General features: G+C 44.7%; 2 protein-coding genes across 4 annotated transcripts in view; both read right to left on the bottom strand.

Annotated features, from left to right (window-relative positions):
- Positions 1 to 13,499: 13,499 nt before the first annotated feature.
- myzap (myocardial zonula adherens protein) lies at positions 13,500 to 94,890 on the bottom strand. Its single transcript, XM_085968721.1, has 14 exons — positions 94,567 to 94,890; positions 94,274 to 94,366; positions 52,459 to 52,542; positions 51,241 to 51,387; positions 48,790 to 48,882; positions 43,366 to 43,479; positions 40,142 to 40,294; positions 35,955 to 36,080; positions 31,880 to 32,008; positions 28,309 to 28,394; positions 22,169 to 22,274; positions 21,033 to 21,116; positions 19,105 to 19,205; positions 13,500 to 17,877 (listed from the first exon to the last, which is right to left on the bottom strand). Exons 1-14 carry the CDS (start codon positions 94,627 to 94,629, stop codon positions 17,793 to 17,795), a joined length of 1,464 nt encoding a protein of 487 aa, XP_085824847.1. The 5' UTR covers positions 94,630 to 94,890; the 3' UTR covers positions 13,500 to 17,792.
- Positions 94,891 to 110,854: 15,964 nt separating this feature from the next.
- cgnl1 (cingulin-like 1) overlaps positions 110,855 to 144,179 on the bottom strand; it is a 151,321-nt gene continuing 117,996 nt past the window's right edge. The window contains exons 15-19 of one of the 3 annotated variants that reach the window (XM_085968723.1): positions 126,138 to 126,221; positions 123,661 to 123,785; positions 118,133 to 118,241; positions 117,102 to 117,265; positions 110,855 to 111,893 (exon numbers count right to left, since the gene is read on the bottom strand). In XM_085968723.1, the coding sequence (XP_085824849.1) occupies positions 111,770 to 111,893; positions 117,102 to 117,265; positions 118,133 to 118,241; positions 123,661 to 123,785; positions 126,138 to 126,221 (606 nt within the window). In that variant the 3' untranslated portion in view covers positions 110,855 to 111,769. Of the gene's footprint in view, positions 111,894 to 117,101; positions 117,266 to 118,132; positions 118,242 to 121,494; positions 123,217 to 123,660; positions 123,786 to 126,137; positions 126,222 to 144,179 lie in introns of those variants that run through there. The other 2 variants (XM_085968725.1, XM_085968726.1) reach the window with 2 other exon arrangements.

The following is a 144,179-nucleotide window of genomic DNA, read 5'->3' on the forward strand; positions in this document are numbered from 1 at the left end:
GGATGCGGTGAGGATGTTTCCACTGATGGGTGAGACTAGAACTAGGGGGCATAATCTTAGAATAAGGGGCTGCCCTTTCAAAACTGAGATGAGGAGAAACTTCTTTACTCAGAGGGTAGTAAATCTATGGAATTTGCTACCCCAGAGAGCTGTGGAAGCTGCAACATTAAATAGATTTAAAATGGAGATAGACAGTTTCCTAGCAGATAAGGGAATTAAGGGTTACGGGGAGAGGGCAGGGAAGTGGACGTGAGTCTAGGTTCGGATCAGCCATGATCCTATTGAATGGCGGAGCAGGCCCGAGGGGCCGTATGGCCTACTCCTGCTCCTACTTCTTATGTTCTTATGTTCTAAAGAAAGACTTGCATTTATACTAAAGCAAAATACTGCAGATGCTGGAAATCTGAAATAAAAACAGAAAATGCTGCAGATACTCAGCAGGCCAGGGCAGCATCTGTGGAGAGAGAAACAGAGTTAACGCTTCAGGTCGATGATCCTTCGTCAGATGATTCCCTTAGTGTCCAAAAATCTATCAATTTCAGTCTTGGATATACTCAACGACTCAGCATCCACAGCTAATGTTCCCTCTAATTTTGTTTTGGCCCCGCGCGGCCCCTTTAAGGCACTGCGTGGCCCATTAATAAACCCGCGCATGAACGGTTTTTGTATTTAAAAGCCGGCTGTGCGGGAGCTCCAGACGCCATGCAGCATAAAGGGAACATTGTCCACAGCTCTTGAGTAGAGAATTCCAAAGATTCACAACCCACTGAGTGAAGAAATATCTCATCTCAGTCCTAAACGGCCGACCCCTTATCCTGAGACTATGACCCCTAGTTCTAGACTCTCCAGCCAGGGGAAACAACCTCTCAGCCTCTCAGCATCTACTGTATCCAGCCCTCAAATAATTTTATACGTTTCAATGAGATCCCTTCAAGGACCATAAGAAATATATTAAAAGTTTCCATTAGTACATCCGGAGTAAATTGAGAATGAAGGAACAATAGGTCCTTTCAAAGGCAACTGGAGATGGCAGAAATCCTATACAATTTCCTTACATTAGTGTTCACACAAGTAGCCATTGACTCTCTCCAGAAAGTGAGAGTTGACTTTCTGGGAAATAAGGAGGAAATTTTAAGGGCAGTAGTAATTACTGATAAGCAAGTGACAGAAAAGTTGAAGACACTGAAAGAGATAAACGACTTAAGGCCAGCTAGTCGGCACACAAGGGTACTCCAGGAAATGGCTGACAAAATTGGCTATGTTTTTGGGGAATCATTAGAATTGGAAGTTATACCAAAGGATTGGAGAGAAGGGAACATACACCCATCTTAAAAAATCACAAAAGGACTGTCCTGGATATTTCAGGCTGGTGAGCCTGACATCTGTAATGGGTAAAATGTTTGGGGCTATCTTTAAAAAGGATATCATGAAGTTCAAACCTATGAGAATTCTTTGAGAAGATATCTGAGCTTGATGATAATGGAAACTCCATGGACACTGCTTATCTAGGCTTCAACAAGAATGTGGATACACTACTACATAGGAGGTTAATCAATAAGGTAGAAAATGTACAGAATAGATGGGCAGTTACTGAAGTAGATTGGCAACTGGCTACATCAAAGGCAAAGGTCGTCCATGGAGCTGTATCAGAGTGATAGGAAGTGATTGTTGCAATGTCGCAAGGATCATGCTGGTACCTTCGCCAGTCACATTGTACATCGATGATTTGGAAGTGGGGATAGAGACAAATCTGTCAAAATTTGCTCATGATATCAAGGTGAGGAGGTTTCGAACAATCAAGCAGGCTAATCAGGTGCTGAGGGATCTAGATAGATTGGGAAGTTGGGCTGAGTAATAGTAAATGAGATTCAATGTCGACAAGTGCTAAGTAATGAGACAGGGGAAGAAGAATTAGCATTGGAACTGTACACCAAATTATGTTAGTCTACAGAGTACATAACAGGAAAAGAATGAGCGTATTGGTGGACCGATCATTGAAACCATTTGTACAGTGGTAAATCGAGCAAATAGGATCATGGCTTGTACAACAGATGGAATAGAAGACAACAACAGCAACTTGCATTTATATAGCACCTTTAACGTAGTAAAACATCCCAAGGTGTTCCATAGGATGTTATACTGAGCCTACTTAGGCCATTAGTTCATCCCCATTTGGAGTACTGTATGCAGTTCTGATCATCAGTTTATAGGAAGGATATCATGGCATTGGGGAAGGTGCAGCAAAGGGCTTTGTGTCTGATACCAGGTATCAGAGACCTGAGCTACAAGAGACTGCAGAAGCTGAATCTGTTCACACTGAGAGGGGACTTTATTGAGGTATTCAAGCTCCATGAGTAGGTATGAGATAGGGAATGGTAGTGTAGTGGTAATGGCATTGGGCTAGTAATCCAGCAGGCCTGGAGTTAATGATCCAGAGACGTGAGTTCAAATCCCTCCATGGCAGCTGGGGAATTTAAATTCAGTTAATTAAATAAATCTGGAATAAAAAGCTAGTATCAGTAATGGTAACCATAAAACTATTGGATTGTTGTAAAAACCCATCTGGTTCACTAATGTCCTTTAGGGAAGGAAATCGACTGTCCTTACCTGATCTGGCCTATGTGACTCCAGCCCCACAGCAATGTGGTTGACTCTTAACTGCCCTCTGAAATGACCAAGCAGTTGTAACAAACTGCTACGAAACACAATAATAAGAATGAAACCTGGCACCGGCAACAGCACACCCAGCCCAGTCGACCCTGCAAAGTCCTCCTCACCAACATCTGGAGAGCTGTCCCACAGACTAGTCAAGCAACAGCCTGACATAGTCATACTCACAGAATCATACCTTTCAGACAATGTCCCAAATTCCTTCATCACTATCCCTGGGTCAAGACAGAGGTAGTGGTATACAGTCGGGAAGGAGTGGCCCTGGGAGTCCTCAACATTGACTCTGGACGCCGTGAAGTCTCATGGCTTCAGGTCAAGCATGGGCAAGGAAACCTCCTGCTGATTACCACCTACTGAAGTTTTGTCTTCACACTGAGGACACCCTCCACATGTTGTGTGCCACTACCACTGAGCTAAATGGGATAGATTCAGAACAGATCTAGCAGCTCAAAACTGGGCATTCATGAGGCGCTGGTTCAATAAGAGTGTAGAAGAGCATGCCGCCAGCAGCAGCACCAGGCATACCTAAAAACGAGGTGCCAACCTGGGGAAGCTGCAACACATACATGCTAAAAAGTGGAAGCAGCATGCTATAAGACAGGGCTAAGCGATCCCACAATCAATGGATCAGATCAAAGCTCTGCAGTCCTGCCACATCCAATCGTGAATGGTGGTGGAGGAGGGGGCGGCTCCGTGAATATCCCCATCCTCAATGATGGTGGAGCCCAGCACGTGAGTGCAAAAGACAAGGCTGAAGCGTTTGCAGCCAGAAGTGCCGAGTGGATGATCCATATCGGCCTACTCCGGAGGTCCCCACCATCGCAGAAGCCAGTCTTCATCCAATGCGATTCATTCCACGTGATATTGAGAAACGGCTGAGTGCACTGGATACAGCAAGGGTTATGGGCCCTGACAACATCCCAGCTGAAGTCTTGTGCTCCAGAACTAGCCGCTCCTCTAGCCAAGCTGCTCCAGTACAGCTACAACACTGGCATCTATCCGACAATGTGGAACATTGCCCAGGTATGTCCTGTCCACAAAAAGCAGGACAAATCCAACCCGGCCAATTACTGCCCCATCAGTCTACTCTTAATCATCAGCAAAGTGATGGAAGGTGTCATCGACAGTGCTATCAAGCGGCACCTGCTCACTGATGCCCAGTTTGGGTTCTGTCAAGACCACTCAGCTCCCGACCTCATTACAGCCTTGGTCCAAACATGGACAAAGGAGTTGAATTCCAGAGGTAAGGTGAGAGTGACTGCCCTTGACATCAAGGCAGCATTTGACCGAGTGTGGCATCAAGGAGCCCTAGTAAAACTGAAGTCAATGGGGATCAGAGGGAAAACTCTCCACTGGCTGGAGTCATACCTAGCACAAAGGAAGGTGGTAGTGGTGGTTGAAGATCAATCATCACGGCCCCAGGACATCACTGCAGGAGTTCCTCAGGGCAGTGTCCTAGCCCCAACCATCTTCAGCTGCTTCATCAATGACCTTCCCTCCAACATAAGGTCAGAAATGGGGATGTTCACTGATGACTGCACAGTGTTCAGCGCCATCCACATCTCCTCAGATAATGAAGCAGTCCATGCCCGCATGCAACAAGACCTGGACGATGTTCAGGCTTGGGCTGATAAGTGGCAAGTAACATTCGTGCCACAGAAGTGCCAGGCAATGACTATCTCCAACAAGCGAGAGTCTAACCACCTCCCCTTGACATTCAGCGGCATTACCATCGCCGAATCCCCAACCATCAACATCCTTGGGGTCACCATTGACCAGAAACTTAACTGGACCAGCCACATAAATACTGTGGCAACAAGAGCAGGTCAGAAGCTAGGTATTCTGCGGCGAGTGTCTCACCTCCTGACTCCCCAAAGCCTTTCCACCATCTACAAGGTACAAGTAAGGAGTATGATGGAATACTCTCCACTTGCCTGGATGAGTGCAGCTCCAACAACACTCAAGAAGCTCAACACCATCCAGGGCAAAGCAGCCCACTTGATTGGCACCCCATCCACCACCTTAAACATTCACTCCCTCCACCACCGGCGTACCGTGGCTGCAGTGTGTACCATCTACAAGGTGCACTGCAGCGACTCACCAAGGCTTCTTCGGCAGCACCTCCCAAACCTACGACCTCTTCCACCTAGAAGGACAAGGGCAGCAGGCACATGGGAACACCACCACCTCCAAGTTCCCCTCCAAGTCACACACCATCCTGACTTAGAAGTATATCGCCGATCCTTCATCGTCGCTGGGTCAAAATCCTGGAACTCCCTCCCTAACAGCACTGTGGGAGAACTTTCACCACACAGACTGCAGCGGTTCAAGAAGGCGGCTCACCACCTCCTTCTCGAGGGCACTTAGGGTTGGGCAATAAATGCTGGCCTAGCCAACGACGCCCACATCCCATAAACTAATTTTAAAAAAGCTCAGGGGAAAGAAGATGAATGGACAGATCAGATATAACTATTTCACACAGAGGGTGGAAAATGTTTGGAATGGACTGCCCAGGGAGGTGATCAAGGTGCGCAACATCAGTTAATTTAAGAGGGAGTTGGATAAGCTGAAAGTTGAAAACCTATTAAGGGATAAAGGTTGTAAGAAAGCTGGGTTTTGGTATCCTGACAAATATATCCCAAGGAACCAGATGAATCCTTAATTGCTTCCAATTTCCACCCCTCCCTCACCTTTGTATGGTCCATCTCTGTCTCTTCCCTTCCCTTCCTCAACTTCTCCATCTCCATTTCTGGACAATCAACTATAAGCCCACTGACTCCCACAGCTACCTTGTCACTTCCTCCCACCCCGCTTCCTTTAAGGACTCTATTCCATTCTCCCAGCTTCTCTGTCTCCATCGCATCTGTTCTGACGATGCCACCTTCCATACTAGTGCTTCTGGTATGTCTTTTTCCTCCACTGAGGATTCCCTTCCACCGTGGTTGACAGGGCCCTTGACCGTGTCTGTAGCATTTCCCGCACTTCTGCTCTCACCCCTTCCCCTCCCTCCCAGAACCATGATAGAGCTCCCCTTGTCCTCACCTTCCACCCCACCAGCCTCCACATTTAACAGATCATCTTCGGCCATTTCCACCATCTCCAGCGTGATGTCACCACCAAACACACCTTCCCCTCCCCTCCCCTTTCAGCATTCTGAAGGGACCGTTTCCTCTGCGACACCCTGGTCCACTCCTCAATCACCCCCAACACCCCATCCCCATCCCATGGCACCTTCTCATACAAATGTAGGAGATGCAACACCCGCCCTTTTACCTCCTCCCTTCCCACTGTCCAGATCCCCAAAACGCCTTCCAGGTGAAACAGCGATTTACTTGTACTTCTTGCAATTTAATATACTGTATTCGCTGCTCATGATGCGGTCTCCTCTACATTGGGGAGACCAAACGCAGATTGGGTGATTGCTTTGTGGATCACCTCCATTCAGTCCGTAAGGGTGACCCCGAGCTTCCGGTCGCCTGTCACTTTAATTCTCCGCCCCACTCCCACTCTGACCTCGGCTTCCTACATTGTTCCAATGAAGCTCCACGTAAGCTCGAGGAACAGCACCTCATCTTTTGATTAGGCACTTTACAGCCTTCCGGACTCAACATTGAGTTCAACAATTTCAGACCATAACCACTGCTCCCACTTTTTCAGACAGCAGTTGTTGGTAATGATTCTGCTATTGTCATTTTCAGCTCCTCTAGACTCTTCTTTCTTTCTTTATTTATCCCATTACCATCCCCTTTTGCCTCGCACCATCATCCCTTTTGTCATTTAATCTCTCCTGCCTTCCGCCCTATCACAGACTTTCCCTTTTGTTCTTTCCTACATTACAACAGTGACTACACTTCAAAAAGTACTTCATTGGCTGTAAAGCGCTTTGGGACGTCAGGTGGTCGTGAAAGGCACTATATAAATGCAAGTCTTTCTTTTTCTTTCCTCTCCTCCCCCCTTTCCCTGCCTCTGTACTTGCTTAAAACCTGTTACAACTCTAACTTTTTCCAGTTCTGATGAAAGGTCATCGACCTGAAACGTTAACTCTGTTTCTCTCTCCACAGTTGTTGCCTGACCTGCTGAGTATTTCCAGCATTTTCTGTTTTTATTTCAGATTTCCAGCATCTGCAGTATTTTGCTTTTGCCTTAATTGCTTCCTTTAACTCAGTGGACCATCTGGGGTTTGAGCTCTCAGCGTAGGTCTAGAGAGAGAGGGAGGTTTAGGCCTCGGGATGAATGATTCCTGACTCAGCTTGCCAAACCGACTTACACTAACCAGTTTGGATTGAAATTCATTTCACTTACTAACCTCTAATTAAGTTACTGAGCAAATGAATTAACTCTTTCTTGCCAAATCACCAAGAAGCCAGACCAGAAGTCATGCACTAAACGCTATTTATTGTTTACAAATCACAATTTAAAGTTAAAGTTGGGTACACGAACGCTTAATTGACATGCATAAATGTAATCAATTACCTAGCAGTTGAGCAACAAATCAATAATGGACAGAGTTACTTAACAAAACGAGCAGCGAATGATACACAGGCAATCCAGTGTATATTACTATAAATCAGTGCTAATGGATGCTGAGTATTAACAATAACAGTAACCAGAGTTTGAGGTTACTTTAAGAGTAATTCCTTAGACGTTAATAGCTTTGAACAGCCAGTCTATCAAATAGCTCAAGTCTACATGTGTAATTAACAATGTTCAGAGCTTACATGACCTTATCCTCATGAGTGGCTTGGTTGGGTCAATCTCCTTCCACCCCTGGGATGTAGGTATTAGCTTCTGGAGTGTTGAATCGATGAAATCCCTTGCAGTGGGGTTAGCTGTCTCATTTGGATCTTGGGTTCTGACCACGAGTGACAATATCTGAGCTGGCTTTCCACTCATCCTTTTCGACCTCAGACTTCTTGTAATTAAGTGACACTCTTAGCTCTGCCTGTAATGGGCTGGTTTGGCCATCATTTAGCTTCTAACCACTGACACCCTGTCCATGTACTGGTAAGGATACCTCTTATACCTGCATATTGGGAGAGCCTGAAACAGGTGGTAGGCCCATTTCAGGATGGCATCAGCCGGATCGGGAGCGGGAATGGAGCGCTAAGTTTTCCCCCACGATTTTCGGGGCACTACCCCTCAGTTTCTGCCTGGTGGAGCCAGTGGAAATCTCCCGTGTAGTATCTGATACTGGCTATTATTTTAAATTAATTACTTGGAAGATTGTTGGTTGTGGAATCATGATTCTGCCGACAGCAATACCATGCGTCCTCTTAAAGCCCCAAAACACTGCACTAAAACTGAAACATTCCAAAATTCCTAATCTCATAATATAGAATTACATAGAATTTACAGCACAGAAACAGGCCATTCAGCCCAACTGGTCTATGCCGGTGTTTATGCTCCACACGAAAATATAACACCAGCACAAAACACAAGGTTGCACAGATTCCAAATAGCTCAAACTTATCTTGCATCTAAAAAACGTAGGCACCTTTTGACCAACATTACATATTTGAAGATCAGCCCTTTTAGTTCCCAAACACGTCCGTGAGTCTGCAGTTACTTCCTGCTCATGACATCATGCCTTGGGAATTTCCGCAGTCTCCCTTGTCGATATGTATTTTGTTGGAATGACAGGTTTGTTCTTTCTGTTTTCAAAGCTCAACATTATAAGTCGACATATTTTGCACAATGAGGCCGTTTAAATAAAGTCATTTTAGATCCTTGCGTCTGATATTAAATTACAATTAATAAATTGCAATTGCTGCTTTTAGACTGATACGTTACAGCACTGGTTTGAATTAGTAAAGGTACTCTGGTGTTTGTCATCATTATATTTGTCATGTATAGTAATTATATCTAGCTACTAGGATGATCATTATGTCTTCAATATGCTTTATATCTTCATTCAAATTTTTGTAATTCTTTCTTGATGGTTGACAGATGTAAGGGCTCAATTGCAAAGATGATATTAACTCCAGAGCAAATCTCCATGAAACTGTCTGAAAGGCAGAAAACACGAGCTCGTCCTTCATGACATTGTGTGGTGTTGCTTAATGTCAGCACATTTATTTAAAGTTTAGTGTGGTGACAACAATTTTCAGAAAGCTAACCACATGGATTCGCCACTCACCACTCAGCCTCCATCTAGTGATGCATTAAACAGGGACAGCTCAGAGAAAACATCAAAGTGCAGCACAGTTGATCCCAACCTATTCCACCATGAATTTCACAGATGAATAACATTTAAAAGGTAATAAAACTTGCCCCGTGTATATATTAAACTCCTATTTTCCTCAGAATGTACGCCACTTTCTTCAGTGATAGTGATAGGCTGTGTTAAAAATGCAACAGTTGAGACATTACAATTGGCCTCAACACAGGCACAATGGGCCGAATGGCCTCCTTCTGTGCTGCATCATTCTATGATTCTATGGAGGAGAGAGAAAAAATCAGCAGCTTACCCACTGCTAATTATTATCCTGTAACCACGGCTGGACATTGGACGAGAACAAAAATAGGATCACTTGTGATGCTCCCCATGGTTGAATAGTTCAGCTTTTTTTCAACCTTTTCTGCATGTAGACATAGCTCCCTAATATTGATTGTAAATATTGACACACTTCTGGGGACCACTGTCAGAACTTCTGAAAGACACTGTCAGTTATCTAAAGGAAAACTGGGTTTTGTCTTTAAATTAGTATACAGAAAATACGAATTACAGGGAATTATAGATGGCTGATAAGTCAGAAATCTGATAGCCTCAGAAACCCCAGTTTGAAAATCCATGAATAGCCCGCTGATGTTATTGGGGATGAAGGTTTACAGTTATGATGAGAGACCGGAGAGATTAGGGCTTCTTTCACTACAGCTGAGAAGGTTCAAGCGTGACCTGATAGAGATCGTCAGGCTTATGAAGAGTTCTGATAAGATAAACAGTGATAGGTTGTTTCCTCTGGTCGGTAAGATGGTAACAAGAGGGCAAATTGAATTGAAGAGAAGGCTAGGAACATTTCTTTACTAAATTGGGTGGTTAGAATGTGAAATTCTCTGCAATAAAATGTTGTTAAAAAAAGAGGAATATTAAAGGGAGCAAGGAGGTGAGTGCTTGGATTAAATGGCTCATGTGGAGACTCGATGGTGTGAATGGCCTGTCTCTATGCTGTTACATAGGATATACGGCACAGAAACAGGCCACTCGGCCCAACCAATCCATGCCAGCGTTTATGTTCCACTCGAGCCTCCTCCCGCCTTTCCTCATCTAAATCTATCAGCGTAACCCTCTATTCCCTTCTCCCTCATATGCTTGTTTAGCCTCCCCTTAAATGCATCTATACTATTCACTTCAACCACTCCCTGTGGTAGCGAGTTCCACATTCTCACCACTCTCTGGGTAAAGAAGTTTCTTCTGAATTCCCTATTGGATTTCTTGGTGACTATCTTATATTGATGGCCTCTAGTTATGCTCTTCCCCACAAGTGGAAACATTCTCTCTGTATCCACTCTATCAAAACCTTTCATAATTTTAAAGACCTCTATTAGGTCACCCCTCAGCCTTCTTTTTTCAAGAGAAAAGAGACCCAGCCTATTCATCCTTTCCTGATATGTATACCCTCGCATTTCTGGTATCATCCTCGTAAATTTTCTCTGCGCCCTCTCCAGTGCCTCTATATCCTTTTTATAATATGGCGACCAGAACTGTATGCAGTACTTCAAGTGTCGTCTAACCAAGGCTCAATATAGGTTTAGTACAACATCCCTACTTTTCAATTCTATCCCTCTAGAAATAAACCCTAGTGCTTGGTTTGCTTTTTTTATGGCCTTGCTAACCTGTATCGCAACTTTTAGTGGTTTGTGTATTTGCACTCCTAGATCCCTTTATTCCTCTACTCGCACCCTCCAAGTGAAAAGTGACCTCCCTATTCTTCCTACCAAAATATAATACCTCACATTTATCTGTATTGAACTTCATTTGCCAATCATATGCCCATTCTGCAAGTTTATTAATGTCCTCCTGTAATTTGTTGCAGTCCTCCTCAGTATTGATTATCCCCCCTCCAATTTGGTGTCATCCACAAATTTAGAAATTGTGTTTTTGATTCCAAAGTCTAAATTGTTAATGTAAATTGTGAACAACAGTGGTCCCAGCACTGATCCTTGTGGAACACCACTACCCACCTTCTGCCACTGTGAATAGCTACCCTTTACTCCGACTCTCTGCTTTCTGTCCTGAAGCCAGCCAGCAATCCATTCTGCTACTTATCCCCTGACTCCGCATTCTCTGACCTTGTTTATCAGTCTATTATGGGGTACCTTATCGAAGGCCTTTTGAAAATCTAGGTAAATTACATCTACTGCATTACCCTTGTCTACTCTCTCTGTTGCCTCTTCAAAAAATTCAATGAGTTTGGTCAAACAAGACTTTCCCTTTTGAAATCTATGCTGATTATTCATTACTATGTTTTTGGTTTCTATTATCTTCTATTTTCTCCTTTAGTAGGATTCCATTATTTTTCCTACCACCGATGTTAAGCTGACTGGACATGTTCTAGCCCTCTTAAATATAGGTATTACATTAGCTGGCACTACACCTTTTTCTAACGAATTATTAAATATGTGTAGTAATGCCTTTGCTATCTCTTCCCGAGATTCTTTTAAAATGCGTGGATGCAATCCATCCGGACCAGCGGTTTTATCCTCTTTGAGTTTGATTATTTTATTTAATAATATCCCCTCTTTTTTATTTTAAATGCACTTATCTCATTACATGGAGAGTAAACAGAAGCTGGTGCCTGTCCAACATACTCGAGCAAGAGTTGCCCCTTCAAGAGAGGTAGGGAGAAAACTCAGGGGAAATATTTGCGATCAGATAATATTCATTTCTCTTTCAAGTTTCTCCGCTTGACTTGGGATGCATTTCCGTAAGTGCCAACAACATTCTGGAATCTCACTGTTGTGACCTCAGGCCCTGAGTGTAATCGGGCTGATCGACTAGGGAGACATCGCAACTGAGCCCTCACCTGACCTCCATGCACTTTCCAACTGAGGGCAATAAACAGTCATAGGAGTGGAAACCCTGGCTGTTGTTCCCCTCATAGCCCAGTGACACTGAGGAACAATTGAAGTGCCCTAACTCAAATCAGTTAGCACAGTATATACCAAGGATAAAATCGGCTTTCTGCTCTGTATGGCTGTGTGAAAGGGTTTGAGGTGCTTTTGATGGGTCCTTGTCACTTCACTCCCTGTAAGCGAGCTTCTCGTCCCATATGATCTAGGAGTTGCAGGATCTCAGATTTCCGCTCCTATGAGAGAACTTGTACCCATTCGGACTCACACAGATCCTAGTTTGCCGGTGTAATTGACAGCTTTTGTTCTCTCCTGGATATTGCAGAAGATGGAACAACCAAAGCACCACACCAGAGATAATTTCAGGGATCCAAACTCAATTACAAAGTTCATAGTAATTTTAACAAGTAGAAAACACATACAAGAACAGCACAATTCTACACCATGACTAGCTACTAACTCCCAGCTCACTGACGACATACTCTGCTCCTTCAACAGTTAATGGCACATTTGTACCACCAGCCCATCACTCACTTCAGCACTAACATCATGACAGTTCCTCTTCCTCTTTTTCCTGAATAGGCCGGCATCATTCGGCTATCTTTAAGTTTCTAGGCACAAGCCAAGCTTGCTGCCTTTAGGCTATACAAAGAAAAGAAAATATACAGGCAAGGCTAGCTTTACTCCCATCTAAATGAATACAGTGACGTGACCACTGAAACTGTCCCGATACTCAGTATCGCACCGCCTGGTACATTTCATCGCTGGGCCATTGAGGGAACACGCATACCTTCATGCAGCTGTAATTCAATAATGGAGATTTGTTTCCACTCAACTATCTAAAGCTTCTCTCTCTCGGCATTGTGTAACCATTCTGCTATTAATGGGAAGATTGAGGTCTTCCAATAATTGCTAACAAGCGCATGCTATAATCAGCTGAATCAGAAATGGAGAACCAATTTAATATCAAGGAAGCGCCTAATTTCCCCCCAAAGTAAAACAGCTTATTATTTTAGATTTGTTGTGAGCATGTTGGATTTAAAACCTTCCTGTTGGAATTCATCCAAAGTTGCCAATTGGCTAACACCTGAATGCACTATTTTTCATCAGTTGAAGATCGCAGTCCTTACACTGACAGGATGCAATAACATTGTAATTCAAGGTAAAATAACCGATCGGAGTGGGTAGTCATGCAACACTGGCAGATATTTACTGGTGGGTATTACTTGCATCATCAAACTGTGAAATCCCCTGGTTATTGTACTGATTGCAGGAATTAATGTCGGCCTCGGACTTGAGATTGAACAGATTTTTAGCTAAATTTAATGTGGCGTTTTTTTTTAATCCTTTGTTTGTCTTTGGGCTGATTTCTGCTAGATGTAGAACGGAACTGTGAGCAAAATGACTTCACTGGTGAAAACTGAAACTGCTGTTGAACGATCAAATGCAAGCGTTGGATCACTGACAAATTTAACATGGATCCTACTGACAGTTTTCATGTAGCTGAAAATAAGGGATCTGATATTTCATTTTGAACACAAATTACTCATGAAAACAAATATCAAGTGGATGAAACTAAAAAAAGAGGAAACTGTTGTGACTTTTTAGGCTGTTTTTGAACGTATTTATGTCAAATTTGACAAAAAGTGACAACTATATGAGGAGGTGTTAAATATAATAAATACAGGCAGAATTTAATACATTAAAGCAACATTTTGACATTAGAAATAATGAAAGATAAAACATTATTACTGAAGATATCAGATTCCGGTAGCTTTTTATTAATCAGGTTGTATCTTTGGTTTGTGTATATATCATATAAACTGTTAGCTGTTGGATACAAATATTTACAAATTTTAGATAACATGTAAAAAAGTATAGATTCAAATCCCTTTCATTGATCACTTTATATTGAACCCAGAATATTTGAACATAGAAGTGATGTAACTGTCGCTTACAAACCAAACAACAATAATTGCAGAATGTTAATGTAAGATACACACACGATTTGAACGGTTGCATAGCAGGTCTGCAAATGAGTCCAAAAAGATAGACCCACGCTATAAAAATCTCACGAGAAAACTCCTGCCACTGCTTTGAATGAATCTATCCTCACTCTTACTGGCTAATTAGTACAGATTTATTAGCAGTTTGGTGGGAAATTTCAACGTGCACCTGTTCTCGCGGCCTAATTAGTACCGATTCATCAGGAATTTGGTGGGAAGTTTCCGCATGTTGTTCAGCTATGAAATGGATGCCTACACACACATGCAAATGTGTTGAGATTTCCAGCCTTCATTAACAGCGAGCCCACCTGTTTTTTGGTGAATATAACAATGTGAAGGATGGAAAGATGTCCTTATTTTCGTTACCAGCTCTACAGCTGTAGAATTTGCAATCTGAGCAATGAAACGTGCAGTGTGACGTCGGCGTGCAAGCTGCAACTTGGACAGGACCTGGTTTCTTGCACGAGTGATGCTGCGCCATATAAAAGGAAATAGCAAAATAACAACAGAAAATGCTGGAAAAACTCAGCAGGTCAGGCAACATCCGTGGAGAGAAATTTGAGTTGACGTTTCGGGTCGAACCCTTCTTCAAAACTGGAAAGAAAAGAAAATAGATCGAAGGCAGGGCTGCGATCCGACAAAAGAAGTGAAAGAAACAAAAGAGCTAGACCAGATGGTGATAGGCTGAGATTAGGTGTAAAGTGTACTGGCAGGGCAAGAGATAGCTGCCAGGTGTGAGAGAGAAACAAAAGGAAAGGAGGGGGGGGGGGGGGAAAGGAGAGGAAAAATTACAAGAAAAAATGTGTAATAGGGGCTGAGGTTATGATCTGAAATTGTTGAACTCGATATTGAGTCCGGAAGACCGCAGAGTGCCTAATCGGAAGATGAGGTGCTGTTCCTCAAGTTTACGTTGAGCTTCCGCGGAACAATACAAGAGGCCAAGGACGGTGAGGTCTGAGTGGGAATGGAGCGGTGAATTAAAATGACAGGCGGCCGGAAGCTCGGGGTCACCCTTACGGACTGAACGGAGGTGTTCCACAAAGCGGTCACCCAATCTGCGATGTTGTTTTACATGATCCTTAACGAAGGAAACTCCCTGTTTTAATCTGAAAACAGGTTTGACCATACCTGTCTATTGCTGTTCCTTTTGGGTTTTAAATGTGACCTATTCTACAAAAAGATGATGCCCAATGTACTTTTTTTTTAAATGTTGTTCTTCCTCTGTTCACACTCACTAGGGATGCATCCAGTATGTTCTGGACAGGTTGGGTGATTAGGCAGAAGCATGGCAGATGCAGTATAATGTGGATAAATGCGAGGTTATCCACTTTGGTGGCAAAAACAGGAAGGCAGATTATTATCTGAACGGAAATAGATTGGGAGAAGGGGAAGTGCAATGATACCTGGGTGTCCTTGTGCACCAGTCGCTGAAGGTAAGTATGCAGGTGCAGCAGGCGGTTAAGGTGGCAAATGGCATGTTGGCCTTCGTAGCGAGAGGGTTCGAGTGCAGGAACAAGGATGTCTTGCTGCAGTTGTACAGGGCCTTGGTGAGACCACACCTTGAGTATTGTGTGCAGTTTTGGTCACCCTATCTGAGGAAGGATGTTCTTGCCATGGAGGGAGTGCAGCGAAGATTCACTAGACTGATACCTGGGATGGCAGGAATGACGTATGAGGAGAGATTGGGTCGATTGGGCTTTTACTCGCTGGAGTTTAGAAGAATGAGAGGGGATCTCATTGAAACTTATAAAATTCTAACAGGACTAGACAGACTAGATGCAGGAAGGATGTTTCTGATGGTGGGGGAGTCCAGAACCAGGGGTCACAGTCTAAGGATAAGGGGTAAGCCATTTAGGATAGAGATGAGGAGGGATTTCTTCACCCAGAGAGTGGTGAACCTGTGGAATTCTCTACCACAGAAGGCAGTTGAGGCCAATTCATTAAATATATTCAAGAAGGAGTTAGATATATTTTCATTTCACTGAAGATTTCTGACTTTCTGTATAAAGTTACATCAGTGACATTACGACACACTCACAAGCAAAATGTAAATGGCTCCCAGGGGAGCAACATGGGCACTTTGCTAACATGTGCACGTTTTTTCATCAGTGCTACTTAAAGAAGTGTTTCATTATTAAAATGGTTCATAGTCATAGAGTTAGTCATAGAGTTTTACAGCACAGAAAGAGGCCCTTCGGCCCATCGTGTCTGCGCCGCCCATCCATCCCTGTCCAGTCTAATCCCATTTTCCAGCATTTGGTCCAACAGCAGAATCCTAGTATTAACAATCTCCATTTAAACAGGCCTCCCTTAAGCAAACAGACTGAAGGATTCACAAACTTTATGCTGGGATGTGTTTTTTTTCCCCCATGTGGAGTCAGAGTTAGGTCTAGTTTTATTTTGTTATTTTTTTTTCTCTCCCACATGGCAGCTGTCTTTCACTCTGCCATCGCATTTCACACTTCATCTAGAGCCATCCTTTGTCTCTTTACCTGTCCTATTACCATCTCGTCTCGCCTTGAATATCTCTTCATGTCTCTTCACCTCTCAGACCTTCCCTTTTGTTCTTTCATCCCCTCCCCCATTTCCCAGCCCCCAAACTTGCTTTTTAATCTGTTTCATTTCCTGCTTTTTTCTCAGTTCTGAAGAAGGGTTTCGACCTGAAACGTTAACTCTGTTTCTCTCTCCACGGATGTTGCCTGGCCTGCTGAGTTTTTCCAGCGTTTTCTGTTGTTGTTTAGGTCTAGTTTTAGTTTGTTTCTGTTTTGCTATACCTTATTATTATTATTTATATTTACTTTGCCTCACCCTAACCTCAGTCTCAGGAGAGTGCCTCTAATGAAGCAATATGACCATTTCATTCCATATCTAGCCTAATTGGGTATCGCAGTGACTTGGGTCAAGTTAGTGTCACTGTGATGAGTTTGAGGTTAGTGTGATCTCAGGGCAACTGCACTGAAGCTTCCCAAATGCTTTTCATCCGGTATCTTTAATACCAATCAAAAATGTGTAACTTTTACCTCTCAAGCAGGTCAATTTGACTCTGTCGGTGCAGTCGGTCATGGGTTCAAGCCCCATTACAGACCAGAGCCTGTTCCCACCTCCAGTGGAATATTTCACAAGCAGAAAGAGGGTTGAAGACCCGGTGTGACCAGTCCTGCCCCAAATCCTTCCCCCACACAGCCAAATCGAGCAACTGTTCCACCCCGAGAAGGGAGGCATTTCAGGGCTCAGTTCTCTCAACCACAGATACGCATACAGATACAACACTTTGGACCACCGAACCTCTCCCTTTGATCCTTCTTTATTAAGTTTCCTTTCTTTCTTTACCCTTTCATTGGCAAGCATGCAAAGTGATGAGATTTCAGATAAATTAGTTTCCATAGTGTTGTTCAGGCCTAACATTGACAATCTATATACATAATTCACCTCTGTATGCCTATTCCATTAATGAAGATTTCATTAGATTATATACTTCATGGTTCTATGCAGAGCTTAAATTCACATCATATTTAATATTCAGTTATAATAGGAATGAATCAGAACAACTATGGCATAGCTGCGATAGTCACATTCAGTTGCAGTGTTAAACATGTGGCAGCAGCTTACAGAACAGGAACATATTATTTGCCAGTGCACATTTTTAGTACATGAACAGCTTTTAAACCTCAAGAATAATTTTGTAAAACCCTTTCATGAATTATAAATCACACTATATATATATATATATATATTTATAGAATTGACTTCCGTTCTGATGCCAACATAACAAACACAGCAGTTGTAATACAAAATATATATTGATAATACTGTATTGTCTTTTGTTTAACTCACTTGTACAATAGAAATTGCCTGGCGTGAGCTGATTAGTACAGAGGGCTTTTATCCTTCACTTTGAATGGTACTGCGCTTGTACAATAAAGAAGTCGCCTTCATACCGAACCAGTTCCAAGCAGCAGCAGCTCTAGTCGAAGTGGCTGAAGGCTGCTGTTGTCAGGCAGCTCCATGCACTCAGCTGAACATTGATATTGTAAAATGGCAGCACGTTCAGGGTATCTGTCTCTGTAGACTTATTTCCATCAGCCTCATGTATGGGGTGCTTGTATTCTGGTTGCTTTTCACTGGAGTAAACCTGTATACCAGCAAAATGTAAAAAATAAATTAGTTCGCTTTTGGACACGCAAGAAGCTCAAAAGCAAGAAGCCCCGATTTTAACCGCCCCGATCTGGGCCTCGTCTGCCATTCTCCCGGTCGCTTGCCGCCTGAAACCGGCGGGACGCAGCAGGTGGCCGGTGGGCAGGAGCTTACTATCGGGTGACAGATAAGTCATGGGGAGGGGGGGGTTTCAGGAAGGTCACACGATCAGGGAGGAGCCTGGGGCAGGGAAGACCTAAACTTTCCTGGTGGAGTCCAGAAGAGCACTCCTGTTTCTCCTGGCCCTACAAGGAAACTAAAAAGAATATGTTTGAAAAGCTTACCTATTTGGGCCTTTCTGCTCCGCCCCGCAGAGAGATTTAATAGAGGTGTTCAAAATCATGAAGGGTTTTGATAGAGTAAATAAGGAGAAACTGTTTCCACTGGCAGGAGAGAGGGTCAGTGACCAGGAGACACAGGTTTAAGGTAATTGGCACAAAAAAAGATAGATGAGGAGATTTTTTTTTTACGCAGCGAGTTGTGATCTGAAATGCATTTCCTGAAAAGGTGGTGGAAGCAGATTCAATAGTAACTTTCAAAAGGGAATTGTATATACGCTTGAAAAGGAAAAATTTGCAGGGCTATGGGGAAAGAGCGGATGAGTGGGACTAATTGGACAGCTCTTTCAAAGAGCCGGTACAGACACGTGGGCTGAATGGCCTCCTTCTGTGCTGTATCATTCTATGATTTGCTGTGCGTTTCCAGTATTTTCAGTTTATGTTTCAGAATTTGCCTGTTTTTTGCTTTGTATTTAAATTAATACAATAACTTCTATATACTTGTTGTCAAGTTCTGCATATCTGCAGTGTGTTCACATTTGAAACAATGTGTGAAAAGCACCATCACTGTTATCTTCCAGAAGTACAGACATTTTACTCAGCGATCGGCCACTCCCAGTAAGGAGCGGTGTTTGCAGGGAGCGATAGCCTGAATATCACAAGCCCACAGACCTTGATTTTCCATCCATTTCAAGGTCCGCCAGCCTGTGACTGCTCACCCAGTGCTACTCCTCACCACTGGCACCCAGTCAGAGCCTGCCTGTCCTCCTCAAACTTTTGTATCTTTGGATAAGAACAATTTCATATTTTTAGTTACTTCTGGTGTGTTGCTTTATGCTGAAACCAGGTTCCAAAATAATGGCAGAATATAAACAAGAATGTGTTACCTGATGGGGATATCACATGACACCGCTTGTTCCCTGGTCTCCACAGGCCTTAGTTTATCCAGCGACATCATATAGTCCAGCTTGTCCTGTAGTTCTTTATTCTAGAGATCAAATGCACCATTAATATATCAGGAAATAAAACTAACATTTCTTTTGTACTGACATTTTACATCTAGGATTCAGGTATGTTCCTAATCCACTACTGAAATCAATTAAATTAAAGTTTTGCATTAGTAAGGCTGTAAGCTTACATGACTGTCCACTTATTTATGTACTCAATTTAATTTTATCTGTAAATGATGCAATGGGAGTATCATTAGCATATATTATAATATGTTACTTTAAAACCTTACAGTATAGACACCATTTTTTATTTGTTTCTATGTTCTAATGATGCCATTTTATGTTATTGATTGTTTCTTGGTTAAAACACCCCAGCTGTATCTTATACATAACTCCTATTAATGACCACGACAGTATGACCAAAACCTATTTGGATATTGAAATCGTCTGATTAATATTGCACAAGGCTCAGGAGCCAATTTCCGCACCCAGTTCCACGTTGGGGTGTATTGTTGCGTTTGTGCCCTGTTTGTACACCCTCAACTACTAAGGGGAAAATAGCCCTTAAATTCAAACGTGAACCACATACAAGTGACATTAAACTTGGCAATGATCATTAAAACCTGAAAGACTTCCTTTATTTCCTTCCCACCCTCAAGGATGAACACGCGAGATGATTGGCATATTGAGGATGCTCTGTCCTATTGGAAGTGAAAATAGACCCCGGCTCCAGAGATATAAAGACATTTTCAATTCGTTTTAAACAAGCCTTTAAGAGTTTTTCTTGGACTGTATTTTTGTTTTCTGACCAAACGTTGGCAGATTTTCTTACTCCGTTTCTGAAGGAGTTGGTGCAGGTTGATGTTTTGTACCAGGAGCCCTGGCACCAACCATTACCTTGACTAGGTGACCATTCTTCATGTCTGAGCAGGCCGAGTGTCAACAGAGTACTTGACTGTGGGAGCAATCACAACTGTGTCCCAATCCTGTCTTCCCATCCCCTGCCCTCAATAAGCTTCAGTTCATCCAAAACTCTGCTGCCGGTATCCTATCCCGCACCAAGTCCTGCTCATCCATCACACCTCATTGACCTACAATGGCTTCCGGGCCCCCAACGCCTCCAACTTAAAATTCTCATGCTCGTGTTTAAATCCCTACAGGACCTCGCCTATCTCTGTAACCTCTTCCAGTCCTACAATGCCCACAGAAATCTCTGTTCCTCCAACTCTGGCCTCTTGTGCATTTCTCCCTCCCTTTGCCCCACCATTGGTGGCCATGCCTTCAGCCACTTAGGCCCCTACCCTGGAATCCCCTCCCTAAAGCCCTCTACCTCTCCTGCACCTTTAAATCCCTCCTTAAAGCCCATCTCTTTGACCAAGCTTTTGGTCATCCCTCCCAATATCTCCTACAACATTTTTCTATGTTAAAGACACTATATAAAGGCAAATAGTTGTTGTTGATCACTTAAGATTCAAACGTGCACTGTTTGCAGCAGGGATCGCTGCAAAGAAATCAGGAATTACAACCTGACCAAATCTCCCCTCCCTAGTCCAAGGACATCACATGGGACTGCCAGCCCTCCAGGATTGGCCTGGAGGCTCCAGGAATTGAAGATTAATCTCCAGGTCGCTGCTGCGAGCAAACCCACCACAGGGGCAATAAAAAAAAATCATGTTTTTAAGAAAAAAGAATTCTTTGAAGACTTTTCAGAGATGGGAAGAAAGGCTGTTTAACTGATAGTCAAAAACCATCCAATCGGGTAATGAGAAGATTTGCTTTCAGATTGGTGTGAGAAGGCGATGCGCTGCAAGTATGGTTGAAACGAGAATTTGTCTTTGAAATGTGCGTGAAAATTAAAACCTTACCTCAGCTTCCAAAAATGAAATCCTTTCCAGCAAGTCCTCAATTGTTACATCTTTCTGTTTAATTTTACTCTTCAGGATTTCAATCTGTACGGTTCAAGAAGAAAAAAAATCTTAGAATGTGAACTTAATGCAGCATCAACATTGACAACATTATTACCGGTTAGTAAACCATTGAGTAATTTGGGATTTTAATAACAAGTTTTAAGCTCGTTTTTACTATTTACAGAAAAGGCATCTAAATCAGCAGAGGGCGCTGTTCTGGGAGTTGGATCAACGAGCCAAACATTCCTATTGATCCATATCATATCTGAGCTAGGCTTGTTCAAGAGTTGTTAACGTATACAAGTGCAAAATGCTTTTATTCATTAGAATAATTATCATCGGTCTTAGAGTGTGTGCCAATAATTGACTTGGAGCAGTGCCAGAAACCACTGAATTCTTGCAGGATGACGTAAATGCAATGAGCAGAAACAAGCCTTTTGTGCCCAATAAGGAGAAAGGAACATTAAAGACACAGAAACATGGCTCCTCCTTGTGGCCAGTTGGCAACAGCTGTAGTCCCAGGCTAACTAAAGCTTGCATTTTGGCTCAATATAGTTGTAAAACAAAATGTAGTGCAGTATTGTTGAATAAAACTGCGTTTTTCACAATTAGTTAAAAGCATTCCTTGTTTTGGCTGTAGAATGTGATTGAGGTTTTCTCCGAAAACAAATTATGTGTTTTTAAACAAGCAGCACAGAAGCCAGTCTTTTTAATCAGACATATTGGGTGACCTTAAGCTCCAGTCTGTTTAATAAATGAGATCGCCCCTCAACTGCTTGTAGATTTGTAATAAAAATAGTCAGGCCCACATTCTGTCCAATTCAGTCCCTATCAGTAGCACTCATGTCAAAACCAAACTGGACCGAACCCTCTGTCTTGTTTCTCTGTAGATAAAATGGAAAATGTCTTGTATATAATTTGATGATGCAAAAGACACAAAGCATTTCACTCTATGCTCGAACTGTTCACAAAGTTTATATATATGTGGGTGAGAGCTATTAATGCATATTATGGTTATATAATATCGATGAGTGGTAAAAGAATCTAGTGATGCAGCAATTATTCAAACTGATAAACAGTTGTCTTTTTCTCACCTCTTCAATCATTTGCTTGACTTTTCTCTGTTGACAGTGTACCATGTTGTCCAGGTGTCGAATTCTTTCCCGCAGACTGACAGCTTCCTCCTCCAGTTTCTGGGACCTGATGCAGCCAGGGATCAACAGAAATTGTGTCAAATGATGTAGAGGATTCCACGAGCCCATAAATCTGTCCGCTGGTGGAGCTTGCCCCTGCTCTGCCCCCACATTCCTCACCGTTACTGAAGTGTATCATGAAGTGCAATATGATTGATTATCAATAGTGAAACTCAAGAGGCAAAATTCCAATTAAATAATTGGAGCAAGGTGCAAGAGGCCTAGAGGGATTGCATTCTCTGAGGAGTGGGTATTCCTTGGAGGGGTTTGTATCCCCTGTGGGGGACTGTGTTCCCTGGAGAGAGACTGTTTACGAGAGAGATAAAGAGAGAGACTGCTTTTTGAGAGAAACTGCGAGAGAGAGAGAGACTGTGGTCCCGAGAGAAAGAGAGACTGTGTTCCCGAGAGAAAAAGAGACTGTGTTCCCAAGCGAGAGAGCCTGTGTTCCCAAGAGAGAGAGCCTGTGTTCCCAAGAGAGAGCGACTGTGTTCCCAAGAGAGAGCGACTGTGTTCCCAAGAGAGAGAGAGAGAGAGAGAGAGAGAGAGACTGTGTTCCCGAGAGAAACAGAGACTGTGTTCCCAAGAGAGAGAGAGAGACTGTGTTCCCGAGAGAGAGAGAGAGAGAGATTGTGTTCCCGAGAGAGAGACTGTGTTCCAAAGAGAGAGACTGCATTCCCAAGAGAGAGAGAGAGAGAGAGCGCGAGGGAGAGACTGTGTTCCCGAGAGAGAGGGAGAGTCTGTGTTCCCGAGAGAGAGAGAGAGGGAGAGACTGTGTTCCCGAGAGAAAGGGAGAGCGAGGGAGAGACTGTGTTCCCCGAGAGAGAGAGGGAGAGACTGTGTTCCCGAGAGGGAGAGACTGTGTTCCCGAGAGAGAGACTGTGTTCCAAAGAGAGAGACAGCATTCCCAAGAGAGAGAGAGAGAGAGCGCGAGGGAGAGACTGTGTTCCCGAGAGAGAGAGAGAGAGAGAGACTGTGTTCCCGAGAGAGAGACTGTGTTCCCGAGAGAGGGAGAGACTGTGTTCCCGAGAGAGAGACTGTGTTCCCGAGAGAGATAGAGAGACTGTGTTCCCGAGAGAGAGAGAGACAGGGAGACTGTGTTCCCGAGAAAGAGAGACTGTGTTCCCAAGAGAGACTGTGTTCCCGAGAGAGAGAGAGACTGTGTTCCCGAGAGAGAGACTTGTGTTCCCGAGAGAGAGGGAGAGACTGTGTTCCCAAGAGAGGGAGAGAGAGAGAGACTGTGTTCCCGAGAGAAAGAGAGACTGTGTTCCCGAGAGAGAGACTGTGTTCCAAAGAGAGAGACTATGTTCCCAAGAGAGAGAGAGCGAGGGAGAGACTGTGTTCTCGAGAGAGAGGGGGAGAGACTGTGTTCCCGAGAGAGAGAGAGCGAGACTGTGTTCCCGAGTGAGATAGAGAGACTGTGTTCCCGAGAGAGAGAGACTGTGTTCCCGAGAGAGAGAGAGACTTGTGTTCCCGAGAGAGAAGGAGAGACTGTGTTCCCAAGAGAGGGAGAGAGAGAGAGACTGTGTTCCCGAGAGAAAGAGAGAGAGAGACTGTGTTCCCGAGAGAAAGAGAGACTGTGTTCCCGAGAGAGAGCCTGTGTTCCAAAGAGAGAGACTATGTTCCCAAGAGAGAGAGAGCGAGGGAGAGACTGTGTTCCCGAGAGAGGGCGAGACTGTGTTCCCGAGAGAGAGAGGGCGAGACTGTGTTCCCGAGAGAGTGGGAGAGACTGTGTTCCCAAGAGAGGGAGAGAGAGAGAGACTGTGTTCCAGAGAGAGAGAGACTTGTGTTCCCGAGAGAGAAGGAGAGACTGTGTTCCCAAGAGAGGGAGAGAGAGAGAGACTGTGTTCCCGAGAGAGAGAGGGCGAGACTGTGTTCCCGAGAGAGTGGGAGAGACTGTGTTCCCAAGAGAGGGAGAGAGAGAGAGACTGTGTTCCAGAGAGAGAGAGACTTGTGTTCCCGAGAGAGAGGGAGAGACTGTGTTCCCAAGAGAGGGAGAGAGAGAGAGACTGTGTTCCCGAGAGAAAGAGAGAGAGAGACTGTGTTCCCGAGAGAGAGCCTGTGTTCCAAAGAGAGAGACTATGTTCCCAAGAGAGAGAGAGCGAGGGAGAGACTGTGTTCCCGAGAGAGAGGGGGAGAGACTGTGTTCCCGAGAGAGAGTGGGAGAGACTGTGTTCCCGAGAGAGAGGGGGAGAGACTGTGTTCCCGAGAGAGAGAGGGCGAGACTGTGTTCCCGAGAGAGAGAGAGGGCGAGACTGTGTTCCCGAGAGAGAGGGAGAGACTGTGTTCCCGAGAGAGAGATTGTGTTCCCGAGAGAGAGGGAGAGACTGTGTTCCCGAGAGAGAGGGAGAGACTGTGTTCCCGAGAGAGAGAGAGAGAGAGATTGTGTTCCCGAGGGAGAGACTGTGTTCCCGAGTGAGATAGAGAGACTGTGTTCCCAAGAGAGGGAGAGAGAGAGAGACTGTGTTCCCGAGAGAAAGAGAGACTGTGTTCCCGAGAGAAAGAGAGACTGTGTTCCCGAGAGAGAGACTGTGTTCCAAAGAGAGAGACTATGTTCCCAAGAGAGAGAGAGCGAGGGAGAGACTGTGTTCCCGAGAGAGGGCGAGACTGTGTTCCCGAGAAAGAGGAAGAGACTGTGTTCCCGAGAGAGAGAGAGAGAGAGAGAGACTTGTGTTCCCGAGAGAGAGGGAGAGACTGTGTTCCTGAGAGAGAGAGAGAGACTGTGTTCCCAAGAGAGAGGGAGAGACTGTGCTCCCGAGAGAGAGGAAGAGACTGTGTTCCCGAGAGAGAGAGAGAGGGAGAGACTGTGTTCCCGAGAGAGAGAGAGAGAGAGAGACTTGTGTTCCCGAGAGAGAGGGAGAGACTGTGTTCCCGAGAGAGAGAGAGAGACAGGGAGACTGTGTTCCTGAGAGAGAGAGAGAGAGACTGTGTTCCCGAGAGAGAGGGAGAGACTGTGTTCCCGAGAGAGAGGGAGAGACTGTGTTCCCGAGAGAGAGGGAGAGACTGTGTTCCCGAGAGAGACTGTGTTCCCGAGAGAGAGAGAGAGACAGGGAGACTGTGTTCCCGAGAGAGAGAGACAGAGAGACTGTGTTCCCGAGAGAGAGAGACTGTGTTCCCGAGAGAGAGGGAGAGACTGTGTTCCCGAGAGAGACTGTGTTCCCGAGAGAGAGAGAGAGACAGGGAGACTGTGTTCCCGAGAGAGAGAGAGAGAGACAGAGAGACTGTGTTCCCGAGAGAGAGAGACTGTGTTCCCGAGAGAGAGCGAGACTGTGTTGCCGAGAGAGCAAGACTGTGTTGCCGAGAGAGAGAGAGAGAGAGAGAGAGACTGTGTTCCAGAGAGAGGGAGAGAGAAAGAGACTGTCTTCCCGAGAGAGAGGGAGAGACTGTGTTCCCGAGAGGGAGAGACTGTGTTCCCGAGAGAGAGAGAGAGAGACAGAGAGACTGTGTTCCCGAGAGAGAGAGACTGTGTTCCCGAGAGAGAGCGAGACTGTGTTCCCGAGAGAGCAAGACTGTGTTGCCGAGAGAGAGAGAGAGAGAGAGAGAGACTGTGTTCCAGAGAGAGGGAGAGAGAAAGAGACTGTCTTCCCGAGAGAGAGGGAGAGACTGTGTTCCCGAGAGAGAGGGAGAGACTGTGCTCCCGAGAGAGAGGAAGAGACTGTGTTCCCGAGAGAGAGAGAGAGGGAGAGACTGTGTTCCCGAGAGAGAGAGAGAGAGAGAGAGACTTGTGTTCCCGAGAGAGAGGGAGAGACTGTGTTCCCGAGAGAGAGAGAGAGACAGGGAGACTGTGTTCCTGAGAGAGAGAGAGAGAGAGAGACTGTGTTCCCGAGAGAGAGGGAGAGACTGTGTTCCCGAGAGAGAGGGAGAGACTGTGTTCCCGAGAGAGAGGGAGAGACTGTGTTCCTGAGAGAGAGGGAGAGACTGTGTTCCCGAGAGAGATGGAGAGACTGTGTTCCTGAGAGAGGGAGAGACTGTGTTCCCGAGAGAGAGGGAGAGACTGTGTTCCCGAGAGAGAGAGAGAGAGAGAGAGACTTGTGTTCCCGAGAGAGAGGGAGAGACTGTGTTCCCGAGAGAGAGAGAGAGACAGGGAGACTGTGTTCCTGAGAGAGAGAGAGAGAGAGAGAGACTGTGTTCCCGAGAGAGAGGGAGAGACTGTGTTCCCGAGAGAGAGGGAGAGACTGTGTTCCCGAGAGAGAGGGAGAGACTGTGTTCCTGAGAGAGAGGGAGAGACTGTGTTCCCGAGAGAGATGGAGAGACTGTGTTCCTGAGAGAGGGAGAGACTGTGTTCCCGAGAGAGAGGGAGAGACTGTGTTCCCGAGAGAGACTGTGTTCCCGAGAGAGAGAGAGAGAGACAGAGAGACTGTGTTCCTGAGAGAGAGAGAGAGAGACTGTGTTCCCGAGAGAGAGGGAGAGACTGTGTTCCCGAGAGAGAGGGAGAGACTGTGTTCCCGAGAGAGAGGGAGAGACTGTGTTCCCGAGAGAGAGGGAGAGACTGTGTTCCCGAGAGAGACTGTGTTCCTGAGAGAGAGAGAGAGACAGGGAGACTGTGTTCCCGAGAGAGAGAGAGAGAGACAGAGAGACTGTGTTCCCGAGAGAGACTGTGTTCCCGAGAGAGAGGGAGAGACTGTGTTCCCGAGAGAGACTGTGTTCCCAAGAGAGAGAGAGAGACAGGGAGACTGTGTTCCCGAGAGAGAGAGAGAGACAGAGAGACTGTGTTCCCGAGAGAGAGAGACTGTGTTCCCGAGAGAGAGCGAGACTGTGTTCCCGAGAGAGCAAGACTGTGTTGCCGAGAGAGACTGTGTTCCAGAGAGAGGGAGAGAGAAAGAGACTGTCTTCCCGAGAGAGAGGGAGAGACTGTGTTCCCGAGAGGGAGAGACTGTCTTCCCGAGAGAGAGGGAGAGACTGTGTTCCCGAGAGAGACAGGGAGACTGTGTTCCCGAGAGAGAGAGAGAGAGACAGAGAGACTGTGTTCCCGAGAGGGAGAGACTGTGTTCCCGAGAGAGAGAGACTGTATTCCCGAGAAAGAGAAAGAGACTGTGTTCCCTCAAGAGAGAGAGAGAGGGAGAGACTGTGTTCCCTTGGAAGTTTTGTATTCCCACGGGAGGTTTGTATTCCCTGTGGAGAGACTGGTTGTGCATCACATTACTGGTTGTGGGACCTTGCTATGTACATTTTGGCTGCCTCATTTGCCTAAAGAGTTACTGCACTTCAAAAGTATTCTTGGTTGTGAAGTGCTTTGGAATGTCTTGTGATGTAATAAGATACTTTATAATGTGAGCTCACTCTTTATAGAAGCTCTGTAGACAGCAGAGAGAATTTAAACTCATCACCCAGGGGCAAAAGTATTGTGTGCCAACCCAGTGCCCAACCAGAGCCCTCCTCTTCTCTATTCTTGAGGCTTGAGCGCAAAAGTCTAGGCTGACACTCCAGTGCAGTACCGAGGGAGTGCTGCACTGTCGGAGGTGCCGTCTTTCAGATGAGACGTTAAACCAATGCCCCGTCTTCCCTCTCAGGTGGGTGTAAAAGATCCCATGGCACTATTTCGAGGGGCGTTATCCCTGGTGTCCTGGGCCAATATTTATCCCTCAATCAACATCACTAAAACAGATGATCTGGTCATTATCACATTGCTGTTTGTGGGAGCTTGCTGTGCGCAAATTGGCTGCCACATTTCCTACATTACTTCATTGTCTGTAAAGCGCTTTGGGACGTCCGGTGGTCGTGATAAACGCTATAGAAATGCAAGTCTTTTTTCTTTTATTCTAAAACTTAGCATCGTTAACAATAAAAATGGAGGTAAATGTTATATTAAAATTCCTTCATTATAGAACAACAGTATGAGGGATGTATTGAATATTACTGCTCATCAGGGATTTTGCCAGGAGTGAGAGATCTTTAGTAGTAATGTTTTGGGAATTCATTAATACAGAACTGTTTACATAATGAAAAGTGTAAATAAATAGTCTTTCTTTCAAAAGTAAAAACCGATCTAATTGAATTGTGAGAATATATTACACATCTGTGAACAATGTATGATTTAACAGCACCTTTCAGTGTTTCTCGAGTCTGGTTCGTCTCTCTGTCTGAGCTGCCGCTCTTGTTCCTGTAACCTCTGCTGTAAAAGGTGACGCTCCTGCAACAAAAGATCAGACACTGGTCCAGTATTCAGTTACTTCATTACAGCCATCTACACTGAATACAACCAACAGTGTTTAAACCACACCAAACGTCTCCACATGTTAATCAAGTAGAAGGTAATTTAGTTTCTTGACTAGTTAACTGATTCATATTTAAATATTGAAGTCATTGATGATGCCCAATGTCGACAGATCAACGGATAAATAGAAAAGTATTTGCTCGGTGTTTGGCTGTTATCAGCTTATTTTTCGCTCCAATTTTCTCCCTCCTCTGCTGAAGGCACTGACTCATGCTGGGGTGCGGTTCCACAGGCAGTGTCCTCTCTCCTCTGCCAGCTGGCTGTCTGCTGGCTCGCTCAGGTGGACGTAAAAGATCCCATGACACTATTTCGAACAAGAGCAGGGGAGTTCTCCCCGTGTCCTAGGCAATACTTATCCCTCACTAAAAACAGATTGTCTGGTCATTATCACATTACTGTTTGTGGGAGCTTGTTGTGCGCAAATTGGCTGCTGCATTTCCTACATTACAACAGTGACCACACTTCAAAAAGTACTTCATTGGCTGCAAAGCGCTTTGGGACGTCCGGTGGTCGTGAAAGGCGCTATATAAATGTAAGTCTTTCTTTTATATATTGCCTTTAATGTAGTAAAATGTCCCAGGCGCTTCAAAGGAGTGTTAGAAAACAAAATTTGACACCGTGCCACATAAAGCGAAATTAGGGCAGATGACTTTTCAAAAGCTTGATCAAAGAGGTAGGTTTTAAGGAGCGTCTTAAATCAGGAAAGAGAGGTAGAGAGGCGGAGGGGTTTAGGGAGGGAATTCCAGAACTCAGGGCCTTGGCAGCTGAAGGCACGGCCGCCAATGCTTGAGCGATTAAAATCAGAGATGCTCAAGAGGGCAGAGAAAAACAGTGGTTTGTGTAATAAAATGCTGTCATTTAGATTCAGTTGTGGTATTGATGATTAAATGGTCGTAGATTCCAGTATTTTAAATATATCCTTTTACTCCTTAGAAAAAAACAATTAACTTCAATGAAAATGGGGAGCATTTCAAAGACAATTGGGTCCCTTTGGTCTGAATAGTGGTGTCCTTCTGGGTGAGATATCAGCAAAGCTTGTATTTACTGAGGAAATAATCTATGTTGAAAGCAAAGGCTTGAGGGATTTTGCACTTCCATTTATTCATTTTTCTTAAATTGATCTGTATAATATATAGTTCTAATTAGTTTCCAGGTTTCTGGAGGATGTAATTCCTCCGAGGTGCATTGTTATAAATGCCCAATTGTTTTCTTTTATGCAAAATAAAGTGTTTTAATAAGCTCCAGATTCAGGTTTAAAAGTTGTTAACGAGCTAAGTACGCATTTACTAATATTTTAAAAGAATTAAAAGAAAGACCTGAATTTATATGGCGCCTCTCACAACCTCAGGACGTCTCAAAGTGATTTACAGCCAATGAAGTACTTTTGAAGCGTAGTCACTGTTGTAATGTAGGAATCATGGCAGCCAATTTGCGCACAGCAAGCTCCCACAAACGACAATGTGATAATGACCAGATAATCTGTTTCTGTGGCTGGGGATAAATATTGGCCAGGACACCGGGAGAACTCCCCTGCTCCTCTTCGAAATTGTGTCGTGGGATCTTTAACGTCCACCTGAGAGAGCAGACAGGACCTCGGAATAAAATAGTAATTTTACTGTTAGTTACATTAAACTTAAAGAATATCAATCGTAGCACTGTATATTTTTTTTCCTGGAATAGTGAATATGAAGAATGGAACAGACTCCCAGTTAAAGCAATTAATGTTATGTCAATTAACTATTTTTAAAAAAATCTGGAGTGAAGGGTATATCATGCTGTGCTCCTGGGATCATGGAAGTCTTGTGATAAACTGGCTAACTTGGAACAGTGGGCATTACAAAGTCCGATAGACATTCTGGAGTTTAGCTCAATTACTTCTCAAATGCAGAGAGAAATGTTGACGAGCTTCCCCTCAACTGATTTAATAGAAGAAGAATCCTCGACCGGGCAGATCAACACTGACCCTCCGAAATGTCCAAACCTGCCTTTTTTCTTCACAGATGCTGACAGGCCTGCTGTGTATTTCCAGCATTTCCCATTTTTATTATAGGGCAGTTGCATGGTCTGTGAAAGGGTTCATGGACCAATTGGCTTTTTCACTCCATGCTTTGTTACATTCTTAGGTGATACTGGTAAGAGTTAAGGATGCTGGAGATATTTGTAATAGATTTCTCCCCTTATATTTGTGCTGAAGCAGTCCATAGCTCCAGTTGCAGTATATGTTGGACTCCAAGCCATTGTATTTTCAGAAACATGCTTCCCCGTGAACTATACTTTCACACATCAAAACCTGCAGAATTTTTTCAGTAAATTCTGTGTTGCCATCATCGTTACCAGAAACCCGCTTCCCTTGTGCCAGCTGTATTTTGTGACAAAACTAGAGGGATGTCCTCGTATATTTTGTACCATATGTTTCAAACGGAGGTCCCCCAGGCCCTAGGAGATCCTTGAGAGACTCTAGGGATTCCCAAGGGTATCATAGTTCTGTACTTCTGTGAGCAGATCTTTGTACTGGTTGACTCACACGCCTGGTTTACTTCTGTTGCTGTATTAGTGAAGCTCCCACCTGCCGTATTTTCAATCATGATTGCACTGTTTTCCTTGGGGCAGTTGTGGATTTTTTTTTTCCAGAATTAGGATGTGTCAATATTTGCAAAAATTCCCATGAATTTGTTAATAATTGCAGCGGATCGCACATGGCAAAGTTTGAAAAGCACAGCAGCAAACAATCAGTGGGTTTACCGGAGTCAGGCAAGGCAGGGTTTTGTTTCATTTCTATACACACACGTAGCTTTGTCACTCTTGCACACACTCACCCCACACCACATAAGTGTGTCTGATTCAGCCCTCAGCATCCATTTTTCTAGGTGTACCTGTACACTGCGGAGAAAGATTAACATTTGATATCTGTGACACTAAATTGACAATCGCATTCCTAAGGGCCTTGGGTTGTTGTGGGAAATGGAAAATGTTGGACCCAGAGGGTGTTTGGAATCTGGAACTCACTGCCTGAAAGGGTGGTAGAGGCAGGAACCCTCACAACATTCAAGAAGCATTTAGAGGAGCACTTGAAACGCCATAGCATACAAGGCTACGGACCAAATGCTGGAAAATGGGATTAGAATAGACAGGGCTTGATGGCCGGCGCGGACACGATGGGCCGAAGGGCCTCTTTCTGTGCTGTATAGCTCTGACTATGACTTTATGATGGAGGATGAGGTTCTCTTCTGCATTGGGGTTTAAGGCACATCGTTGAGGCTTTACTTTGTCTCAGCTCATGCTGTGCCTGAACTCAGTATTCACACTGGGTGCCGAACTGGGAAAGCATTCCATTCCTCAACACCAAAATGCCTCGCCGTGAGCAGAAAAGTCAATGGAAATATAATGCAAGTTAATAATACCTTCACCATTCGAGCAATGAGCTGGTCCAGCTCCTGAATCCTCTGGTCCCTTTCTGCGATTTTCTGTTCTGCTGCCAGGGCCTTCTTGTTGGCTTCTTCCAGTTCTTTGAGGGCTTGGTTTATTCGAGCCTTCATTTAAAAAAAGAATAAATATCAAAACATTAGTAATTTGTATTCCCATCATTTGAGGCTTCCAGCACCAAGCCACAGCACTATAAACACAAAGAGATAAAGTTGAAGCTGCTGCAGTCAAGCCCATGGAGTGCTGAACTTCCCTGGCATTTTGCAGCTCACACTTGTTCTCCGAGTTTAGAAGCAACTTTGACCTTTGACCTCTCCTGACCTTCTGGTTTAGAGTCTGCTGTTCAACTTGTTGAATGAATATACCCTTAACAAGCTGTAGCGTTTTACTTTGGAGTAATAAACAGAATGAGCTTCACATTTATGTAACATATATACACAGTGTCCAATTAAAATCGACAGTTAATGCCTCCATTAAAATAATGAAGTGAATAAGCATCGATAGTAATTTCACCCTAAAACTGTTTCTAAATTTGGAGGACCAGTGTGGACACTCTCAACCAGAAAGTTATAAACCAAAGATCTAGTTCTGCTACTATACCATTTCAACATCATCATCTCCTACAATTACAAGATCAGAAACCTCGGGCCTCACCATCCAGGTGCAGGGATTCTACAAATGGCCACAAATATGGGCGTGCCCGAATTTCGAGGCTGATATCTTTCATTGGCCGAGTGTATACCATGAGCATCCAAACGCTTGAAGGCTGATGCCCAATAAATTTGTGTTACTCACCAATTAAAGGGTATCATTTTTGAGCTCAGTTTTTTTTCCAGTTTTCCACTCTACCCTCCTTCAGACTTTGACTCGGGCTGGGGCACAGTTCCAAGTTGCCAATAGCCCCCTGGTACCATTCCCCTGGACAGTGAGGGGGTAATTTTAACATTTGATGATGGCGCAAAATGGCTGATATGGGATCTGCCGCCCATCAATATTCCCTGTCTTTTTTTTGGTGCGCCGTCGCTTTAACGAGCTGCGCAACCCATTCAAAGTTTCGCGACTGCTCAGTTTCTTGCACTGAATAGCCGATGAACCACACAGCTTAGCGGGAACATTGCCGCCCATTATTCACCCTGCTAGATTTTAGAATCCCATCCAATATCCCCCGTTTTACACCATCGCCGAAAGTTAATGTTAAAATGACCCCCCCAACCCCCACCCCAAGTGTCAGCAGGCTATTCAACTGTAGAGGGCATTATTCCCAAATCTGTTCTTATCCAATGTCCACGTTCATGTCCTTTCCAGCAGTGGGTGGCAGTCTGGGACCCTCACCATCCCATAGTCTCTTTGAGATGGAAGTGCAAGACAAGCTGGGTCACTGATCTCCATGCACCCTCTTCCCATTGGATGAGCTGAGTTGAGTACTGATAACTAGGGTTGCAAAATTCCAGGAATTTTTAAAAGAGGAAACTTTCCATGGGAATTTTCAGGAATTTATGGGAATTTAGAGTTTTTTTGCACACTGATGGTTTTTGTCTCTGACCCTTATATTGTCTTTGTCATCAAAATAAACATACTGTTCCATACAAATAAAAACAGGCTTTCAAAACTTTATTTAGGTTATAATTTTGAACGTTATTGAACCCCCACAAAAAAGACCCATCTAAAATAAAATAAAAAGAGCGTCAGCTTATTTAGCCTGTAATTTGTCCTTATTTTGTCCCATTGAGTCTTCTACTCATGAGTCTTCTGAGTCTTCTACTCCTCATTGCTCCTCCTGATTCTCTGACTCTGGCTCTGACGTGTCCATTTCCTCCTCTGTGTCAGTGTCTAGCTGTGTGGTGGACACTTCTGTATCTGGCTCAATAAATTGTAGGTTCGCCCGGATAGCCACCAGTTTCTCCACTCTCTTGTTAGTCAGCCTGTTGCGCACCTTTGTATGCGTATTCCCAAAAAGTGACCACTTTCATTCAGAGGCCGCTGATGAAGGTGGAATTTGGAGTATCACTAATGCAATGGGTGACAGGGCCTCAGATGCACAAAGTCCCTTCTCCATGTATGTACACTGATATGCTTGCATGATTCCCATATCCCGTCCCCATTCAAACACCTTGCTTGGTAGAGAACTTTGCCAGACTTCCCAGAACTTTGCCCACGTCCAGATTGAGGTGGCGTGAGAGGGTAGAAATCATATTGTAAGCGCTGTTGATCTGTTCTCCAGAAAGTATTGGTCTCCCAACATGCTTTGGGTCCAGCATGAATGTTCTTTTAAATCAGCAAAAAGCCTGAGAACATCTGACAAGACAGCATCATCTCCTTCAATCTGAGCAATTGCAGATGCTACTGGTGAGAGTAGTTTAAGGCTGCTAACCACTCTCTCCCAAAACACATCATCCAGCAGTATTTTCTTGATGGTGATTTCCATATCCCCAGACTGGGATATTGCCATTTCTTGCAGCAACTCCTTACCCTCCAGAAGGCTGTTGTACATTATGACAACGCCACCCCATCTAGTGTTGCTGGGCAGCTTCAGTGTGGTGTCCTTGTTCTTTGTCGTTTGCTTGGAGTTGTAGGTTGCTGCAACTACCTGTTTTCCCGACATACTTAACAACTTGCTTGGCTCTCTTGTACAGTGTTTCCATGGTTCTCAAACCCATGATGTCCTTGAGGAGCAGGTTGAGCCCATGAGCTGCGCACCCAATAGACGTAATATGAGGTAGGCCTCCTTCACTTGAGCCCAAGCAGCCTTCATATTCGCAGCATTCAGTAACTACTGCAAAGACCTTTTGTGATCCAAGATCATTGATGGCCGCTTTCAGCTCATCAGCAATGTATGTGCCTGTGTGTCTGTTGTCCTTCGTGTCTGTGCTCTTAAAGAACACTGGGAGAGGAGTGGAGACGATGTAGTTTATGATGCCCTCCCCTCGTACATTTGACCACCCATTTGAGATAACTGCAACACAGTCTGCCATCTCTATCGTTTCTTTGAGCTTTCCTTGGACTCTGTTATACTCAGCCTCCAGCAAATAAGTAGACAAAGCATGTCTGGTGGGAGGACAGTATGCAGGGCGAATAACATTGAAAAATCTCTTCCAGTACACATTGGCTGTGAGCATGAGGGATGAGCCTGTTGCATATACAGCTCGAGCAAAGCACTCATCTGCATTCTTCTGGCTATGGTTATCCATTGTATCAAAGAACCTTCCAAGTGGGCCAGGAGTTGCTGATGATAAGGAGCCTGATGCTGAATGTGAACCATCATCTTCTTGAATGGAAGCAGAGGAACTCTGGGCTGGCTGCTGTGAAGTTGTTGCATTTGGATAAATGCTGCTGCATCTTTGTGGCATTCTTTACATATGGCTTTGTACAGTGTTTGCACATGTACACAGTCTTTCCATCTTTAATGCCTGGGGTAAAATGCTTCCACACATCCGACGGTAAACGTGGCATTGTTCTATGCAGAGAAATAAAGGACATTCGTCTCTGTGTCGAACTGCGGTCGATCAGCATGATTGCAACAGGGTGAGTAAATTTTTCCTGATGCTCCAAGTGATGGAAGCATGACCTGTGCATGCACAACGGTACATCACCAATAGAGGGAGCTAATCACTCATCCACATCCAACCAATCAGGACACACTTGTTCACAGTCACACACAAAACTTGTAATTATTAAAACAAGCCAAGTAAGAAGATAAACAAATATTGATTAAGAAATTCCTTAATAATTAAGATTCCATCTCTGTTAGTAATTTTAAGAGAGGACCTGTGGAAAAAAAAATGAAAGAAATACAAAAAAAAACAATTTTATGCTAGCATATGCTTTTTTGGGCAAAATTCCCAAAATTCCCAAGCTAAACTTCCTGTGGAAAATTTCCAGAAATTTACCGGAAACTTTCTACCCCTTCGCAACCCTACTGATAACACATTTCCAAACGGAGAGTGGCAAATGTGAAAGACAGGACTTGAACCAAGACCTCCTGTCAGGAAGCTGGTGCTGTTCTACCTCACATGCACTGGGAAACAGGAACACAGCAGTGATATCCATATCTACCTGAATAGCTTCCTTTTCGACCTGATGCTCCTGCTCGGCCTCCTTCAGCTTAGCTTCATATTGGTTATAGAGCTTCCTGGTCATATCTCGCATTGCACTGGCATTGGCTTCCCGAGATGCTTCTACCTAGAATATGTTGACAGGAAATGAATACAGAAATGAAGTATTTAACCCAATATGAATTACTGCTGGATTTTGAAATAATGTATATAAATAACATTCTATTTTTAAAAACAGTATGAGGGAAATGTGCGTGAGGGAGCAGAAATAATGAAACAAGCTTATCCTAGCAGAAAGTAGGTACAATGTGGCCATACTCTAAGACAAACTCAACACAAGACTATCTAGTGAAGCTGCCCCAGTTTATATTGCTGGTTGAATAATTGCCCTTATATGCCTGCTCGTGAGTAGTAAACTGTACACTCGTGCAACTAAACCATCTGGGTCTGAGTCTCTCTGGAAATAGTTATCAGAAGCTGCTCTTCCAGTTTAGAATCGCCCACTATATAGTTTGAGGAAATCAGTTATTGTTTCTAGAATCACCTGAAGACACGTTTGGTTGAAAGACTTGTGGAGTTATCATGTGCTGAAGCTTATTTAAATGTAGATCCTGACACAGCTGAAGGGATTCACCCACTTTAACATAAGCAAACAAGAATTGTGCGTCAGCAAATAGTGTACGGCAGCACAGTATGTGACAAGGACGGTGCCTGGACTGCTGCTACACTCAACACAGAGACAGTCCACTAGACCATCCTTCCCCTGTAATCGGATGGAACGCATCAGCTTCGCCAGAACGCTCCAATCTAAGCAGTGCCGTTGTAGAGGGAGGCCTCGCCCTTTTTAAAGTCGGTTGTACAATGTTCATTTAAAGGTTACTTTTGCATGGCCATCAACTGCAGTTCTGACCTCCGCAGCAAAGTGGCAATGTATTGAGGTGGTGCCTGTCCCGAGGGAGGAAACCCACGGCAGCGAAAGAGGTGGTTTTCAGTCCACACCTCCGATGACAGCATAAAAACAAAAGTTTTTCAGTACAGGTGGATTGAGTGCCTGAAACACTCATGCCTACCCCGTCCAGGCTATTATACATACAGACAGACATCCTCAAGATCAGTGTCTACAGTCTAAGCCAATCATTCAGATATGACATGGAGTCTCACCTCACTCACGTTCCAGTGCTGTGGAACCCTGCGCTGGAGAATATTTCCAAAGCACTGTGACATGTTTACAGGTGCTTGGTGTGAAATTATTGAGCAAATACGAGCTTTTATGACTTCACCTTTGCTATTTAGCACCTCTTGCCCAGTCATTAGTAAAATAACAGCCTGCAAGTCCCATTAGCTTGGCAATGTTTAGAATAATCAGTGGAAGGACTTTACTTAAAGCCACAAAGTTCTGCTTCACAGTTCTGACTTTACCCAAGGTAAATATTAACTTCAGCTATTTAAATTGCCAGTGCTCCTATTTGTTTTAGGTCCAGTTTTAAATCAAGGAAAGCATGCTAGCCTCAGGCTTCAGTGCGTTTTGAAAATGGCTGCATTGACGCTAATGGTTGAAATAACAATTATGTCCAGCAACAGCCAAAAGTAAACGACAACTTAAGGCATGAATGTAAATTTCAAGAGAAAAATGCCTGTGAGCAATGGAGGTCGTTATTTTGAAAGGTGTCGACACCCTTTTCTAGACGAGACTTTTTTAAAAAGTCCTAAGCTACGGAAAAGGTCAGAATCTGCTTATCATCAGTTATCCTTTGAGCCAAAGGAATCTGAGTGGATAAACCTGTTTGTGTCTCTGTCTGATCTCTTCAGGGTATTTCCACATACAATTACACTAATTCTTTCCAATTCTCGGTTGATCCCAAAAGCTTGTGAAATAGACAGATTATTTATTGGCAATACTGGATGAAAGCCATCACAATCACCTCACAAATCTTCCAAATATTATTGATTTTTTTTTAGACATTGTGAAGTGTAATACTCTAACAAAATCAAACCTGATGCATTTTGTCAGAGCCTCTTTGCTATGTGCCCGAACCTGATTAGAAGTAGTGTGGCCGAACGAGCTGGATTGGGCTGCTGTTATGCTACCGTGCTCATGTTGCTGCAAAGTGGTTTTGGGCTCGAAAAAGGGCAGCATGACCTGGGAGCTAGGTCAGTAATCTGAGCCTCGGCACAGCGCAAAACCAGGCTTGTCCATTGGACTGCCTGGGAACTTGATAAACTTTTTGACTTTTTGATGGTATCAGAAAAGGGACGCTCTCACCCTCACATTCACAAAATTACTAAAGTTAGCAGCATAGCCTGGATTGGCCAGCTGCACATTGCACTATATAGAGATCGGTCTGTTGCATTAACAGCAGCCTAAGTGGTGGTTATTCAGAATGTTACTGCTACAAGTTTATTGTTATTATTAAAGGTTTATGCAAGTGATTTATTTGGGGAATTTTTTTCATTCAGTCTGCTCTCTCAGGTGGACGTAAAAGATCCCACGGCACTATTTCGAAGAAGAGCAGGGGAGTTATCCCCGGTGTCCTGGCCAATATTTATCCCTCAATCAACATCACAAAAACAGATTATCTGGTCATCATCACATTGCTGTTTGTGGGAGCTTGCTGTGCACAAATTGGTTGTTGCGTTTCCTACATTACAACAGTGACTACACTTCAAAAAAGTACTTCATTGGCTGTAAAGCACTTTGGGACGTCCTGAGGCCGTGAAAGGCGCTATATAAATGCAAGTCTTCCTTTTTTCTTTTTCCCCTGAAAATACTGACCCACTCTGGCACATGGTTCCACAGAAGACATGAGGCTGGAGTTCGGACCCGTACCTTAGCTGAGGTCTGCTACCTCTGATTGGGGGCTGAACCTGGGCTCTTGGCTCAGAGTTCCACCTGGCAGTGCTGTTATACACTGACCTATGAGGTTGCTTTGTGTGTGGTTTTTTTTAAGTATGTTTCCATGGCTTTTTACTGTGGATTCCAAAAGCTTGAGAGAAAGTCTTAGCTCTTACTGGAAATGGGAATCTCTTTAGTTGCTTTGTTCTGGATTATTTATTTTAAACTGTCACGGTGCACAATACACATCAATGGACAATTTGACATTAACTGACAAATTGCCAGGTCACATTCTGTTCTAAACAGCTTTTGTTTGTGAACAACTGAACATGGCTACTGATGTCACATTTTACACAAAGTTCATTCCAGTTTAGGAACACTTGAGTAAAATCAATTTTCTGTTCTTGATTAGACTTATGCCCAGGAAGTTCACTTGCATCACTTCCTGCAGTAGATAATATGTAAACATGCTTCACCTCCATTTTTTGGTGCACCCCCTGATCTCCCAGGCCATTGCTTAGATAGCCTGGGGCATGGTTGTGACGCTAAGTTGCTAAGATACCGTTGTGTTTAGCCTGGCCTGTCCCTTTAAGGTCACTGCTCAGGTAACCCCCTGTGGGGGAAATGGTCTAAATAGATAATTAAGAGATAAATTAAAGCTAAGTGTTACGGGAAATTTCTGTCAATAGACAGCTTTTTGTAAATCCCCAGCTCCTATCCTTGAGGCGAGGTAGGTTACCAAGGGCAGAAAAAAACAGCAAGAAATGGCTGGCTTTCTTTCCTGTTATTTATAGATTTGATGCATGTGCAATAAATGCAACATTTTTATATGTGGATATTTACAATCATACATGGCCACTGATGGGGTCAAGTCCAAACATACGATTAATGGTGATCTGTTGCTATATCAGGAAGGGATGTAAAAGAAAAGTTTCATTAATGGGGAGTTCTTTGAATAGACAGGAAGAGCCTGAGTTAGAAGCTTAGCTGACTCACTTGTAGGGTTGCTGTGTGGGTCAGAAACAACCATCAGGGTAAGTGATACGAATGTGCGATCCAGTGTGTGGGGCCTCGTCCACCAGGGGACATATCAAGGAAAGACAGGCACGCTTCAACAATTCTCCGTCCATTTATGTTAAGACGGGGTGATGCACGTGCTATATCTTATGTTGATTACCCAATATTGTACATAATTCTTCAGTAGTTAACATTAGCTTATTCCGTCAGTGGAGTGTCTAGCCCAATATTCATATTTCAATAAAAAGGTAGGTGCTGCACCCAGTCTGCTGTTGTTAGACTATTTGCTTGTTTAATGCTTCAATACATGTGCAGTGATGTCTCAGTGCATTGTTTACCCTAAGTTTCAGGATCTGATTTTCAGTTTGCGCATTCTGTATCTGCTGATCCTTCTCTTTCATTTGCTCCAGTGATTGGTGATATGACTTTCGGAGATCTTCCATTTCCTCCCTCCTCTTGTTGGCATCTGTTGCTGAATCCAAGAGAGATTTCTGACAAAAAACAAGGCATCCAGTCACACACCCTCTCTCTCCTGTGGTATACTTTGGAAGCACGTGCTAACCAGGAGTTCTATAACAACCGTAATGAAAGTTATTCAAAAACAACGATTACAAGGATGTACAGTTTGTTTCTTCATCCTGCTAGCTTACACACAGTAATTGGTGATGTTTTGAAAGAATTGTACAGTAGTGCAAGGATGATGCAGCATCCTAAAACACCAGGGCACTGCCCCATGGGATGAAAGGATAAGGCTGTACCTTCGGTATTCCAAAGCACATAGATTCCTGTTAATCCAGAAGCTGGTACTCTTATCATGACCGATATATGCAGGAATCTATCACAAGATGTCTCAGTCCAACAGGCTATTCTTGTTACCAACATGGTGCAGTAAATGCAGTAATTGTAATGATATCTGTGCAGCAGATGCAGGTCTGACTGGACCGGGACATAAAGATTTGATAACTTCTGGGAGTTCTATTAAAAGCATGAAGCTGCAGATTTCTGCCAACACTGTGATACTGTGCAAGAACAATCGGTGAGCATTTGATTCTGTTCTTTCAGGATCTCAAAATTGTGGAATCCTCATGTCCCCAACTCTTTCCTTTTTATTAATGATCTACAGGCTTTTAAAACCCAAGATTCCTCTCATTGTGGGAGGGGAGGGGGACTTTTAACTGCAGCCCACTTGTTTCTTGCCTGGAAAACAGGCGACTGACAGAGGAAAATCTGGTGGCCATCTTGTAAACCCATTTGCCCACCTGAATCAATTTTCAGGCAGGCCTTTAAATGGGCGCCCAGGACTCTGGCCTAAAACAGGCGGGAGACTATTTAAATATGCAAATCAGGGTCCTACACCTCTTGTGGGGCTCTGTTTGCAATTTTTGTGGAGAAATGGGCGGAGAATGCTTGTTGCATGCTGGGCCCACTCACTCCAGGTACTCAGGGGGTCTAACCAGCGGTCCTTAAAGTTATCACTGGAGGCCTCTCTGAAATGGTTCCTTTTTTAAAAAAATATTAAATGATTTTAGTGGGGCCAGGAGTAGGAATGCTCTTCCAGGCCCCACTAAAATCTCCCAGCTCGCTGCCGGCCCATTCCTAGGTGGTCTAACTATCCCCAGCAATGCTGGCTATCGGGTTAGCCAGAGAGAATGCCTGATGTGATCAGTACCCGTGTGGAGGTTCACAGGCTCATTTCACCATGTATTGTAGTGATGGATGTGCGTTCTGCCCACTCCTTGGGAAACTATGGAGGTTCCGCTACCACCTGGGAGGAGCAAGAGCAGACCTTTGGCTCTGTGAAGTATTTTAGGACTTCCCAACCCATAATCTCCCCACCTCCCAAAGAAATATATTTTTGTTTCAATGGCGAATTGTAACATGACTGGAGTGAGAACTGTTGTTTCCAGTTATTTCTTATTTAAGGGGCAGGCTATTTCTTGGTATCAGACAAATGATAAAAGCAAACTTCAGATTACACCAGCCTGAGTCACACTGGGGTAGATCTTGACTTTGTGCAATAGCATAAAACAGGTGATAGCAAACCCTTCAGCCCGTTTTCTCCCGATTTTTAATTCCACTGGAAAATCTGGAGAGATGTAAAACGGGCTGCCGATTCACTATCACCATTTTGCACTATCGTACAAAGTCAAAATCTACCCCAGTGTCTTTCTATCCCCTGCTGTCTCCTAATGGCCCAGAAATTCGGGTCGGGGGCTTCCCACGGGTGCAAGCCCCCGACCTACACTTACCTAGCGCGCCAGCAGTTGACCTCTTGGCCTGCGTGGAATTCCTCTCCGAGGCCTGTCCCAGAGGCCGGCGCGCTATGCTGGCGTGTCCCAGGGGCGTAGTTAGTGCGAAGCGTCCCCTGGGATCACGTGAGCAACAGGCAGCCAATCGGAGCAGGGAATGCTCCATTCATAAGTCTTGACAGATAGACCTGTCAAAATGTATAAATGCTGAGGCTGTAAAACTGTACTTTACCTTCAAATAAATTTTTAAAAATCATCACACTTTGTAAATAAACTATAAATCACATTAAATAACTATTTTAAACAAAAATTTAAATTTTTGAAAAAAATAATTTTATAAAAAAACAGGGCTAAAAATAAATTTACCTTGCTTTAAAGTATTTAAAAGTAAAAAACCTGTGGAAAAAATGTGTTAATTTTAAATAGTTGACCACTTACCTTTGAAAATGAAGTCCTTACGGCTGCTTTTTACATTTCTAAAATGTACAGACTTACCCGCACGTTAAAACCTGAAAAAAAAAAGGAAGTTCAACGCGCACGCGCAGACTCCCGCGCGCACGCGTTCGACCTCTGAACCCCTTGGTTCAGAGGATCGGAAGTGCCGGTTTCCCGCGCATGCGTAGTGCATGCAAGATTCCGGCACTTCCATCGGGTCCACGCGTGAGTACTCCGTCCGTACTCACGCGTTGGGACCCGAATTTCTGGGCCATTATTTCAAATTTATTCATAAGAACGCACTTTGAATTACCAGAATGGTTCCGGGGATGGGGGATCTTAGCTACAAGGAAAGGTTGGAGAAGCTGGATTTGTTTTCATTAGAGCAAAGGAGGTTGAGGGGTGATTTGATTGAGGTGTACAAGATTATGACAGGTTTGGATAGGCTAGATGGGGAAAGGCTGTTCCCACTCGCTGCTGACGGAAGTGGTGGAAGTGGACACACTCACTGTTTTCAAGGGGAGACTGGATAGGCACTTGAGGGAAATAAACTTGCAGGGCTACGGGGATAGAGCGGGGGAATGGGACTGACTGGATTGCTCTACAGAGAGCCGGCACGGACTCGATGGTCCAAATGGCCTCCTTCTGTGCCGTTATGACTTTGATTTTGCATGTAAAGCTGAGGGCCGCCTCTCAAGACATCTCGGGATTCCGGTAGCACTGATAAAATCGCACAGCTTCACTCTTGCCTTTCATGAATCCCTTCAATACGTCACACGCGAGTTACATCCCCGGGTGTCTGTTACAACGTGTCTACATGCCCAGTACAGCGATGTGACACTTTGCTACGGCAATCAAAGCGAGTGATTAATTTCTACCTGCAAGTCAATCGTCACACTCGTCAGCGAGCTGTTCATCTGGCTGTACTGCTCGAGGACTGAAGAATTGCTGCTCACTTCTCTCTGCAGGGATGCCTGCCGTACCTCCGAGACCTGAAACGGAACAGATGACAGTTACGCTCCATCAAGCTCCGGCCCTGCCAAAAAGTTGGACAAGTTTTTTTGCAGCTGAATATTTGCTGCGGATTCTGTTTGTGAAAATGTTTTTATCAAAATATTCTGAATCCCTGGTTATTTAGGGGAGAAGAAAAAAAAACATTATGGAAATTTCACTGGCAGGAAAACCAGGGGCTAAGTTAGACATGGAAAACAAGTCAACTATAGGAAATGCTGGAACTATGTGACAGGTCAGACAGCATCTGGGGAGAAAACAGCCGAGTTAATATTTCAGGTGTAGACCCTTGGTTCATGGACGATCTATAGGTGAATGTTACCTGGTCCGTTCTCTCCACAGAAGCTGACTGGCCTGCTGATCCAACATTTCCTGCATCTGTAGCTTTTATTTCTAGGTTTACAAAATTAAATCAAAGAGTTCTACTCTTTGTTTAGATAGAACATTAGGGTCCGGGGTGATGCACCATGCTGGTTTACTACCCTGTCAGCTCGGAATCAATATCCAGACTGGTGCGTGAGAGTCTCTGCTTTTCAATCCTGTCTGGATTCCAAGACAAATTGACCAGGCCACTCTAATCCACCTCCGAGTAACTGCTGTTGCAAAGTAGCACTAGCAAATTGGCCTTCGGGGAGTAGGCCTTCTGCCAGTTTGTGTCACCTCATTGAGTGCAGCAAATGACGGACTCACCAGCTCGTCCCATCTGGAATAATCTGAAGGCCCTCATCAATAAAGTGGGCCTTTCTACACATTGCCATCCCCATCAACACTCCAACTCATGCACTCCATCGGCAGACTGATGCACAGAGCGGTATTTATGCAACAACAAAATTGCATTTAACTAGCACCTTTCACGTCACAAGTCATCTCGGCACTTCACGATGGAGAAATATAAACACCGAGTATACATGGAGGTGTTAGCACAGGTAAACCATGGTCAAATAGATGGGATTTCAGGAAGTGTTCATGGGTGAGGAGAGAGGAAGTGAGGTGGAGGGAGGTAGGGAGGGAGTTCCAGAGAATAAGCTGAGACAACTGAAAACTCAATGAGATGGAGAGGGAGAGAGCGGTGATACATGAGAGAGAAAGAAAAGGACTTACATTTATATAGAGCACATCTCATGTTCTCAGGATGTCCCAAAACATTCCACAATCAATGAATTACTTTTTCGACATGTAGTCACCACCTCCTCAAAACTGCCCAGCCTCAATCCCTCAATCACTACCCCACATTGTCACGTAGACCAGAAAAAGTATGGGTCAGGGTATGAGCTGCCGTGGAGAAAGATAGGAGGAGAGGGCAGTTGATGTCGCAGAGGTGAAAGAAGGCAGTCGAGAACTGGGTGGGATATGAGGTTTGAAGCTGAGCTTTGGGTTGAGCAGGACACAGAGGTTATGAACAATCTGGTACGAGAGCAAACAGAGGCGAAGAAGGAATCCGTGGCAAAGTCACAGAGCTTTTGTTGGAGGCCAAATACAATGGCTTCAGTCCTCCCAATGTTCAATTGAAGGAAACTCTGTTTCACCCAAAACGTGATGTTGGACACAGAATCTGGCAGCAGACATTGTGGAGTTGAGGGAAGATGGGGACAGGGAGAGCTGGCTGTCCACAGCATACATTTTAAAACCATCCCCCGGCCTACAGATGATGTCACTGAGGGGCAAAATGTAAATGAAAAAAGGAGGGGCCAATGATGGAACCGTTCAATGGTACTTTTGGAGATGCGCTGGCTGCATTGGGACAGGTAGGAGTGGAACCATATAAGGGCAGGTCCATGGAGGTGGACACCCAAGAAAAGGTAGTGGAGGAGGATGGCATAATCGCCCATGCTGAACATCACAGAGAGACCAAGGAGGACAAGAGACAAGGAGCACAGTCGCAGAGAATACCATTAGTGACTTTGACCAGGACCGTGTTGTGAGCACAGCAGAATCCTGACTGAAAGGATTCAAACATGTAGCTGTGGGAAAAGGGGAGCATGGAGTTCGGAGGCAATGACACATTTCGAGATCTTCAAAAGGTGGGGAGGTTGGGGGTGGGCGGTAATTGAGAGGAGAGAGGGGCTGAAGGCAGACTTTGAGGATAAGGTGATGATGGCCATTTTATAGGAACATAGCAACAGGAGTTGGCCATTTAGCCCTTTGGGCCTGTGCCGCCATTCAATAAGACCATGGCTGATCTGTACCTTAACTCCATTTACCCACTGTAGCTCCAGACCCCGTGTTGCCCTTACCTAAAATCTATCAGTCTCAGTCTTGAAAGCTCCAATTGTCCCAGCATCCTCAACCTCTTGGGGGGAGAGAATTCCAGCTTTTTACTAACCTTTGTGGGGTTTTTTATTCATTCATGGGATGTGGGCGTCGCTGGCAAGGCCAGCAATTATTGCCCATTCCTAATTGCCCTTGAGAAGGTGGTGGTGAGCCGCCATCTTGAACCGCTGCAGTCCGTGTGGTAAAGGTACTCCAACAATGCTGTTGGTAGGGAGTTCCAGGATTTTGACCCAGCGGCGATGAAAGATCGGCGATATACTTCTAAGTCAGGATGGTGTGTGACTTGGAGGGGAACTTGGAGGTGGCGGTGTTCCCATGCGCCTGCTGCCCTTGTCCTTCTAGGAGGTAGAGGTCGCGGGTTTGGGAGGTGCTGTCGAAGAATCGTGTGAAGTATGCTTCCTGATTTCCCTCTTCGATGACCTAGCTCTAATTTGAAGAGCAAGTCCCCTCACAATGAGTTAATGGTGATTCAGCACCATTACTGTAGGTTTTTTTCCTGACTTGCTGCTCAATGGTGCATGAGTTACAATGTATCGGAGCTCCAGGGCGATGGAGTTATTGATAAATCTTGTGAGGCTCCACTCCTGGCAAGCTGCCTCGCTCAACAGAAAGGTGGATTGGGAATCTGGGTGCCCAGATCGACATGCTGCATTCACATCGCCGCTCATTAATCACTTTGTTAAGCGAGACTCTGGGCTGGGAACTAAATTTACCCTTATATGTAAACCTGCGCCAAAAAGCCAGGAGAAAGTCATTGGCCCAGAAATTAGTGTCCCAACGCGCGAGTAAGCACCGTGTACTCACGCGTGGGACTGATGGAATTGCCGGTTTTCTGCATGCACAGCGCATGCGCGGGAAACCGGCATTTCCGATCCTCTGAGCCAAGGGGTTCAGAGGTTGAACGCGTGCGCGTTGAACTTCCTTTTTTTTCCCCAGGTTTGCCCGTGCGTGAAGGCCTCCACTTTTTACACTTTAAAAAAGCAGACGTAAGGACTTAATTTTAAAAGGTAAGTGGTCTATTAATTAAAATTAGAATTTTTTTCCCACAGGTTTATTATTTTTAAAGACTTTACAGTAAGGTAAGTGTATTTTTAGACCCGATTTTTTATAAAATTATTTTTTTCAAAAATTTAAATTATTGTTTAAAATAGTTATTTAAATTATTTATAGTTCATTTAAATAGTGTGATTTTTTTAAAAGTTTTATTTGAAGTTTAAGTACTGTTTTGGGCGCCCAGAGTTTTCCTGAGTTTAACAGTTCTTACTGTCAAACTCATGAATGAACTTTTGCATCCTCCGATTGGTTGCCCAGTGCTCACGTGATCCCAGCCGACGCATCGCACTAAGTACGCCGCTGGATCACGCAAGCACAGCGTGCCGGGAGCTGGACCGGGCCACTGACAGGAAATCCACGCAGGCCCAGGCTTCAACTGCCGGCGCGCTAGGTAAGCGTAGGTCGGGGGCTTGCACCCGCGGGAAGCCCCCGACACCAATTTCTGGGCCATTAACTGTTATTTAGCGCACAGTTAGTGTGTGAAAAGTTTTCGGAACAGAAATGCGAATCAAATCCAGCAGGTGGCACCTGTCTCCCACAAAGCTGAGCACTGTTGCTAACTGAAGTGCATCCATTCGATTCACCATCATCTTAATGAGGTGCTTCAGTGCTGAGCTATCTGTCACTTCTCCCATAGCCTTTTTTTTGTGGCTACTGGTGCAGATCCAAATTAGCATCAACGTTACAGCCCATCTGTCTCCATAATGTTGAGCCAGGTATGACAAGACATTTCAGCTGGAGAATGTCGATGCTCCATTTACCCCACCCACTAGATTGGTAGGTCTTTATCTGCCGGTGCCCCCAATTAAACGCCTTGTAGCTATAAACAGTTTGCTATCGCTTACTCCGTGATTGGAGAATGGGCGTGGAAGCGCATTTAAAAGAAATCAGCTTTAATGCAATAATCTTAAAAAAGTCATTACTGTAATTCTTCAATTATAATGCCCTCCCATGTAGATTATGACTCATCTGGACTTTGGGCTTTGGTGGCGTGCAGGTGTACACTGGCTGCAAGTTCCAGGTCAATGCAGCTAAACTGCAAACTCTTTACACTTGCAGCCATTTAACAAACAAGTGTGTCAACATAAAAACTAAAAATGCTGGCAACACTCAGCAGGTCAGGCAGCATCTGTGGAGAGAGAAACAGAGTTAACGTTTCAGGTCGATGACACTTCCTCAGAACTGAAACGTTAACTCTGTTTCTCTCTCCACAGATGCTGCCTGACCTGCTGAGTATTTCCAGCATTTTGTGTTTTTATTTCAGATTTCCAGAATCTGCAGTATTTTGCTTTTGTATGTGTGTCAACATGTCTGAATCTCTTGCAAATGATTTTCATGTGAGTATCCATGAACTAAAAGCACATTCTCTTCTGTACAATATTTGGAGGAGGGGAAGATGCATCTTATACTCAAACATTTATGGTATGTTATCTAATACAATTATGTCACAACTGTAACAACAGAATAAACAACAGTGTGCAGTTACGAGGCTGTAAATGAACACTCATTTCATTACTGATGGAGCAGTTCTGATACAATCACCTGGCCTTTTTTTTTAATGAAATCCAGTTCTCTTTAACTGTGGAACTTATTAAAAAATCTGAACATATTAAAAGCGTAGGTAAAACCCACCAAAAAAACCCTCACCCTGGATTTTCCTGGGAATTGAATCAATGGGGTAATTTTTTGACTTTGTGCGATAGTGTAAAAGGGATGATAGCGAGTCGGCAGCCTGTTTTACAGCTCTCCCGAATTTAAATTCCATTCAAATCAAATCGAGCTGCTGATTCACTATCACCTGTTCCACACTATCGCACAAAGTCAAAAAAAAAACCCGATGTCTTTTCTCAGGGATTAAGCTGTTTAATACTCTGCATGAAGTACAGCAGCCCCACCAGCAGGCACGTAGATGGTAAAATGATCAGAGGCATTATGAGCTCGCAGGCAGTGTTGCTATACCGACTTACCTTCATTTCAGTTGTGAGCTGTTGTACTCTCTCCTTCATCTCATTGAACTCACCAAACATTCGCAGTCTGACTTTCTCCAGTGATTGTCGCACCTGAATAGAAAGCAAACAAGCAACTTGTGACAGAATTCTACCTAAACTGAGCGCCACTCTCTAAGCCAACCACCCATTCTTCACAGTAACTGGCTTTATATACCTGCCATTTTCTCGCAGCCTTTTCCCAAATGTTTCTTTAATAATTTGTGGATAAACCTAAGGTGTGAGAATCAGGGTTAAAATGTTCTAGCTGTATCTCCAACTCATACACCCTGTGAGCGCAACTTCCTGCTGGGATTGTGGGATCACCCCTATTTTTTTTTTTTAATTCATTTCTGGGATGTGGGCGTCGCTGGCAAGGCCAGCATTTATTGCCCATCCCTAGTTGCCCTTGAGAAGGTGGTGGTGAGCTGCCTTCTTGAACCACTGCAGTCCGTGTGGTGAACGCACTCCCACAGTGCTGTTAGGGAGGGAGTTCCAGGATTTTGACCCAGTGGTGATGAAGGATCGGCGATATACTTCCAAGTCAGGATGGTGTGTGACTTGATGGGGAACTTGGAGGTGGTGGTGTTCCCATGCACCTGCTGCCCTTGTCCTTCTAGGCGGAAGAGGTCGCGGATTTGGGAGGTGCTGCCGAAGAACCCTTGGCCAGTTGCTGCAGTGCATCTTGTAGATGGTACACACTGCAGCCACGGTACGCTGGTGATGGAGGGAGTGAATGTTTAAGGTGGTGGATGGGGTGCCAATCAAGCGGGCTGCTTTGTCCTGGATGGTATCGAGCTTCTTGAGTGTTGTTGGAGCTGCACTCATCCAGGCAAGTGGAGAGTATTCCATCACTCTCCTGACATGTGCCTTGTAGATGGTGGAAAGGCTTTGGGGAGTCAGGAGGTGAGACACTTGCCGCAGAATATCCAGCCTCTGACCTGCTCTTGTTGCCACAGTATTTATGTGGCTAGTCAAGTTAAGTTTCTGGTCAATGGTAACCCCCAGGATGTTGATAGTGGGGGATTCGGCAATGGGAATGCCGTTGAATATCAAGGAGCAGTAGTTAGACGCTCGCTTGTTGGAGATAGTCACTGCATGGCATTTGTGTGGCGCGAATGTTACCTGCCACTTATCAGCCCAAGCCTGAATGTCGTTCAGGTCTTGCTGCATGCAGGCAGGGACTGCTTCATTATCTGAGGAGTTGTGAATGGCACTGAACACTATGCAATCATCAGCGAACATCCCCACTTCTGACCTTTTGATGGAGGGCAGGGCATTGATGGAAGCAGCTGAAGATGGCTGTGCCTAGGACACTGCCCTGAGGAACCTCTGCAGCGATGTCCTGGGACTGTGATGACTGACCTCCAACCACCACAACCATGCCCCTATTAGCTGGTGTATGAATATCCCAATTGGATATCTCCACACCAATTCACAAACATGTTACAATGACTTCATAACCCTGATTTCCAGGTCCATTGCGTCCAGAAAAAAACTTCCCATTTAAGGAAACTCAATGGGAAGAAGTCATTGAACCTCCTGCAATATATCTCACATCAGTTGTAAAACCAACACCACCAAAAACACATTAACTGGCCATTCATCTCATTGCTGTGACCAAAATGGCTGTTGTTGTTCATCAACATAACAATCGCGGCTGTATTTCAAAATAATTCATTAAATGTGAAAGTCCTTTGGGATGTTAATGAGAGAGCGGATAAGGTGCTCTGTAAATACAAGCTCTTTCTTATGTAATGGTCATTGTGTAGAATATAGCCAGCTTTAGCCCATTTCCTCCCTATACACCTGACTTTCAATTTTCCATCTATATTTCAGTGTCACTAAAGAAAGGAGAAAGAACATGCATTTACATAGCACCTTTCATAACCTCAGGACGCCCCAAACTGTTTTACAGCCAATTAAATACTTTTGAAGTGTAGTCACTGTTGTGATGGAGGAAACGCGGCAGCCAATTTGCGCACAGCAAGCTCCCACAAACAGCAATAAGGTAAACAAATAGCACTCGGACCAAGAGTGTTATATCATTGTAGGTTTGATAGAATTTTCCCTTTTCAAAACCCCTCTTTCTACTTCCACTGACGCACTTCAGCCAGGTGTACTGGGTGGTCCTGACTACAGATGCCCATCACACTGGGAGTGACCAACCTGCTTTGAGGGGAAGGTAACACCAGATTGTCCTCACTGAGCTGAAGAACTGCTGTCGTGTAACTCTTCATCCAGTGGCCTGGCTATAAACTGGTGGAACTGACTCATGGTCGAGCAGCGCATCGCTACATAACTCAGGATGGGGTCTGAAGTGCAATCTCACTTGGGTCCCTTTTGAAATTTTATAGGTCTCAACAAACGGAACAAGAAAATGCCCATCAGTCAAGCAAACTGAGTGTTGTCAGGGAACATTAACTATCTCACCTCCTTAATGTAGATCATTTCCTCTTTAAGCTGGTTAATTGACCATTCATACACAACCACCTCCGCCTTATTTGCATCAGCTCGCTGCACCACGCCGTACACCCTACTCTGAGGAGACGCCTCTGAACCCAAGCCATTGGAAAGATGCTGCAAAAAAAGACACGGCATTTAGTTACTTCATCATTTTAGGTCACGCAGGGAAAGATTTATTGTGTGTGCAACAACGCCATAAATTAATTCATTATAAATGTGTTTATGATTTCCCTACCCAGATGATATCTCCCCCATGTGTTTTCACTGCATCGTTACCTGTGAGGGCACATTAGACTGATAGAGTTCCAAGAGCAAAGGAATAGCAGAGGAGATAACAGACTACGACACCTCAATAATTAGGTCGTGTGTTTTCACAATAACTTACATTACTACAGCACCTTCAAATGGAGCAAAAGCTGAGGATCAAAGTAGAGTTGGAGCAAGAGAGAAATTAAGGGAGGAGATTGAAGGAATGCTTGAAGAAGTAGGTTTTAAGAATACCTTTGAAGATGGGAGAGAATTCCCAAGCCACAAAGCTTTAGAAAGGGAGGTCAAGCATATGGAGCATGATGACTGAAGGCTCTTCTCCAGATGATAAAGAGGGAGGGAAAGATGGTACTGTAAATAAGAATGAGAGTTGGAAGAGCAGTGGATGTGAACAGAGACTGGAGGCTGAAGGAGGTTGCAGAGGTCGGGAGGGGGGAGGGATTTGTAAATGATTTTGAAGTTGATACACTGATGGATTGGGAGTTAATGAAGGTCGGCAAGTGACAGGCTGAATGAGTGAGTTGGATTTCATATGAGATAGAATGCATATGATGGAGTTCTGGTTCTGGATGCATTGGAGTTAATGCAGGGTGGAACTTGGTAGGCAAGTGAGCAAGACATTGAAAAGGGCAGTAGTGGGTGGGCGGTGAGGGATGGAGATGAAAATATGCAAAATGCTGGAATAGTTCTCAAAACCTTAAACGTTGAAATATATAGTGTAGCATTCTGATACACAATCATTTCATGCTTGGTGACGGGTGGAAGAGATTTATAATGATCGGCAGGAAGAGATAAGAAATGGGAGAGTCGCAGCACATCTACCCAATGCAAGGGAGAGGCAGAGCAAACTGGAGGGACATGCCAACATTGTTTTGAACAGAAGGACATGTATGTCTTTTATTCACCACAGTCACTAACCAGTACCGGTGGTTCTGTGCTGTTACTTTCAGGATGGCGATATCCATTGCGTTTCCTACTATTTCCTGTGTTTGTGTTCTCTTCCTGGAACAAGAAAGCAGTTTGACTGAGATGTTAAACAATTTGAAAACAGATTGGTTAACTTCAAATATCATTTGTCCTTTTCTCCTTTCAAAACCAGATATGAACCAAAAGGAAGACTCCCAATGTAAAATATCAAAGTGGAGCGAGACCATCAAATATTATAAACGGCATACATATATCTTTATTATATATTTATTTCAGCACTCCAAAGTAAAAAAACAAATGCATATTTGCTGTTACCAGAATAAGTGAGAGTCTACTCTAAATTCTCATATTGTGTAATAGAAATTAAATGTACTGGCCAGTGACTGTGCTTGTCTTATTATGCAGGTGATTTCCGCAAAAGGCTCTTGTTGGAGGAGTTAACAATACAAACTTTGTAACACTTATAACCATCCCACTTTATGACATATTCCATTTACTACCATAAACTTTAAATAGCTGATATATTTGTTTATATATTTCAGCCAATGCATGCCCTAATGAAGTCTGATGGCCGTCAGTTTGTCCACTAGGTAGGTTAAAGTGAGTCATATACCTGAAATGATCAAACTATCGAAGCTATTTCAAAACTCTTGCAAAACACAAGCTTATTTTGGACTCTGCCCCTCCTGCAATGAAACACTTCTCCCCTACAAGTTCACAAGGCCCTTGCATTAGATTAAAGGTGAGTAGGTGGATCAGGGGAACAGTGGGATCTTTTGAAAAACCCTGCAGACCAACAGCTTCCTTTTTGGACCCATCCACCTTAGTAAACACAGAGTGATGGTACAGTGTTGGTGTTTGAAAATGCTGGTGGAGGTCGGGATTTGTTAGAAAGTTGCTTAATCCATTTGATTGGTTTGTTTTGTGGTAGTTGCAGGCTCCTCATTGGCAGCTTTGAAAAAAAAGAACGATTTGATTGGTAGGTTTATCTGAGCGTTGGTAATTTTATATCTTATTACATTTTAGCAATTTGGCATGTTTGATTAAATGGTTAATTGAACCAAATTGTGTGCAAGTGTGATGGGAACATTGCGTGTGTAATGCTGCAAGTTGTGACAGGCAATACAGACAAGCGCCCAATGCAAGACTTTTAAGAGTCAGTTTTGCACTATTGTCCACTAATTTTAATGAGTTGAAAAGCACGGTTTAGGGGCACGTTTTATCCTGACTGGCTTTGCCAGGAGCACTGAAAGCAAAAGGCTATTCCTACAGTGCAGCAATGTTCTGGTGTGAGCTGGAAAGTGGGCTAACTCGGTATTTTTATCCCCTTCTGATTTTCTTCTGCTCCTGGACACACTTACCACGGTTGGACTATAGTTCCACAGGCACGGGACATCCTCCACATGTGAATCTACTCGGCGTCAGTCGGCTATTTGACTACAGGGTGCTTCACAGCGTCACTTGTAAATTTTCCAGCAAGGGTCACTGGATCAGGAGCAGGAGCCCCCCGTTAGATTTTTTTTATACCTAGCTCAAAGGCACTGAGGCCAACTGTGGTATCCTTAACATCACCCCAGCTATGATCAGCTAGCTCAACATAACCAGGAGACCAAACCTGAGATGGACCTGTTTTGCGTGGCTTAGTTCCACAGTGAACAGTACTGCGGAACTAAGCCACGCAAAACAGGTCCATCTCAGGTTGGAATCATACCTACCACAAAGGAAGTTGGCTGTGGTTGTTACATAGATACATAGAAGATAGGAGCAGGAGTAGGCCATTCGGCCCTTCGTGCCTGCTCCGCCATTCGATGAGATCATGGCTGATCTTTTAATTCAGTATCCCGTCCCCGCCTTCTCTCCGTAACCCTTAACCCCTTTTGCCCGTAGAAATATATCTAATTCCCTCTTAAATATATTTAATGAGCTGGCGTACACTGCCCTCTGTGGCAATGAGTTCCACAGGTTCACCACTCTCTGAGTGAAGAAATTCCCCCTCATCTCTGTCCTAAATGGTTTAGCCCTTATCCTTAAATTATGTCCTCTAGTTCTGTTCTCACCCGCCAAGGGAAACATTCCTTCTGCATCCAGTCTGTCTAGACCTGTCAGAATTTTATACACTTCTATGAGGTCCCCTCTCAATCTTCTAAACTCCAGTGTGTACATCCCTAAACTACATAGTCTCTCCTCATAGGTCATTCCCGCCATTCCTGGTATCAGCCTGGTGAATCGCCGCTGCACCCCCTCCATGGCAAGAACATCCTTCCTCAGATGAGGCGACCAAAACTGTACACAGTACTCGAGGTGTGGTCTCACCAGTGCCCTGTACAGCTGCAGCAAGGTATCCCTGTTCCTGTATTCTAACCCTTTTGCTATGAAGGCCAGCATACCGTTTGCCTTCTTGACCGCCTGTTGCACCTGCATGCTCGCCTTCAGTGACTGGTGTACAAGAACACCCAGGTCTCTCTGTACTTCCCCCTCTCCCAATCTATTGCCATTTAAATAATAATTTGCCCTCCCGTTCCTGCACCCAAGGTGGATAACTTCGCACTTGTCCACATTATAGTGCATCTGCCATTTATCCGCCCAATCGCCCAGTCTGTCCAAATCGCTCTGGAGCTTCCTGGTCTCTTCCTCTGAGCCCACCCCCCCTCCTAGTTTAGTGTCGTCTGCAAATTTGGAAATGCTGCATCCGACTCCCTGATCCAGGTCATTAATGTAAATTGTGAACAGCTGGGGGCCCAGGACAGATCCCTGTGGTACCCCACTTGTTACTGCCTGCCATTCAGAAAATGAGCCGTTTATTCCAACTCTCTGTTTTCTATCTGACAGCCAGTTCCCTATCCACGCCAAAACTTTCCCCTTTATCCCATGAGCCTCAATTTTCCATGCTAATCTTTTATGTGGGACCTTATCGAAGGCCTTTTGGAAGTCCAGGTACACCACATCTACTGGCTCTCCCCCATCTATTCTACCAGTTACTCCCTCAAAAAATTCCAATAGATTAGTCAAGCACGATTTACCCTTTGTAAATCCATGTTGACTCTGTCCTATCCTGTCCCCATTTGCTAAGTGCTCCGCTATTTCATCCTTAATGATGGACTCCAGCATTTTGCCCACAACTGATGTAAGGCTTACAGGTCTGTAATTACCTGCTTTTTCCCTACCCCCCTTTTTGAATAGTGGGGTAACGTTAGCTACCCTCCAATCCATCGGCACTGTTCCCGAGTCTAATGAATTCTGAAAAATCATCCTTAGTGCATCCGCTATCTCTAGGGCCACCTCCTTCAGTACCCTAGGATGCATGTTATCAGGCCCTGGGGATTTGTCCACCTTCAATCCCTTTAGCTTCCTTAACACCATATCCTTAGAGATATTGATTTGCGTCAGTTCCTCCTTTGCCAATGTCCCTATTTTTCCCGATATCCCAGGGAGGTTTTTTGTGTCTTCCTTCGTAAAGACTGACCCAAAGTATGCATTTAGTTGATCTGCCATTTCCTTATTTCCCATTATATATTCCCCCGTATCTGACTGCAATGGACCAACTTTGGTTTTCACCAGTCTTTTCCTTTTGATATACTTATAAAAGCTTTTGGAGTTAGTTTTTATATTTTCCGCCAGCTTGTTTTCGTAAGCTATTTTGCCCCTCTTGATTATGCCCTTTGCCCTCCTTTGCTCTATCTTAAACTGTTCCCAATCTTCCGCTCTGGCGCTTTTTTTGGCTATTTTATACGCCCTATCTTTGGATTTTATGCTGTCTCTAATTTCCCCTGTTATCCACGGTTGAGTCACCTTTTTAGATTTCCTTTTATGCCAGATTGGTATAAACAATTTTTGCAATTTTGTCATTCTATCTTTAAATGTTTGCCATTGTTTATCTACCTCCAGTCCTCCCAGGAACGTTGTCCAATCAGACCTACTCAGTTCCCGTCTCATGGCATCATAATTCCCCTTGTTTAAATTCAGGACCTTAGTCTCTGAGTCAATTTCTTCGCTCTCCATTTCGAGTGAGAAATCGATCATGTTATGATCGCTCTGACCCAAGGGTCCCCGTACAACAAGATTACTGATTAGTCCCTTCTCATTGCACAGTACCCAGTCCAATATAGCCTGTTCCCGAGTTGGTTCCTCGACATATTGATCCAGATAACCATCCCTCAAACACTCAAGGAATTCCTCCTCCTCATTATTTTTACTGATTAGGCTAGTCCAATCTATATGTAAGTTAAAGTCACCTATGATGACAGCTGTGCTCTTATTGCACGCTTCTCTAATTTCCCTCGTGATGCCCTCCCTAACCTCTATTTTACTATTTGGAGGCCTATATACCACTCCTATTAATGTTTTTCGCCCCTCGCTATTTCTTAGCTCCACCCATATAGATTCTGTATTAACTGAGTTAATATCCTTCCTTTCAATTGCATTTATCCCCTCTTTTACTAGCAATGCTACCCCTCCTCCCTTTCTTTTTTGTCGATCCTTCCTAAATACTGAATACCCCTGTATGTTAAGCTCCCAGCCCTGCTCACCCTGCAACCATGTTTCCGTAATCCCAATTAGGTCATAATTATTAACCTCTATTTCCACAGCTAATTCATCTACCTTGTTCCTGATGCTTCTCGCATTAAGGTATAAAACCCTCAGGCTTTTTTTATGCTCACATTTTTTATGAATTAGTTTGGCCCTTTGTTTTTTGTTCCTCACCCTTTTATCATTTATTTCTGTCTGCCTTTCACTTTCCTCTATTTCACTACATAGGTTTCTAGCCCCCTGCCATACTAGTTTAAATGCTCCCGAACTGCTTTATCAAAAATTACCCCGAGAACATCAGTTCCATCTCTGCACAGGTGTAGACCGTCCCTTTTGTATAGGTCACACCTACCACAAAACTGGTTCCAATGCCTCAAAAATTTAAAACCCTCCCTCTTACACCACTGCTCAAGCCACGTATTTAGCCTAACTATCCTGTTCTCTGTACTCTTACTAGCACGTGGCACTGGTAGTAATCCAGAGATTACTACCTTCGAGGTCCTACTTTTTAGCTTGGCTCCTAACTCCCGAAATTCTACTTGTAGGACCTCTTCCCTTTTTTTAGCTACGTCGTTGGTACCAACATGTATCACGACAACTGGCTGTTCCCCCTCTCCCTCCAGAATGTTCTGCACCCGCGCCGAGACATCCTTGACCCTTGCACCAGGGAGGCAACATACCATCCTGGAGTCTCGGTCGCGACCACAGAAACCCCTATCTATTCCCCTTACAATCGAATCCCCTATTACTATAGCCCTGCCACTCTTTTTCCCTCCCTTCTTTGCAACAGAGCCAGTCATGGTGCCATGAGCCTGGCTGCTGGTGCCTTCCCCCGATGTGTCACCCCCCCCGACAACAGTACCTAAGGCGGTGAACCTGTTGCTAAGGGAGACAACCCCAGGGGATTTCTGCACTACCTTCCTGCCCTTGCTCTGCCTTTTGGTCACCCATGTACTGTCTACGCTGGCCTTAACCTGCGGTGTGACCAACTCACTAAATGTGCTATCCACACCCCTCTCAGAATCGTGGATGCTCCAAAGTGAGTCCATCTGCAGCTCAAGGGCCGTCATGCGGTCCCACATGAGCTGCAGCTGGACACACTTCCTGCACACATAGTCGTCAGGGAGGTCATTCATCTCAATCACATGACATCACTGCAGGAGTTCCTCAGGGCAGTGTCCTAGGCCCAACCATCTTCAGCTGTTTCATCAATGACCTTCCCTCCATCATAAGGTCAGAAGTGGGGATGTTCGCTGATGATTGCACACTGTTCAGCACCATTCGAGACTCATCAGATACTGACGCAGTCCGTGTCCATATGCAGCAAGACCTGGACAACATTCAGACTTGGGCTGACAAGTGGCAAGTAACATTCGCACCACACAAGTGCCAGGCAATGACCATCTCCAACAAGCGAGACTCTAACCATCTCCCCTTGACATTCAATGGCATTACCATCGCTGAATCCCCCACTATCAACATCCTGGGGGTTACCATTGATCAGAAACTGAACTGGACCAGCCATATAAATACTGTGGCTACAAGAGCAGGCCAGAGGCTGGGAATTCTGCGGTGAGTGTCTCACCTCCTGACTCCCCAAAGCCTTTCCACCATCTACAAGCAACAAGTCAGGAGTGTGATGGAATACTCTCCACTTGCCTGGATGAGTGCAGCTCCAACAACACTCAAGAAGCTCGACACCATTCAGGATAAAGCAGCCCGCTTGATTGGCACTCCATCCACCACCTTCAACATTCACTCCCTCCACCACTGTGGCTGCGGTGTGTACCATCTACAAGATGCACTGCAGCAACTCGCCAAAGCTCCTTCAACAGCACCTTCCAAACCCGCGACCTCTACCACTTAGAAGGACAAGGGCAGCAGACACATGGGAACATCACCACCTACAAGTTCCCCTCCAAGCCACACACCATCCTGACTTGGACCTGTATCGCTGTTCCTTCACTGTCGCTGGGCCAAAATCCTGGAACTCCCTTCCTAACAGCATTGTGGGTGTACCTACACCATATGGACTGCAGCGGTTCAAGAAGGCAGCTCACCACCATCTTCTCAAGGGCAATTAGGGATGGGCACTAAATGCAGGCCTAGCCAGCGACACCCACATCCCATCAATGAATTTTAAAAAACTCACTAACTGAACCTTCAGCAGCGTTCCAGGTCTCGCTAGCTTTAACTTAGAGGTTTGCGGTTGGCCTACCAGATTTTTGTCCCATGATGTAACCTGCAGTAACTATGGTAGCTGCAGGAGGATTTGCATTGCAGATTAACAGCCTGAATTTGGCCATATAAACTACAGTGTGATAGAGTAATGAAATTCAAGTAGCTTTTAACACTTTCAGTGTTGCATTTTGAACTTCAACCTGCAGAAAGCCTGAAGATCACTTTGAAGACACGGCAGAAATTTATGAGCAACAGACGAAGACTTTGCACATCGCAAGTGTGTCATCGATAAAAACTGAACATCTTTTAGCCACTTCTTTTGGTTGATCTTCCGCTCGGCGTACGATGGACCCGGAAGTGCGCGAGCAACTTTCACCGTGTGGGGGCATGGGCCAGACCTCACCGCAGTGTCCGGGAGATTAATCTTTCATTCCGGGAGACTCTGGGACAAACCTGAAGGGTTGGCAACCCTACTGCTCCCCCAGGATCCATCCGTCTAGTCTTAAAATCCCACTAAATAATGAGCTGCAATAAGGTAAATGTGTGCGCATTTTACCAGGGTGCTTGGCATCCATCTGCATTGAAAGGAGCATCTTCTTATTCATAAATGCCATAGCAATCCTGAAAGAAGCCCGTATGGCCACATGGGCTCCATACTTGGGAACCCAGCCAACCTGAAAAAAGAGCAGAACCCTCCTTTGCAGCTAACTGACCTCCTTTGAATGGTATTTGGTGAAATAAAGGGAGGAAAAAGTAAAATGCTAAATTATGCTTCTAAAGCAACAAAAAAAAACACACCACAAAACAAAATGTAACAAAAGCAACACAAGTAAAATGAATTGGAACTCCCACCCACTCCGAAACCAGCTACACACGTTTAAGAAATTCAGCGCTGGAGGCCTGAAGTGACGTTGGAAGTTCACTCAGTTTCACAAGATGAAGAAGGTCAATCAGCCCATTGCTGCTCATCCATTCTGAATGACTTATCCAATTGGTTCTTAAATAATTCCAGGGTTTTTGCTTCCACTACTCTGTTTGGGAGTCCGTTCCAAGTGTTGATTCCTCTGTGTGTGAAGAATAATGTCCTGATATTTGCCCTGTACTCGTTTGAACCTGTAACTCCTTGTTCTACCCTCACAGTTCAATTTACTGTAAAATCGTTTTCCAGATTTACCTTTTCCATACCATTTACAATCTTCTATACCTCTCAGGTGTATCCTTTTAAGGTTGAAAAGCCCATGTTTTTCCAGTCCCTCCACATAGCTGAGGCCTCAAAGACTTGGGATCAGCCTGGTGGCTCTTCCATGCACCGCTTCCAATGCTTAAATATCCTCCTTGTGTCTTGGTGACTCGAACTGCTCACTGTACCCAAGGTGAGGTCTGACCGGAGCATTGTACTGTTTGATCACAACTTCCTCTGGCTTGTATTCGACTCTTTCAGCTATATAGATCAACATTCAATTGGCTTTGTTGATTGATGCTCTGGTTTTCAGTGATAATGAATTATTTCTGAAGCAAATCACAAAAAATACAGAGGAGGGAAGCCCTGCCCTTATTTCCATAATTTTCACATCCTTAACGAAGCCTGTGCATCTATAGGCACCAGTGCAGCTCAAATAGAAAGTAACAAGCCACGCATTCTCCACATACATTTGGGGTAATGATGAGTTCCTCATATTTTCTGCCCATCTTTCCCATCGCTCCCCCCTCCCCTCCACCCCACAACTCTCCCCCACCCTTGATGGAAAGCTTCCACTCTGGGTCCACTAGTGGCTCAGGAATGTTGATACGGTGCGAGATGTGACACTGAACCATACAGGTCAGGGAGATCGGAGATGTGGTCACTGGTCTGTGCCAAGTTAACTCACCTCACTAGTGGTAGCACCATATTTGACTTGGCAATCCTAACTGGAAAGGGGGGGGGGGGGAAATCAGCCGGGACCCGTGCTCCTTAAAGCTCCCAGTAACACCTGGTGGAATATGTGTGTGTGGACCTTAGGTAAGAACAGGATTGTGCCCTTTGATGGTTCCATGAAGGAATATCTGGTCAACACTCATGAGGTAAGCTCCTATGTAGAGTATGTCCATTTGGGTGCCAGCAACTATAGAACTGACCCCAGCATGAGTCACTGCCTTCAGGAGAACTGGGAAGAAAAAACACATAGTAATATCTATCCTAGCTTTTATCAAACCTGTTAAGCCTCTTTTCAGCTCTTGTTCCCCCTTTTGTCATTCCTTGACTAGAACCAGCTGTCAGTCCCATTCTGGACCTGCTCACAAGGGGATGCTCAAGAGCAATACAGATTAAAAATGATTCTTTAAATAAATACATCACATACCCAGTGAATTTGATTCACTTGGCGGTGTGTATAAATATAAAAACCCTAAATTAACCACTGTAACCAATAACAAAGAGATGTTTGTTTCGATTTCTGCTTTTACCAATCATGTATCACTAAAGTTGTTTTTAGAAGAGTCAGACCATTGAAACCAGCTACAGTGTCAGCTGTGGTTCAGTTGGTAGCACACTCGCCTCAGAGTCAGAAGGTTGTGGGTTCAAGTCCCACTCCAGGACTTGAGACCATAAAGCTAGGCTGACACTCCAGTGCAGTGCTGAGGGAGTGCTGCACTGTCGGAGGTGCTGTTTTTCGGATGAGACGTTAAACCGAGGCCCAGTCTGCTCTCTCAGGTGGACATAAAGGATCCCATGGCACTATTTCGAAGAAGAGCAGAGGCCAATATTTATCCCTCAACCAACATAACAAAAACAGATTATCTAGTCATTATCACATTGCTATTTGTGGGAGCTTGCTGTGTGCAAATTGGCTGCTGCATTTCCCATATTACAACAGTGACTCCACTTCATAAAGTACTTCATTGGCTGTAAAACGCTTGAGACGTCCGGTGGTCGTGAAAGGCGCTATATAAATGCAAGTCTTTCCTTCTTTCAAATGTTACCTCGTACCTTTTCCTCAAAGCCTACCTCATAATTTATCTCAAAACCTACCTCATACTGTACCTCAAAAACTACCTCATACCGTACCTCAAAACCTACCTCATACCGTACCGCAAAACCTACCTCATACCATACCTCAAAACCTACCTCATACCGTACCTCATACCATACCTCAGAAACTACCTCATACCGTACCTCAAAACCTACCTCATACCGTACCTCAAAACCTACCTCATACCGTACCTCAAAACCTACCTCATACCCTACATCCTACAGTACCTCAAAAACTACTTCATACTGTACCTCAAAAACTACCTCAGAAACTATCTCAAGCCTCACTTCAAACCTTACCTTGAACCTTATTTCCAACCTCATCGTGTACCTGACTTAGCATCTTGCCTCAAATCTTACCTTACAACTTACCTCAAATGCTATCTCTTACCTTACTTCGAAAGTTACTTTAAATCTTATCATGAACGATACCTCAGACCTTACCCTTGAAGCTTCCTGTACCAGCTGCATTACTTCCACCTATAATCTCATTGTCAACACTATCTGCACTGGCTCCTCCTTACCAGAGCTACCTTGCATTACTGAATGTCACCTTTACTGTTGCACTGTTAGTAATACTAACAAGAATAGAGGTTTATACAAGCTAAACTTTCCTCCCCTCAGGATGTAAGGAAGAGGTAAAAAGTGAATAGGCCTTTCTATCCTACATGTGCATTCACCCTGGAAAATTACTTTCCCACTTCCCCACATTGCTCTTCCTTCAAAGGTCATGTTATCCCACAACAGGGCAAGTGGTTGTTGAGTTTTAGTCTGCCTGCGTTATGAGTGGAAATATTTCCAGTACAAACACACAATGACCTTAAAATTAGACTGCCATATAGCCGTACAAACACTTTAAAACATTGTTATGACATTCCTCTGCCTGCTATTTTAACAGAGCCATTAACCATTTAAAACAAACGAGTTAACACCTCTGAAAATGGTGAACAAAGAAACTTCACACAAACACTAATATCTCACCGAGAAGTTTCAAGTCTAATAGAGCAACAGGAGGTGATGGGATTGTAGTTGTAGCAATTACAAAGCTGACATGAAAAGGCGTTGTAGCTTCTTCAGACTGGGGTGAGTGGAAAGGAGAAGTAACAAGAATAATTTATGATATAAACATTCTGAAATACGAGTGGCTTTGCCCATTGAAAGTCAAGATGAAGCGAATTTCCCTCATGCATTAGTGATGCTGTAGGTATAGGAATGGGAATCTGCAGCTCCTCGAGGTTATGAGCCATCATCGAGTGGTAGGAGGGTGTAGCTGCAGGAAAGACAGTGGGGGGAATTGTAACCCTCCACCCCTCCAACCCCCACAAGGGGAATTGTAACCCTCCACCCCTCCAACCCCCACAAGGGGAATTGTAACCTTCCCCCCCCTCCAACCCCCACAAGGGGAATTGTATCCTTCCCCCTCCCCAACCCCCACAAGGGGAATTGTATCCTTCCCCCTCCCCAACCCCCACAAGGGGAATTGTAACCTTCCCCCCCTCCAACCCCCACAAGGGGCTAGAGAGTTTCGGGGGGGGGGGGGGGAAAAGAGTGGAGTTAAATTGGAAAATGTACGAAACCCGACCCCAACCTGCCGCCAACGAGCCTGCTTCCCTTTCAACCGCGGCGGGTTTGGGGGGTTTCTGAATAACACGCTCTGGAGAGGCGGGTCAGTGATTATAATATGTAAATGAGGCTCAGTTCCTGATATTTTAGCAACGATTTAGATTTAACGCAGGCCAGCTGTGTTTCCCAGGGCTTGGGAATCCTGGCAGCTAAAGGGAGGCGGGAGCAGCCAGATCCAGCAGGTAAGTGCTTTCTGGAGCACTGCCTGTGGGCCAGGAGAAGGAGGAGTGTTTCCCGCCCACCCCACCCTGGGTCCTCAAGCGATCGCCACCCCCAAAATTGCAATGTTTCTCGGCCCCCCCCTCCCCCGGCAACCTGCGATGTTTCTGGTTGCCGGGGACCGTCCCCAACAGTCTCCGGCTGCGGCCTCCTACCACAGGCTTTCCCGGTCAGCCTGTCAATCGGGCCGTCTGCTGGGCAGGGAACGGAGTACAAGAATGATAATGAGGTCCTGCTGTTAAATTCGGCAGGAATTCACCTTTCTGCGATTTCCGGGTTTTCTTCCCGTAAACACACTCTCTCCCTGCCTCCCCGTAAATATTGGGGCCTGTGCGTCATAGAATGGCGATGCCCATAAAGGGGTGCATGGCATCCATAGCAAATTATAAGAACATAAGAAATAGGAGCAGGAGTAGGCCAATCGGCCCCTCGAGCCTGCTCCACCATTCAATAAGATCATGGCTGATCTGATCCTAACCTCAAATCTTCTATCACTCTGCATCCACCTGAACCCATGTGATCTCCCGGGAGAGGCGAAAAACCAGATTTGGGAGAAAAAAATCTAGGAAATTCCTCTCCGACCCATCTAGGCGATCGAAATTCTTCCAGGAGATCACTCTGTCCCTATATTTTCTACAGTACTTACCTTCTGTAAAGGCGATCTCCACCCCAGCCAGGAACAGGAATAAAACCATCTCCTGAAATCTAACACAGAATTAGAACACAGTGGGAGCAGAACAAGGCTACACAGCCCCTGGGCCCACTCCACTACCCACAGGGCCATGACCATTCCGAACCTAGACTCATGTCCAATTTCCTGCCTGCTCCCCGTAACCCTTAATTCCCTTTACTTCTAGGAAACTATCTATTTCTGTTTTAAATTTATTTAATGATGTAGCTTCCACAGCTTTCTGGGGCAGCAAATTCCACAAACCTACCACCCTCTGAGTGAAGAAGTTTCTCCTCATCTCAGTTTTGAATGAGCAGCCCCTTATTTTAAGATTATGCCCCCTAGTTCTAGTTTCACCCATCATTGGGAACATCCTCACCGCATCCACCCGATCAAGCCCCTTCACAATCTTATATGTTTCAATAAGATCGCCTCTCATTCTTCTGAACTCCAATGAGTAGAGTCCCAATCTACTCAACCTCTCCTCATATGACCACCCCCTCATCCCCGGGATTAACCGAGTGAACCTTCTTTGTACTGACTCGAGAGCAAGTATGTCTTTCCTTAAGTATGGACACCAAAACTGTATGCAGTATTCCAGGTGCGGTCTCACCAATACCTTGTACAACTGCAGTAATACCTCCCTGTTTTTATATTCCATCCCCCTAGCAATAAAAGCCAACATTCCAGTGGCCTTCTTAATCACTTGCTGCACCTGCATACTAACTTTTTGAGTTTCGTGCACCAGGACCCCCAGATCCCTTTGTACTACAGTACTTTCCAGTTTCTTGCCATTAAGATAATAACTTGCTCTATGATTTTTCCTGCCAAAGTGCATAACCTCACACTTTCCAGTATTGTATTCCATCTGCCAAATCTCTGCCCACTTACTTAGCCTGTCTATGTCCCTTTGCAGGTTTTTTTTATGTCCTCCTCGCTCACTACTTTCCGTCCCATCTTTGTATCATCTGCAAACTTTGATATGTTACACTCGGTCCCCTCCTCCAAATCGTTAATATAGATTGTAAAGAGTTGGGGACCCAGCACTGACCCCTGCGGAACACCACTAGTTACTGGTTGCCAATCTGAGAACGAACCATTTATCCCAACTCTCTGCTTTCTGTTAGCGAGCCAATCCTCCACCCACGCCAGAATATTACCCCCAATCCCGTGATTTTTTATCTTGAGCAATAATCTTTTGTGTGGCACCTTGTCAAATGCCTTTTGGAAGTCTAAATACACTACGTCCACTGGTTCCCCTTTATCCACCCTGTATGTTACTTCCTCAAAGAACTCAAGCAAATTTGTCAAACATGACTTCCCCTTCATGAAACCATGCTGAGTTTGTCCTATTAAATTATGTTTATCCAAATGTCCCGTTACTGTCTCCTTAATAATGGACTCTAACATTTTACCAACCACAGATGTTAGGCTAACAGGTCTATAGTTTCCAGCCTTCTGCCTACTACCCTTTTTAAATAAGGGTGTTACATTAGCAGTTTTCCAATCTGCCGGGACCTTTGCTGAGTCCAGTGAGTTTTGGAAAATTATTACCAATGCATCCACAATCCCTACCGCTACTTCCCTCAAGACCCTAGGATGCAAGCCATCAGGTCCAGGGGATTTATCCGCCTTGAGTCCCATTATTTTACCAAGTACCACTTCCTTAGTGATTTTAATCGTATTTAGTTCCTCCCCCCCCTAGAGCCCCCTGTTTGTCCAGTGTTGGGATATTCTTAGTGTCCTCTACTGTAAAGGCTGATACAAAATAATTGTTCAGTGTTTTTGCCATCTCCATGTTTCCCACCATTAATTTCCCGGTCTCATCCTCTAAGGGACCAACATTTACTTTAGCCACCCTTTTTCTTTTTATATAACTATAGAAACTTTTACTGTCTGTTTTTATATTTTTTGCTAATTTACTTTCATAATCTATCTTCCCTTTCTTAATCAATCTTTTAGTTATTTTTTGCTGTCTTTTAAAGACTTCCCAATCTTCCATCCTCCCACTAGATTTGGCTACCTTATATGCCCTTGTTTTTAGTCGGATACTATCCTTAATTACTTTACTTAGCCACGGATGGCTATCTTTTCTTTTACACCCTTTTTTCCTCAGTGGAATATATATTTTTTGGAAGTTGTAAAATAACTCCTTAAATGTACACCACTGATCATGTACCGTCTTACCCTTTAATCTATTTTCCCAGTCCACTCTAATTAATTCCGCTCTCATACCTTCATAGTCTCCTTTATTCAAGCTCAGCACGCTTGTTTGAGATCCAACCTTCTCACCCTCTAATTGAATATGGAACTCAACCATGTTATGGTCACTCATTCCAAGGGGATCCTTTACTAGGACATTTTTAATTAATCCTGTCTCATTACACAGGACCAAATCTAAGGTTGCTTGCCCCCTGGTCGGTTCAGTTACATACTGCTCAAGAAACCCATCCCTAATACACTCAATGAACTCATCCTCAAGGCTGCTCTGCCCAATTGGATTTGTCCAGTTAATATGATAATTAAAATCCCCCATAATTATAGCTGTTCCCTTATTACAAGCCTCAACTATTTCCTGATTAATACTCCGTCCAACAGAGTTGCAACTGTTCGGAGGCCTATAGACTACACCCACTAGTGTTTTTTTCCCCTTATTATTCCTTATCTCCACCCAAACTGTTTCACTATCCTGCTCCTTTGACCCAATATCATTTCTCTGTATTATAGTGATTCCTTCCTTTATTAACATAGCCACCCCACCTCCTCTCCCTTCCTGCCTGTCCTTCCTGATTGTTAAATAACCTGGTATGTTTAATTCCCAGTCATGGTCACCCTGCAGCCATGTTTCTGTAATGGCCACAAGATCATACCCATATGTCGTTATTTGTGCCGTTAACTCATTCATTTTGTTACGAATGCTACGTGCATTCAGATAAAGAACTTTCAAATATGTTTTGTAACACTTAGTTCCTGTTTTTTCCCTTTTTAGTACTTTACTTTCTACTCCATACCTTCTGTCCCTTCCTGACACATTCTGTTTTTTAATTCCCCCACTGCTACCTAAGTCTATGACCTTCTCTGTTGTCATTTCTATCATTTGCTCTCTAGAAACCTCCCCCCCACTAATTAGTTTAAAGCCCTCTCTACAGCCCTAGTTATATGATTCACCAGGACTCTAGTCCCAGCACTGGCCAAGTGGAGTCCGTCCCAACAGAACAGCTCCCTCCTGTCCCAGTACTGGTGCCAGTGTCCCAAGAAGCAAAACCCATTTCTCCCACACCAGTCTTTGAGCCACGCATTTAACTCTTTAATTTTATTTATCCTAGCCAAATTCGCTCGTGGCTCAGGTAATAACCCAGAGATTATTACCCTTGAGGTTCTGTTTTTTAATTTGACCCCTAGCTGCTCATACTCCTTTAACAGAACCGTCTTCCTTGTCCTATCTACGTCGTTTGTACCAACATGGACCACGACAACTGGATCCTCCCCCTCCCACTCCAAGATTCTTTCCAGCCCAGAAGAGATGTCCTTAACCCTCGCACCAGGCAGGCAACACAGCCTTCGGGACTCCCGCTCTTGACTGCAGAGAACCCTATCTATCCCCCTAATGATACTATCCCCTACAACATTTCTTTTTACTCCCTCCACTTGAATGGCCCCCTGTACCACGGTGCTGTGGCCAGGTTGCTCATCCTCCCTGCAGTCCCCGCTCCCGCCCTCACAGGGAGTAAGAACCTCGATCCTGCTGGACAAGAACAAGGGCTGCGTCTCCTTCAACGCTACATCCTGGATCCCTGTACCTTCCTCACTCGTAGTCACACCGTGCTGTCCCTGACCACGGACTACATCTGCAGTAATTAACTTCATAGGTGTGACCATCTCCTGAAACATAGAGTCCAGGAACTTCTCCCCCTCCCTGATGTGTCGCAGTGTCTGAAGCTCGGTCTCAAGCTCCATAACATGGAACTTGAGTTCCTCTAGCAGCAAACACTTGTCGCAGATGTAATCACCGTGAGCCTCAATGGGGTTCACTGGCTCCCACATCTTGCAACAGTAACACATCACCTGCTCCATTCTATATAATTAATTAAATTTCTTATTAGTTATGAAGACCCTGCCTGGATATATATGATAATATCACACCACTATTCAATAGGACTTACCAACTTAAAGGTATAAAAGAGAAGAGAAGGAAGTAAACCAACCAACCAGCTGATCACCAACCTCCTCCTTGAATACTGTCTGTGGGGCCTGTTTGGTTGACTCGTCTCGCTGCTCCGCCTCCGCAGTGCTGTCTAAGCCTGGGAGTGGGGAACAAAACAGAGCAAAAAACACTCTCACCTCCCACTTATCCGAACTCTCCCACTTAGCAAAACTCCAACAGCACTCAATGCACAAGGCACTCTGTGCACCGCACTAGTCCCTCCCCTTTTATACCCGGATTCTACTTCCGGTTTAAACTGCCCAAGAGTTTAAAAAACCCTTAAAAAATTAAACTTACTTCAAATAATTGACTTCTTAACACACTAAAATTCACAAAATACACTTAAATGATTTTTCTCCCACTTAGCAAAACTCCAACAGCACTCAATGCACAAAGCACTCCGTGCACCGCACTAGCCCCTCCCCTTTTATACCCGGATTCTACTTCCGGTTTAAACTGCCCAAGAGTTTAAAAAACCCTTAAAAAATTAAACTTACTTCAAATAATTGACTTCTTAACACACTAAAATTCACAAAATACACTTAAATGATTTTTCTCCCACTTAGCAAAACTCCAACAGCACTCAATGCACAAAGCATTGAGTGCGTTAAACTACAAAACAGCTGAGTGAATCAGGATAAAATATGTTCTTGTAAGTGGAGAGGTCGTGGTGAAAAGTGCTCTTTAGTCTCTGATGGTTTAGTTGCTTCAGTCAGTGAGTGGATGAGCCATAGACAACATGAAGGTCCTAAACTCATCCCCGGTCTGTGCTAAATTCACTGATCTCAATGAGTGCTGTGGTAAGCGGATTGCAATTAATCTCAGTAGGCCCAAATTAGGGAGCGGGAACTCAGCAAGGCTCCTGCTCCCAATTGGTATGCAGCAACCCCTGCTGTAAGCGCATGGTGTAGACGGCAGATTAGGACATGATCGGATGGATTGATGTCCCACAATTGAATAGCTTGTCAAGGTGTTTAGTGCTAAACCATTTGGAGGCATATTAAAACCTCCATAAACTTGAGCTCATCCAAATCTCTGCTGCCCGTATCATAACTCACACCAAGTCCCGTTCACCCATCACCAATGTTCCCATTTACTGAAGCTCCCACTTGCTGTTTTCTCAATGGAAAAACCGCGCACACACGGAAGTTTGATTGGGCCGTGCAGCCCCTTAAAGGGGCTGAGCACCCAAAAAAATTAGAGGGAACATTGCCCATCACCCCTGTGCTCGCTGACCTACATTGGCTCCCAGTCTGGCTATGCCTCAATTTTAAAATTCTTATCCTTGTTTTCAAATCCCTCCATGGTCTTGCCCCTCCCTATCTCTGTAACCTCCTCCAGCCCTACAACCCTCCGAGATCTATGCACTCCTCCAAATCTGGCCTCTTGCGCAATTTTAATCGCTTCACCATTGGTGGCTGTGCCTTCAGCTGCCTAGGCCCTAAGCTCTGGAATACCTTCCCTAAACCGCTCCACCTCCCTACCTCTCTCTCCTCCTTTAAGACGCTCCTCTAAAATCTCCCTCTTTGACCAGGCTTTTGGTCATCTGTCCTAATATCTCCTTGTGGCTCGGTATCAACATTTGTTTGATAACATTCCTGTGAAGCACCTTGGGACATTTTACTATGTTAAAGGCGCAATATAAAGACAAGTTGTTGTTGTTGATGTTTGCATGCCTACTAAGTCATTATTACCAATTGTGCACTAACAATGACAAAGTTGATTATTATTATTATTAAGTCTGTCATTTAACATGTGAGGGCATACTAGGGGTGAAATTCATGTCTTCACCAATTGTAACCAACACTTTATATTCATGACAACGTTTTTACTAAAATGGAGCATCATTCACATTTATAAGGGACGAACAGCAGCAAGAAAAAGCATATGTTGGACGAGATTTGAAGTTGAATCGAAAATCTGAACGGAACTTTAGGTGCGGGGCTGTTACAATGCTGTGATACCACAGCTATCGCTTGACAAGTAATCTAAATAATGTAACCCGTGACCGACAGCCTGCTTCCGTTGGTTCACAAAGCAGCTTCCTAGGGGCAGGTGGGACTTGCCATCGACACACGTTTCCAAATCTACCCTTCTCAATCCAAAGGTGGTTGTTAGTTCACTGCACAGACACACTGATGTTTAATTTATAACTGCCTGGCAGTGATTCCACTCTCGGCACTGAAATTAACACAAAGTTAATGAGTCCGTCTCCCTCAATCTCACTGTACATCCTGCTCATATGGGAAGGTTTAGTTCCCTTTACATACATATTGCAGTGTTCCTTTAGTTATTCAAATGTCTGACATGGCAGATTCGGAGATTAGATGGAGTCACTGCATAGGTAATAAAAACATTCTAGAGACTGAGGATCTATCTTTAGAAGGCAAAATAACTGGTCTTGCAAGTCTTCTTTTCCCATATTATCCTTTGTTTGGTTATGGTTGCCGATCCTTCATTGTCACTGGGTCAAAATCCTGGAACTCCCTCCCTAACAGCACTGTGGGAGCGCCTTCACCACACGGACTGCAGCGGTTCAAGAAGGCGGCTCACCACCACCTTCTCAAGGGCGACTCGGGATGGGCAATAAATGTTGGCCTTGCCAGCAACGCCCACATCCCATAACAAAATTTTTTTTTTTTTTTTTAAATTGTTAGCACCCACGACATTGAACCTTGCTTTTCTTGTGTGTGGTGCAGTTCATTCAGTAATTTATAGTCAAGGAATCTACTGTACTGGCAAAGCCAGACTAACGCCACTTGTTTAGCAGGGATCTGGGAGATGCGAGCCTGCGCTAGCTCCCGTGGTCTACACCATTAAATCTTCCTTTTCTCGATCTCGACTCATAGACCCATGAAAAACTGGGTCTATGACACTTCTGCTGGAATAAAGACTCCTGGAAATGCCGGGATCTGAGCTAAAACAGCAGAAGGCCACTTTCGACCAAATGAAACGGAACAGATTTCAAGTCATTTACAAACTGGGAGGAAATGTACAGAAAAGAAAGGACTGGGAAGCCTTTGCTCAGGTGTTTGCCAATATCCCAAAGTGTATCCCTCAATGATGAGCCCTGAGCTTTTGAAGGAGGCGTCGGTCGTGATTTCTTCAAACACACTTCTAATCCAGGCCTTTTCTGAACAGCTGAAGGATTTCCATATCCTGTTATAATTCACTCCTGCGTTTTAGCAGAGTTGCTGCAATCATATTCCAAGCTTATTTATGTTTCTGCTCCTATTTTAAAACTTGAACGTACACTAGACGAGTTTACTCATTAGGGCACATTCTCCTGATGCGTTAACCCGTCTGCCAGAGGTCCTCAGTAGTGTGACGCAGAAGAATGCATCCCAGATTGAGCTGCAGCCATGTCAGTCGTTAGATCTCTGAAGGATAAGGAAGAGCTTGAATTGATACAGCACCTACCCTCAGCACATTCCAAAGCATTTCACAACCAAGAGATTTACTTTCAAGGTGTAGTCACTATTGTTATGCAGGCACGACAGCAGGTTTACACACAACTAGATGCGCTGAAAAAACAGTCTCTGTTGCAAATCTGTCCTTGGCCCCTCCTATTTCTCATCTACATGTTGCCCCTTGGCGACATCATCCGAAAACACAGCGTCAGTTTCCACATGTACGCTGACGACACCCAGCTCTACCTCACTACCACTTCTCTCAACCCCTCCACAGTCTCTAAATTGTCAGGCTGCTTGTCCGACATACAGTTCTGAATAAGCAAAAATGTTCTTCAATTAAATATTGGGAAGACCGAAGCCATTGTTTTCGGTCCCCGCCACAGACTCCGTTCCCTAGCCGCTGACTCCATCACTCTCCCTAACATCTGTCTGAGGTTGAACCACAATGTTTGCAATCTTGGTGTCATATTTGACCCGGAAATGAGCTTCTGACCACATATCCGCAGCATAACAAAGACCGCCTACTTCCACCTCCGTAACGTCGCCCGTCTCCGCCCTTGCCTCAGATCATCCACTGCTGAAACCCTCATGCATGCCTTTGTTGCCTCTAGACTAGACATCGAAACATATAAAATTATGGCAGGCCTGGACAGGCTGAATTCAGAGAGAATGTTTCCAATGGCAGGGGAGCACAGAACCAGGGGCCACAGTCTAAAAATAGCGGGCAAATCATTTAAAACAGAGATGAGGAAGAATTTCTTCACTCAAAGAGTGGTGAGCCTGTGGAATTCCCTGCCACAGAGGGCTGTGAAGGCTAATTCAATAAATATTTTCAAGAGAGAATTGGATATATTTCTGAAGGCTAAGGGGATTAAGGGTTACGGAGAAAAGGCGGGGACGGGGTACTGAACTGGTAAGATCAGCTATGATCTCAGACGAAGATCAGCCATGATCTCATTGAATGGCGGAGCAGGCTCGAAGGGCCGAATGGCCTACTCCTGTTCCTATCTCTATGTTTCTATGTTTGACTATTCCAACGCACTCCTGGCTGGCCTCCCACATTCCACCTTACGTAAACTTGAGGTCATCCAAAACTCGGCTGCCCGTGTCCTAACTCACACCAAGTCCTGTTCGCCCATCACCACGTGCTTGCTGACCTACATTGGCTCCCGGTTAAGCAACGCCTTGATTTCAAAATTCTCATCCTTGTTTTCAAATCCCTCCATGGCCTCGTCCCTTCCCATCTCTGTAATCTCCTTCAGCCCCACAACCAAACCCCATCCCCGCCACCCCCCCCCCCACCCCCGAGATATCTGCGCTCCTCTAATTCTGCCCTCTCGAGGATCCCTGATTATAATCGCTCAACCATTGGTGGCCGTGCCTTCTGTTTCCTTGGCCCTAAGCTCTGGAATTCCCTGCCTAAACCTCTCCACCTCTCTTTCCTCCTTTAAGACGCTCCTTAAAACCTACCTCTTTGACCAATCTTTTAGTCACCTGCCCTAATTTATCCTTATATGGATCGGTGTCAAATTTATTGTCTTAAAATACTGCTGTGCAGCGCCTTGGGACGATTTACTACGTTAAAGGCGCTATATAAATACACATTGTTGTTGTTGTTGCTGTCCTGGCCAACACTCAAACCAACATCACCACCAAGAGCAGGTTAACTGGACATTGTTGTTTCTAAGATCTTGTTACGCGCCAAAATAACTTGCCTCATTTTGCCTACGCGCCAACAGTCGCTGCACTTTGGGCTCTTCCTGAAAGAGGCGCAGTGTCCCCGAGGTGTGAAGTCTGCTGAGTTTTCCCCATTTCCCAGCCCCCCCAAACTGGCCTTTTAATCTGTTTAATTTCCTGTGTTTTTCTCAGTCCTGACGAAAGGTTTCGACCTGAAACGTTGACTCTATTTCTCTCTCCACGGATGTTGCCTGGCCTGCTGAGTTTTTCCAGCATTTTCTGTTGTTGTTTAGGAAAATGTACCCCATTATCTTCAAACCTCTCCAGAACCAGAACTATCACCAAATAATTAGCCAACAGTACAAATTTTCAACAAACACCTATAGCACCATAACACCTCCAGTCTTCAAGGTGCAATTTTTTATAACTGTACAATATGGTTATCACATTTAGCACTTCAATCTTACCATTGAACCAAAGATGTTTACTGCAATTACGGAAGCCCATTCAGCTCATCATATCTGTGTTAATTCAGTGTTAGAGCAATCCCACTGCCCTGCTCTCTCCATAGACCTGAATCTTCCTCTGCCGCAAAATAATCATTCACTTTACCCGTAAAAGATGCAATGGTCTCCACCTCAACCACTCCCTGTAGCAGAGGATTCCATGCTCCAACTACCCCCCGAGAAAAGGCATTTCTTCTCACCTCTTCCTTCATTCATCTGGTGATAGTTTTAAATCGATGATCCCTCGTCACTGACTCCCCAGCCAGGGAGAATAGTCTTTCTCTATTCACCCTGTGGAAACCCTTCATAATTTTAAAACACCTCTATTAAATCTCCTCTTCTACTTCTCTGCTCCACTTATTACTTGTACAGAAACTCCTCCATATTGTTAAATGTCTATTTGGCAATTGATATCACCCATTTAACTTCACCCAGGTGATGTTTGCACACTACCCAAGTAAAATATATTACAGGGCATTTCCATATTCTTCACTCAGAGATCACTATTTTGACGGCCCTCTATTTTTGTGAAGCCACAGTCTTCGACACTGACATGACATTATATGCTTCAACAAATTATTTGATTAAATTACAATAAAAAGAGTCCAACAAAATGGATTCTGTTTACAGTCTACAGAACATATTGATTTAACAGTTGTATTTTACTTTTTTTGTGTACCTTAAGTAAAAATTCGGTCCAAATGAACTAAAACGTCCCGACACTATGACAGGTTATTATGGTGACCACTTTATCACACAGAGCAGAGCAGGCGGACTCAGATATTGATTGAAGCTGGATGTTTCCTGTGTCTCTCAGCCCCTGGACATGCTTGCTTACAGTCCATACACGCATTGCAAATCGCAGGATGATCCTCCCGAGTTTGGTGATTGATAGGGGTTTCAATAAAGGAGTCACGTGTGGTATTCCTCACCCGTGTGACGGGTAATGACCTGATTTTTCAGCACAGCCTCTTCTATGGAGAAGGCAACGTTGCCCCTCCAGTTCGGAGTTTACTGTCTCGGCCAGCTCACTGTCACTCCCCAAACCCCCTCAAGAGCTGTAAATCTGTCCTTCCCCCACAAACAGGGGCCATCATTCTTTTTAATAGAGACTGTGGCAAAGTTCCAAGATTTACCTCGTCCACAGACTGGAAACAAAGGCCTTTCTGTTCATTAGGTTTGGAACGTGCTGGCTCTTTATTAACATCGTCACGGTTTTGCAGGATCCTGCTGAGAATTTACTTTGCAGCTTTCAGAGAAGGTGCATTTCATAGAACAGTTTGAAAGTGCTTTTGTTTTTACACTTTTAATGTTGATCAGACAGTAGAATGAAAGAAATGTGCAGCGTGAAAATATTTATCAAGTAATTCAACAAATAAAGTGACCTTCTTTGAGTATGTACAAAAATGCATCAACTGCTGCTGCCAACAACCTTGCAATTACATCGTGCCAGGAATATGACTCTCTCAATTCTTCGAGTTAGCTATTGTACCTTTTCCCTTATATCACCACAGCTCTAGTATGTAGGCCCATCAGTCCACACAGTACAGGACGGTGACTGGTTTTCCTCAATTAGCAGTCTTTATTTCCAATTGTCTCTCCCATTTCTTCCTTCCTCTCCAGAAGGCACTGACCCTTGCTGAGGTACAGTACCACAGGTTGCTGTCCAGTACTTGGCCCAAGGGTGAACCTAGACAGACTATTTCAATGGCCACTTAAGTGAGGTACTGGAGGGCGGCTATTGACTGGGAGACTCCGAATCAAACCTCAGCCTCAACCGGTCAGTCTCAATGCACTCAGGTGACACCTGGGAGTGAGTTTGCCAATAGTGGCCAGATTATTGGAGAGATCAAGGAAAAGGGGCTTGAAACCTGCGCCACAAGGACTCTTGGGAGGGAAGCAAATAAAGGAAAACGTATGAAAATAAAGCAGATAAGAAATATGTGGGAGAATGTAATGAAATGTGAGGTGTTCAGAAATTCATTCTTAAAACTACTGTTATGTAGGCAAATGCAGCAGTGATCCTGCAAACAGCAATAGAAACATAGAAGATAGGAGCAGGAGGAGGCCATTCGGCCCCTCAAGCCTGCTTTGCCATTCAATGAGATCATGGCTGATCATCCAAATTCAGTACCCTGTCCCTGCCTTCTCCCCATATCCCTTGATCCCTTTAGTCTTAAATATATTCAAGAAGGAGTTAGATATATTTCTTAATAAATTGGCCTCCACTACCTTCTGTGGTAGAGAATTCCACAGGTTCACCACTCTCTGGGTGAAGTAATTCCTCCTCATCTCTGTTCTAAATGTCTTACTCCTTTATCCTTAGACTGTGACCCCTGGTTCTGGACTCCCCGGCCATTGGGAACATCCTTCCTGCATCTAGTCTGTCTAGTCCTGTTGGAGGTGAATGCCCAGTTAACTTGTTCTTGGTGGTGTTGGTTGAGTGTTGGTCATGACACCAGGAGAATTCCCTGCCCTTCAATAATGCCACAGGATCTTTAACATCTACTTGAAGGGGCAGACATGGCATCGGTTTAATATCTCATCTGAAGGACAGCACCACCGGCAACGCAGCACCTCAAGTCTTGAGGTGGGGTTGCCAAGTGAGTCAAGCCGACACATAAGATGTCTTCCCAAATCTTAGCACCACGAAAGCCACAATCCCGCTCTCTGGCCTTGACTATGGTGCAGTGGGAATTGCGCCCTGCTGCTAACCCATGATCTCAACCCCGCCGGAGGAAAGAAAGAGCCCACTGTCCACAAAGAAAAGTCAAGGGTGCACCACCTGAGCTTCATATTCAGTGTACACAGACAACATAGCTCTATGTTCAAACAACTAGGACTGCCAGTATCACAAGGGTGGCGCCTCGATCACATGCTTCCAGTGGCGGCTTAACTTGACAATAGCATTGACACATTTAAGGGGAAACTTGATGCTTCCATGAGGGAGAAGGGAACAGGGGGATATTGGGGTCAGGTTGGAAGAGGGAATTAGAGTTAGAACGGTGTATAAATGCCAGGCTTCAGCGCCACTGAAACACCAGCAACATTGTACGGAGAGGGGAGCTGTCATTGTGGACAGCCCAACCAATCAGAATAACCGCTCCAGGCCAGCAGAAAAAAGCAAGACCAACCAATAACGAGCATCCCCAGCAGGGCATGTCATGGCAAAGGGCAAGCAGCATCCAACCGCACTCTGGATGGAGAGCAGGGGCAGGTCGGGTGTGTCTCGTTGTGCGAGTCAACATTTTCAGCAATCGCTCTATGACTGGACAGGGAGGGATGGGCGGCGCAGACACGATGGGCCGAAGGGCCTCTTTCTGTGCTGAAAAACTCTATGACTCTATGACTCTACCGCTCGCAACAGCTGGACATGCACCTAGAAGCTGTGTTAAGATGTGCCGAGCCTGAGAAATCGGTGCCAGAATTCCAAACTTTGGTGAAAGAGAAAGAGAAAGACTGCAACGCTTCGCACTGAGTGGTGGGAGATGTTTGTTAAGTAAACATTCACGTGACATACCTTTACCTGGATTGTGTGTAAGGCAATATCTACTAAAATTAGTGCATGCGGCTAAAACGGTGTCGCCATAGCCATGCCAGTGGCTAGTCAGTGATTTCTATTAGACAACACTGTTCTAATTTAACCCTTTCTGCAGTACTAACAGCTGCCAGCGCTCGATTTCCAACCAGATAGCCACGAGTGTGAGGTTTATCTCTTGGATCTAGTGGTCACGGCTGGGAGGATTTTGTCAACGTTAAGTTTATTCAATGAAGAAAATCGGGGAGAGATTCTTTGCTCTCAATGTTTAGAGGATTCAGTATTAAGGACCAATTGTGCGGTTCTGGCTAAAATGGGGAGGCAACTGAGCTCATTCGATACTCAACATTGCTGGAGAGGGCAACTGACCGCGTTGCATTCAACAAGGGCAACTGCTGAAGTTCATTTCATTTCATTTTATTTACTAAGACACTGACTACTGTACCCCAATATAACTAGCAAATGATTCTGTATATTTTTTTTAAGTCATTTTCAGTTATTTAAAATCGGGTTACAAAACACTGATTAAATTGCTTATTTTTTGTGATAAACCCATTTTCAGCTGTATTAATCAAACGGCACCTAGTTACAACAACAAGAACTTCTATTTATATAGCGTTACCACTCAAATATATCAAGGAATACTTTTTAAAGCAAATTTTTTTTAAATTACGTTCTAAAACACTGCCCGATTGTGCTGGTTCATGGCAGATTTTGCTTTTGGTGATCTGCAAATGAGTTTGAATGAAAACTTGAGGAAAATAAAGCACTACGCAAAACTAGCGCCATATTGGGCCCAATTTTCACCCGGAAACTCTGCCCCAGAAGTTGTGGGTCAGAGGAAGCGGTGTATGAATCAACTGATTACACACGGACTGTAATGTGGAATTTGGAACAGCGCAGCTGATGTGCCTCAATAATTCCGAGACTCGATGTTAGCGAAACAAAAACAAGGCTTTTATTAACTTAGAAAGTAACACGTAAGAGAGAGAGGTATATTCCTTCTGGAGACTGAGGCCAGACTGAGCTAGCTTACAAAAGGGGCCAGGTATGGGCGGAGCCCTACACACACAGCACATTCCAATAAACAATACAATGAGGACTGGGGGAAGGGAAATGACACTGAAACTGACCACAGTCACAGGCAGTGATGAATGGAATATTTCATCACATTCACCCCTTCTATAGATTTAGTCTGTTCGGGGGTTTGATAGTCCTCTGCGACCGACGTGGCTGTTGTGGTGCCGCGGGTGTCGGCTGGGTGTCCCCGGTAGTCTCCTGGGTCTCTGCCGGGGGTGCCGCCAGGGTTGTTGAAGGGGTAGTTGGTGGGGGTGCCGTTGGTCGATGTTCTTCCGGGGGTGATGAAAGAGTAGTGGGTGGGTAAGAGTTGCTGTGATCGTTGTTGCTGCTATTGCCGTGGTTGTTGTCGATGCCGGCTGGGGCGACGTCTTTTATGGACACGGTGTCCTCCCTTCCGTCGGCGTGCCGGACATATGCGTATTGGGGGTTGGCGTGGAGTAGGTGTACTGGCTCCACAAGAGGGTCCGTCTTGTGGCCCCTCACATGCCTTCGCACGAGTACCGGACCTGGGGTGGAGAGCCATGACGGCATGGATACACCTGAGGTGGATTTCCGGGGAAAGACAAACATTCGTTCATGAGGCGTGGCATTAGTGGCCGTACACAATAGCGACCGTATCGAATGGAGCACATCCGAGAGGACTTCCTGCCAGCGGGAGATAGGGAGGCCCTTGGTCCTTAGAGCTAGAGTGACTGCTTTCCATACTGTCCCGTTCTCTCGCTCCACTTGGCCGTTACCCCGGGGGTTGTAGCTGGTGGTACGGCTCGTGGCGATCCCCTTGGACAGCATGTACTGGCGTAGCTCTTCACTCATGAAGGACGCCCCCTTATCCGTATGGATGTAGCTCGGCATACCGAACAGGCAGAACAGGCTGTTGAGGCATTTAATGACCGTGGCGCTGGTCATGTCTGGGCAGGGGAAGGCGAATGGGAACCGGGAGTATTCGTCCACAATGTTCAGGAAGTAAACATTGCAGTCGACGGACGGGAGGGGGCCCTTGAAATCTAAGCTGAGCCGCTCAAAGGGCCGTGTAGCTTTGATTAAGTGGGCTCTATCTGGGCGGTAGAACCGAGGCTTGCACTCAGCGCAAGTGCGGCAGTTCCTGGTCAGAGACCGAACTTCCTCAATCGAGTAGGGTAAGTTACGGGACTTTATGAAGTGGAACAGCCACGTGACCCCTGGGTGGCAGAGGTCGTTGTGGAGGGTCTGTAGCCGATCCCCGGTGGCGCTGGCACACATCCCTTGTGAGAGGGCGTCAGGGGATTCGTTAAGGGCCCCTGGCCGGTAAATGATGTCGTACTCGAAGGTGGAGAGCTCGATCCGCCACCTAAGAATCTTATCATTTTTAATCTTCCCCCTCTGTTTATTATTGAACATAAACGCTACCGACCACTGGTCGGTAAGTAGGGTGAAGCGTTTGCCGGCTAGGTAGTGGCGCCAGTGGCGCACTGCCTCCACGATGGCTTGGGCCTCCTTTTCCACGGAGGAGTGTCTGATCTCGGGCCCTTGGAGGGTCCTCGAGAAGAAAGCTACGGGCCGCCCCGCCTGGTTGAGGGTGGCCGCCAAGGCGAAGTCAGACGCATCACTTTCCACTTGAAATGGAGTGTTCTCGTCCACTGCCTGTAGCGTGGCCCGCTCAATATCCTGCTTAATGCTTTTGAAAGCGGCGTGGGCCTCAGCAGAGAGCGGAAAAGAGGATGCTTTCAAGAGGGGGCGGGCTTTGTCGGAGTAGTTGGGGACCCATTGGGAATAATAAGAAAATAACCCCAGGCACCTTTTCAGGGCTTTGGGAGTGTTGGGCAGGGGCAGCTCCCGTAGGGGGCGCAATCGGTCGGGGTCTGGTCCGATTTCCCCATTCTCCACCACGCTGCCTGGTATGCAGAGGCGCGTGGTGTTGTAAACGCACTTGTCCTCGTTGTAGGTGAGGTTGAGTTTTTGTGCGGTTTCCAGGAACCTCTCGAGGTTCGAGTCGTGATCCTGCTGATTGTGGCCGCAGATGGTGACGTTGTCGAGGTAGGGGAAGGTTGCCTGCAAGTGGTGGTCATCGACCATGCGGTCCATCTCCCTCTGAAAAACCGAGACCCCATTCGTCACCCCAAAGGGGACTCTGAGGAATTGGTAGAGGCGTCCGTTCGCCTCGAAGGCGGTGTACGGGCGGTCCTCTGGTCTGATAGGGAGCTGGTGGTACGCTGACTTGAGGTCGATGGTGGAGAACACCCGGTATTGGGCGATTTGGTTCACCATTTCTGATATGCGGGGTAGCGGGTAGGCGTCTAGTTGGGTGTACCTGTTGATCGTTTGACTATAGTCGATCACCATCCGTTTCTTCTCGCTACCCCTTACCACTACCACTTGGGCGCGCCACGGGCTGTTGCTGCGTTCAATAATGTGCTCTTTCAGGAGCCTGTCTACCTCGGTCGCGATAAACCGCCTGTCCTCCCAGCTGTACCTCCTGCTTTTGGTCGCTATTGGCCGGCAGTTAGGGGTAAGGTTCGCGAATAGCGAAGGCGGCTTTACCTTCAGGGTAGCCAGACCGCACACTGTGAGGGGCGGCTGGGACCCACCGTACTTGAGCGTGATGCTTTGGTGGTTGCACTGGAAATCCAGGCCCAAGATCACGCTCGCACATAGATTCTTCATGATTAATACTTTAAAATTATCGTATACAGTTCCGTTAACAGACAATTGTACCGTGCAGTAACCCAGAATGGTCGATGTCTGGGTTTTATCAGCCATAGAGATGGTACCCTGAGCAGGGACCACCTTTAGGGAGAGTTGCTGTGCCAGTTCAGGGTGGATAAAACTCTCCGTGCTTCCACTGTCAATTAAACATTTAACCCGGCACCCGTTTACCTCGATGTCCACCATTGATTTGGATAGCGGGTGCGGCCTGGTCTGGTCCACTGTGACCGATGCCACTGTAGGGCCCTGATCGATACAAGATGGCGTCCACGCTGTCTGCTCATAAGATGGCGGACCCCACGAGGTCGGGCAAGATGGCGTCCAAGATGGCCGCTCCCACGGCGCACACGCTGCGGTGGCGGGTTTTCCGGCGGTTGGTTTTCCGGCGGGGTTCCCTCTGCACACCTTCCCGAAGTGCCCCTTCTTACCGCACTTAAAGCAGGTGGTGCCTTTCGCCGGGCACAGGTTTCTGGTGTGTTTTGGCTGCCCGCAGAAGTAGCAGTTGGGTCCCTGACGCGTCGCGGCTGTCGTAGGGCTTCTGGGGGGAGAGCGGGGCCCCGCCGGTGTCAGGCTGCCGGGCGGGGAAGATGCCTTCCAAGATGGCGGCGCCCTCGGTGCACACGTGGCGGTGTGGACGGCGCGGGCTGAAGAGTAGGCGTCCGAGTTTCTCTGGGCCACATCCAGGGATCGCGCGGTGTCCGCAGCCTGTTTCAGGTCCAACCCCGTTTTTTCCAGCAGTCTTTGTCGGATGTAAGTGGAGCTGAGGCCTGTGATAAAGGCATCGCGAACAAGCTCGTCAGTGTACACTGCGGCTTTTACATCCCGGCACTTGCAGTCTTTGCCAAGCATTTTCAGGGTGCTTAGGAACTCCTCCACCGATTCCCCAGGTCGCTGTGCGCGAGTAGCGAGCAGATGCCTAGCATACACCTCATTCGTAGGCTGCTGGTAATGCGCCTTTAAGATGTCGCAGGCGGCCAGGTACGTATCGGCGTCTTGGATGAGGGGGTAAACCCGGTGGCTTACCCAATTCCGCAGAATTCCGAGTCTCATCCTCGCAGCGTCCGTAGCGTCTTTGACGGCTGCGGAATTGTCCAGGAAGAATTCCATACACTCAAACCAGTGTCCGAAGCGTGCTGATGCGTCCGGAGCATGTTGATCCAAATCCAAACGTTCGGGTTTCAGGAGTTGATCCATAGTGTTGAAAAATAAGTTAATAAAATTGATGTGCCTCAATAATTCCGAGACTCGATGTTAGCGAAACAAAAACAAGGCTTTTATTAACTTAGAAAGTAACACGTAAGAGAGAGAGGTATATTCCTTCTGGAGACTGAGGCCAGACTGAGCTAGCTTACAAAAGTGGCCAGGTATGGGCGGAGCCCTACACACACAGCACATTCCAGCACATTCCAATAAACAATACAATGAGGACTGGGGGAAGGGAAATGACACTGAAACCGACCACAGTCACAGGCAGTGATGAATGGAATATTTCATCACAGCAGCAATTCTGGATGACGTTCAACTTTATGTCTAAAGTACATCTCACTGCACCTGGCATGACATGACTACAGCAAAGAACAAAAGGCAAACCATGAACAAACCAATCCATTTATTAAATGGAGCCCCTATACTATTTCAAACATGCCAAAGAAAAATTCTCTACTGCATGTAAATATTGGCTTGTAGCTCACCATACTACATTCTACAGTACTTGTCTGTCTTTAACCCCATCACTCTGTAACTGAGTAAATCATTTCAGTACCTGAAGCCACAGATTGGTATATTTCACTGTGTTTCGATTATTTGAGCCGGAAGAGACCACTGTTTTATTTGATGACTAGAAGACATTTTTGTCTTAAAAGATGGGACTCCTCCCCTCTAAATGTATTTACTCACTTACGCAGCATCTCCATCAGAGAGGGTAGTTAACGTGCCACCAGTTCTTCTGAAACCACTCACTAGCGAGTGGATCAGAATGGACTTGGCCAGCACGTTGATTTTTCCCTTCCTTCAGTCAGTTTTTACCCTCCTCTCAGTACCTGCCCACAGTTGCACGGCTCAGATCAAGAACTTTAGATATAAAAAAACTGTACCAGAAACTCTGATCCAATTGCTCTACTTGTGACACTTCTGGAGCTCCAGTGAACTTCAACACCGGCGCTGCTCTCCCAGCTTCAGTTCCACTTTCACATCTGGTGTACATTAACCCATGTGTTCAGAAACCTTCTTCTTCTTAGGCAGTCCCTCGGAACCGAGGATGACTTGCTTCCACATTAAAAATGAGCTCGCAGGTGATTGATTAGTCCAATGCAGGACCTACAGTCTCTACAGAGAGAGAGTTCAGAAATACTGGATTAACATATCCAGAATAATTTTCTGGATTAAGATATCCAAAAGGAATTTTACAGATTTTTCCCCCCAATTGGCCTGGGATCTGTTTTTCCGCCTCTCCCAGGAGATTACATGACTCCGGGCGGGTGGGGAGTGTCTGTATTGTGATGTATAAGGGCATCACAACTGTCTGGGACAGGCTGGACGGACCATTAAGTCTTTTCCTGTCTGTCATTTTTCATATGTTTATATAATTGCCAGTAAGCTATGTTATGTCTCTAATCACTCAATTCACTGATCCTATTACAGTACTGAGTGTCCTTCACAGACCAGGAATAATAAGGCCTCCAGGGGATTGCCTCTATTTGCTTCTTGCAGCAAAATCACTAATATTTTCTTTATACTTCTGTTTATAGCATCACAGCAAATAGTGCACTGAGCAAATCTTCCCTCGTGTTCCCTGGTCTTAAATAGCCATTACCACGGATCTGTGAATTAGTGATGTCTCCTTCCTCCATTGTACTATAAATATTAGCCACTTGACAGTTAACATAAGGATCGAACAACAGTAGAGGCGCACGTAATCCTTTATTGTGACTACGTTTACTAAATATATATGTGAATATTAAGCATAAACACTCCCGTCAGTTCCAAAATTCACTGCAGTGCTTCTAAAAATCTATACCTTAAATATAAAATACTTGCTGCAGCCTTGCGGATTGAGATGACCTGTACAGATCAAGATACTTATTGAAAAATATCTAACTTGTATAGCTATAGGAGAGGGCTGGGCAGCGGTTAGGAGTTGTGCCGCAGCTTAACTCTTCAAGAGTCTTATAAGAATTCAAAAACATTACACCTGACTAGTTATTTAGTTCAAAAAAGGAAACACAGGCCAATCACAGGCTTAGTATTACTACACGCCAGAGTCTAGAGCATGACACTGGTAAAAAAAACAGAATATATGTATTATGATATGATGTAGTCTGATAGCAGGCACTGGCTAAATATTGCAATCTAATTTAAACTAGGCGTCCCTTACTGTGTTACAGTACAGACTGATTGGAACGTGAGACAGTATGGCTGAGAAAAGAGCCATTGTGTAACTGACCCATTCCTTCACCGACCATGTACAATTCACTTTGCGATTGATTGCCCAATCCATTTAATCTCCTCAAAGAGAGGTATAGATGAGGAAAAGCTCTTCAAATTAGAGGTATAGATGAGGGAAAGCTCTTCAAACTGCTCTCTGTCCCCTAAATGTAAAGCAAGCCCTGAGTACCTATCTGACCCTACACCCTACATTATCCATCCTTGACTGGTTGCATTCCTTGGGCGCAGACTGCCAAGGGCTGTGTCTGCTCAGGAAACATCACATTCCACACTGCATTCTGTAATCTCCTTCTTTATTTATTCTTAGTATCCTGTACCCACCAGATATTCATCCAGCTCTTTTAAAAGTTGTAAAGATGTTGTGAACACAGCGCTCGCTGCTTTGCTTGATTGTACACTCTACAGATCCGGTACTCTGGAGGAGGGCGATCCTTCTAATTGTATCTTGACTAAAGCTTGTTAATTTTTTTCCCTCGTGACCTCTGAATCTCTGTGCACAACCGAAGCTGAACCATTAACTGGCCTCAGCAGCACAGCTACACCTCAGGAAGGTTGGAACGTTCCCAAACAACATTCTCGGACATAGGGTTGGATTTTGCCAATAGGGAGCTTTTGGAGGCGGGACTCCCACTTGTCGGGTTTTAATTCCGCCTCCATCAACTTCTGGCCAATTCATGCTATTTTCCCTTGATTGACCTTGTTAAGCCCGCCCAGATGGCACGGAGACAGATTGGGGGTGGGATGGGCATGGGATGGGCACCCACCCCCAGATTCTGCCATTTTCCTGGCAGTCCCACCTCCACAGGGCTGGCAAAATCACGCCCATAGAAAAGAAAAACAAGGCAGAGCTTTGGAATGTATGAGAAAATTTGAGATATGAGGAAAATAAAGCAAAGATAGATTGAAAGACAAAATCAGTTTGCATGGTGCAGTGAGATTAGATGAAACAAACAGGTATGAAAGTAAGTGAAACTGACCAATGGGGGGTTAAACAAAATCAGGTAGAGAGGCTGAAACAGATAAAGAGATGGGGACAGATTAAACAGAGGTGTGGATGCAGAGGGGGAGGGATGGAAGAGAACAGTCACTGTTGCCTGGCAATGCCTAATTTCAGGGTGTAAAAGTAGAGATACTGCACAGCAATTCTGTCACTGCAGTGACTGGGATAAACTTTCTCAGATGTTATAGGAGTTTGATATACCTATCAATTCATCCAATGAAAAGCGACGAGTTAAGACAGTAACTATAGGTTTTTATTGGCTAAATAACAGAGCCCACCCTCGTGGGTGATCGGATCCAACAAGGAGGAATACCAGCCAGTCGACCACCTTTATACCTGGGCAAGTAGGTGGAGCCATGGGCGGAGTCAGCAGTGGTCAGCCCAGGTATAACAGCGTGACAAGAGGCGACCTCGTGTAGTGATACAACAGTGTAAACAGTGATAACCATAGTGTAACGATATAACAGTGATAACCATAGTGTAACGATAGTGAACGATAAAAGTGGTTTACCACATTCACCCCTTGTTTAGATTTGAGTCCGGCGGGGTGAAGTGTACTACCAGTTCGGGTATGTCAGTCTGTCCGGAGGCCTCATAAGCCTTTCCGATCGTCGCAGCAGCGGCGGTGGTGATGCAGTATCCGATGTTAATGCTGGTGTCTGCGTGGTCGGCGAAGGCTCGTGGGGTTCCGGCATGCCGTCTACCTGGGCTGGATTTGGGGGGGTGGTGGGGGGTAACGGTGGTGTCTCAGGGATGCCCGAGGGTGCGAGGTCTCGTAAGGAGACTGTGTCCTCCCGCCCGTCTGGGTATGCCACATAGGCGTACTGGGGGTTGGCGTGCAGGAGGTCCACCCTCTCGACCAGGGGGTCCGTTTTATGGGCCCTCGCGTGCTTTCGCAGCAAGACGGGCCCCGGAGAGGTCAGCCAAGTTGGTAGCGTGGTTCCCGTAGTCGACTTCCTGGGGAAAACAAACATTCGTTCATGGGGGGTGGCGTTAATGGCAGTGCAAAGCAGTGACCGGATGGAATGCAGCGCTGCCGGGAGGACTTCCTGCCAGCGAGAGGTTGGGAGGCCCTTGGACTTTAAGGCTAAGAGAACAGCCTTCCAGACAGTCGTGTTCTCTCTTTCCACCTGGCCGTTCCCTCGGGGGTTGTAGCTGGTGGTCCTGCTTGCAGCAATACCTCTCGCTAATAGGAACTGGCGAAGTTCCTCGCTCATGAAGGAGGAGCCCCGGTCGCTATGTATATAGTTCGGGAACCCGAACACGGCGAAGAGGTCATTCAGGCATTTGATGACCGTGGTACTGGTCATGTCTGGGCAGGGGAAGGCAAAGGGGAAATGGGAGTACTCGTCAATGATGTTGAGGAAGTACACATTACGGTCAGAGGACGGGAGGGGCCCCTTAAAATCGATGCTCAAGCGCTCGAAGGGGCGGGTGGCCTTGATCAGGCTTGCTCTGTCCGGCCTAAAGAAATGCGGTTTGCATTCGGCACAGGTTTGGCAGTTCCTGGTCATGGTCCTGACCTCCTCGATGGAGTAGGGCAGGTTGCGGGCCTTAATGAAGTGGTAAAGTCTGGTGACTCCGGGGTGGCAGAGGTCGTTGTGGAGGGTCTGCAGTCTATCAATTTGCGCGTTGGCGCATGTACTCCATGATAGAGCATCTGGGGGTTCGTTCAGTTTACCAGGCCGGTACAAGATCTCATAATCATAGGTGGAGAGCTCGATTCTCCACCTCAAGATCTTGTCGTTCTTGATTTTGCCCCTCAGCTTGTTATTAAACATAAAAACGACCGAACGCTGGTCGGTGAGGAGGGTAAATCGTTTGCCTGCCAGGTAATGCCTCCAGCGTCGTACAGCCTCCACGATCGCCTGGGCCTCCTTCTCGACCGAGGAGTGTCGGATCTCAGGGCCCTGGAGAGTCCTTGAGAAGAAGGCCACCGGTCTCCCCTCCTGGTTAAGGGTTGCGGCTAGGGCGAAGTCGGATGCATCGCTCTCCACTTGGAAAGGGATAGACTCATCCACCGCGTGCATTGTGGCCTTAGCAATGTCTCCCTTAATGAGGGAGAAGGCTGCGCACGCTTCTGCCGTCAGGGGGAAGGAGGCGGACTTCATGAGGGGTCTGGCTTTGTCCGCATAATTCGGCACCCATTGGGCATAGTAGGCGAAGAGCCCCAGGGTCCTCTTCAGCGCCTTTGGACAGTGGGGGAGGGGAAGCTCCATGAGGGGGCGCATTCTTTCGGGGTCGGGGCCGATGACTCCGTTCTCTACTACGCAGCCGAGGATGGCAAGGCGCGAGGTGTTAAACACACATTTCTCCTTATTGTAGGTGAGGTTCAGCCGTTGGGCCGTACGGAGGAATCTCTCCAGATTAACATCATGGTCCTGCCGGTCGCGGCCGCAGATGGTGACGTTATCTAGATAGGGGAACGTGGCTTGCAGCCCGTTCTGGTCAACCATCCGGTCCATCTCCCTTTGGAAGACCGAAACCCCGTTGGTGACGCCGAAGGGAACCCTAAGGAAGTGGTAGAGGCGGCCATTCGCCTCGAAGGCGGTATACTGGCGGTCCTCAGGGCGGATAGGGAGTTGGTGGTAGGCCGACTTAAGGTCGATGGTAGAGAATACTCGGTACTGTGCAATCTGATTGACCATATCAGATATGCGGGGAAGGGGGTATGCGTCCAGCTGGGTGTACCGGTTTATGGTTTGGCTGTAGTCGATGACTAGGCGGTTTTTATCGCCGGTCTTAACGACTACGACCTGGGCACGCCAGGGGCTGTTGCTCCTCTCGATGATGCCCTCTTTCAGGAGACGCTGCACCTCAGAGCTAATAAAAGCTCTGTCCCCGGCGCTGTACCGCCTGCTCTTGGTAGCGACGGGTTTACAGTCGCGGGTGAGGTTGGCGAACAGGGAGGGGGGCGGAACCCTGAGGGTGGATAGGCCGCAGGTGGTACGCGGTGGGCGGTTTAAAGGCTGTTGGTTGTCGACTGTGAGTGGGGGGAGGGGTCCACCGTATGCCAAAGTGACACTTTGAAGGTGGGATTGGAAATCCAGCCCTAGTAGGATGGCAGCGCAGAGTTGGGGCAGGACGAGAAGTTTAAAATTTTTATACTCCGTGCCCCTAACCGACAGGGTCACAACACAGTATCCGCTGATGTCTGTTGAATGGGACCTCGACGCCATCGAGATCCGGTTGCGCGTTGGCTGGACAGTGAGGGAGTAGTGGCTCACCGTGTCTGGATGGATGAAACTCTCCGTGCTTCCGCTGTCGAACAGGCAGGTCATGGTGTGGCCGTTTACTTTGATGTCCATCATGGACTTGGACAGGTGATGTGGGCGAGCTTGGTCCAGTGTGACGGAGGCTAGTGTATGGCTGAGCGAGCTGCTGTAGTCTGCGGGTGAGGCTGTGGTCGGGTCTGGAGACAAGGTGGCGGTCGAGTGTGGTGAACAAAATGGCGGTGCCCACGACGTTGCATAAAATGGCGGAGAAGATGGCCGCCCCCACAACTCACATGAGGCACTGCCGGTGTCGGTGGCCTTGATCAAAGATGGCCGCCCCCACAACTCACACGAGGGGATACTGGCATCTGTGGCCTTGATGAAAGGTGGCCGCCCCCACAACTCGCATGAGGCACTGCTGGCGTCTGTGGCTTTCCCCCTGCAGGCCTTCGCGAAGTGGCCTTTCTTGTGGCAGTCGGAGCAGGTCGCGTTTCTTGCAGGGCAGCGCGCCCTCGGGTGTTTCGCCTGGCCACAGAAAAAGCAGCCGGCGGCCCGATCGGGGGGCTCCGATGTCGCAGCTGGTACCGGGGGTGGCGGTCCCGATCGGGTCCGGGACGCCGACGCTGAGGTAGGTCCCAGAGGCGGCGGTGCGAGGGGTATTGCGGTCGGGGTCGGGCCCGAGTCCCAGGGTCGCGCAGCACAGTACCTGGAATACGCCTCGAGGTCTCGATGGGCCACTTCCAGAGAGCGAGCGAGGGCTGCAGCTGTGTTCAGGTCGAGGTCCTTTGATTCGAGCAGTCTTTGCCGTGAGTAGTCGGACCGAAGGCCTTTCACGAAGGCATCGCGGATATTCTCTTCAGTATTTTCTGCAGCCGTTACAGCTTTAAAGTCACAGTTCCTGCCGAGTGTTTGTAGCGCCCGTAAAAATTCATCTACAGACTCTCCTGGCTGTTGCGGGCGGGATCTTAGGAGATGTCTGGCATACATAGAATTTACTGGGCTCCGGTACTGCTCTTTCAGCAGGTTGAGGGCGGCCTCGTATGTAGTAAGGTCCTGGATGAGTGCAAATACTTTAGGGCTCACTTGGGCGGTCAGAACTCTTAGTTTGGATCTCTGAGGCATGCCGGATTCTCCCAGGTAGGATTCGAAACAGCTCAGCCAGTGTTTGAAGTCGAGGGCTGAGTTTGCTGCCTGTGGGTTTAGATCCAGGTACGGCGGTCGGAGGGCTCGCAGCCAGGCCGGCTGCTGTGGCTGTTGTAGCTGGGCGTCTGACTGGTCATTTGGCTGCTCCGTTAAAGACATTTCAAAATTTAGCCAATAAAATTGATATACCTATCAATTCATCCAATGAAAAGCGACGAGTTAAGACAGTAACTATAGGTTTTTATTGGCTAAATAACAGAGCCCACCCTCGTGGGTGATCGGATCCAACAAGGAGGAATACCAGCCAGTCGACCACCTTTATACCTGGGCAAGTAGGTGGAGCCATGGGCGGAGTCAGCAGTGGTCAGCCCAAGTATAACAGCGTGACAAGAGGCGACCTCGTGTAGTGATACAACAGTGTAAACAGTGATAACCATAGTGTAACGATATAACAGTGATAACCATAGTGTAACGATAGTGAACGATAAAAGTGGTTTACGACAGAGTTTGGCTCCATTACTCTTGAATTCTTAACAATCTGGGTCATGTCTCCTCTTAATCATTTTCTAAGGAAAACAAATTCAGTACTATGAGGCACTTTGTAACTTGGCATCCTAAAATCCAGACTTAACCTTCTTGATTTTCTCTGAACATTCACCAATGCATTAATGTCCTTTCACAAGTAGAGCGCCCAAAACTAGACACAACATTCCGAATATGGCTTTATCTGAGCTCTTTGCAAGGTTAGAGTAATTTGCCTCACTAAAGTCAAACTTGTGGAACACCTAGGATGTCAGGCGAGATCCCTGTGGAATTCCACTAGTCACTAGAGTTTTTTCTGCTTATTTACTATTTGAATAGATTCAACGGCATTACCATCGCCAAATCCCCCACCATCAACATCCTGGGGGTCACCATTGACCAGAAACTTAACTGGACCAGTCACTGTGGTAACAAGAGCAGGTCAGAGGCTGGGTATTCTGCGGCGAGTGTCTCACCTCCTGACTCCCCAAAGCCTTTCCACCATCTACAAAGCACAAGTCAGGAGTGTGGCGGAATACTCTCCACTTGCCTGGATGAGTGCAGCTCCAACAACACTCAAGAAGCTCGACACCATCCAGGACAAAGCAGCCCGTTTGATTGGCACCCCATCCTCCACCTTAAACATTCACTCCCTCCACCACCGGCGTACCGTGGCTGTAGTGTGTACCATCTACAAGATGCACTGCAGCAACTCGCCAAGGCTTCTTCGGCAGCACCCCCCAAACCCGCGACCTCTTCCACCTAGAAGGACAGGGGCAGCAGGCACATGGGAACACCACCACCTCCAAGTTCCACACCATGCTGACTTGGAAATATATCACCAATCCTCCATCAAAATCCTGGAACTCCCTACCTAACAGTACTGTGGGAGTATCTTCACCACACGGACTGCAGCAGTTCAAGAAGGCGGCTCACCACCACCTTCTCAAGGGCAACTAGGGATGGGCAATAGATGCTGGCCTTGCCTGCGACGCCCAGATTCCATAAGCGAATAAAAAAAGATAAAATCAGTGACATAGTGATTGCAAAAACTACTGCTGAAGCTCAATCGCAGCATCAGCCCTCCCCTCCACAGCCAGATCTTCAGTGAATGGTTTGAGCCTCATGTCAGGTGCGTTGAAGTTAAGATTATGAAATAAACACTGTCTCAGTCCAGTAACCTCTAATGGGAAGCTATTTATAGTAAACATTATTATGGCACAGCGCTGAACTTCCAATCGAAACATCTACTCACAGCTCAAACAAATGAAGAGGACAGGAGGAACATGTTGTACCTTCTGCTCTCAGAGGCAGTTTAACACCAAAAGATTCTCACGGACTTCCTGCTGTAGGCCCATGGGTCATAGTTCACTGAAGACAACACCACGGTGAATCTTTTAAAACTCGTATTAACCCATTTACTGATCTGATGAGAGCTCCTGCTAGTATTTTAGTTAGTAAATGTACTTTGCATAGAGATGAATGAGTGACTTTTAATGCTGTATTTATGTGCATAACTACTGAAGTGCATTTTGTTCAGTGTAGTGCATTGCATGGGTCTGTACCAATGAAGGAGTTTCAGGGACACTGACTTCACAGTCATGCTAATTAAGTTTTCCCCACATACGGACAGAAGGTAAAATAACCTATCCCTAAAAATAATGGGTGTTCCTCACAATACTCGCTTGTAAATGATTTAATTGTTTGCAGCAGAGATAGATAGCAGTGCATAATCACGTCACTGCTTTGTCCCAGAGGTTCTGCCAATCAGTAAACATTGGCGGCCCATAACCTGAGCACACCAACTAGACACTCCTCAAATCTCGGCTGCAAAATCTTATCTTTCCAACAGGTGGTATGAGGAACATTGGTTTAACAAAATGAAGCTTCTTCAGCTCCCACCTAACCATAGAGAGAAAGTGATTTGTAAAGGGCTGGCTTCACAGGGAAACTCAACTATTTTTAGGTGTGTTCCGTATAAAGATATTAAAGGATACATGCTGTTAACTCAGAGACAATTAATCAGCAGCAAATTACAAAGAGACATTAAAAATCAGCTAGTCACAGGCATTGCCTGTGGGGTCCTGTCACCTCAATCCAGGATGTAATACATATTTACAAAGAAAACCTAACAATAAGTTGTGAATTGATTGCTCTTAATCATAAAATTGTTATTTTGTGGGACTATCGATATTGGTGCATTAGCTAAAATGATAAATATAAATCTAAGCTTTCACTTCAACCTGGGGATTCATGACACAAAAACGTCAACTCTGGTTGGATGTATTCCAGGTTTCATGCCGTGACCTCCTGCCTCCAACTGCCCCACCCCCACCATCGGTCGCCTGACACGTCGATCACACGCCAACTGGAAAGCAAATAGACTCTTCCTTTCCCGATTGGATGAACCTTGACCGTCAATCAATAAGCCTTTTTTACCTTCTCTGATATTTTTCTAACTAATAAACAAAAGTGTTCATTGAAATTTAAACAAAACACAATCCTATTAATGTCCCTATGATTTTTCTCCCCCGTGTTTCTTGCAGCAGAATTGTCTAGGAGAATAATCCTTAATTCCTGGAGACTCCAGACAATCCTGGAGGGTTGGCAACCCTGCCTGTACCATTAGGGTCAGCTGTGGCTCAGTGGGTCGCACACTCGCCTCTGAGTCAGAGGGCTGTGGGTTCAAGTCCCACTCCAGGGACTTGAGCACATAAAAAAGCTAGGCTGACACTCCAGTGCAGTGCTGAGGGAGTGCTGCACTGTCGGAGGTGCCATCTTTCAGATGAGACGTTAAACCGAGGCCCCGTCTGCTCTCTCAGGTGGATATAAAAGATCCCAGGGCACTATTTCAAAGAAGAGCAGGGGGCCAATATTTATCCCTCAACCAACATAACAAAAACAGATTATCTGGTTATTATCACATTGCTGTTTGTGGGAGCTTGCTGTGCACAAATTGGCTGCCTCATTTCCCCCATTACAACAGTGACTCCATTTCAAAAAGTACTTCATTGACTGTAAAGCGCTTTGAGATGTCCGGTGGTCGTGAAAGGCGCTATATAAATGCAAGTCTTTCTTTTTTTTATTAACAAGCAACACTGGCATTAACACTTGTAAAGGTAAGAGAAGCAGTGACACTGTTAGACTTTACTGACCAGTTCTGTTTTTCCTTTACTTTTGGTTTCATCTTGCGTCAAGGTGGAGTTCCCCACAGCGTGGAGGGTCAGCCGTACCCTGCGGATGTTACCCTAAGCAATGGAACAACCAGGTATTAACCTACTGCATTATTTAAACAAGAAGCAAAACAAAAGAACATTTCCGAGCAATTGTACAACACTTGGTTTAAATTGAAATGTTCAACATGCCAAGCAGTTTAGATGAAGTATAAAATACTGTCACACATTTAGTCACATCAAATTAAGAGCAATAAAATAACAAAGTGACTTACCCGCCTCACAGACTCTGGTGACTCTGCGATTGTGCATGTTGTCGCTGACTTAAACTGTAGCATTGTCCCTACGAATATAGCTTATCCAAAGATCCGCAACTTTAGTTTTGCCAGCTACTCCCAGAAAGTGGCAGAAACTCTCCTTACTTAGTTAACTCTTCCTGAAAAGTTTTTCAGGCAACAGTTCCAGTCCCGGTTTAGTCTGTGACTTTTACCACTCTTCCTTAATTTTGGGCGTGACCTTTGATAAGAGATTTGATGACTCGGGGGTTGTAAAAGCTGAGAGGACGAACCCAACAGCAAGTTACAAAGGTAAGCTGTAATCAGCAGTGCGTCGCCGTATCATAAGCAAATGTCTTCTCAAACAGCCACCTGTTTTCACCCCAGTCCAGAAATATGTTGAATCCGTTTGTAACCCACCTATTATGACACATCTGGGACTACGTCCTCACTCAACTTGTCAAACAGCATTTTACCTGTTCTAGCCCTTCCTCATTAGAATACTTTACATGGGTGTTGTCCCATTCCACTTTTATCAGGGTTGGCTCAAAATAATTCAGGTGCTTTTCACCAAGGGTGTGAATAAGAAACTATTTGTCTAAAGTTGCTTCAAGAGTTCTGCCAGCATTGTACTGTACCAGAGTCTACACACTACTTTCCGTTTATGTCACTCATTTTTCCTCTCTCTCTCTCTCCTTCCTTCAGCTGCATTGTTCTCAAAAAAACACACACAAAGTAGATACAAAGATTCAAAACAAAAGCAGCCTCAAGGGCACGACTGTTCATTTGTTTAACTGATGCCCACAGTGATACACACCACCTGGACTGGAGGTCTGAATGCTCACTAACCCTTTGAGAACCGCAGTCAGATTTTGCAGAAAAAAGGAAAGATGTTGATAAATGTTCAGTTTATTTGGAGAATTTTGTGAATGGAAAACAAAATGATGCTGTTCTTTATATCTCTCATTTCATTTTGTAATATTCAATATAATCTTTTTAATTAAAGTGCCTCTATCCAAAACTCAGCCACTCCTATCCTGTCCTGTCCTTCACTGGCTCAGTCCCCCAATGTGTTAAATTTAAAATCCTCACCCGCAAATGACTCTGCAATCTCCTCCACCTGTACCTTTCAGATCACTAACTCTGGCCTTCTGTACACCCTACACCGCCCCTCCCCTCCCCCCCTTCACCCAACCATTAGTGGCAAAACCTTCAACTGCCTCGGCCCTACTCTCTGCAGCTCTCTCCCTAACCCCTCTGCCTCTCCAACTTAAAAACGTGAACAAAATCCATTTTTTTTTTACCAAACTTTCAGTCATCTCTCCTAAACTCTCCCCATGGCTGGCTGTGAGGAACATAGGGACAGGTGTAGGCCATTCAGCCCACTCTTTTATTGATTTCTGTGCATGAACCCCTAAATCTCTGCTCCTCCAGTTCCTAGCTTCTTACCATTTAAAATATATCCTGATCTATCTTTCTTGGGTCCAAAGTAGATGACCTCACACTTCCACACATTGAACTCCATCTGCCACACTTTTGCCCTCTCACTTAATCTAACAATGTTGCTTTGCAAATTTCTGCTCTCAATTAACACTACTTACTGTCACACCTAACTTAGTGTCGTCAGCAAACTTGGATATACGGCTCTCTAGTCCTTCATCTATGTCATTGATAAATAGTGAAGTAAATAGTGCAATAAATGCTGGCCTTGCCAGCGACGCCCACATCCCATGAACAAATAAAATATAGTGGAAAGCTGAGGTCCCAGTACAGATTCCTGGGGAACACCACTATTCACATCCTGCCAATTGGAGTACATACCCATTATCCCTACTCTCGGCCTCCAACCTCCTAACCAATTTCCTACCCAAGTCAATAGGTTGCCTCCAATTCCATGCACTTTTACTTTTGCTAGCAGTTTCTTGTGTGGACCCTTATCGAATGCCTTCTGGAAGTCCATATCAATAACATCCATAGACCACGTAACCTCCTCAAAAATTCAACCAGGTTAGTTAGACTTGACTTACCCTTTACATCCATGCTGACTCTCTCTGATCAGTTTGTATTTTTCCAAGTGCACAGCCACTCTGTCCCTAATAACAGATTCGAGTAATTTCTTCACAACAGACATTAAACTAATAAATCTCTAATTTCCTGCTTTCTCTCCTCCACCCTTCTTAAGGAAATAATTTCTATCTACCCATCAAAATCCTTTAATCATCTTAAACTGTTCAATTAGATCACCCCTTAATCTTCTACACTTGTGGGAATATAAGCCTCGTCTATGTAGTAAGCCTGAGGATTGGGAGGGTTTTAAAAATCAGCAAAGAATGACCAAGAAATTCATAAAGAGGGAGAAAATAGAATATGAGAGTAAACTAGCAAGAAATATAAAAACAGATTGTAAGAGCTTCTACAAATACGTAAAAAGGAAGCGATTAGCGAAAGCAAACATGGGTCCCTTAGAGGCAGCGATTGGAGAAATTATAATGGGGAATAAAGAAATGTCAGAGATGTTAAACAAATATTATGTATCTATCTCCACAGTAGAAAACACAAAAACATACCGGAAATTGCAGGGAACCAAGGGTCTAATGAGAGTGAGGTACTTGAAGTAATTCATATTAGTAAAAAAAAAAAGTACTGGAGGAATTAATGGGACTAAAATCCCCTGGACCTGATGGCCTACATCCTAGGGTTTTAAAAGAGGTGACTGCAGAGATAGTGGATGCGTTGGTTTTGATCTGCCAGAATTCTCTAGATTCTAGAACTTTCCCTGTGGATTGGAAGGTAGCAAATGTAACCCCACTATTCAAGAAAGGAGAGAGAGAGCAAACAGGGAACTATAAGCCAGTTAGCCTGACATTAGTAGTAGGAAAAATGATAGAATCTATCATTAGGGTTGTGGTAACATGGCACTTAGAAAATCATATTAGTAGGCAGAGTCAACATGGTTTTATGAAAAGGAAATCGTGTTTGAAAAATCTATCAGACTTTTTTGAGGGTGTAACTAGGAGGTAACTAAGAAGAAGATAAGGGGGAACCAATGGATGTAGTATATTTGGTTTTTCAAAAGGCATTCAATAAGATGCCACACAAAAGGTTGTTACATAAGATTAGGGCTCATGGGATTGGGGATAATATATTAGCATGGATTGAGGATTGGTTAACGGACAGAAAAGAGAGTCGGAATAAACGGGTAATTTGCAGGTTGTAACTAGTGGGGTGCCGCAAAGATCAGTGCTTGGGCCTCAACTATTTCCAATCTATATCAATGACTTAGATGAGGGGACCAAGTGTAGATGCAGGGAGGATGTTTCCCCTGGCTGGGGAGTCTAGAACCAGGGGTCACAGTCTCAGAATAAGGGGTCGGCCATTTAGGACTGAGATGAGGAGAAATTTCTTCACTCAGAGGGTGGTGAATCTTTGGAATTCTCTACCCCAGAGGGCTGTGGAGGCTCAGTTGTTGAGTATATAGATCGATAGATTTTTGGATATTAAGGGAATCAAGGGATATGGGGATAGTGCAGGAAAGTGGAGTTGAGGTAGAAGATCAGCCATGATCTTATTGAATGGTGCAGCAGGCTCAAAGGGCCAAATGGCCTACTCCTGCTCCTATGTCTTATGTTCTAATGTATCTATGTTTGCTGATGATACAAAGTGAGGTGGGAAAGTAAGCTGCGAGGTGGACGCAAAGAGGCTGCAAAGGGATATAGACAGGCTCAGTGAGTGGGCAAGGAGGTGGCAGATGGAATATAATGTGGGGAAATGTGAAATTATCCAGTTTGGTAGGAAGAATGGAAAAGCAGAATATTTTTTTAAATGTGAGAGACTGGTACATGTTGATATTCAGAGGGATTTGGGGGTCCTTGTACATGAATCACAGAAAGTTAACATGTAGGTACAGCAAGCAATTAGGAAAACAAATGATATATTAACCTTTATTGCAAGGGGGTTGGAGTATAAGAGTAAGGAAGTCTTGCTGCAATTATATAGGGCTTTGGTGAGACCACACCAGGAGCACTGTGTACAGTTCTGATCTCCTTACCCAAGGAAGGATATACTTGCTTTAGAGGGAGTGCAACGAAGGTTCACGAGATTGATTCCTGGGATGGGGGGATTGTCCTATGAGGAGAGATTGAGTCAATGGGCCTATATTCTCTGGAGTTTAGAAGAATGAGAGGTGATCTCATTGAAACATATAAAATTCTTAGAAGGCTTGATTGGTAGATGCTGAGAGGCTGTTTCCCCTGGCTGGAGAGTCTAGAGCTTGGGGTCATAGCTTCAGGGTAAGGGGTCGGCCATATAGGACTGAGATGAGGAGAAATTTCTTCACTCAGAGGGCGGTGAATCTTTGGAATTCTCTATCCCAGAGGGCTGTGAATGCTGAATCGTTGAGTATATTCAAGGCGGAGATAGATAGATTTTTGGACACTAAGGGAATCAAGGGATATGGGGATCGGGCGGGAAAGTGGAGTTGAGGTCGAAGACCAGCCATGATCATACTGAATGACGGAGCAGGCTCGAGGGGCCGTATGGCCTATTCCTGCTCCTATTTCTTATGTTCTTATGTAACCTGTCCTCATACTTTAACCCTTCCCTTTTAGCCCCAGTACCATTCTGGTGAATCTGCACTGCACCCCCTCCAAGGTTAATATATCCTTCCTTTTATCTGGGTTTATTTGCTCTCTGTGTGAACCTTAGGGCATTTTCTACATTAAGGGTTATCTATAAATACAAGTTATTGTTATACTTCGGTTTGTCACCTTTTGCTAAGTTCAACTCCTTATCGCTGAGTGCCTCGTTTACCTAAAAACAGCGACTACATTTCAGAAGGATTTCATTGCTGTGAAGTGTAGTGGGATGACCCGAGAATTTGAAATGTTCGATATAAATACAAGTTCGTTCTTCCTCCAATTTCCACCATCTACACAGCATGATCCCAACAGCATCTTCTCCTCTTTCAGATTTCCTCCATGATATGTTCATTCACTCTTCCATATCCTTTCTTCTCGGCTGCTTTTCCCATCCAACCATAGCAGATGATACACTGTCCAGGATTCATTCAACTATTGTCTGGGGCTCAAAGCACTTCTTCCATGTGAGACAGCAATTTACACGTATACCTTCCAACCTACTACATTGCATTTTTACTGTTCAATGCGGGCAACCAACCCACTACCAGGAGGTGGGTCGCTCATTTAAATATTTTAATGGGGCTGCATACCTAAGATTTTATCTGTGTTCCAGCTTTAACACTGACCAGGCCAGGTTTCCCGGGCCTCGGGAATCCCGGCAGCTGAAGGGAGGCGATGACTGCTGAATGGAACAGGTAAGTGCCTTTCCAGCACTGCTTGTGTGCCAGGAGGCACAGGAGTGTTTCCCCCCAGCCCACCAGGCTACCTTGTTAACCTCCCCAATGATGTGATGCACCCCCCCACCCCCCCACAATGTCCTCTCCTCTCTGGCCACCCTGCAATCTTCTCCCCATATCTCTCCGGCCCCCCCATCAATGTCCCCTCCTCTCCCGATCTCCATGGGCACCCCCCAATAGCCGATCTCTCCCTCCCTCCTCTACTCTCCCCGGTTGCAGCCGGGTGCCGCAGGCCTACCCGCGTGACCGCATTTAACCTGGCTGGCTGAGGCCAGGAAACGGATTCCAAAAATGGTAATCAGGCCCACCGTTAAATTCATCAGGACCTGAGAGAAACCCGTTCTTCTGGGTTTCCCCATCATTAAATTGCCCCCCCGCTCCCTCCCTGCCTCCGAGTTAATGTCGGGGCAATCCCTACCATTAGCTTTAGTAGAACCCACGTCATGTTTTGTGACAGATATAATTAACTGGGTGATTAAGATGTCAAACAGAACCACATGATGAAGATGGTATAATGAACATCAGTGCGGTGTGCCCAAGTTATTTTTGGAATGCATATATTCTGTAGCTTGTTTGATTATCTGTGGAGATAAAGTGTTTATGAAGAGCTTTTCCTCAGAAGTTTAAATAGGAATAGTGGAGCCCATGAGAGGGTGCTGCCAGTTCTTTGTATTCAAAGATGATTATCTGTGTTGAAAATAGGATCAGCCTTAATGACAATCTAGTCTCTAATTAAGGTCAATACAAGACTGGAAGACTCTTCCGCACAGAAACAGCATTCTGGGGACAACAGATTGTGGCTGTTCATGTTTCCACTCTTTCTTCAAGAGATCATTGTACTGTTGCTCATACCAGCTGTAAGATTGCAAAACTGGCTTTTCTGTCACAGGAGAGAACTTCAGCTATATTAGTTCATCATTTGACATATTCATCAGTAAACAAAAGTTCATATATGGCCTCCTTTTTGAATTTGTTCAGGCTTTTAGGGGGAAAAACTCAGTTGGTTTGCGCCTCCCGTTAGCACCTTAAGAGGGCGCTAATGGGGCGCAAAGCAACTAGCGCCCGGGCACGGCGATGTTTGCGCCGCTCGCGAAATTAACTAGACATTTTGCGGCGGCGCTAAACACTACCACCACGATCTCCTGCGCCGGCAGATTGTGACATCAGTCGAGTATGCAATGCCCCGGACCAGATATTGAGTGGCGCCCCCTGCCTTACCACCTGCCGCTAGCAACGACAGGTTGAGGGGAGCGTTTTGCAGTCAGGAAGGCGACCGCTTCCTGCCTTTTTTTGTTGGTGACATTTTTGCACCACGCATTCTGAGAGAGAGAGAGAGACTTCTGGAGAGATTCAACGCTGTGTGACGTAGTTTTGGGTACTGAACAGTACTTTGCAGGTTCATTTTGATTTGCCCTTCCTTGTATCGATTTAGAAGAGGCTGTGGGGGCTGCACTCTGAGCTCTTTCCTTGGGTCTCTCCATTGTTCTTTCCAGCAGATTTGATGTACAGGTCTCTCCAGGCCGAGATTCAAGGCTGCAATGAGCAGGATGTGGATGGAGAGCAAAATCAACCCTTCCCTTTAAGATAAAAACAAAATGCTGGAGAAACTCAGCAGGTCAAGCAGCATCTGTGAAGAGAGAAACAGAGTTAACGTTTCAGGTCGATGACCTTTTGTCAGAACTCCCCTTTAAGAACTGGCCGGCGCCAGTGTGTCTGTGTTCCATTGCTGACTGACATCACATGAGCTTCGCCAGCGCTCTGAGGTAGCGCCTCGCTTCTCGGCCTTTGCGCCTTAAGACAGGTGTGAAGCGCCTGATTTAGCGCTCCAATCACCTCCAGGGGTGATAAAAGCCAAGTTTGCCGTCGGAGGCGGTAATTAGCGCCAGGCGCTAAACTTTGTGCACGGCCGATAATGGCGCCCCAAATGGGGCGATACTGAATTTTTCCCCCTTAATGTCTTGTGATCCTGAACCCCCAAATCCCTCTGCTCTTCCACATCACCCAGCTTTTCCCCAAAGTATAATTACTACTTATTTTTACCAAAAGGTGCCACCTTACATTTAGTGACATTGAATTACATCTGACACTTTTCTACCATCTTATCACTATTCCCTTACAGCTTTCTTTGGTCCTCAGAATTATTTACCATGCCTCCTTTTTTAGTATCATGTGCAAATTTGGGCACCACTCTCTCTCGCCCTATATACAAATCATTGATACACACAACGAACAGGAGTAGCCCCAGAACAAAACCTCCTTGGGACAACACTACCCATTCCCAAACACTCTGAGAAACTGCCCTTAACTCCTACACCCACTTCAGGCAGCCTGGTGCAGCAATATGAATGTCATAACAAGCCAGTTCTCCTGCTACCAGTGAAATTCTCCATTGTGGTTTCTCGGTGTCCTGTGTGCCAAGAAGAGGCCAATGTTCCACAAAGCCGCTGTCAGGTTCTGTTTTTATGGACTAATTTACAACTGCAGCATCAAGGGTGGCCGATCAGCTGCTGGCCCTGTTGTTAAGAAGCTGGGATTGCTTTGAGCTTTTTATGACACCCTCCCTATATGGGATGGGCAGTGCAAACTCTGAGCCGGCCTCGCGGGTATTTCGGATGCTGCAGCTTCATCCAAACATCCAACACCACGTGACCGGAGCCCAGATTGTCCACTCACCGCTCCACAGTTACAGCTCCCAGCGTCACAGGGGCTCAGGCACTTACCGTTATGAACCTAGCCAGTTCTGACGGCTATTTGTGTTGTATTTGTTACCTTTTCTTCCTCTCTGACTTTTCTCTCCCCCTACCTCAGATAGGCAAGGGACTCAGCTGAGTCTAGTTAAAAGTAACTTTCATTCACCACTGAAGTGATTTCCTTGAGTCAGCCACAATTATCAAATAAATCAAACCGCTAGAAAATAGGCATTTTTCCCAGCAAACCCCAAATCACAGATATTAAATAATCTGCCTGATAAGTCCTTTTGCGTTTCTTGCATGGTTAGAGGTACAAAATAAAATGTTCTAACCAAAATTAATAAAAACTATAATTTCAGAGCGGGTACAAATGAAGCAGGCTTACTTACAATTATTGAATACAGGAAACTTTCTGATATCCGGCACTGACGGGACCGAGCTGGTGCCGTACCATCAAAAGTGCCGGACATACCAGCGTTAATATTGAAACATACGGAACTGAAAAGCTCAGTGTGAATCAACAAACCCTGTTGCTTAGCAACAACTTCAAAACAGTCGGCTGCAGCTGCAAGCGTCTCTAGCTGAAGCTGTTGCTATAGCTACAGACCTTGCAGTGCTTGACTGGGGAAAAAAAAAAGCAACAAGAACTAAAAAAAACTTATAGAAAACGGCTCCTGATTTTTGCCGTTAGATCGAGTATTCCGGACATATAACCTCCGGATAAACCAAAGTTTCCTGTACGTTGACTGTTCCTCCAGGCCTGAGGGTGGAGATGAAAATATTAAACTAACTTGTATCTATTTTCACCAAACATTTTTGCAATATTTGTGAAAGTGCTTGGGGTAGAAATTAGTCTGGGCCCATTCATGGAAATTGGGCCTCATCTAAATATTGCGGGTGAGCTGCCGGTGGCAGTCGCTCCTCCGCAGACCGCGGCCCTTCAGGATTGAATTATGGGCCTCTTGCCTTGCCAGCAGCCTCAGGTGAGTCCTGGGAGATGAGTTTGGGGGTTGGGGGGGGGGGAACAAAAAGGGGTGATCACGGCCATCGGGGATGTTGTGTAGCAGGAGGAGGATTCCTGCTCCTCCTGACTCCATATTAAAAAAAATGTTTTAAAATGTACTCACCTTAGTGGTGGCAGCTGGTTTCTAGGCCACATCCACGCCAGCAAAGCCGGCATGGTGCTCAAGGTGGCCCAATTTCCCTGTGCGTCCCTAAAACAAGTGTTAGGCCGCTTGCCTATCCTAATGAGGGGCCTAACGACTGTTTTAGGCGTCCGCCCCGGCACCTGAACTCGCATCTTTCTCTTGTTACTCTCCTATCTCCCATCATGCCCTCTCCGAGCTCATCTTGTCCATCAGACCCACCTCCTGCTCCCTTGACCCTATTCCCACCAAACTGCTGACCACCCAACCTCCCTTCCTGGCCCCCATATCAGTTAATATTGTTAACGGTTCTCTCTCCTCCGGTACTGTCCCCCCTCCCCTTCAAATCTGCCGTTATCACCCCCTCCTCTAAAAACACACCCTTGACCCCTCCGTCCTTGCAAACGACCGCCCCATCTCCAACCTTCCTTTCCTCTCCAAAGTCCTTGAATGTGTTGTCACTTCCCAAATCTGTGCCCATCTTTCCTGCAATTCTACGTTTGAATCCCTACAATCGGGTTTCTGCCTCTACTGCAGTACCGAAAAGGCCCTGATCAAAGTCACAAATGAAATCCTCTGTGACCGTGACAAACTATCCCTCCTCATCCTTCTTGACCTGTCTGCAGCCTTTGACACTGCAGCCCACACCATCTTCCTCCAAATAAATGGGTGCAATGATGAACAATTTCCTCCCCCTTCTATTTATAGACCAGCTCTAAATTCAGGACTTGTTTAGCGGAACTCCCGTCCTTGTTTGGCTGATGATACTATCCTCTGCAAGATTTCCCTCCTTCAAAATAACCCTTTCTCTGCTATTCTTGATTTTATATTCTCTCGCAGAGACATATAGAAATATATAAATAAGAGAGATTCACGCATTATGAATCACTCAGATTGTATCACAAAATAAACAAGCAATGCAAAATTCCAAAATACAACGTTTCACCAGCACACCAGGCCACCTATCACTTTCTGGCCTCTCCATATTTCCTCCTCCAACTAGGAAATGTAGAAATTGATTAAATTGAAAGTAGTTTGCGCTGAGTCATTTGTGCCCTCTCGTCCATAAGTTTGTGGTCCAATAAGCCAAGACAAGGCAGTCGGCAAGCTTCGGGGATGTTGTGTAGCAGGAGGAGGATTCAGTCCATAACCACATGCGGAGCATCTCCAAGCACTCTTCACTTTTTGGTACAGCACTGAGCAATGCTGTAGCTAGGACTTACCATCCATAACTGTAAATGACAGTCACCTATGTGCCATGCTCAAATTGTACTTGGGTAATGGTTAGCCACTCCCAAGCATGCCTACTATTTATCTGGCCTCCCTGGTATGAGTGGTGCTGGTGGTAGCAAAGATCTCTTCAAATCTTGGAGGCACACAAACATTTTCACCATCTCTTGGTTGCAGTCAAGAAGATGTTAAAGTACATTGTGCATGGTTTTTGGAAAAGAGTGGACTTTATGGACTGAATGATGTTTTCTTGATCCATGGTTTCTTATTTCAGTTGTTCATTACTCATTATAATATTTAGAGAGAGATGCAGTAATGACGTGTGTTGTTAAGAAAAAATATGGAATTCAGTAAATCTATGAAATGCTTCAAGCATCTCCTGGCCAGTTGGTAATTGATAATTGATCCATGCCTGCCTAATGATTAGAATTTTTGTCCGTGAATTTGATCCTTTATTCCACTTAGTTCCCAATTTGAGCTGTACTGAGCAAAGAATGAGCATCTACAGTCAGGGGAGAAGGAAAATCAGACATTAAAAGAGAGAGGGCGACACCTGTTGCTCTCACTGGCCAGTCAAAGGATGTTTGGTGGGAGTCTCGAGCCTATTGGCTGCCTATCCTCTAGGCAGCTCAAGACTTCTCTTCCCTCCCTTTTAGTCTGGTTTAATTGGATGTATGCATGGCCACTTACTGCCAGCCTAGATCATGTTTCCTCACAACAGATAATTGGAACAGAGGGAACTTGCCACACTGAAGCTGTATACAGGAACGACCGTAATACAACATGGGATCCATCACATCTGTGGAGAAGAAACAAATTAGTATTTGTTGTGTTGTGAGAAGTCATATTGGTTTTGTTAAATGGCCATTACCTGTTGGGGTGGGAGCACAGTGGCCTTTCACCGCTGGGATAATAATGGCATAACCTGTTGGCTGCAAGGGTCCACTGTAATAGAAGTTTGGACTACCTCAGCCAAGTGAATTGTGACTGTGGCTCCACAGCACAGTACTGCCTCTAATTTGTAACATGCCGACCCAACCAGTGGAAGGTGCACAACAGCATCTTCAAGGCTACTCTGCCCCCCTTCCTTTAGGAGCAGCACATCCACTCACCACAATCACGTGGCTGCGGTAAAGAGTCCAGTGCTTGGGAGTCAAGCTTTAATTCAACATATTGTGACATCTGGAGTTGGTAAACAAACGCACTGCACCCCTGCACCGAGCTCTTTTTAAAAGCCCGGTTTGCAATGGGGGAGTAGTATTTTACATATTGTGAAATTGTCAGTTGTAGATAACACCGATTCACTTTCATAGTTGTACATAAAGAACAAGGATGTGGTTAAATGGTGCTGGGTGTTGGCTATGGTACATGTTGTGAATCGTTTGTCATGTATGCTCCTGTTTATTCAAATTTAGAAACTGCGCAGCAAGAAAAAAGAAAATGGGTTCCGCATTAGTTTTATTTATATTTGAAACGTGGTCTTTAGAACAAGCTACTCCCCTATCCAGGTAGAAATTCATTATGAGGAGCTGGACCGTTGGTCTCCTCCATTGGCATCAAGCACTGTTGGAACCTTACGCCAGCTCGTGGCCTGGAGGAACCTACGTCTGGACATTGCTCCCAAGATTACTTCATTTGGAAACCTTGGGTAACCAACATGTTTGTTTTAGGTCCAAAATACACCAATGACTCATCTACCAGGCAATTGAACATCTTACACTCTACTTAATCCCCTTTGCACTTATGTGCGGACTTTGTCTATTTATTATGCCTCCATTCACTCTTTTCCATATTATTACAGTATACTTTGCAACTCGATTCTGATAGCATGCAATTTCAACACACAAAGACAGGCTCCATTTACATAACACCTTACCTGTCTCAGAAACATACCATAGTGCGTCACATGAATTGCTTGGAAGTGACAATCACTGTTGTTACGTAGGGTAAATGTAGCTACCATTTTGCACACAGCAAGATCCCATAAACAGCAACGAGATGAATGACCAGTTAATCTGTTTTTACATCGGGAGGACCCCCTTCTCTTCTTTCCAATATTATTCAATTATATGAAAAGAAAAGTGAGAAGGGACAATCAGACACAAGGGGGCACAATCTTAAAATTAGAGCATGGCAGTTCAGCAGTGAGATCAGGAAGCACTTTTTAACACAACCGTTGGTGGAAATCTGGAATTCTCCCCCCCCCCCAAAAGGCTGTGGATGCTGGGACAATTCAAATTTTCAGGACTCAAATCAACAGATTGAAGACGTGGTGTGACCTTAATAAATTGCAGTATGCAACCAAGGGACATAGGCAGGTAATGCCGTGAGGAAAGAAGCTGGTGGCCTTGGTGATGGACTAGATGTGGGGCTGTTGAGGTCGAGCAGAACACCACGGCTGTGTAATTGTGGAGTCAAGCATGCTGGCAGAGTTCGAATTGGGAGGCATTGGTAGACGTGTGAAAGTGAACCTGGTGCTTATGAATGATGTCATCAAGGGACAGCATGTAAATTAGCAACAGGAAGAGGTGAAGGGTGGAACCTTGGGGCAGTCTGATGATGACCACACAGGCCTTTGGAGGAGATGTAATGACTACGTTGGGACAGGTAGGAGTGGAGAGGTGAGTGTGCTGAATATAAAACAATGTATGATATGACTATGTTTAATTTTAAGTATTGGACCATCCATTAAAGCAAGAGGATAATTTAAAGTATCAAACCTTGATTCTGCTGCCCTCTGCTGGAGGACCAAATAAAGGGCAGCAAAAGCAAGCTTGTGTAGAAGAACCAAATACAGTACCTGTAGTAAGATTAGGTTTCACATGTATGAAGATATCCACAGAACATTGCTTTTACAAAAATGGACAAAGTGGGATCTCACAATAAAGATGGAAAAAGTAACTACTGCACTGATTATTTCACTGGACCGCTCAAGCCCCATGTAACACTCCAACCCAAGCCGCAATATCTCTCTATACAGGAAAGACCCTTAATACCTCCCTGATCTAGCCAAACCAAGGGATACCTCCAGGGAACCTTGGCCCTTGTAAGCTTTTGCCTCATAACATGTGCTTATACTAACAACCCAATGTGCCGACATATCCTCCTGCAAGTATTGCGTAACAAAGCAGTGACTTTACAAGATGTATGTATTTATGCCTCTGAATAAAAACATGTTTTTTTAATAGTGCAATGAAATAGAGTCGCAGCTGGACACTGTATTGGACAAAAGTAATGGCACAGAGTAATGTGTTTGACACCAGTAATTAGTCAACAAAAATCAATAGTACTTGTGGCTTCCTACTAGGAAGTTAGTTTATAATCCATATTACATAAAGCTCTCAAGATATGGACAAATGGAAAATATTTTTGGATAGCTTAATTGAGGTATCGATCAATAATTTTATACTTGGATGGTGTATTTGTGATTAATAATGAATATTCATTATACCTGGTAGTATCCAAACTACTTTCAAATGGGCACAACTTGTGATAAATTTACTTAAAATGTTCCTTCAAAGAAAAATATCTTTTGTGAAGAAGTGTAAAAAAATGCCACTATCAGAACCAAAGTATTTCAACTACGCAATGTGTTCAAGAGCAAAGATGTACAGTGGGGAATGTCCATCTGTGCTGACTAACTTTTTGATAATTCGCCCTCTCTGTTAACACTTCATTTTGGCAATACAAAATTACATTGCTGAATGTTAATGAACACCTCTATAAAATAAAGGACGGAACCTGGCTTTACAGTCTGATGCTGTGGAAAGTCAAAACTCAGCATTTGAGAGGCAGTAAAATCCATTCTTGAGCAACACTTTTTTTATGCAGGAATTAAAGACCATAAACAATTTTGAAATAGTTGGCATCCCTTGCAGTGTTAAAATGCTGTAACTTGACCAAATCCTTTTTTATTAAATTTGACTCTTGAAGACACCATAATAAAGTGTTTTCAGGAAAGGTACTGTCCAGTGTTTATCATACAACGAATACTCGTGTTTATCTTCACTTATGAGCAGAAACAATGCGGCCCCGATTTTAACTCCAGGTGGATTCCCTGCTCAGAAAAATTACAGTCGGGTCTCAATGATGTCATTGGGCCGTAACATGCTTATGTAAAGAAGGACCCTGTTGGCTCCGGGCGGGTGTCCTTGCTGCCTGCTCAGGAGAGCAGGTTAAAATTGCAGATGTTGCGATCGTGGCGGCTTTCGGACAGGTAAGAGCCAGGGGGCGATTTTAACTGCCCACCTGCCAGGTTTCTGCTGAACGAGTAGGGTTAAAATCGCCCCCAATAAGCATAATGACAACTACAAATAAATATGGTTTTAAAAACTTTATTTGTAGTAATTGGTGTCTTACAGCTTTGTATGCATGGAGGTAGCTTCAGTGTTTTAAAAACAATTAAATATTGTCCAATCCTAATGCCCTGAACAGAAACTAGTAAATGCAGTGATGTAGATTAAGACATTCAGCAGTGGTGTAGTATATGACATCCAAATACAACGATTCACCTCACATCTTCCTGGTACAATAAATCATGTTAAATGTTTGCAGATATATTGCACTTTATTGATTGTCACTCAACAGTGTGCATTTATTTTAGCTTCCATTATACGTTACTGGAATAATAAAAATCAGTTTAGCAAAATATTTTTTATACAACATATATATATATATATATATATAAAAAGTCATTGTTATCCAGACTAAGATGGCAAATATCAAAATAATACTGGATAACTTTCATATTTAATCAAACACTGAAAGTAGAACTATTTTTGAGTAACTGACACATAATTAAGGCAAGAGTAAAACAGGGCATCAGCTCTGGGCCACACTTCAGAAAATATTTAAACAATGACATTTCAGATATTGTAATATTATCTGGGTTATATCAAAAGCAAGAAATATTCAATGGCAGTTGTGAAAAAAGAGACACAGTTTAAGGGACCTGCATTAGCAAGCCCACTGGTGAAAATGGTTGCAACTATACCTAATTTGTAAAGAACTGTATACGCTGTTAAACTGTTTAGCATTTGGATACAGAATTCCCTTCTTTCCAATTCTATTCCCCTTCTCTCCTGAAGGTTATGACATGCTGGGGTCCCGTTCCACAGGGCCCACTCGTGTGTGAACCCAGATAGTAAGGCCCCGATAATAACGGAGAGGCGGGGAGGTTTAGCGGCTGGGAAACTTGGGAAGTACGGATTTCCCATAGGTGCTGCTGAATTTAACAGCGGGACATCTTAAATTTTATTGACTCTGTTTCCTGGCCACAGCCAGTCAGATTGAAAGGCTGCCTGGCGTGTATGCCTGTGGCACCCAGCTGCAGCGGGTGGGTCAGACATCAAGGGAGGGGGCAGGGGGTATCCGATCGTGAGCGGGGCGGGGGGAGGGAGGAGGTGGTTCTGACTGCAGGCGGGGGGCTGCGGGGGGAAGCACTCCTGCTCCTCTTGGCCTACAAGCAGTGCTGGAAAGACGCACGCTCCATCCAGCTGTTCCCGTCTCCCTTCAGCAGCTGGATTTCCCGAGGCCCGGGAAACCCGGCTGGCTGGCATTAAACCTGAAGCAGATCTGAAGCCCCAATCTTCAGAGGGAATCCTGGGAGGGCGGGTTTCCCAAAACGGCGTGAAGTTTTAACTTAAACAGATTTCCCACGCCAAAGGCAGCCTGATTGGCGGGAAGTTCTCCAGAAAAGACCGCAGTCGAGAATCAGTGAAGCTTTGTGGTTGTTGGTGGCGGAGATCGCGGGGGGGGGGGGGGGGCGGAGATCGCGCGGGGGGGGGGGGGGGGGCGGCAGATCGCGCGGGGGGAGGAGGCGGAGATCGGGGGGGGGGGGGCGGAGATCGCGCGGGGGGAGGAGGCGGAGATCGCGGGGGGAGGGGCGGAGATCGCGGGGGGGGCGGAGATCGCGCGGGGGAGGGGCGGAGATCGCGGGGGGAGGGGCGGAGATCGCGGGGGGAGGGGTGGGTGATAGATTGGGGGTCGGTGATGGGGGGGGGGGTGAGTAACGGGGATCACGGGAAGCGGTGTTTACAGGTTTGTTTGTTGGGCCTGCAGGTAACACTCCTGCTCCTCCTGGCCCACAAGCAGTGCTTCAAATTGCCCCCTGATGGAAAGGTATCTTTGTGGATATCAGGTGAGGACAGTATCAAGCTTGACTGTGGTCAAATCGCACAACATTTCACTGTCTAGGCTTACGTGTGAAAATCAGTCACCTACGCAAGAGACCAGAGAGTCCCAGTGGTGGGGGACCATACCCCAGGAAAATGTCAGTGTCTTTAGATGCTAGGGGGAAGGGAATAAATTGGCCGAAAAAGCTCAAGGTTAATACAACAACCATTGAAGATATTGGCCAAGATTTGTTGGCACTACAGCAGTTTAAATAATAAAGGAAATTAATCTCTGTAGTTTAAATTTATTTACAACCTGTACACAACTGAACGTCTAACTGCTTATCATCGTGTCTAGTATTTTTTTTTTAATTGAAGCCGTTGTAAGCATTCCCTTCAAACTGAATGAGCAGTAAAATATGACCTTCCTTTAATTGTCTAAAGGGCTCCAAAAATATAAAACCTAGTATGGCATCCGATGAGGCAGCAGCGAACAGGTGTTTAAGACATTTCATATATCAAACAGTATCAGTATGATTAAGGAATTCAATACAAAAACCTAAGGCAGGTATGGTACCTGGTACAGATAATTATGCCATTGTATTGCTTCTTCCCTTTAGCTGATGATTAGGCATCGGTTTAGGTTTGAGTTTACAAGTTACCTTCCTTTGATGGTTTAAACCCTGTGTCAAAAATACTATCTTCATCTGTACTGTAATCATTTTCAAAATCATTTAGAACCGAGGATGAAACCTTTGCCGATGAATTCTTACGTCTGTTAACAAAACAGGTAAAATGTAAGAGGTGTTTCAGTGGCTTTTAATGAAATAGTACTACATTTATACGGCATAGTGAACATTTATATAAAAAAAGCACAAACACATTTTTCCCCATGAGATTCAATAGAAAGCTATTATATTTAGTGAAAATTAATTACAAGGTTGCATTCTTTTGTGAGAATTTTGCCTTCTAAGCAACAACTGCTGATTAGAATTAGAATGAAACAAGTTTAACGAGAGAGCAAAGACATCTTAAGAACAGCATCAGAGGTAAAATCTCATGGGAAGATGCACATTATGGTCGTCTGTATAACAATCAAAGGAAGGGCAGACAGTGGCGTCTTTACACCGCCACCCCCCCCCCCCCCCCCAACCCAACCTTTGGTCATGTTCTCCCGCAAAAAGCAATTGTGATCAGCTGAACAATGCAGAGAAACAGAGAGCTGATACTGAGATGGGAACACAGATGGAAGTAGGCTGCAGTGAGAGAGGATTAAACAGTGCATGACAGGATGAAGTAGCATTACCTCCCTGACACCTTGAGATCAATTGACCGTGGAAACTTCAAGAGGCCGTGCCAAGCAACCAACCTGTCCTCATACCCAACTGAATATAATCTCGGACAGCTTTTCAAACCATAGTTTATTCTGATATACTGAAAATAGGTACACAGGCATAGAGGCTAATAGCAAGTGGAAGAAGAGAAGGCTCCCTGCGACCATGCCTATTTCTCTCCTATCAACTTTGTACTTTTCAGACAATTAGAAGTATCCATTCGCAGGAGAATGCCACAGGTAAAAATATCGCAGTAAGCACTGACATTGCGGATTCAGTGCAGATTAATGTTACAGATGCAGATTTCAGTTATTTGAAAATCAGTGACACTTTTTGGAAACTGTTGTTTCAGCAGAATTTCTCAGATTACAGACAACATAATCTAACTGTACAGATTAATTTTGTAGTAATGAATTCAAAGATGTGATTAAGTAGCATCTGTTGATCGTTTATTTGCAGATTAACTATCTATTTTAATATTAATATTTGTATATATCATGATGTTTAATAGTCAAGACCAGGTGCAGGTTTCAGAGAAGCTGGGTTGGAGGCTAGGAGATAAGATGAGGATGTGCAAACATAATTCAATACCCATTTTCAAGTCAGACTTCTGTCCATATTTATAATGGATGCTATCTATGTAAACTAGTCACGCTGTAATTACACCCTCCTGCTAGAGGTGGCGACCTCCACTCAGCGGGAAGGTGTAATTACAGCGTGTCAAGTTTACACAGGCGGTTTTCATTATAAATGTGAACGTAGGAGTTTATAATATCACCTGTAATATTCACGGAGTCTTCTACAGCTGTAACTGGCGGATCCCTCGGACAAATGGTGTACTCGGCTAAAAACGCCACCTATGCTATTTCGTCGAAGGTTCTGCCGAAGTCACAGCAGCAGAGTGTGGGTACGCCACGGAAATTTGGGGGGCGTACTTTAGCAGACCGTGTCGGTGCCAATTTCAGACTGCATTGCTGAGTGGTTCAGCCATTGTCTACACCGCTCACTTGGACTCTAAAAGAAAGACTTGCATTTATATAGCACCTTTCATGACCTCTGGACGTCCCAAACGGTGTACAGCCAATCAAATGCTTTTGAAGTGTAGTCACTGTTGTAATGTAGGAAAGGTGGCAGCCAATTCGCACACAGCAACGTCCGACCAACAGCAATCTGATAATGACCAGATAATCAGCTTTTTAATGAGGGGCATTATATGAATGTAGGTGTGTGTCCCTTTAAGGGTAGAAGTTGTAATTGCTATGGATTCTTGTAATGAACAGATAGTAAGAGTTTTTATAGCTATATAAAAAGAAAAAGGGTGGCTAAAGTAAATGTTGGTCCCTTAGAGGATGAGACCGGGAAATTAATGGTGGGAAATATGGAGATGGCAAAAACACTGAATGAATATTTTACATCAGTCTTTAGAAGACACTAAGAATATCCCAACACTGGACAAACAGGGGGCTAAAGGGGGGGAGGAGCTAAACACGATCAAAATCACTAAGGAAGTGGTACTCGGTAAAATAATGGGACTCAAGGCGGATAAATCACCTGGACCTGATGGCTTACATCCTAGGGTCTTGAGGGAAGTGGCGGTAGGGATTGTGGATGCATTGGTAATAATTTTCCAAAACTCCCTGGACTTGGCAAAGGTCCCGGCAGACTGGAAAACTGCTAATGTAACACCCTTATTTAAAAAGGGCAGTAGACAGAAGGCTGGAAACTATAGACCGGTTAGCCTAACATCCGTGGTAGGTAAAATTTTGGAGTCCATTATTAAGGAGACAGTAACAGGACATTTGGATAATCATAATTTAATAGGACAAAGTCAGCATGGTTTTATGAAGGGGAAGTCATGTTTGACAAATTTGCTGGAGTTCTTTGAGGAAGTAACATATAGGGTGGATAAAGGGGAACCAGTGGACGTAGTGTATTTAGACTTCCAAAAGGCATTTGACAAGGTGCCACACAAAAGATTATTGCTTAAGATAAAAAATCATGGGATTGGGGGTAATATTCTGGCATGGATAGAGGATTGGCTATCTAACAGAAGGCAGAGAGTTGGGATAAATGGTTCATTCTCAGACTGGCAATCAGTAACTAGTGGTGTTCCGCAGGTGTCAGTGCTGGATCCCCAACTCTACAATCTATATTAACGATTTGGAGGAGGGGACCGAGTGTAACATATCAAAGTTTGCAGATGATACTAAGATGGGAGGGAAAGTAGTGAGTGAGGAGGACATAAAAAACCTGCAAGGGGACATCGACAGGCTAAGTAAGTGGGCAGAGATTTGGCAGATGGAATACAATACTGGAAAGTGTGAGGTTATGCACTTTGGCAGGAAAAATCGTAGAGCAAGTTATTATCTTAATGGCAAGAAACTAGAAAGTACTGAAGTACAAAGGGATCTGGGGGTCCTGGTGCACGAAACTCAAAAGGTTAGTATGCAGGTGCAGCAAGTGATTAAGAAGGCCAATGGAATGTTGGCTTTCATTGCTAGGGGGATAGAATATAAAAATAGGGAGGTATTGCTTCAGTTGTACAAGGTATTGGTGAGACCGCACCTGGAATACTGCGTACAGTTTTGGTGTCCATACTTAAGAAAGGACATACTTGCTCTCGAGTCAGTACAAAGAAGGTTCACTCGGTTAATCCCGGGGATGAGGGGATGGACATATGAGGAGAGGTTGAGTAGATTGGGACTCTACTCATTGGAGTTCAGAAGAATGAGAGGCGATCTTATTGAAACATATAAGATTGTGAAGGGGTTGGATTGGGTGGATGCGGGGAAGACGTTCCCGATGATGGGTGAAACTAGAACTAGGGGGCATAGTCTTAGAATAAGGGGCTGCTCTTTCAAAACTGAGATGAGGAGGAACTACTTCACTCAGAGGGTGGTAGGTCCATGGAATATGCTGCCCCAAAAAGCTGTAGAAGCTACATCATTACATAAATTTAAAACAGAAATAGACAGTTTCCTAGAAGTAAAGGGAATTAAGGGTTACGGGGAGCAGGCAGGAATTTGGACATGAGTCTAGGTTCGGATTGGTCATGGCCCTGTGGGTAGCGGAGCGGGCCCAGGGGCCGTGTAGCCTGATCCTGCTCCTATTTCGTGTGTCTAATTCTGTTAGATTCAGGAGATGGTTCTGTGATAGTGGATTGGCGGTTAGGATCAGATCAGCCATGATCTTATTGAATGGCGGAGCAGGCTCGAGGGGCCGATTGGCCTACTCCTGCTCCTATTTCTTATGTTCTTATGAATGCTGGGGTCAGCTACAGGTCAAGCAGCAGATGACTTGGCTTTGACTGACAGATCAATTAAATTGGGAGAAACTGTACTATCTAGGAGAGAAGAAGCTGAAACACATGATTTTTTTTGCATCTGTAAGAAAGGACTGATTGCAGGAGGTAGACGGTATAAATTATCCTAATTGTAAAAAATCAATGATTAAAAAGTGTAAGCTTTCCTACATTTAAACCTAGCTTAGAACTGTTGGCTTGTTTTTGCTTGGTTTTTTTAACTTCTCTTTGGTCTGCTGCAGCTTTTGAGAAAGTGGTCAGGGCTGGCGGGAGCAGACTAGTTGTCGATCAGGGATGGAACAATAAAATTCCATCCCCTTCCTCTCCCCCTCCCGCCACCTCATAAAATACTATACAAAACTGGTTAACTCGTCTGTATCTGTAGTTAGGCCAAATTAAAGGTTTACAGGAAACTCTCGTTTAAATGGCACCTCAATATCCGGAATTCTCTATTAACCGGCAAAATTCATACTCCGAAAACAACACCTCAATAACCGGAAATGTTGCCGAGTCCGAGTCTCCCGCGGTGGCCGAGTTAGTCAGTGGGGGTAGTTCTCCAAACTGCCACTACTCGGCTTCTTGGTGCTGTCGGAAGTCCGAACACCTCAATAACAGGAGTCTGACTCTCCCGTGCTGCCGGTAGTCTCTTCCGATCCGCCATTTTTCTGTGTGTCTCTCCAGCTTTATCGTGAATTATCTCCCCCATCTTGCATTATGGAATTCCCAAAAGTTGGTCCAAGCAAAAGGACTTGGAATACGTGTACAGTCAACTACAGTACTGTATACAGTCATTTACTGTATAAGTTTTGTTTTACTGTTAAATAATTAAAGAGTTATGGATTACCCTCAACTGGCAGTACTGTACTGAATCAAGCATCTTCCACCATCCATTTAACACAACATTTTGTAGGTGAGTACCCAATTACTGTATACTGCACATTTCTTGATTTTTAAAATTTTTGTTTGTTAAAAATAGCCTCGGTAGATAACCCCCTCCATCATCCGGAATTTTTAATCAACCGGCAACACGCCGGTCCCGTCGGTGCCGGGTACCAAAAAGTTTCCTGTACTTAGTAGTAATGTGAGTAAATTAAATAGTTCTTTCAGTTTTATGTTTGGGCTCATGCTCATGCCCAAAGGGAAGTGGATGAGGTTACCCAAACCCATTTCCTTCTGATCCTTATAGCAATCAGAGAGATACAACTTTTAGTCTGTCCGGGATCTAACTCTAAATCCTAGAGGTGAAAGGGCAGTCTTATCCTTTATTACACCACCTAGTTTCCTAATTTTACAGCAGAAAATCACAGCCCTTTCTCACAAGCATTTTGGGAACAAGACACAAACCTACCTGAGGTCTTTTCTTAAAGTATTCATTTGTCCTTGAAGTTCCTCATTGGCTTCCATCTGTTCCTCCAGCTCTCTCTGTAGCTTTCTCTTTGCATTTTCCAAGCGATCTATTTCTTCCTCTGCTTCGTCTACTTGCCTTTTTAGTGCTTTTAATCGTAGGTTCAACTGGAAAATTATTGAAAGGTTGATCACAACAAGCACATTTCTTACAAATCTGTAGAAAACATTTTAAAGAAGCTGAATTTTGGTTTATAAATAATTGACTGAAAACTAGAATAAACAATGCTCAGCCAGTTTAACAATTTGAAGTGTTGGTCTTTAGCCTCACTTGAAGCTATTTTATTTAAACTTGTACATGCCCCATTTTACTGATTAACGTAGAAACATAGAAGATAGGAGCAGGAGTAGGCCATTTGGCCCTTCGAGCCTGCTCTGCCATTCAATGAGATCATGGCTGATCATCTGATTATATTTGAAACTAAAAAGTTTTGAAAAGCTTTAGTAATTTTATTCAGTTTCAAATTTAATCCAAGACGATATTACTTAGCAGTTCTTTGTCTAGAATCAGAGTACAGCTAAATATAAATACAAATGCAAAAGTTTCAAACTGGACCTGACATAGATCCGTGGGATTACAGTAGTAAGTCTTAGTACAGGAAACGTTTTTTTATCCGGCACCGACGTGGTGCCGGTTCATCAAAAATTCCAGATAACCGAAAGCTATAGTAAAAGATACGGAGAGCTGACAGCTCCATATAAAGCAACAAACCCTGTTGCTCAGCAACAAGTTCAGAACAATGGCCACAAGTTCCAAGCGTCTCTGTAGTTTAGCAACAGCCACACCCTTGCACAGCAACAGATGGAGGAACGCAAGTCAATATGAAGTATAACCTACTCCTGAATTTTGCCGGTTAACCGAGATTTCCGGTTATTTTAGGTGCCGGTAAATCGAAAGTTTCCTGTACTATCTTCTCCACCCGACCAGCCTCCCCCAACTTACTGCTACAAAATGGATGTTTTTGTGCCACATACCTGATCCTTTTGGTCGGTCAGATGGAGATGTTCATCATCTATTTGCAGCATCAGCTCCTTAACCTTTCTTTCAAGTTTGCGATTGTTCAATTGCAGTGTAGATCTGTCCCTGAAGAGAGAGAGGTTAAAAACCTATTTTAATTGAACCCATCATGGTAGATCCCCAGCTGAAAGGGTCAATATTACACTGGTCTGTATCAGCCTTCCTTGTACTGTTTTGCTACAACATGGCATTATGTACATTTGTTTGCAACCCATACAACAACAACTTGCATTCACATAGCACCTTTAATGTAGTAAAACTTCCCAAGGTGCTTCACTCACAGGTGCGTTATCAGTCAACATTTGACACCAAGCCACTTAAAGAGATATTAGGACAGGTGGAGGTAGATTTTAATGATAAACTGAGGAACATTTTGAGTCCTTTATGTTTATTCAATGGCAGAGAACAGTTGCTTGCTGCAGGCTATGCAAATAGCTATGAATGCCAGTAATTAGTTAGCCAAAAAAGCAGATTAATGGTAAAATAAATATCATCGCAAGAACAAACTAGTGCCAGGTTGTACTGCATGTCTGCACTCTAATCGAAGCTCACTGTACAAATTTGTTCCCATGGAATTAGCCGCGGCCATAGCAGCACACGTACGCTGATACAGATATATTGTTATTCCTGCTTTTATTGCATTTTGTCTCAATTGTCCAATTTGGTGCAGGCATGAATGCTATCCCTTCAATGGAGTCTCATTTAATCGGGTACAGAGCTAGTACACGCACATTGGTTTCTTTATACTCACAACTAGAGGTTAAACTTCAGTCCTGATCCAACCTCCAAAATGCACTATATATAGGCTAGAAGTTACTTCATTTCCCCAATCACTGTCAACATTACAATCATGGCCAAATGTTTCCATCAGTTGGGCTGCGGATGCTGCTGATGCGTTTATCCGTTAGAAACAAGCACTTCTGGGTTTCGATATAATTTTCACATTTAAGGTTGACCTAGTTGCATCTATAATGTGATCATGTTGATCTCAGGTTTTCATTGGCCGGAAAACCAACTTTTAAAGCAGATTTTCAAGCAATTAAACCTTGCTATTTGTTTAAAAGAAAAAAAAAAATCCCCTGCTTTAAAATGAGATTGATCAGGCTAGGATAAGTAGGAAAAAAATAAGGTACAGGAAGCTCTTTGGTATCCGGCACCGACGGGACCGGGATGGTGCCGGTTGATTAAAAATTCCGGATAACGGAGAGGTATATCTACCGAGACTATTTTTAACAGACAAAAATTAAAAAATCAAGAAATGTGCAGTATACAGTAATTGGACTTCCGACAGTGCCAAGAAGCCGAGTAGTGGCAGTTTGGAGAACTACCCCCACTGACTAACTCGGCCACCGCGGGAGACTCAGACTCAGACTCGGCAACATTTCTGGTTATTGAGGTGTTGTTTTCGCAGTATGAATTTTGCCGGTTAATAGAGAATTCCAGATATTTAGGTGCCGTTTAAACGAGAGTTTCCTGTATAAAAGTACAAATCAGAACAGACAAAGAATGGAAAAGTTAAGAGAGACTGGGGATAAAAGAGATGGACAAGGTGAGTCAAATTAAGGTACGTAGGGGACTGGCTGGTGCGGTGGGATAGGCACTGGATCTTCCCCATGACCCTGGGTTCAAATCTAGCACTGACGGACCAAATGAAAGTCCTACTTGAAACAAGTTTGAAACTCAATTTAATTCTTTGTGGCCATGGCTCCACAGCACAAAGTTATCCCGACAATAACACAAAAGCAAAATACTGCAGATGCTGGAAATCCGAAATAAAAACAGAAAATGTTGGAAATACTCAGCAGGTCAGGCAGCATCTGTGGAGAGAGAAACAGAGTTAACGTTGCAGCTTGATGAGCCTTCCTCAGAACTGGAAAAAGTTAGAGATGTAACAGATTTTTAAGCAAGTGTAGGGGCAGGGAAAGGGGGGAGGGGAGGAAAGAACAAAAGGGAAGGTCTGTGATAGGGTAAAAGGCAGGAGAGATTAAAAGACAAAAAAGGGATGATGGTGCAAGGCAAAATGAGATGGTAATGGAATAAGCAAATAAACAGAAGATGAGTCTAGATGAGGTGTAAATGGGAATGGCAGAATCATCAACAGCTGCCATGTGAAAAAAAAATAGGGGCCGAGGTTATGGTCTGAAATTGTTGAACTCGATGTTGAGTCCAGAAGGCTGTAAAGTGCCTAATCAAAAGATGAGGTGCTGTTCCTTGAGCTTCACTGGAACAGTGCAAGAGGCCGAGGACAGAGAGGTCAGAGTGGGAGTGGAGCGGAGAAATAACGTGACAGGCGACCGGAAGCTCGGGGTCATGCTTACGGACTGAGCGGAGGTGTTCCGCAAAGTGGTCGCCCAATCTGCGTTCAGTCTCCCCAATGTAGAGGAGACCGCATCGTGAGCAGCGAATAGAGCATAATAAATTGCAAGAAGCACAAGTAAATCGTTGTTTCACCTGGAAGAAGTGTTTGGGGCCCTGGACAGTGGGAACGGAGGAGGTAAAAGGGCAGGTGTTGCATCTCCTGTGCTTGCATGGGAAGGTGTCGTGGGAAGGGGAAGGGGTGCTGGTGGTGATTGAGGAGTGGACCAGGGTGTAGCGGAGGTCCCTTTGGAATGCTGAAAGGGGAGGGGGAGGGGGGAAGATGTGTTTGGTGGTGGGATCATGCTGGAGGTGGCTGAAATGGCGGAGGACGCTACGCTGAATGTGAAGGCTGGTGGGGTGAAAGGTGAGGACAAGGGGAACCCTATCGTGGTTCTGAGAGGGAGGGGAAGGGGTGAGAGCAGAAGTGTGGGAAATAGAACGTACACAGTCAAGGGCCATGTCAACCACGGAAGAGGAGAATCCTCGGTTGAGGAAAAAGGAAGACATATCGGAAGCACTGGTATGGAAGGTGGCATCATCAGAGCAGATGCGACGGGGACGGAGAAGCTGGGAGAATGGAATAGAGTCCTTACAGGAAGCGGAGTGGGAGGAAGTGTAATCCAGGTAGCTGTAGGAGTCAGTGGGCTTCTAGTGAATGTTTGTCATTAGCCTATCCCCAGAAATGGAGACAGAGAAGTCGAGGAAGGGAAGGGAAGAGTTGGAGATGGATCATGTGAAGGTGAGGGAAGGGTGGAAATTGGAAGCAAAGTGAATGAAATTTTCTAATTCAGGGTGCGAGCAGGAGACGGCATCGATACAATCATCAAAGTACCGGAAAAAGAGTTGAGGGAGGGGACCAGAGTAGGACTGGAACAAAGAATGTTCCACATATCCCACGAAAAGGCAGGCATAGCTGGGACCCATGCGGGTTCCCATAGCAACACCTTTAATTTGGAGGAAGTGAGTGGAGTCAAAGGAGAAGTTGTTCAATGTGAGAACAAGTTCAGCCAGGTGGAGGAGGGTGGTGGTGGATGGGGACTGGTTGGGCCTCTGTTCAAGAAAGAAGCGGAGTGCCCTCAGGCCATCCTGGTGGGGGATGGAGGTGCAGAGGGATTGGACGTCCAGTGAAAAGGAGACAGTTGGGGCCAGGAAACTGGAAACTGTTAAAGTGGCCGAGGGTGTCGAAGAGTCGCAGATGTAGGTGGGAAGAAACTGGACAAGGGGAGAAAAAAGAGTCGAGATAGGAAATCAGTTCAGTGGAGCAAGAACAGGCTGAAACAATGGGTATACCAGGGCAGTCCTGTTTGTGTATCTTGGGAAGGAGGTAGAAGTGGGCTGTGCGGGGTTGGGGAACTATGAGGTTGGCGGTCATGGAGGGAAGATCTCTAGGGGGGATAAGGTCAGTGACAGTCTTGGAAATGATGGCTTGATGTTCAGTAGTGGGGTCATGGTCCAGGTGGAGGTAGGAGGAGGTGTCGGAGAGTTGGCGTTCAGCTTCCGCAAGGTAGTGGCCGGTTCGCCAAACAACAACAGCACCACCCTTGTCAGCAGGTTTAATGACAATGTCGGGGTTGGATCTGAGAGAACGGAGTGCTGCAAGTTCAGAGGGAGGTAGGTTGGAGTGAGGGAGGGGAGCAGAGAAATTGAGACAGCCAATGTCACGCCGGCAGTTCACAATGAAATGATCTAGAGAGGTTAAGAGGCCAGAGGGAGGGGTAGAGGTAGAACGAGAATTCTGAAAACTTGAGAAAGGGTCAGCTGTGCGGGGGGAAGACTCCTGGCCAAAGAAGTGGGCATGGAGACGAAGGCGATGGAAAAAGAGCTCAACGTGTTGCCGAGCTCGAAATTCATTGAGGTGGGGGCGTAAGGGGATGAAGCTCAAGCCTTTGCTGAGGACTGATCATTCGGGGTCAGAGAGAGGAAGGTGAAAACACAGCAGGAGGTGAGATTGGAAGAAGAGATGGGTTCAGAGGAAAGGGAAGGGGAAGAAGGTTCCGGAGGGGCGTTGGTGTCCAAGAGTTGTTGGAGATTACGATCCTTGACACCTGAAATGAAGAAAAACGTTTTTTGTTAAAGTGCCAGATGAGGTGAAGGATGAAATGGAACTGTGAACCAGCACTGCTTTGAGATAGAGCGAGTCGGTGTTGCTGAAGAGAGAGGTCGAGAGTGTGCATGTGGTGGCGATTAGCATTGAGTTACCCCTACTTTGGCAATCTGAATCAGGCCACAGGATGGCCTCTTCTGAACTGGAGCATATTGCTAATTGATAGTGTTAAGTTCAGTTGTCTCTGAAGTCTTTTGTTTTAAGGGAGTTTTACTCTGCATCTAGCAATGCTACATCTGAACTGGGAGTGTTCCATTCATCAGCATTAATAATAATAATTCAACTTTATTGTCATTGCACAAGTACATGAACAACGAAATGTGATCTTGCAAGCTCCCATGACTGGGAGAAGCAAAGCCGCTGCGTCGGTGCGCGCCGCCATTCCATTTCCACCATTCCTCCTGTCCGACAATCTTCAGCCCACCGCCCGGGCCTGCTCACCAGCCACTCCTCCCGTGGCTCCTTCCATGACCTTCTGCACCTGGTCTTCCCTGATGGTCACCCCTCCAGGTACTAACCAGGCCTCGGCTCTGCTTAGCTTCCAAGCCTGGCCAGTGACCCTGTCCCCAGTCCCAGGAACTTGATTAACACAAAATTCACACAGAAAATAATGTTATCTTTAATTAAAATTATGTTTCATACATTTTTGTAATTTCTTGGCTAATATTAGAGTAATAAAGCTATTTCTCAAGTTTGAGTAACTTTATTTCTGGAATATGAGCATTTGTTTTAGTGTTTCACAATGTGCAAGCTGAAAATAGTCCCTGGACTTGCCAGGTTTCAGAATTAAATGATATATTTCGCTTTACCTGAATATTCCCCATCTATTTTTGCTCATAAAATTTGGCTAACCTCTATTGTTATATATAGCGGTTTCTTAATCTAATTCTGTTGAATAATCCAGTCCTATAGAAACATCTTTGAACACATATCCTTTTACTAAAATGATACTGGGTGTACTCTTGCAAGATCCAGTATATAATATTGGACTGATCCTATATTTGAGGAAAAATAAACTCTTACCTTTCTTCATCTTCAAGGCGTTCTTCCAGTTCCTGGATTCTTGCCTCTAGCTGAGTAACAATTCCTTCCTTATTCTGTTTCTGAGATCCTTCCAGATATGCAATTCTGCTCTTCAGATCCTTGTGCTATGATTAAATGTCATATTACTTCTATCAAAATTATTGGCAAGTACTCATTTCTGAAACTGAATATATTGTGTTCATACAGCCAGTAATCACTTACTTTCAACTTGGAATTCAGTTTTCAAAATTTGAAAGAACTGTATTTTAATGTTAAATGTTTCAATGTGATTTACTTAATGAAAACTAAATTCCATAAGAGATCTCACCAATTTTTGTTGAGTGTCACTAGTTTTGGAGCTGCCTGCACAAGCTCTCTCTTTAAGATCAGACAATTCCACAAATTTTGGACAACGGGTTAGTTTTTTAAAAATTCATTCACGGGATGTGGGCATTGCTGGCAAGACCAGCAATTATTGCCCATCCCTAATTGCCCTCGAGAAGGTGGTGGTGAGCCGCCTTCTTGAACCGCTGCAGTCCGTGTGGTGAAGGCACTCCCACAGTGCTGTTAGGGAGGGAGTTCCAGGATTTTGACCCAGCGACGATGAAGGATCGGCGATATACTTCCACGTCAGGATGGTGTGTGACTTGGAGGGGAACTTGGAGGTGATGGTGTTCCCATGCGCCTGCTGCCCGTGTCCTTCTAGGTGGAAGAGGTTGCGGGTTTGGGAGGTACTGCCGAAGAAGCCTTGGCGAGTTGCTGCAGTGCATCTTATAAATGGTACACACTGCAGCCACGTTGCACCGGTGGCGGAGGGAGTGAATGTTCAAGGTTGCAATTTTGTATTTTCATATTGTATAAAATTTGGATATTTCACAGAAACAATTTTACCAGTTAGCATTTCAACAGTTTTTGTGGGGTGAGATCTGGGTGTCTTTAGCCAATGATTTCATTAAAATTAATTACCAGAACTTGGTAACAGTTTTTTTTATTTTGGATGATGAATACAATCTTGGACAGTACCAACACACAGTAAGATCTGTAGTAATGGACAATACCAGCACATGGTAGAGTCTAGACTTGTGGATAATATCAGAACACGACATCATCTGTACTAATGCACAATACCAGCATACGGTAGAACCTGCACTCATGGATAGTACCAGCACACGGTAAGATTTGTACTGATGGAAAATACAAGCATGTATTTAATGCAGTACGCTTTGATGTCAGGTACACAATTAACGTCATGGATTTCATCACGTCTTTCACCACCTGCGAGTGTGTGTGTGTGTGTGTGTGTGTGTGTGTGTGTGTGTGTGTGTGTGTGTGTGTGTGTGTGTGTGTGTGTGTGTGTGTGTGTGTGTGTGTGTCGTGCTCTCCACAGGCAGATAGAAGGTTTGATGCAGGAAGTGTAGTGCTTTTTTCTAAAGAAACTGCTCAGGGAATAGTGCATCAGTTGTGACAATCTAATAGAGTTAACAGAGCTTGCAAACACTTGCTTTTTGATTGCAAAGTGCATCTAACCAGTTTCCTGTAGAAAGTTAATGCGAATGCAGTATTGGGACATAAAAAAGTATTAAGAGACCCCAAAATGCGACACGCTTCTCTCTATTATCCTCTTTCCCATCCAAACCATTTCTACTGTTTGACAAGTGTGAAGGAATCCTGATGTAGTCATTTTTTTCTGCTCCAAAATAATCAGCATCACTTGCTGCCTACAAATTTTTACCCGACCATCTAGTATACAACTCCATGATCAATATTCCATTACATAAGAAGTAAACTAGGTCATTAAAAAAAAATCTATTCCCGTCTTCAGTTATTCCCTCAATGCCATGCCGCTATCTCCTCATTATCAGCTTTACACACAATAGATTTCCTTTTCACTGCTTGAACAGTTGTGTAAATCTGTTTCTCACTGTCTCAATGGGTAAATGTGCTGCAATGTGTGACACTGAGCCTGACGAGGCCAGCAGAGTCCCAGTTTTAATCCCTTGCCTGTGCTTGGTTAGTCCATCTCAGCTCGAACGGCAATCAGAACGTTACAATAGGTCTCAGTGCCTTGAAGCAAAAAACGGGGCACTGGGGGGGGGGGGGGGGGGGGGGGCGGAGAAATCAGCAAGGGTTGCCATTCCTACTGCTATCCCATGACTCCTGGAATACTGCTGAACAGGGATGCCAGTTGTACGGTAAGCCAGCAAGAGGAATTGAAATTAAAATGCACACTTGGTGATGCCAATGCAACTAACTGGATGTTTGACCAAATTACTATTTTCATTTTAGTTCTTTATTGCCTTTGTTGATTATTTACTTTAAAAAATCCTAAACTTCAGCACGAACTTTTCCTTGCATGATTGGAAACCTGCTAGCGTGCCACTATAGGGGTTTGTGATTGTTTTAATTAGTTGCTGCACTATTGAACTTCCACTGTGCAATTGAAGAAGTCTGATCAAATTCACGTAACTATAAAGTACCTGTCTCTCTAATGAAATCTTGTCACACTCCAGATCTTGTCTTGCAGCTCTTTCCTGGAAAAGTTCATTTCGCATCTGCTCAATCTGTCAGTGAAAGAGTGAAATTGTTAGGTACAGTTATTTTATATCAAAATGACTTGAAAGTTCACTCAAAAAATATTAATGTGAAAAGGTCTAACATTGCAATTGCTCAATAATGTCACAATCCATTTCTTTATGCCCATCTCTTGGGATGTTTCTTTACGTTAAAGATTGTTGTTCCTTTTACTTTCCTTTGGGGCTGGTATTTTTTCCTCTTATCTAGCGATAGTGTTCTTAAAAAAAATTTGTGACCGTTTTTCTAATTAATTATTTGCTCCACATCATTTCTGTAAATAAATGTAATACAGCGGCAGCCAATATATCATTTAGCTGCACATGAACTAACCAGACAATAATCAAAAAACCTCTTCCCTTCGCCTATGCAAGTTCAGTTGGAATCTATGAATGGATGGTTGCTGCAACTACAGGTTCTTGTAGTTATCACTTCCCAAGTGCAAAGACCACAATGCATAACTCTACCTCCCAACTCTTCCCTTTAAAGCAAAGCAACATTACACAGGGGTGTCCAGCACACTAACCTGACTCGAGAGTATTTTAGACATCAATCAAATACAAAACTCAAATGTTTTCACTCTTTAGCACTACATTCCTACTACATCCTGCTTAAAAGTCTAAATTTAAAGTCAATTTTTCAATGAGTAATATATTATCAGTTGCATTCTACAATCAAATACAGGCAATTAAACCAGTCTCTGAATACACAGAAATAGTAAACGCTATCCCCAATATACTTCTGCTGAAGTCATGAAGCCATTTACATCTCTACTTTAAGTAGGTGTATCACATTTTAACTACACCAAGCTCAATCTCTGCACTGTGGCAAGTTAGACAATCTCAACTGGGGCATTTCCAAGTCACAGCAACTAGCCCCACAGTTGTCATGGGAAAAGAAGGGGTGTGGGGTGATAAATAGTTAAATAGTTTCTGTTGATCACTCTCCAGCGACCCTTGCTGCAACTGCAAATTTGAAAATTGGGAGAGAGCAAAGCCAGCTCAGTTGCGATGTTCTTCACAGCTGATACTCACTGTCAAGACTCGCACATAAAGATCAGACACGTAGGCAAGGAGCTGGAGCAATACCCCAGCATTAGTTACCACCTTCAGGAGAGAAGAGGTAAGGAGGGAAGACAATAAACCTCTTATGATTCTCTCTGTGGTGGTCACGATTGCAACTTATCAAGACTGTTGACTAGCCATCCTGTTTTGCTGAAGTAGAGGAGAGAGGAAGTTAAGAACATGTAATGTGTCATGTACGAACTTTACATTTGAGTTCTGTGACCAGTAATGCAATACTATCTCCGTATAAGAAGCTCTTCTGCTCTGATTTTTGTTGGTTGCAGCTTTCATTTTAAGGCAAATTGTAATGTATGTAATGTATATATACCTTAAGGGAGAGAACTACTTTTTACAGCTCCTGTATACTGTAGTACCGGCAGTGACCACACCTGTATATAAACCCTGAGTAGTGATCTGTACACTTAGTTCTAGAGTAACCCTCATTCAGTAAACACCTGTTGATCGTTCCCTGCAGTCTGTTGTCTGATTATTGAAGGACACAACATTAAGATACACGGATATAACATTGGCGATGACGCAGATTCGAACCTACCTGCAACTCTGCATCACCTCCCAGGGATTCGCTCCTGGAGAACAGTGGAAGGAGGTCGAGTCCAGAAGCACGGGCGTCGACCACGGGCAACCGCCCAGTCATCCAGCAGAGACTTGAGCATCGCAGGGGAGGCTGTCGAGAGCCAGGCTTGGCTTTCCAGTCACGGTGGTCCAGCGAAACGGGCTGGCAACAGGTACTGCGCAGACCCTTCCCGGACAGCGGCGGCTAGAGCCGACCGAGCGGCACAGAAAAAGGCCAAGCAGCGTCGACGGGGGAGAGAGAGAGGGCAGAGCGCACAGGGCGCAGCCGGTGTTCAGGACCGAGTGGCGTCAACGGGGAGAGAGAGAGAGAGCAGAGCGCAGCCGGTGTTCAAGGGCCGAGCAGCGTCAACGGGGGAAGAGAGGCGCGCAGGAAAACGTGAGGCGCTGCCATTGCCACGAGGACCGCAGAGAGCGGCATTGGCAGCAGCGCAGGAGCAGCGCACGAATCCCACAGGGCGTCGCCATTTGCCACGAGGACTGCCGAGAGCGGCGTTGGCAGCAGCGCGGGAGACGCCATTTTAAGCCGCAGCAGGGAAGGAAAGCGTGGGAGATGCTATTTTAAGCCGCAGCGGGGAAGAAAGGAAAGCACGGGAAACGCCATTTTAAGCCAGTCTAACCACACCCAAAAATGCCAAAGAGTGGCAGTATCACAGCGTTCGACAATGAAGTCGAAGATTAGACGACATATGTCGAACGCATAGAAGTATACTGCAAGGCGAATGAAGTGCCAGATGACAAGAAAGCGCTGGTATTGTTGAATTCAATGGGTGCAAAAACGTATGGCTTACTACGAAACCTAGTAACCCCAGAGAAGCCAGTAGAAAAGGATTTTGAAAACATAGTGTCAATCCTACAGGACCACTTAAACCCCACACCGCTGCTGATAGCAGAAAGATTTAAGTTTCACAAAAGGAACCAGCATAAAGATGAAAGTAATGCTGAGTATTTAACGGAACTGTGCAAGCTATCGAAACACTGCCAGTTTGGAACGGGACTAGCAGATACTTTAAGGGACAAGTTTGTGTGTGGGCTTCAAAGTGAAGGAACCCAGAAACGGCTTCTATCAGAAAAGGATCTTACGCTGGACAAGGCTTTCAGCATTGCAATATCACACGAAGCAGCAGCACGGGGCGCTGCAGAGATACAACGGAGACCGCAAGAATATGGCACAAATGAAATGTCATACAGAACAGTGAAGTGCTATCGCTGCGGCAGAACAACACACGACCATAATGATTGCTGGTTCGAGGACAAAGTGTGCAGACAGTGTGGAAAAGTAGGACACATAGCAAGAGTCTGCAAGTCGGGAAAGAAAACCAGCAGCAAGAAATCTCCACAGGAGAAGTACAAGGAGGTACATAAGGTGGCGGAGAGTAGTTCAGACGAACAGAAAAGTGATACAGACTCCGGAAGCAAGGAGCTGGGTTGTCTGAAACTACATAATGTGATCAAAACGGAGGATCACCAAACTATCTGGGTCACGCTCAAGATAGCAGGAGTCCAAGTGAAAATGGAATTGGACACAGGATCAGCCCTAACAGTCATAAACCGAAGGGACTACAAGCGGCTATTCTCACATATATAATTGCACAATACTGTGGATGCTGGAAATCTGAAATAACAACAGAAAAAGCTGGAAATACTCAGCAGGCCAGGCAGCATCCGTGGAGAGAGAAACAGAGTTAACGTTTCAGGTCTGGGACCCTTCATCAGAACTGGAAAAAGCTGGAGATGTAACAGATATTAAGCAGGTGCAGAGACAGGGGGGGGGGGGTGGCGGTTAGGAGGGGAGGAAGGAGTAGAAAGAACATCCTGTACTTTTGTAAGAGGCAGGAAAGATAAAATGTTGCAAATGGGAATGGCAAAAATCATACTGCATGAAAAATGGGGGCAGGGATAATTATCTGAAATTGTTGAATTCCACGTTGAGTCCGGCAGGCTGCAAAGTGCCCAATCGAAAGATGAGGTGCTGTTCCTCGAGCTTACGTTGAGCTTCATTGGAACAATGCAATAGCCTGAGGACAGAGAGATCAGAGTGGGAGTGAAGCGGTGAATTAAAGTGACAGGCGACCGGAAGCTCAGGGTCACCTGTACAGACTGAACGGAGATGTTCTGCAAAGCGGTCGCCCAATCTGCGTTTGGTCTCCCCAATGTAGAGGAGACCGCATTGTGAGCAGCGAATACAGTATATTAAATTGCAATATACCCTTGAGAGATACAAAGATTGTCTTGAAGACGTACACGGGGCAAAAAGTCTACCCCAAAGGAAAAATAAGGGTGAACGTTAGCACGGTGGCATAGTGGTTAGCACTGTTGCCTCACAGCGCCAGGGACCCAGGTTCGAATCCCGCCTCGGGTGACTGTCTGTGTGGAGTTTGCACATTCTCCCCATGTTTGCGTGGGTTTTCTCCGGGTGCTCCGGTTTCCTCCCACAGTCCAAAGATGTGCAGGTTAGGTTGATTGGCTATGATAAATTGACCCTTAGTGTTAGGGGGATTAAAATATGTGGGGTTGCGGGGATAGGGTGGGATATGTGTTGGTGTAGGGGTTACGGGGATCAGGTGGGATATGTGTCGGTGCAGGCTCGATGGGCCGAAATGGCCTCTATCTGCACTGTGGGGTTTCTGTGATTCTGTGATTGTGATAACGGCAAGGAAACACCAAAAATGGACCTATATGTATTGCCAGATGGAGGACCACCACTACTAGGACGTGAATGGATCCGGAAGATACAGCTAGATTGGCATTCCATACAAGCACTGACTGTAGATGCCAAAAAGGATGACGACGTCACACCTGGACGACTGTCAAAAATGCTAACTGACGCACAAGAAGTGTTTCAGCAGGGACTCGGAACACTAAAAGGCATAACAGCGACGATCAAAATAGAGGAAAATGCAAGCCCAAAGTTTTTTAAAGCCAGACCGGTACCTTATGCGATCCGCCCAGCCGTCGAAGCAGAGCTGGAAGGTTTGGAACGTTCAGGAGTACTGTCCAAAGTGGACTGGAGTGAGTGGGTTACACCCATCGTTCCTGTAATTAAGAGGTCGTTGAGTAATACGCCTGGGGAACCAAAGAAGGTTCGCATCTGTGGGGACTTTAAGGTGACAGTGAACCCAGTCCTTCACACGGTATAATATCCGCTTCCGCGGATTGAAGATATTTTTGCCTCGCTATCTGGAGGGAAACGCTTCACTAAGATTGATCTGGCCCAGGCGTACCTGCAAATGGAGGTAGAAGAAGCCTCAAAACAGTACCTCACGATCAACACTCATAAAGGTCTCTACCAATACAACCGGCTGGTGTTCGGGGTAGCATCAGCTCCGGCTATTTGGCAAAGGGCAATGGAACAAGTCCTGCAAGGGATTCCAGGGACCCAGTGTTATTTGGACGATATCCTGGTCAGGGGCGAAAATGACAGTGATCACCTCGCCAACCTGGAGCAGGTGCTCACTAGATTGAAGGAATATGGGCTCCGAGCTAATCGCCACAAATGCGAGTTTTTCCAGAAGCAGATCTCGTATTGTGGCCACGTTATTGATAAAGAGGGGTTACATAAGTCCCCTGAAAAGATTGAGGCAGTAGTCAAGGCTCCAGCACCGGAAAATGTGTCACAACTGAGGTCGTTCCTCGGGCTGGTGAACTACTACCATAAGTTCTTGCCGAATTTGTCTACCGTACTACACCCACTGAACACCCTACTGCAAACGGGGTTACCATGGAAGTGGAGTGACGAATGTAAACGAGCTTTCCAGAAGAGCAAAGCATTGATCACATCAAGAGAGGTGTTGGCTCATTTCAACCCAGCACTACCAATTCGGTTGGCGTGTGATGCATCACCCTATGGCATTGGAGCGGTGCTGTTGCACAAATTCCCGGACGGCTCGGAGAGGCCAGTAGCCTTTGCGTCTCGGTCACTAACCTCAGCCGAGCGTAACTACGCCCAGATTGACAGGGAGGCCCTCAGCCTAGTGTGGGGAGTGAAAAAGTTCAATCACTATCTGCACGGGCAGAAGTTCACCTTGCTGACTGACCACCAACCACTTGTCTCCATCTTTAATCCAAAGAAGGGCGTTCCGGTGATGACTGCGCAACGGCTACAAAGATGGTCCCTTTTTCTAGGGGCGCACCAATATGAAATCGAGTATAAGGGCACGAAACAGCATGGAAACGCTGATGGGCTATCACGCCTGCCACTGTCTACTGCGGAGGAAGCACCAGCAGTGGATCCTGTCGAAATATTTCATTCGACTATAATTGAATGCTTGCCAGTAACTAACGCTGGTATAGAGAAGGAGACCCGACACTGTCTCGGGTATATGATTTGACGGTGAAGGGATGGCCAGCACATGGCGACTCACTGTTGCCAGCATTCTCATCCAGAAGAGAACAGCTGTCAGTATGCCAGGGGACCTTGATGTGTGGATCCCGAGTGGTAATTCCACCCAAGTTAAGGGAGAGAGTGCTCAATGAGCTTCACGAAGGTCATCTGGGAGGGGTGAAAATGAAAAGCCTTGCTAGGGCTTATGTGCGGTAGCCGGGGATCGAACAGCAAATCGAGGACCTGACAAAGAGCTGCTCAGGATGCCAGAAGGTCCAAAATGCACCACCACATGCCCCTCTACACCCATGGGAGTGGCCCTCATCTCCATGGCAACGGGTGCATATTGATTTTGCTGGTCCATTCATGGACTCAATGTTTTTAATAGCCGTGGATGCGCACTCGAAATGGCCTGAGGTGATCAAAATGTCCTCCGCCACCACAGAGAAAACTATTGCAGTCCTACGGACCATATTTGCCAGGAACGGCTTGCCAGAGCAGATTTGCTCTGATAACGGACCACAGTTTGTGTCCGAAGAGTTTCGAAGATTTATGGAAAGGAATGGGGTAAGGCATTACACATCCGCCCCGTATCATCCAGCCACAAATGGATTGGCTGAGAGGTTCGTACAAACCTTTAAGAAGGCAATAAAGGCCATGTGCGATGACGACATTCCACTGCAGCATAAGGTGGACAATTTCCTGTTAGCCTACAGAAATGCGACACATGCAGTCACCAACCAGGCCCCGGCCATGATGTTCTTTAACCGAAGGTTGAGATCTCATCTGGATTTGCTCAGACCAAATGTACGAAGAGATGTTGAGAGTAAGCAATTCCAGCACATCAATGAGAAGCCGACAAGGAGCTTCAATGTAGGGCAACCAGTCTTGGCCCGCGACTACCGAACAGAGAAATGGCAACCAGGAACGATATGCACACGGCAGGGGCCACTAATGTACACAGTGGATGTTGGGGAGAACATTGTGAGACGCCATGCTGACCAGATCCTAGAGTCACAGGAACGAGTCAACCCCATGTCTCGGCCATACGTACCTGGTGAGGAACCCGACGTACAGGTCGCATCTACCTCAGAAACAATAGCATTGGAAGCTGATGAATCAACTGACGACAGGGTGCTAGAATCGCCTCCGCACCAAGAGCGAGACACTCGGGAAAGGCGTTATCCAGAAAGAATCAGGAAGCCTCCCCAGAGACTGAATATATGAATGGACTATTTACATAGAACATTGTATATTAAAAATGTTAATTGTTAAATGAGTATTATGGTACTGTTAATCTAAAAGGGGAGGAATTGTAATGTATGTAATGTATATATACCTTAAGGGAGAGAACTACTTTTTACAGCTCCTGTATACTGTAGTACCGGCAGTGACCACACCTGTATATAAACCCTGAGTAGTGATCTGTACACTTAGTTCTAGAGTAACCCTCATTCAGTAAACACCTGTTGATCATTCCCTGCAGTCTGTTGTCTGATTATTGAAGGACACAACATTAAGATACACGGATATAACACAAAATGGGTTTAAAAAGTCCTTTTCTTAATTGCTTACAGTGCATAGAAAAGCAAGGCAGGTCCTGGGCATTGTCGTTTTGTTGTTAAATGCTGATTCCCCCCAACACAAACAAATTTTATGAAATTGTTTATGTTTTAAAGAAAATACATATTTAACAGCAAGTTGTAACAGTATGTTTTGTTTTTTAACCATACTTGTGACAGCTATACGTAATATTTACAGCACCGAATTAGGCCATTCAACCCAACTGCCAGTATCTATGCTCCATATGAGCCCCCTCCCACACTATTTGCATACCCTTCTATTCCATTCTCCCTCATATACGTATCTATGCTATTCACCTCAACTACACCACGTGGCAGCAAGTTCCACATTCTCACCACTCTCTGGGTAAAGAAGTTTCTCCTGAATTCCCTATTGGATTTATTAGTGACTATCTTCTATTTATGGCCCCTAGTTTTAGACTCCCTCCTAGATGAAGAATCATAGAAATTTATGGCACAGAAGGAGGCCATTCAACCCATCATGTCTGTGCTAGTGAAGGAAACATTTTCTCTACGTCTATCCTATCAAACCCCTTCATAATTTTAAAGACCTCTATTAGGCCACTCCTCAGCCTACACTTTTCTAGAGAAAAGAGCCCCAGCCTGTTCAGTCTTTCCTGATACTTAGAGCCTCTCAATTCTAATAACATTCTTGTAAAACTTTTTTGCACCTCCTCCAGTGTCTCTATATCCTTTTTGTAATATGGAGACCAGAACTGTGCACAGTACTTCAAATGTGGTCTAACCAAGGTTCATACAAGTTTAACACAACTTCGCTGCTTTTCAATTCTATTCCTCTAGAAATGAACCCCAGTGCTTTGTTAGCATTTTTGCTGGCCTTGTTAATTTGCGATGATACCTTTAATGATTTGTGAATGCGTACCCCTAGAGCATTTTGTTCCTCTACCCCATTTAGACTCATTTTCCACGAAGTACATGGCCTCCTTATTCCTCCTACCAAAATGCACCACCTCACACGTATCTCTACTGAAATTCATTTGCCATTTACACGCCCATTCTGCAAGTTTATTAATGTTTTCTTGTATTTTATCACAGCCTTCCTTAGTATTAACTATACCCCTCCCCCAATTTGGAGTCATCGCAAATTTTGAAATTGTACTTTATAATAAATGTAGTCTTTAAATTGTGTTTTTGTACACTTTAAAATCAGGATGATTATTAAGCGCTGAAGATGCTTTAAAACTCAACGTTCTTCCATTATACGAAGTGTTTTTTCACCTCTGTCCACTCGAAATCTCTGAGTGTGAATTCAATTTTGAAATTATGATTAAGAACAGTCACACCCTGCCCCTCCCAAAACATGATTTGTCCAACTTCATTAAACACTGGGAGCATAAACATTTAACAATATGGAACCAAAGCAAGGTGCTTATCTGTTATTGGTAAGATTGAAAAGTTAAAGATTCATTTCTGCAAAATTCACCATCCCCAGGTATTGAACATCTGGGCATTTAATCCATACCAATCAAAATTTCTGTTTTTAGAGCAGATTGAGAGACTATCTGGTAGGAAAGTAATCCCAGTCCTCCATACTCAATTTGTTAAGTCTGAATATTTATATTGTAACATGTAGGATATAAACCAGAGGTTCGCTTCAACTACTGAACTCAGCTATTGGCTAAGTATAGGTGACTGACAGTAAATTGATTCAATGATGATTAGTGTATACATGACAGCATTGGTTCCACCCCTTCTGGGAAGCACAGTAGTCTGACCGGTGGAGATGGAGATGGTATGGTGTGTTGGATGAAACTGATAATTCCTACTAGATTCCCACAAATTAATTTCTATATGCTGAGAAAGTATCAGCATGCCAAACTCGCATTTTCTGCAGTGAAATACCACCCTTTTTACAGGGACAAATTAATTAATTTTAATAAATATGAATTTAAACTAATCCATAGCTTTAAATTTGTGTGTGAACATAATCAAACCTGTACAGCAAAAGAACACAAATAGTTACGGACACAATTCAAAGACAGAAATCCCTGTTGGCAAAGTCACTCAGAACACAGGTGCAGTTCTGGAATAACTTCAGTGGGTTTCCTATCTCCTGCTTCACCGATCCAAAATAAACACAATAAATCTTCTGGTGCTCTATTTTGCTTCTCCTGCTCTATTTTGCTTCTCCTGGAACTTTTTAAAACAAAAGTATTTTCCATCAAACTTTAGCATTTGTGATTAAATTGAATTCAGTTTATGGACATTACACACACTGTTACAAATATACAGCAGACAATAAAGGTAGTTAAAAATGCATCCAATATGCCACCCTTTAGGATGAGATGTTAAACCAAGGCTTAGTCTGCCCTCTCAGATGGGACAAAAAGGATCTAATGGCACGATTTGAAGAGCAGGAGAGTCTTCCCAGTCTCCTGGTCAACGTTTGCCTCTCAACCAACATTACTACAATAGACTATCTGTTATGGTGGTGGAACAGGAGAAGACTTGAGGAAATTTATGGCGTTTAGTCTCAATTGGCCGGATTTTCCAACCCCCACGGGTACGTACGAGGTGTGTACGCGCCCATAGGGGCCTCGCAAGTGCCGGATTCAGGCATGCGAAGCGCATGCGCTAAAACCCGGCACTTCCAATCTGTCAAGAATTCTCGACAGATCATCCGCCTGCCCGGGAAAAGTGCCTCTGCGGGTGGAGAGTTGCGCTTTTTGCACAACTTCTGCCCGCTGAAAGGCCATGGAATTCTAACGCCTGGTAAAAGCCTGCGTAAGGCCGGCTTTAACCAGCTTAAGAGAGTTGAAAAATAGAAAAATTAAATTTGATAACTCATTTATTTATAAATTAAAAACTCTTCAAAAAGGTAAGTTTACTTTTTAGCCCTGTAAAAACATTAAATTTTCCCAATTTTTTTAAATTTAAAAATATTTAATTAAATGGAATTTTAATTATTTAATTAAGTAGTTAAAAACATTTTTAAAAATGTTTTAGTGTGTTTTTAAATGTGATCCCCATTCATACTTCTGACAGTTCTGTCCCTACAGACCTGTCAAAAGTATGAAGGGGGAGTTCCCTTCTTTGATTGGTTCGCCCGGCCCACATGATTCCAGGGGCCTTTGCGAACTGCATGCGCCCCTGGGATACCTGGGCCTCTGCGCATTTCGAAGAGGAGGGGCCCAGGATCAGAAGCCTCGGGATCTACGGAACCAGCATGTAGGTTCGTAAAATTTTTTCCGATCGGGGGCATCCGCCCGCAGGAAGCCTCTGATCGGAAATTCAGGGCCAATGTCTTTTCCTCCTTTCCAGTGAGTTATATTCTACTTTTGTTATTCTAAACTTTTGTCTCTGATCACTTTCTACTCAATTTTAGGAAACAATACAGGTTGACATACCGCCCCATGACAGGTCCTCACCCACTCCACTCGGGTTGTTGCTGATGTGAATTTCAAATTCTGGCTGATGTAGGATAGGGTGTTTCTGCACGGGACCAAAGTTGCAGAACAAAGCCCATATTAAGCAGGCATTGGAAATTTTCTTTGGGAAGTAAACGAATAGCTTGGATATAATTAATAATGAATGCACCACAAGTAAAATGGTCTTACTACTATCAGACCAAAGGAACATTTCAACAAGAAACTCTCAACCGTGATGATTGTGTGTGGAGAATGAAAGCCAAAAATGAAAAAATAAAATAACCATCCTCTGAAAGAAACGGGTGTTTGGTGTTGGGACCAATAGGAAACAGCTGGTAAACTTCTAAAATTAATTGAGTTATAATAAAGACTTGCATTTATATAGCGCCTTTCACGACCACTGGACATCTCAAAGCGCTTTACAGCCAATGAATAATATTGGAACGGAGAGGCCAGGAGAGTTGATTTTAGAAGAGAATTAACATCTGGAACAGATGATTACAGATGTAATTTAAAGTCTTGTTGATAGAAACTTATATTTCGGCTCGGACTGGAATTATTTTGCAAAAACTTGCCTAGTATCGTAAATATAGAAAAATATTTATCTCACTCGATTTGATACAGCATTCTCAAGTTACATTCCTTCATTTTAGTTGTAACTGCATGTACAATATTAGTAACAATAGTGTTTATATTAAATTCCAGCACAGCCCATGATTTTCTGCCATTAAAATTATGGATGGAAAATCGTAGGCTCAGAATCTGCCCCAGTCTTTTTCCTTTCCTTCTTTAAGAGGGAGATTTTAATTAACCAGGCATCTATCATTTTCAGCAGCATTTTTCTCATGTAGTATGAATTTATATGCGGTTTAGTCTGCATAAGTACATTTACAAAGCAGTAGAATTACTTGCCACCCTCGGTGTTTCCTTCTTCTAACGACCTACTAGTTTTCAAAACCCAAAGCTTGCCATTGTATAACTATTTCTTAATTTCCCTCACCTTTCTCCCTACTGTTTTCAAACTTTGTGGCATCTATGAATGAAGGCAACTACAAATTAATTTCCTGCTTACCACCCTGCCACCTCCCCCTTTCAAAAACATCCTTAAATCACTTCTCTTCAATCGTTTTCTTCGGCATTTACTAGATAAAAGGGCAGAATGTTAGGCCTGAGCCACACTCCAAGCATAGGGTTCAGTTTCAGTTTCTACGATGTGTGGATATGCTTTTGGAAGCTGCCTCTTGCAGTCAGTGCAAGTAAAGTACTGCGAGAGAGTCTGTCGGAATTGCAACACTGGAATTGGATTGGGACCTTCCTGCTTTGTACAGCTCAGTGCCACACTGAAAAGTAAACTTACTAAATGAGCCATTGGAACTGCTTCAGAATAACAGGATAAATGGAATTCCGTAAACCTGTGATCAATGGATTATGATAATAATTGATATACATCAAATCAAATTAGTCTCCTGATATGGTGGGTGATAGAGAGACTTTGGAAAGGGTTCAGAGGAGGGCCACATGATTGATTCCCAGCTTAAAAAACCTTGAGTCATTCAGATAGGCTTAAAAAGATGCGCCCGTTTACTTTACAACAATAACTTGTATTTATATAGTGCCTTTAACATAGTAAAACATGCTTCACAACAGCATTATCAGATAAAGTTTGACACCAAGCTACTCAAGGAGATATTAAGACAGGTGACCAAAAGCTTGGTCAAAGAGGTAGGTTTTAAGGAGTGTCTTAAAAAGGAGAGGCGGAGAGGTTTAAGGAGGGAACTCCAGAGCTTGGGACCTAGATAGTTGAAGGCATGGCCGCCAATGGTGGGGGCGAAGGAAATCAGGTATGCACAAGAGGCCAGAATTGGAGGAATGCAAATTTCTTGGTGGGTTGTAGAGCTGGAGGAGGTTACAGTGATAGGGAGGGACAAGGCCATGGAGGGATTTGAACACAAGGATGCGAAGTTTAAAAATCGAGGCGCTGCTGGACCGGGAGCCAATGTAGGTCGGGCGAGCACAGGCGTGATAGGTGAACATGACTAGGTGCGAATTAGGATACATGCAGCAGAGTTTCTGATGAGCTGAAGTTTACGGAGGGTGGAAGTTGGAAGGTCGACGGAGAGCATTGGAATAGTCAAGTCTGGAAGTGACCAAAGAAGTCCCTCATCCCTGGAATCGTTCTCGTTAATCTTTTCTGCACCCTCTCTCAGGCGGTCACATCCTTCCTAAAGTGGTCTAATCATGATGCTTCAGGCATTACAACTGTATAGGGCAGGCTTGATGAACCAGATACTCTTTTCCTGCCCATCATTTCTGTATGCTCATATCATACTGTAACAGACCTACAAATAATTGCTTCGCAAATTTTACATGCGTGCCAAAAATGTAAACAAAAGTTAGGTTTAGGCACGGCTGGCCATAGAGTCCTGCCAAATGGGGCACCACCCAAGTACTCAGTATTTTGTAATTGGAGGCAGTCACCTTTTAAACTGGTCATGCTGAGCTGTTATGTTGCACACCAGTTTTCAACAGGGCCATAAACGCTGCTAACAAAACTTTGTAAATAACAATGCGTCATTTCTTAAGAGCTATTCAAGGTATTCTTGGAAACTGGAACAGAGTAGAACATGACGGACCTAGGCACAGTGTGTCCAGAATTTTGCTGTCAATATGAAATATTTGGGTGCAAACAGGCTTTGCTTACATCCAGTCTGCTATTCTAGTACTCAATAAAGTTTTCCTTTACTTAGGGTGTGACATGAATCAGTCATTCATGAAAGAAAGACTTATGAAATAATACTGAGCAGCCTGCGAGTGGCACTGTCCAGGGAGAGTATAAATACTCGGGCACGGGCCCAGCTTGCGCAGGACATTTTTAACAGGAACTAGTGAAGGACACAACTAGACCTCCATGTTGTAAAACAGTTGATTAAAGCTTTGTTTAACGCTTAGACCAAGTGCCGAGTAGTTTTCTTACGTCAGGGTGTATTTATGTGCAGTGGTTAATGCTGGTGATCATTATAAAACTAAAAAGTAACTTCAGGGCAACAAAATGTATCCTTTTTTTTTTAAACTGCGCTTTCGCAGGTTGGGAGAATGGCCCGACGATCTGCTCTCAGTGCCCTTATACACATAGTCAGCTGCAATAAAACATGAATGGGCTGGACTGGTTGACTCGCCACAGAATGACGAGACTGCAAACTTGTCTAATGCAGAGACCTATGACCGACCAAGTCTTAGATTTTTTTAAATTTGAAATTCCCTTGTAAAATAAAAACACTTCCCTGTGCCTTGCCTACAGCCATTTCATGAAATATTTTAACTCTCACTGAAAAATTATTCAACTGGTTGTTGACTTAAAATGTACAATTACTGTGTACTTTTAACACTGTTATTATATCTGCTTTTATGTAAACATTTACTAAATCATTTCAAGTTTTATTTCTCAAGGCAGGATTTAAAATGTTGCTACAATAGCTTTGGCAATATAATTGAGAGACCAGTCTTAAACATCCGAACCAGATACTAACAGGAGAGTAGGATCACTCTATAGCAGGCAGTATCTGTCCCAAGCATCTATATCCATGAACTATTTATTCTTATAGGTCTCAAAGTTTACTTATCGTTTAATTGTAATACAAAAAACTCATTATTCCCACATTTATTTCAAATCACAGTCTGTCTCTTGCTGCTATGGCTCTTTGCTTTAATACCATACACTGCTGAATTCCTTTTTTATTCTGTTCCATTTCATCCATTGCTTTGTAATGTTTAATGGAATAGTTCTTTTTATTTGGAGTTCAACTTCCTCCTGCTCGATGTCTGGAATGAATTATCCCCTTCAATAGATCCAGAAATGTATATCTCAAGTAATCAAAACCTTTTACAGCCCAAACCCTGATTATGATCCATTTCAGCTGTGGTTTTCATGCCTGAAAACACCCCCCCACCAATTAAGGTGAACCAGAACCCAACTTTAACAACCCCCCACAACCTACCAATTCATCACAATACAATACAAAATGGCTGTTCCAATTGTCGACTCCTATTTTCGATTTCAGAAATGATATGGCGAGATCTTCCAAGGTGAAAGTCACACAGAGATCTTGGGTAGATACAGCCAGAGCTGATTTAGGGGTGAGAAAACTAAAGCGTATTAATTATTTGCAAGCTTCTGTTCTGGAGACTCGTTGTAACTAATGGAATGTTTACTTGTCTTGCTAACTTACTTCTTACACACTGTTGTGAAAAACAGGTAAATCAATAGAAACCGAATCTTCAGGTGCAAAGCATCCTGTACCTACCAGTACAATAAGCTCTGCCTATCGATTCTGGTTTCTATGCTGCATAAAATGTGTAGCCTCCCTCACTCTCACAATCAGTGTTGTAACTTTTTTTTTGTAGGTTAACCATGAATTATATAGATAATTTTCAGGACAAAAGGAGCCAAAAGTATGTCAAGGATGTTTTCCCATTTTAGGAATGAAGATTCCACTAGGTAGGTAACACGTCTTTCTCTTTTAATTTATATCTGCAACATGTGCAAAGGATAGTCTTCTTCCCGTCAATTGGCAGCAATGGAGAATGCACTCCATTGGCCATTTTGCATGTCTTTGGAGGCAGCCAAACAAGGTCCAGGTTTCATTAAAAAAATAATTGTCTAGTTTTGCAGAAGTATTCAGTTCTCTGAATGTAGAAGGCTAGTATACTTAGCGCCAACATAAGAATCTTATTCCACTTCAAAATGTGAAGTGAAGCAGAAGAGGGAACAACTACCCCGAGATAAGAACGAGAAAAATCAAGTACAAAAAAGGCCATTTGGCCCATCAAAGCTCATTCCTCTATAACTCTTCCTTGCTAGCAATCAATTGTGCTTTGAATACCTAACCTCGGCAAATCTAGAATCTTGCATGATTGTTCAAAATTTATCACCTTTTGTGTGAAAAATCTGATCTTTGATCCCAATTAATATTTCACAAGTTTAAATTATGACTCTTGAAAACAAGGAGAAAAAACAGATGTGCATTTACATAGCGCTTTTCATAACGTCCCAAAGCGCTTTACAGCCAATGATGTACTTTTGAGGTGTAGTCACTGTTGTAATGTAGGAAATGTGGCAGCCAATTTACGCAGAGCAAGATCCCACAAACAGCGCAATGAAGACCAGATAATCTGTTTTAGTGATGGCTGAGGGTTAAAATTAGTGGCCAGGACACCAGGGATAACTCCTCAGCTCTTCTTCAAAATAGAGCCATGGGATCTTTTACGTCCACCTGAGAAGATAGATGGGGCCGCTGTTTAATGTCTCATCCAAAAGCCAACACTCCCTCAGTACTGCACTGAAGTGTCAGCCTAGATTTTTCTTCTCAACTCTCTGAGACAGATTGAAATCAATGTAGTTTTCAAGAAAAACTTTGGCTGAGGCTCCAATACCCTCATGACTGACTTGAAAGTTCTAGTTCCTCAGTGTCTTCATCCAAATCTTCAACAGGGGCAGCATGAGGGGAAGGAGGATTTGTGAAAAGTTGGTGGTTCAAAGACAGCTTCTTCAAGAGAATTATCTTCCTGTTCCTGCCAACCAGGTTTGAAGAATGGAGGGTGAGAAGCAGTAGCCATCTAGGATATTGATGAGTCTTTTGGAATAGGTGCATACAAGTTGCAAGCTAAAGCTTTCCAATGTTATAGAAGCAGAGTCTGCTATCTATATCATGTATGGCAAAGGGATCACCAGCAACTGTGGATTGCTGACATTATTAAAGTAACGCGAGAAGGAACTCCAACAATCAAACCAGTTGCTGATGTATATTATGCAGCGAGTGGGTCCTTAAGCCTGGAGAGCAAGGTAGTGAGTATTAAAGCACTGTGAAATATATTTGCATTGGCACTTAGCACTTCAATTGATAAGCCATGTTGTTTTGCTTCAGAAAGACAATAAAGAGATTTTTTTTTATTAAAAAAAAATGCTCAAACACATTCACTTCCGACTGCGGGAAGGTCAATTAAGCTAGCAGTGGAGGAAAAAGGAATGACTCTACCCAGGAACAGTATACTTTTAACACTAAGGAACGTCATGGGACTAATGTTTTGAGACTCAAGTTTTATTTAAGGAGGGTGGGTATTGTTGAGATAATCCTAGCAGCATGTGGAAGGACGCAAATGAAGCAAATGCATTCAGCAGTAATGACCATTGCCCAGTAGTAAAAGGGTTAAATACAGGACAGTTTCAATGCAGCTCTCAGTGGCTGAGAGTCCACAGAGCAAAAACTGTGCACAAACCTGTCACTGGACATAAGGGACATTTAGGCATTACACAGCAGCTCTCCTACTGTGGCAAGGAAATTTACACAGTTGATGCGTTCTTGAAATGCCTGTGCTTCACATTATACCTGTGTGTGCTGGTCCAGTCAGAATGCAAAGGCTGGGACATTTCATCCTTCACCTCCATCAGTACAAGATTCAAACAGGCACACACACAGTTAAAAACATGCTGCAACAATAGCTCGAACTGGGTTATTTTGATCAGTACACCCCGTTATAAGGTTAATGTTTTTCTCTGATGAAAACTTGATGCGTACAGATATTATTGAAACTACTCTGACGACTGTCTGTTCTGGTGTCCATTCAGGATAGTAGAGTTTTTGTGCTGCTGTTAACTTGTCCTGTGTCTATGAAGTGACATATATATCGTCTTGAGCTACCTCTTGTGATGCATCAACAATGTACCTCAACGTCCACCTTAGAAAAGCAATCTGTATAAGCCATTTCTTGTTAAAAATACAAACTTTACACATAAATATGCATCAATTACCAAGACTTATTCACATGTTGATACCACTGAGGTAAATATACCATGGCCTAATCACACCATACAATGACACGGTCAATTAAAATGTCAATCATTAAGAATCCAGTCAAAGCAATCCAAACAAATAATGTGCCCAGAGGCCATGTTTATCCAAAATTTAAAAATGATTAAGTGTCAGAATGCAATAAAAATTGC

This window comes from Somniosus microcephalus, chromosome 27, assembly GCF_052327205.1.
Source record: "Somniosus microcephalus isolate GS21.2 chromosome 27, FLI_Smic_1.0, whole genome shotgun sequence".
Taxonomy (NCBI): Eukaryota; Metazoa; Chordata; class Chondrichthyes; order Squaliformes; family Somniosidae; genus Somniosus; species Somniosus microcephalus.

Bases quoted from the DNA above. Each gene is read 5' to 3' on its own strand.
- myzap (XM_085968721.1), bottom strand. From the start codon at position 94,629: ATGCTACAGTTTAAGTCAGCGACAACATGCACAATCGCAGAGTCACCA. The intron at 48,883-51,240 runs GTGAGATAGTTA...CTTTCTATTCAG, and splicing joins AAATGATCTACATTAAGGAG to GTGCGACAATCACTGGAGAA. The intron at 40,295-43,365 runs GTAGAAATTAAT...GTTTTTTGTCAG, and splicing joins GTGTGACGATTGACTTGCAG to AAATCTCTCTTGGATTCAGC.